General features: G+C 43.3%; 7 protein-coding genes across 7 annotated transcripts; 6 read left to right on the top strand and 1 right to left on the bottom strand.

Moving 5' to 3' along the window:
* Window positions 1–5,940: 5,940 nt before the first annotated feature.
* myclb (MYCL proto-oncogene, bHLH transcription factor b) lies at window positions 5,941–8,996 on the top strand (the record flags this gene model as incomplete). Its single annotated transcript, XM_083899991.1, has 2 exons — window positions 5,941–6,622; window positions 8,179–8,996. The coding sequence occupies 2 exons, from the start codon at window positions 5,941–5,943 to the stop codon at window positions 8,994–8,996; spliced, it is 1,500 nt and encodes a 499-aa protein (XP_083756117.1).
* Window positions 8,997–11,843: 2,847 nt separating this feature from the next.
* trit1 (tRNA isopentenyltransferase 1) lies at window positions 11,844–51,584 on the top strand (the record flags this gene model as incomplete). The annotated part of the gene is given in 11 exon segments (XM_083900265.1): window positions 11,844–12,002; window positions 33,180–33,323; window positions 34,975–35,067; window positions 35,172–35,326; window positions 36,118–36,260; window positions 36,362–36,473; window positions 40,730–40,842; window positions 40,946–41,023; window positions 49,423–49,532; window positions 50,857–50,974; window positions 51,058–51,584. Coding segments are annotated over 11 exon segments (1,404 nt in total). The 3' UTR covers window positions 51,237–51,584.
* A 20,237-nt stretch (window positions 51,585–71,821) lies between these two features.
* mfsd2ab (MFSD2 lysolipid transporter A, lysophospholipid b) lies at window positions 71,822–84,995 on the top strand. Its single transcript, XM_083900328.1, has 14 exons — window positions 71,822–72,044; window positions 74,702–74,827; window positions 75,546–75,670; window positions 79,810–79,933; window positions 80,804–80,882; window positions 80,975–81,141; window positions 81,239–81,329; window positions 81,778–81,896; window positions 82,049–82,132; window positions 83,555–83,638; window positions 83,736–83,848; window positions 83,948–84,091; window positions 84,401–84,577; window positions 84,668–84,995. The coding sequence occupies exons 1-14, from the start codon at window positions 71,958–71,960 to the stop codon at window positions 84,720–84,722; spliced, it is 1,575 nt and encodes a 524-aa protein (XP_083756454.1). The 5' UTR covers window positions 71,822–71,957; the 3' UTR covers window positions 84,723–84,995.
* A 2,467-nt stretch (window positions 84,996–87,462) lies between these two features.
* Window positions 87,463–87,780, top strand: LOC310935440 (SOSS complex subunit C-like; the record flags this gene model as incomplete). The annotated part of the gene is made up of 1 exon (XM_083899338.1): window positions 87,463–87,780. One exon carries the CDS (start codon window positions 87,463–87,465, stop codon window positions 87,778–87,780), a length of 318 nt encoding a protein of 105 aa, XP_083755464.1.
* Window positions 87,781–88,511: 731 nt separating this feature from the next.
* yars1 (tyrosyl-tRNA synthetase 1) lies at window positions 88,512–93,887 on the top strand. Its single transcript, XM_083899754.1, has 14 exons — window positions 88,512–88,589; window positions 89,209–89,282; window positions 89,384–89,530; window positions 89,628–89,803; window positions 89,907–90,036; window positions 90,195–90,275; window positions 90,568–90,660; window positions 90,780–90,915; window positions 91,006–91,091; window positions 91,175–91,310; window positions 91,405–91,523; window positions 92,357–92,550; window positions 92,650–92,791; window positions 93,002–93,887. The coding sequence occupies exons 2-14, from the start codon at window positions 89,226–89,228 to the stop codon at window positions 93,110–93,112; spliced, it is 1,608 nt and encodes a 535-aa protein (XP_083755880.1). The 5' UTR covers window positions 88,512–88,589; window positions 89,209–89,225; the 3' UTR covers window positions 93,113–93,887.
* A 149-nt stretch (window positions 93,888–94,036) lies between these two features.
* nhsl3 (NHS like 3) lies at window positions 94,037–128,016 on the bottom strand (the record flags this gene model as incomplete). Its single annotated transcript, XM_083900033.1, has 9 exons — window positions 94,037–95,131; window positions 96,397–99,907; window positions 100,004–100,195; window positions 100,275–100,441; window positions 100,537–100,647; window positions 101,100–101,238; window positions 101,358–101,401; window positions 101,549–101,707; window positions 127,785–128,016. The coding sequence occupies 9 exons, from the start codon at window positions 128,014–128,016 to the stop codon at window positions 95,091–95,093; spliced, it is 4,596 nt and encodes a 1,531-aa protein (XP_083756159.1). The 3' UTR covers window positions 94,037–95,090.
* Window positions 128,017–141,981: 13,965 nt separating this feature from the next.
* sync (syncoilin, intermediate filament protein) lies at window positions 141,982–143,892 on the top strand. The gene is made up of 5 exons (XM_083899787.1): window positions 141,982–142,920; window positions 142,990–143,201; window positions 143,285–143,492; window positions 143,596–143,720; window positions 143,790–143,892. Exons 1-5 carry the CDS (start codon window positions 141,994–141,996, stop codon window positions 143,836–143,838), a joined length of 1,521 nt encoding a protein of 506 aa, XP_083755913.1. The 5' UTR covers window positions 141,982–141,993; the 3' UTR covers window positions 143,839–143,892.
* The last annotated feature ends 287 nt before the right edge of the window (window positions 143,893–144,179 follow it).

Below are 144,179 nucleotides of genomic sequence, written 5' to 3'. Positions count from 1 at the left end.
CATTTTCATTGGCATCAGCGCTCAGAATTTGCACAATAATTAATTGTGAAGAAGAAGAAGTGTTCTTGTACAAGGGCTGAGGTTCTACCTGGAACCGTTTGCTTCTGAAAAACCCTTTCCCGATGAAAGGGTTTTTCAAGGGTTCTTGGTAACACTAATAGTTCCACTAAGAATCATTTTGATCCAGAGAACCCTTTTAAACCCCTTTCCTGAATAAAGGGTTTTAAAAGGATTATTGGTGGAACCCTCCAAAAGGGTTCTAGGTGGAACCTTTACAAAAGGGTTCTACCTGGAGCCAAAAAGTCCAAGAACCTTATATGGTTCGACTTTTTATAAGCACTTTTATTTCTAAGAGTGTAGAGAACATTGAGTTGTCCTATGTCCTTGTTTGTCTTGGACTCTTGCATGCCCAACTCTTGTCTGAACATGAGACAACAAGATTATATTCCTAAATGATTGTCTATTATGGTCATTTATTGTTTGTAATCACTGTAATCAGTGCATAATTATTCAACACATAAACACAGATTTAATCGCATATATTTTTGTCACCACTTTCTCTCTCTCTCTTCTAATAATAGGTCTGATCATTTTTCCATCATCCGCACTTTTCTGCACGATAGATTTATAGTCTGCACTTTGCAGCTCCAGTAGCCACTGGGGATCATTATAGCTCCATTAAATCTAATCTAATGATTCAAATCAACCACATTACACATTATCTCACACCAAAGGCTGCTGGAGGAAAAACAGATACAGATGTTTAACTGTTAATGCTGAATTACATATATATATATATATATATATATATATATATGCAGTGTTCCTTAATAGATGCATCAGAAGATGTTTTAATACGTCCATATGATGCAGCTCAACCACTCTCCCCATTCTCCTGTAATTGGTTTCTCATGAGCGCTAATATTTCGCTAATCCTCTGAGACAGTTTCCTCCCATAATTGGACTGTACAGCTGCTTTCAGGGAAGACGAAATAAAGGGAGACAGATCAGAGCCTTTCCCCCGCTAACATCACAAGTTTCTCCTCCCCATTTACATGCAAACAAGATTCACTAATCCATTTGGGAATTACTGTAAATGAGCTGTTCTTCTCTGTGCCACACGTCACACACACACATCCATGATGTAAGGATGTGTGTGTGTGTGTGTGTGTGTGTGTGTGTGTGTGTGTGTGTGTGTGTGTGTGTGTGTGTGTGTGTGTGTGTGTGTGTGTGTGTGTGTGTGTGTGTGTGTGTGTGTGTGTGTGTGTGTGTGTGTGTGTGTGTGTGCGCCGAGGGAGAAACACATTTACATTTATACGCCCGATGAAATGTCACGGCTAAATTGGAAAGTGCATTTTTTTTTTTGGTAGTCGTGTATGATGCACTCACTTTGTTTTCTGTCTTTGCACATTTTTAGGTCCACGTGTGATGATTAATTCAAAGCAGGGAGTCGGATTAAGCATTTCAAAGAATGTAAGAACGGCAGAAGATGGAGAGATAAAAGAGATCAGGAGCAGGGTTGAGCTCAGAGAGAGAGAGAGAAATTGATACAAATGAGGAAATTGAAAAGATTGGCGCTTCTGTTAGTTCTGTGTCTTTGTAGGAATCCCTCCTGGGAAAAGGAGGATCTAACCCTCTAAAGTCTCCTCGTCTTACGTCGGGGTCAAGATCCTTTTGATCGGGGGGTGACTGGGGTATGCAAAAAAAAAGAAAGAAGCAAGGTGGGGGTGAGGGGAGGCATGAGGAAAACTGAGGGAAGAATAGAAGATGGTGAGAGGACAGACAAGGATTTCATGGTGTCTGCTTCACCGCCAAGTTACAGGGGGGGGAGGGAGGGATAATGATTTGGGCACATCATCATCATCATCATCATCATCATCATCATCAGTGTGGCCCAAAGTTTATGTGGCACAGTTTCAGAATGCAAAAAGGGGGTGAGATGGTTTCATATACAGCTAGAAAAAAAAAAAAAAGTGTCAGCAGTTGCTGGTGTGCATATGTGTGCAGCTGTCGAGGACACACACACACACACACACACACACACATGCACGCACACACACACAACATGGCAGACACAGATTGCTGCATCCACGCTGACTCCCTCAGAGGGAGGGCACGTCATCGTGAGCCCGGTATCGATTACACAGACTATGAGATGCATTGCAGACACCAGACACCGCAGCCATATGTCCTCATAGCGTTAACGTGCTTGTGACACACATGTTCACACGCTCGCACATATACACATTTATTATACTTACCTGACGTATAGTTATGAGGATTGACAGCTGGTATCTTCCAATAGGAGCCTGTTTCGCAGGTGATGCCTCAAACTTCCACGTTGCAGAACTAAGGTCCAGATTGCGATTCCCGGACGCTTCAGAACAGGAGTTCAGATTCATGCGGGTGATGTCATGACTGGCTGCCGATAGGCTGATATAGCAGCGGTCAATATCCCTTCTGTCCACCCATATGTATCATGTCTACTCTCCTCTAATTGGGAACATAATTTACGAACTTGACGTCATGCGTTCTTGAAGAAGACTGACTACTAAGTCCTCAGGGAAATGTTGACCGACTCTGGTTTTTCTCTTCCGTTCAAACTGAGTTCTTTGTTCTCTACCACTATAACCCTACTACTCCTGTCTTTACCCAGCAAACCAGAAGACTGCATCCATCTTTATGTAAGGTCTACAAGCCCCTCAAACCCTTTTAAAGTTTTCATGGGTGTTTATTTGCAGTTTGTTGACCGGGGTGTTCCAGCAAGGCTTTGGCCAGGTTGAGGAGGAGAATCTGGGACATTTAGACAAAGACCAAACTGCTCGTCCATCAAGCAGCAGTTCAGCTTCACCACCTACAGCAGACATCAGAAAGAGCTGGAGCAGAAGCACCAGCGATATCTTCGCTAGATCCTTAGGATCAGCTGGGAAACTAACATCTGTGTCTCAAAGGAAGCCAACATCACCACAACCGTCACTCTGCAGACCCAAAACAATTGTTCCATGAAGGAAGGGCAAAGCACCCAAGGAAGGCAGAAGATCAAAAACCCAACCTGGCACAGTTCAACCTCAACAACTGGGAGGAAGTTGCTCTGATCTGTGGAGTAGGACGGTGGAGCTAAGACCTCCACTGTGCTCTACAAGCAAAAATGAGCCCAAATGACTTTATTCTGTTGACAGCAGTTGCCGTGTTGCTGTTTCTTGAGATAAAAATAATAATAATCACTTCTTGTGTGCAGCGTGGGAATGTTACTACACTGATTATATGACAATGGTTTGAATCTGAAATTTGGGTTCACTTAGAAATGTCCTTATTTTTGAAGTAAAAGCGCCTTTTTTTCAATGAATATAACATTAAATGAATCAGAAATACTCTCTATACCAGGGGTGTCAAACTCATTTTCACTGAGGGCCACACCAGCATAATGGTTACCCTCAAAGGGCCAGATGTAACTGTCATACAGAATAAATGTAACTAAATGTAACCAAATATAATATAAACTAAAGGTAAATACTCCGTAAAATATTGCTTAATAACTTTCTGTATTTATCACTTATTCAATTTCACTCGTCGCATGATGCACAATGATACACTGCGATCTATTGGCGGGGCGGTCACTTTGCGGGTCACACAATCGCCATGCATTGTGGGAAATGTAGTTTATGGTCAATGCATGCTTTAAAGGTGAAGTAAGTAGTTTATAGTGACATCTAGAGGAGAGGCTGAAATTTACAACAAAGAACTGCTCCTCTGCTCACCCCCTCCCTTCCCTGAGCGCTACGGTATCCGCAGCTGGTCAAATGTCGTCCCTGTCGTCTTTCTCCGTGTCAGCTGATAAGGTTCGTGAGGCGAGGGAGAGGGCGAGCTACCGCAGCCGTAGCAGACGAAGCGGAGAGAGTGGAGGCGGGACTTCCGCTACAAGTAAAGTAACGCTTGATTTGTTCTCTCGCGTTTGTCCTTACAGGCTCCGGTAGAAACATGGTGTCTCGCTGCTAACAGTGACTATGCAACCGCGGCCCGCGACTATGTTATTTTACCTGACTTTTTGAAAGACTATGAAAATGAAACAAAAACTATTATACAGCGACTAGACAATGCAGGAGCACATGATATGTATATAAAAAAGTGGATTTTGGGTTATATAAACCCATAAATACTACACAGTGTCCCTTTAAAGCAGCAGAGACCTATTTTAACACAGATTTTTAAGACCAATTAATCACTCGCGGGCCACATAAAATGACGTGGCGGGCCACGACTGCCCCGCGGGCCTCGAGTTTGACACGTGCTCTATACATTGTTAATGTGGTAAACGACTATTCTAGCTGCAAACGTTTGGTTTTTAATGGAATATGTTGTATAAAGTCCCATTTCCAGTGTTCTAATGGTATGTTTGTGTTTGCTAATTGCGTTAGAAGGCTATGGGATGATTAGAAAACCCTTGTGCAATGATGTTAGCACAGCTGAAAACAGTTTTGCTAGTTCTTTGACCAAAGGGCAAAATTTTTATTTGGAATAAAAATCACTATTTCTAATCTTGTCAATGTCTTGACTATATATTTTCTATTCTTTTCGATGAATAAAAGTGTGACTTTTAATGGAAAACACACACAAAATGTATAGGTGACCTATGTGTGGTGTGTGTATTTCAAAGCCATGATGCACCGCAGCAGTGTCATGTTATGAAATCGGTGTGATGGTATATAACACCACCACCACCACCTGACATGTGCTCACATAAGAGTTCCCCCCGCTTCTCTGCAGCAGTTGTGCAGAGTGTGGCACTGCGCCTTTAAACTTAAAGGCGTGGCTCGCCCTACTACGACACGCCCCCTCTGCATAATAGCCAACTGTGCTTCTGTGGGATCATACTAGTGCAGTAGTCTGCATTGAAAGCGCTCACAGCCGGCGTGTGCGGCAACACTGACTGCGACTCATTTACAGCCGCAGCGCAGACTCAACGTGGATTTATCTGTGTGTGTGTGTACGTGTGGGTGTGTGTGTGTTCATGCGCGTGGGAACAAACCACTTGACACATTTCCAGCGGCTCCTTTTATGAATCACTGTGGACGCGCAGTTTGCGGATCTATGAAGGCGCAGGGAGGTTTTCCACTCTCAGCATCAGGTAAAAAAACCAACTCTTTTATTTCTAATCCCGCGATAACTTTAATGTCTCAGAGTGAGAGTTTTACGAAGTGTGTGAGCTCAGACTGCTGCTGTGACTTAATTACACCATTTGCGCTTTTCTTTTTTTTTTCTTTAGCCGCAGCTGATTCCTTTGCGCTTGATACCACCACTACTTGAGCAGGGTCACTGACAGTCAGGGCCTGTACCTGTTTATCCAATTAATCTATTTCAATCTAATTGAACCACCCTTGTTTTGTGCTGAGCACTCCCTCCTTCCTCCTCCTCCTCTTCCTCCTTCCTCCTCCTCTCCCTCTCTCTGTGTCACAATATACTTTAAAAGAGTTATGTAATGAGACGCTATTGCGAAACTTGAACTTCAGAGCAGCAACACAAAGTTGTTAAGTGTAACTTTTAACTGCGTGTGTGTGTGAGAGTGTGTGTGTGGGGTGTTGAAGCACATGTTTTTATTATCTTGTCCATCACTGTGACCTCAGGTGTAGCCTTAATTGGCGCATCATGTCCTCATCATCATAACAACAATAATAATAATAATGACAATAATGGACGATTAAAGAGATAAAATAAGTGATAGAGTTAATTTCCAGATTTAAAAGGCTGTAAAAAATGTTTTATTCTCAATAATATAATATAAATATAATGCATCAACACTAGGTTACATGTCCACAGACAGGTGTGTGATGATGATGATGATGATGATGATGATGGTGGTCATCTGTCCCTCTGCAGACCGAAGGAACAGGGAGTGACTGACCCCCCTCACCCCCACCCTCCCCTCCCCTCTGCAGACCCCCCATGCCGGGCATCAACTCCGCCGCACCTCGTTATGAAAACTGGGACATGGACCACCTCGACCACTACCAACACTATTTCTACGACGACCACGACCCGGACGAGGATTTCTTCACGTCCACGGCGCCCAGCGAGGACATATGGAAGAAATTCGAGCTGGTGCCGACCCCGCCCATGTCCCCCATCCGGGCGGCGGCGGAGGGGCCGGGCAGAGTCGGACTCCTCTGCCCGTCGCTCGGGGACAAACTGGAGTGGGTGTCTCAGTTCCTGGGTCAGGAGGACGAGCACGGTCCGCAGCAGCAGGAGCTGCCTTTAAAGCTGACCGCAGCCAATGACTCTTTCGGGAACTTGAGCTCCATCATCATCCAGGACTGCATGTGGAGCGGCTTCTCCGCGGGCCAGCAGCTGGAGAGAGTTATGGGGGAGCGCTGCGCCCCCTGTCCCGGGACAGCAGCAGTAGCTGCAGCGGCTGCGGCTGCGGCCACCGCCGCCACCAAAGTCGCTGCGTCTAATTTAACGTGCGCTGTTGCGTCCCCGGTGAGGGCGCCCGTGGACACTGCGCCGGCTCTCGGCGGCGGCTTGGCGGCGGACTGCGTGGACCCAGCCGCGGTGCTCACTTTCCCTTTAAGTGGCGGATGCAAGAGACAAGTGTCCTCTGGATCTGAGTCTCACAGCTACTCCTCAGGTCAGTAACACACTGGATAGAATATAACACGTGACTGTAATGTGTGTATGCTGTGAATGAGCTTTTCTTTGACCTTTAGTGTGTGTGTGTGTGTCTGCAGCCTCCTGCCATCCTCTGTGATTATAATCTACTACACTATGCGTCTAAGGGGCAGATTCTAGATTTTTTTTTTGTCTGATGAAATCAGCTTGGCTGCTGCTGCTGGTGTGTGTGTGTGTGTGTGTGTGTGTCAGGCTTGGCATGGCACATGACTGCATTGCGTTACCTTGGTGCATTCAGCACATGCTTGCAGCCCACAGTGTGACACGCCCATCGAAACATCTGCTTCTTGGCGCTGCTCCAGCAGACCAGCTGCTGCTGCTGCTGCTGCTGCTGCTGCTGCTCCCTCCCCTGCTCCTCCAGTCTGACTTATGATAACAATATCCTCTCGTCTGCACTCCCCGACATCACATAAGACTGTGCACATTATTAGAACTTAATGTAAAGAGGAGGAGGAGGAGGAGGGACAGGAAGCCTCTTTTAGTGACTGTGTCTAATATAAATTGGCCCCGCTTTGGTGTCGGTATGTGGGCTGCCATGTGATATGGAGCCCTGTCATGCATAATGGTGCATGGAATGTCACAAAGGGAACTTGTTGCTGCATTCCTCCTTCGCTCAACAGGCTGCAGCGCCAATTGTGTCAGTGGGTGGATTTGGTCCCAGTGAATGGAGTGGGATTAACTATTTAGAAGGAGGTGGAGTGGAGCTGCAGAGGCACAGTTTTAACACCATTTTCAGGACGTTTGGGTGTGAGTGTAAAGGAAAGGGAGGATCTTTTGTCATATACAGTTGAAAACCCCCCCCTTCCCTGTGTCTGCTCCCCTCGATATTCAGGTAACGATGATTACTTTCTGAGCAGTTAAATCCATACAGATGCAATTTGCTCTCAAAGTGTGTGTTTCATTTCACAAGAGCACACTGAATTTGCCCCAAGAGTCTCGTCGGCTCGGCTGGCGGGGGAAAAAATAAGAGTCGATAAAAAGAACCTTTACTTATGTTTAATACTCTTGTTTCCACTCGAGTGCGTTGAACGGCGAATGGTTTATTAACCCCGCGCTGCGTGGAATATCAATCGGCTTGTTTTAGTTGAAGAATGGACTTTTCTTTCTATCACTCGAGAGCCTCGTCACCCACTCTGTGTCTGCGTGAATGAATGAATGAATGGAGAGAGAGTTTCCACTCAAGGAACTGACTTAATGGAGTGATGATTCAAAGCATTAGTTACAGTGTGTGTGTTTGGATTATATTTTCACACAAGCGTTTAATAGACTCGGGTCGGGGTCATGTGCACGTTTCTAACTAGTTGACCCTCGTTTTTATGTACTTTCTCATTTAAACTGAAGCAATTTTCCATTTTTCCGGACTCAAAACTTGAGGTGTGCTCACATTTGTCCACTTAATAAGTTTGTGAATGGACTCTTCTGCAGATGTGGAAAAAGTATGAGCCAGATCTTAAGGAGATCCAAAAACATTTTCCCATTTTAATTATAATTTTGTCTTCTCTGACCCCTTTTCAGATGATGAAGATGACAAAGACGACGATGAAGAGGAGATCGACGTGGTGACCGTGGAGCACAAGCAGCAGAAGCAGAAGCAGCAGCAGCGCAAACCTCGGCGACTGGTCAACCCCCGTAAGCCCGTGACCATAACGGTGCGCGCCGACCCCCTCGACCCCGGCATGAAGCGTTTCCACATCTCCATCCACCAGCAGCAGCACAACTACGCCGCCCCATCACCGGACACTCTCCCCGCTCCTCCTGAGCCGCCTCGCAAGAGGGTGCGGCAGGAGGCGTCCACGCAGCCGCACCAGAACTCTCATTACCACCACCACCAGCCCCGGCCCGGCCACGCCCCTCTGAACTTGGACACGAGAAAGTGTCACGTGACTGTGGCTGGGGTTAGGTCAGAGTCGCCCAACCTCGGCGCCTCCTCTCCTACCTCCTCCGCATTGCCTTCGTCTCCTCTCTCCTCCTCCTCCTCCTCCTCCTCGTCGTCCTCCTCCCATTCCCAAAGCTCCCCCTCAAAGCCTCACTCCCTCTCCCACCTCTCCAGCCCGCAGTCGTCCGACTGCGAGGACACGGACAAGCGCAAGGCGCACAACTTCCTGGAGCGCAAGCGGCGCAACGACCTGCGCTCGCGCTTCCTGTCCCTGCGGGACGAGATCCCGGGCCTGGCGGACTGTCCCAAGACGCCCAAGGTGGCGATCCTGACTCGAGCGACGGAGTACCTGCAGCAGCTGCACGTCAACGAGCGGCAGAAGGCTCAGGAGAGGAAGCAGCTGAAAGCCAGGCAGCTGCAGCTGCTGCAGAGGCTGGCGCAGCTGAAGCGATCCTGAGTCGCAGAGCTGGGACTAGATGAAGGAGAAAAGACACTAATGTTCACTTTGAGTTTGTCACTTTGGAATAGTGCGGGTGGAATTTTTTTTTTTTTCCCCATTTTCTTTTCTTTTGTTTTTTTTCAAATTTTGTGGTTTGCACATTTAGCTTCTGAGTGATCGATGAGACCACGAAGCCGGGTCTGAACAGCAAAGCCAGGGACTGATCTTTAGGGCCGAAATAATGTTTGTCGAATCGTTACCTCCCCCCTTGATTGTTGAACAGAGTGCTGTGGATGCAGCAGCTTCCAGTTGATAAACTGCTCCGACTGTGCCGTGTAACTGCTGCACAGTCTGCTCTGATGTCTCCTCCTGATAGGTGCGCTTGTTTTCCCTCCCTCTTATTTCCTTTTACTGTCCACTTTACCGTCAGCCTTTTCCATTTCCCCCCTCACTCTCTGCAGCATCACCCTTCTTTCCTCCTCTCTTTCTTTCTTTCATGTTTGACTCTCTGTTAAAGGGGGGGGGCTATAGTTGGACTGATCCACGCTTCAGTAACGTCACATCTGGATGGTCTAGAATGTGTTCAGTCCTGAGTTCTGTGCCTGCAGGTTCCCTCTGATGACACTCGTTTGTTTTCCTTGTTGCATGAGTCTGTTTTTGAGTGCAGCACGTTTGCCCTCCCACAGTTTTGCAGCTTTTCAAGCAGCAGACCTTCTAAAAAACTGTTTTGTGATGAGACCAGCCAAAGGGTGAATATCTGCTTCTTTTCCATGCAGAGAGCGGCTCAAATTGAAACTGTATTCGTCCTCAAAGATGCCAACTTCTGCCCACTGAATCCCAACAGTAATATCTTTTTCTTTTCTTTTTTTCTTTTTCTTGCATTTGATGTAAAGCCTTTAGAAGCCTTTCAATGTCTGTAGATAATGCTGTTGGATGTTATATGTATATAGTACCTTTATTACTGTACAAGAACCAGAGCGGTCTCTACTTTACTCATCCTATAGTTTTTTTGTTCGGCCTTGTGTGGTTCAGACGGGGCCAGGCTCGCTGGCTTTTCAAAGATAACTCAAAGCTTCTATTTTTGTTAATAAAAAATGATTATGAATAATAATAATGATAATAATAATAATAAAAAAAAAAACATTGATCACACTCGCCACTTTGTAACACGGTTTTCTTTCTCTTGCCTCCACTCGTTTTCATTGCTTTTCTCTCTGTGTGTGTGTGGAGGGGTTTTTCCTTATTTGTACAAGAGTTGACAAAAAGTTTTATACTATATTTTCCTACCAAGTTGTGTTTCATTGTGAGCTAATGACTGTTTTTGTTATGTCGCTGGCGGGCTCTACTGGTGGATTACGTGCTGGATAAGGTCTGTCTCTCTCTCTCTCTCTGTGGAGTGAAAAAAGCTCCAATCCAGTCACTGTAGCTGCATACGCTCTCAAATCTGCAGCTTAACAGGATTTACTGATGTAAACCTTTAGTTTCAGTGACTTTAATGTCCTTCCTTTCTCTACTTCTCATTTCAAACCCCCGTCGCTCCTCCTTGACCCTCAAAATAAGCCGAGAACACTCACTGTAGCTCTGAATTTAAGTACTGTACACGACTCTCTGTGTGAGCAGCAGCAGCAGCAGCAGCCTCCTGCTTCAAATCAGCACTCAGGAAAAACCTCTTTGTTATCTCTAGTTCATGTGATGAGGCTTTTATACTGTACAAAAAACCTAACATGACTCGCTGTTCACGTAACATGACCTCAGACACACACACAGAGAGAGAGAGATGATGCGAGGATTCAGGATGTTTGAATTAAAACACGTCAATAAAGTTTCCCCTTTCAGCACAATCCACCAGTAGCACAGTTTTGATTTTGAGGGGTTTGCCTCTTCTTTTTTTTTTTTTTTTGGGGTTTGGTAGCAGTGGATATTGCTTGCTTACTTTTGGGCGTTAAATTATTGTGATTTTTGGAGCCTTGTCTCAACATTTATTTTATTATTATTTTTATTTTGTTTTCTGTACCTCATAAGCCTCTATGTATGAAGAGTAAGTCAAGAAAATTAATAAATTTCATGGTTTGACCTCGTTAACGAATGTGTTTGCCTCTTTCTCGTGCGCGTTTCTTCATAATCGATTAATCTGTTGATCGTTTTCTCGATTTATCGTGATAAAATGGTCCATAAATTGTTAACTAAAGGGGGATCAGTGTTCGTGAAACCTGGAAATGACGATGTTCTCCAACATCTTGTTTTGTCCACAAACCAAAACAATTCAGTTTTAATGATTCCTTTGTTATATGGAGCAGAGAAACAAAGGAAATATTCACATCTAAGGAGCTAAAACAATCAGAAATCTTGTTTTAATCATGAAAAAAGCTTCACACCGGTTAATCGATTATGAAAATTCCCATTAAATAAAACACACACACCTGTATGAGTGAACACAGCTCCCTCTCCATGTCCTCTGTCTCCAGTGGAACACGTCCTGGCATCTTTGCCATGGCAACAAGCATCATTCCTCGCTGCCTCAGGTCTCTGACTGTTTCCATAGAAACAATGCCAACTATTCTGCAGCCTTTTTGCTGCAGTGATTCTCTGTTTACTGTTTACTTTAAATATTCCGGATGAAACCGGTTTGCCTCCAGTTTATTAAGCCCACTAAACACCGTGATTATTCATTAATTATTACGAAAACGTCACAACATAATAACACGGTATTCGTGTGTCATGAAGACGGCACGTGTTGCCACAGTAACGGCTGCCTGTTGCCCGGCAACAGAACCCACCTCTCGAGCTCCTCGCTGGATCTGCGCATGCGCACGGTGCGTCAGCTGCGCGCCGACTCCACGCAGCAGCAGCGGAGGAGGAGGCATCATGGCGGCGTCCACTCTCAGCGTGCGCTGCGCCCTGCGGAGAGCGATGGTCCCGTCGCTGGTGGTGATTCTCGGAGCCACCGGCACCGGCAAGTCCAAGCTGGCGATGGAGGTCGTGAAGCGGCTTCAGGGAGAGATAATCAGCGCCGACTCTATGCAGGTAGGAGACGCGGAGACACGAGGGGTATAGGAAAAGCACCTTGACATGGCAGCTCCATAGTGCTCCAGATGCAAGACGCGGATACGTGGATATAACGCGCGTTAAAAGTCGGATTTTTAAAGACGGATTAACGCCACGAGCTCACAGACTGTGTGTGTTCGTCAGTGTTGGACAGTGAGGAGTTTGTAAGGAAGTGGAATAGCAGCAGCAGCAGCAGAGCAGAGAGCAGGCGACGTCATCACAACGTGCATCAGATCATCTCAGTCCTGAAGGAAACTGCAGGCAACAGCAACTGCAAGACTTTAAAAGGTGCATTATGTAATAAATCTAAAGCAACTGGGGGTAAAATCCTCCTAATATGTCACAGAGACTCAGGAATAATGTTCATATAACAAACTGAACTCACCAACAACAACAGTACAGACAAAATATTTGGATTAAAAAATATATTTTACAGACTGCAAATCATGTTTATGTTTTGAAATCATGTTTTGGCATGTGGCGCCACCTACCGCCGTCTACCAATGATTGCAGTCAGTAGAGTCTCAGCTGCCGAGCAACCACGGGTTGCCAGTTACGTCAAAAATGAAACTTTAAATCCCATGGTAATTTGAATGTAGTAACTGTTTTAGGCCACATTCTTACGTATGGTGCCTTTAAATCTCCACATTGCAACAGGCTTTGATACAGATACCAAACTCAGCTGGATTAAAGCAAATTGTTTGAGTTCAAACGTCTCTCAGAGGTTGAAGTGACCGTCTTCATACTGTATCTCTGTATTCTCACAAGTATAAAGTGTTTTTCCCCAGAATCTTTCAGGCTTTTCAGCTCTTAAATGAGAGTATTTTCAAGTTTCCTTGCTCCACTAATTTTTGTGTGTGGATAAAGTAAGATGTGGCAGAGCGGCAGTCCAAGTCGGAGTGGATTCAAATCCCACCATCAAATCAGACACTTTTAAATTGACAGTAGGTCTGATGGTTGTGACCCTGCCAAAGACTTGGCAACCTGTCCCCCACCGTTTGCAATAATCTGTCAGCTGGGATTGGCACGAGTGACCTCGATGACCCTCAGGTGGAGGATATAGTGGTAGATGATGGATTATTTCAAGGTTTGAAAAACCCTGATCAACATTTGAAGTTTTTTTTTTTTTGGGGGACATTTTGTGGACCAAACAAATACTCCGTCAACTGATAAAAGAAGTCAGTCCTAGTTTGTTTAGTCTGCATTCACACCTAGTGCTTAACGTCATTTATTCCTTCAATTGCTGTGTTTAAATGCTTGATTTGATCAAATCTATCATTTTGGTTTATTTTTTTTATGAAATCAATCAATAAACTAGGGTTACACAGTATTAGGACAACACTATGCTAGTCAAAACAAACGAAAACTGTGGTTAATGAACAAAAATAGACATTTCCGGATAGTCAAAACTAACAAAGGCTATAATGCTTTGTTATCTTATATCTTATATTCCTAGTGTTACTGTAAAATCAACATTAATTGTGTTTATCACACCAGCAAACAGGAAATCGGTTAAAAAAATACTTATGTTATGTGTTTTTGCAGTGTTTTTCTCTACTTTGCTTCCCTCCACCTTCCCCACCACCACATGCTGTGCATTGTCCTTGAGAGTGAGAGTGAGTCCCTGCGGGGAGTGATTCTCTCAACAGTCACCTGGTACTGGGTAAACTGGGTTACGCTAATAACATATCAGCCCAGAATATCTCAACCAGCAGCAGCAGCTCTGGTGGAGAGAAAGCATGGCCTAGTTGCAGCGCGGCAGCCCCAGATTCTGCCCGTCTCCACATTCCCTGGCCTCGTTCCTCTTCCTGCTAACTGTCGCTGTGTGTGTGTGTGTGTGTGTGTGTGTGTGTGTGTGTGTGTGTGTGTGTGTGTGTGTGTGTGTGTGTGTGTGTGTGTGTGTGTGTGTGTGTGTGTGTGTGTGTGTGTGTGTGTGTGTGTGTGTGTGTGTGTGTGTGTGTGTGTGTGTGTGTGTGTGTGTGTGTGTGTGTGTGTGTGTGTGTGTGTGTGTGTGTGTGTGTGTGTGTGTGTGTGTGTGTGTGTGTGTGTGTGTGTGTGTGTGTGTGTGTGTGTGTGTGTGTGTGTGTGTGTGTGTGTGTGTGTGTGTGTGTGTGTGTGTGTGTGTGTGTGTGTGTGTGTGTGTGAGAGAGAGCTCGGTGTATTTCCATGCACGGTTAATTCCAGCGACAGTTGGAGCCATTTACTTGGTTTACTTCCCTTGTCCCAGTGTAGAAGCATTAGCACGGAATCAATGTATTGAACGTTGGCCTCTGCTTCACTAGGTGAGAGTTTGCCCCTTTTCAGCTGTTACAGGCCAGTAAGTGTAACTAAACCTATAAGCTACTTTTTTCAGGCGAAACCTAGTGAATATACGTCAACATTAACACATGGCGCGTTTCCATGACGACTGACCGGAAAAAGACGTCGCGTGACGTCATGTTTACGTGACTCCCGATTGTTGAAATCTCCGCTCCGTTAGCTCCTTTAGCGCCGCTAGCATGCCTACAATCCAACTGGAGCAGACTGTTTATTAAACGAAAAGAGCAGCGCTACAAATAACCAGCGTACCTGTGTACTGCGTATGTGTGCCTCTGTTTTTAGTTTAAGTTTAGCGTTACTTTAGAGACTCATTTTAACAACCGGGAGTCACGTAAACATGACGTCACGCGCATATTTTTCCGGTCTGTCGTCGTGGAATTGCGTCAAACACTAACGTTGACGCTGTTAACGACGTCAATGATAGCACAGATTACCTTGTTAACTCCAAAAATAGTAGTATAGTATAGTATATATATAGTAATATAAGAAATATTTCACATTAACGGCGTCAACGTTGGCGCTTCGATTGACCGGAAAAAGACACGTGTGACATCATGTTTACGTGACTCCCGATTGTTAAAATGAGTCTCTAAAGTAAGGCTAAACTTTAAAAACAGAGGCCCACATATGCAGCTAATGGGGCTAATGGCGCTAAAGGAGCTAACAGAGCTAACTGGTAAACGTTGCCTGGACTTTGGACAAAAAACTGCGTCACTATAGAGATTAATTTGAACAATCCAGAGTCATGTAAACATGACGTCAAGCACTTCTTTTCCGGTCAGTCGTCATGGAAACTCGTCATGTGTTTACATTGATGCCGCTAACGTGCCCAGCACTAAATATTTCACAATAATGGATGACTTTACAGTCTATTTGGGATCTTTTTAATGGTCGCTATGTTGACGCCTGCAACTTGATACTCACTCAACTCTAGAGGAAGTATTGCGTGAACGTCCACGCTAACGCAGAAGACGCAGGGTAGTGATGGAGCGAACGTTTGGGACGGACAAAAATGGAGTATAAATGGGCCGCACTACCAGACCACACCCCCTCTCTTCTCTCCCTCACTCAGCTCTCAGCCAACATCTTGGCATTTTTTTGGGGGGGCGGAGTTAGCTGCAGAAGAGGAGGGTTAATTCCACTTTAAAATATTCAATTCTGCAAACTGACACGGCAAATACTCTGTCTTTGCTGTGTTTTACTGACTGTGTAGCATGTAATGGCTTTATCTGGGTTTTTCAGTTTCAGTTCTAGTCAGACTAACATTTTTAGATTTTGAGCAGTATTTCTCTTCCAGCGCCATGCAAACGTACTTACAGAGACATGGATTGAGTGAGAAAGAGACTCCTTCCATGAGAATGAGGCTGTGTGTAGACTAGAGTCGGCCTGTGTTGTCTTTGGGATAGGAAACAGTCTGGTCTTGTTTGGGAAAAAGCAGCATTGTGCTGAGCTGGTGCATATTCAGCGCCGTGCTACGCAGGCCCAGCAGCTGATAGTGAATGGCCATGTTGTGGCCACTGGGAAGTGTCTATTGTTCTGCGGAGAATTGGTTCCCACACTCCCTAACTCTCCTATTGTGTTGTCATCACCCCTCCTGCCACTGGTCCATGCAGCCCCCCCCCCTCCCTTCCCCAATTCACAGCTCATTGGACAAGCAAGGGGATATTATTCACTCATTAAATGAACATGCTATCTATGGCACACACACACACAAGTGCTGTTGTGCTGTACTGTCAGTGCATGAGCCACTGCCAAAATAGTGTAAACCCGTGGTTCCCAAAGTGGGCTCCAGGAACCAGCGGGGGGCCCTTCACATGCTCCCAGCCAAACTGTCGCTCCTTATTTCGCTTCCGAAAAACCCGGGAATCATGAGCAAAATGCAAGATTGTACTGAATCTAGCTGCAGTAACAGACTGTAGCGTCCAAGTTTGACGACTTGTCTTTCCTGTGTGTGTGTTTTGCACGTACGACAGCGACATCAAGGTCACGCTGTTACTGTTACACCGATTGTCTGAAATGCACTAACAGTGACTTGGGATTGACTCGGGCGTCTGACGAGACGGGAGGACGACGATTTATTAAGCCACTGCTTTGCTGACAGCGCTTTGCCAAGCATTATTGCTAATAAGAAGCAGCAGCAGACGCAGACGGTGACAGTAAAAGGATGGAGTGAGCGTACTTCAGTGGTGATTCATGCGAGGGGGGGGGGGGGGGGGGGGGCTGAAACGTTAGATCATGGCACAGTGAAATATTGTTCCCTTTGTCACTCTGCATTTTAAGGGAAGTGGAAGTGACTGAGCCCAGCTGTACCTAGTAGTCATAATCTAGGCTTATTCTGAGGCTACAAAAACCCTGCAGTTTTTATTTTGCAGAGATTATACTCTCGCGTACAAACATACTTATGGGTAAGTTCAATTTCTGCCAATTAACCCTCCTCAATTTTGCACACTGGACCTTTTTAATGTTCACTATGACTGCGAATGGAGGCACAAAGTGGTGCCTTGAAGGGCAGGAAGTATAGTTAATCTAAATCCATTTTGTATTAGGAATATAAAATCTGCTCCCGTCACGACTTAATAGGCTAAATCGCATTTAAACCGTTTAGTTAATAGATTATTAAAGGCTCGTTCTATCGCTCTAAACTCCCCCCTTTAAAGGAAAGTTCAAAAGTGCAGGATATGTTGTATATGTTTCACAGTTTAATGCATTAACCGACATTGTTACGTAAAGATTAATAGTTTCCTTTTTTTTTTTAATGATGTGTGGGCAAGTTTTCTTAAAAGCAATTTAACAGGTCGTGCACATGCATGCAGAGCATTAGCATACATTGGTTTTGTGCCGCTGACCCCTCTGCTCTCTCACAGAAGGAGCTGTTGTACTCTCTGAAGGAATGTGCGCGCAGTCAGAGTTGCGAGTCGTTTGAAAAGGGCTGATTCAATCAATGATGAATGAGGGCGAACGTTGGCACGAGCGGCAGCGGGGACGATGTCGCGCGTCGGTGTCGGTGTCATCGAAATAGAATGAGAATGGAAGAACGAGGTTAGGGCAAATTTTTTTTTGTTGTTGTTGTTGAGGAAATGCTCGTCGTTGACCTGAGGTTGTAACAAACAGACGCTCGCGCGCCGACACCAACCGATTATCTACGTATTAAACACGTCCCACGCTCACAAACTGTGCCCGAAGATGTGTTACATCCCTCTCATGCACTCACACTCATCCTCCTCTTCTGTGCAGACTCTCTTCACCCCCCCCCCCCCACTGTCTCTGTTTGTCTGTCTGGTGTGGCGATGATGATGATGATGATGATGACCTGTCTGGGCTTTGACGTATGTGTTTGTATTGTAACCGATGCAAAAGCTTCTGCCTCCCACATCCGATTTTATGAGGCGTGTTTTTTAAAAAAAGTAATCGAAGCTCATGTAAGAGAGAGAGAGCTGATGAACTCTTCTCTTCCTTTTGTGCCCCTGTGTGTGTTTGTGTGTGTGTGTGTGTAAAGATTGCAGTCTGCGGGTGTGGTGATGCAGTCACCACTACAGTCGAGCAGCAAGGGAGAGGAGGATGGCAGGATGCAGGACGAGAGGGAGGGAGGAGGGTGACGGGGTGGGGTGTCATGAATGATTTATTAGTCTGGCATTACTGGGCCATTCCCCACAGAGAGAGGAGAGGAGAGGAGAGGAGAGGAGAGGAGAGGAGAGGAGAGGAGAGGAGGATGATGCCTTGAGTGAAATTAATAGAGGTAAAAGGTAGAAAAAGAGCCGGATCGAAGGAAAGAAATGATTCAGAGAGGAAGATATAAATGTAGAACCGACCGTAAGACCTTGTTCCGGGGGTCAGTGGAAGGACGAATTGTTCTCGCTTCCTCTTTGGACCAGAGTTGACCTTCTTCTTCTGCTGCTGCTGCTTTCGACACAAAGCTTTCAACATGCAACTATCTATTATTTTTGTAATCGATTAATCTGTTGATTATTTTCGATTAATCGAGTAATCGTTTTGTCCATAAAATGTCAGAAAAGGATTTCTTTGTTATGTGGAGCAAAGAAACAAAGACAATATTCACATTTAAGAAGCTAAAACAATCAGAAATCTTGTTTTAAAGGTGCATAATGTAATAAATCTAAAGCAACTGGCCATAAAATCCTCCTAATATGTCACAGAGACTCAGGAATAATGTTCATATAACAAACTGAACTCACCAACAACAACAGTACAGCCAAAATATTTGCAATAAAAAATGTATTTTGCAGACTGCAAATCATGTTTATGTTTTGAAATCACGTTTTGGCATGTGGCGCCACCTACCGACATCGACCAATCATTGCAGTCGGTAGAGTCTCAGCTGCCGAGCAACCACGGGTTGCCAGTTACGTCAGAAAACGAAAAACCAAAAGACCTCGGTATTTTGAATTTAAATGTAGTAACCGTTTTTGGTCACATTCTTACATATGGCGCCTTTAATAATGAAAAAAAAGCTTCAAACTGATTAATCCATGATCAAAATAGTCATCGATTAATCGTTTCAGCTCTAGTTGGCTCTTTATATTAATAATAATAACCAGTGCATGTTCAATGTAAGTATAACGAGTTCATCAAAAGGATAATAAAGGACAAATATGTCTGATTTAAATATGCAAATATATATATATTCCTGGCAATCTGAAAAGTCCCCTTGTCGCGAGTATAGGTCTCACTTTTGGTAAAAGTTTGGAGTTGAGGGAAAGTTTCTTTCCCCGGTTAATTTAGGTGGACGTGTGACAAATGTTTTACTTCCTGTGGTGGAAAAGGGGCTTATGTTTTTAATAAAGTCCACAATGGAACAAACAAACCACACTTGGAATAGAAACCATAAATATTCACCAATAATCACTGCTAAATCTAAATCACACTGTGCCTTTTTTTGAAAAAAACCCGTGTATTTATTTCCGTGCAGTCGTGGAGGCACAGAGTCTACAGGAGCTTTGCCCTTTCATTGTCCCACAAACAGAACGTGGATTAGTTTCCTCTTAATGAGGTGCATTATCAAGATTTAACTTGAATTAATGAAACACCAGCGCTCATGAATACTTCGCTGAAAGCGCTGCCTCAGCTCCCCCTTTTTCTCTTATTTTATGTTTCAATGAGTGTTTGTTTTCACTATCTCTTTCTCTTCTCTCTCTCTCTCTCTGCCCGCCCCGTCCTTATTTATGTGGCAGAGGAACAGCTGTCTCGTGCAGGGCGTAAGGTTGGCCAGGGCAGGGCGGCCGGCTGCAGGCTCTGCAGAGCGTGAACACAGAGCTTTATTGTCTCGCTCTCGCACTCGCACATAAGACATTCCTCTTTTCTGCCTTTCACATGTGCACACACACACACAACAAGCCGCACCATCACATCCATTCACATCCATTTAAAAAGAGCAAGCAAGACGGCAGCTGAAACTGCGTTAGCCGCGTGTTTCCACTGAAGTGTATTATTCATGGCAGTTATGACGTTTGCATGAATGTAGAAAAGGTCTCTTTTATAACTTCCATGAAATCACCCTTAAAAGTTTTTTGGGGTTTGTTTCAGCTTCTTAAAGGTGCATTATGTAATAAATCTAAAGCAACTGGCCATAAAATCCGTCACAGAGACTCAGGAATAATGTTCATATAACAAACTGAACTCACCAACAACAACAGTACAGCCAAAATCTTTGCATTAAAAAAAATATTTTGCAGACTGCAAATCATGTTTATGTTTTGAAATCATGTTTTTGGCATGTGGCGCCACCTACCGCCATCTACCAATCATTGCAGTCAGTAGAGTCTCAGCTACTTTATGTGGCTAAGTTATGTGGCCCATTGATATTAATGGCCGTGGGAAATGTTAGCAGCGTGTGCTTAATAATCTATGAGCTCTGAATGTAGCGGAAACATAACGAATGAACTGTTCATAAAACAACAACAAGTGCATTTCCCAAAGAGTCAGAAGAGTTGATGACATCTTATGGTGAGACCGTTTGTAGAGGTGGGAATCACATGATATACGATATGCGATACGTGGTCCACGATACCGATTATATCACGATACAACTAGAGCTCATAATTGTAATCGATGAAATGTCAGAAAATTTTAAAAAGCGTTGATCAGTGTTTGTCAAAGCTGGAATTGACGATGTTCGCAAATGTCTTTGTTTTGTCCACAAACCAAAACGATTCAGTTTGAATAATTTCTTTGTTATATGAAGCAAAGAAACCAAGAACATATTCACATTTAAGAAGCTAAAACAATCAGAAATCTTGTTTGAAAAAAGCCTCAAACCGATTATCGATTATCAAAATAGTTGCCGATTAATTTAGTAATCGATGAATAATTGATTCATCGATTAATCGTTTCAGCTCTAGATACAACGATACAATCATGGAGCGGTACATCACAATATCTGTCTAACTGCAATAAGACAAAACACCTGTTGCAGGGTTTCTCAAGAAAGCGTTCAAAAGACGCACACGACAACAAACTTAGATCCATGATCGGAAACTGTCAATCGCAGTCGAGACGCAGTTACTCAAAGACCTTTAGTCAGGTCTACGCTCGTCTATGGCTGTGAATCATGGTCGCTTGGTGCTGAAACTTGGGGATGGAGGTGCTCAAGCAAGTTCGGATGAAGAGAGAACTCTTATTAAATACAATAGAGCAAAGACAATTCCGATATCCTTAGTCGTTTAATCAGAAAAGAAGCTCTTGAAGATGAAATTGTGTAGCACACGGTCGCTCGTCAAACACCGGTGATGATCGAGAGATCAATAATCTGGCTCTTCCCTCCTCTTCTTCATACTGTGACTTGGTTTTTTCTTTGAGCTGCAATCCCTCTACACTCTGCAGCTCGTTCCCACCACCTCTGCTTGAAGGCTTAATTAGTTTCTCGTCCTCCTTCTCATTTGCAACTTCGCCTCACAACCTCTTTCTGGTTTTACACACCGCCGTATTCTTCTGCCTCGCGTTTGTTCACAGCGAAATGTTTTCCATCTCTCTCTCTCTCTCTCTCTCTCTCTCTCTCTCTCTCTCTCTCTCTCTCTCTCTCTCTCTCTCTCTCTCCTGAGAACGCATAAATGTTCATTAGGGGGTGAACACATAACTATTAGTTATGTACTCCCAGTGGCAGAATTGACAAACTGAGACGGATTGTGTGGAGGACGGAAAAAAAGGCTCTTTATGTACGTGGATGATTGCAGGGACTAACTTGTATTTGACAAAATCTCAACACAAGGTCACCATTGAGAAGCTGCTCCCTGTATCTGCCTTGATTGATGCAGTTTGCCTGTATGGCTTTTATTATCACTGCTCATTTTATGGGTCCTGTTTTTTATGCTTGCACCATGTGGGTGTGGCAAATATAATTAACTATATTTAACTTTCTGATTCTTGACGCAGAAGAAAAAAACCCTTTAAAAAACTCAGGGTCGTGGGCGTTTCAGTTGACGACGGCGGCGGCGGCGACTCGGGCCCCGGAAACCTTTCGCGTCTTTTGGCGATCGTGTTTTGTCAACTTCTGAAAAGCTGTTGGCGAACAGATCGTGGAGAGAGAGAGAGAGAGAGAGCCTTTGTCTTTTTCACTGTGTGAAAATGTGTTGCCTCAAAATGGGAGACACATGACCCTGAGACTCCATCTCTCTTAGTAACTCCCTCTGTTACGCACACATATTCCCCTCGAGGCATTCTCAGCGAGTACACTCGTAAACATGATGTATTCCCTTAAGCCCCTGACTCTTACCTTAACCATCACAAGTACATGCCTAACACCCAAACCCCGGGTCTTAAAGCACTCATATTATACCCCATTATATATTATACCAGGGCCGTAATGAATTCCTGATTGCTGTTCCACACGGACCGTCTTAGCAGATGCACATCTGGATTTCAGCGGACGCGATGGCGGAGTGAAACAGCCCGTAAAAATGGTGCAGTGTAACCACTTTAAACTACAACTGGCTGAGCACGTCCTCAGCATCTGAGCCGATAGCATCCAGTTGCTAACGCTGCCAGCACGCCCTAACGTAAACATTGATGTTAGCTGACTTAATGTCCCTTACTAGTGCTGCAGCTATCGAATCTTTGTTGTAATCGAGTATTCTACCGATTATGAATTAGTCGAATACTCGATTGCACAAATATTCGATAGCTACCCTGATAGCAGCTCTGTTCAGAACGCTCTGTTTTGAGTGTCTGTCTCTTTAAATGCAAATGAGACACAGGAAACTACGTTAGCTTCATTGAGGCTCCGGCAGCTAACAGCAGTTAGCATTTGGAAAAGCCGTCATTATTGCCGTCTTATATAAAATGTATCCGCTGGAAATGCAAATTCTCTGAGGCTGGAAGTTTGTGTAGAACTCTGTGCTGCACTGTGCAGCCAAGAATAAAACACTTGGCCGACTTCCGCTCTTCCGGATACTATTGCCCTCGCCTGCACTCTCACGTGTTTTAGCTCCGCGAGACAACAATTACTGGAATGTATCATTGCGACATAGCAATGAGTGCGGAAGTCAACATTGCGTGTTTTATCCCCTGTACTAATATAAGTATTAAAATGATGATTAATAAGTTGATTTTGCACAATATGGCCCCTTTAACCCTCGAAAAGCCCCTTTAAAGACGAGAGGACCAGACAAATGTCCTCACAAAGCCGGATAGAAAAATTTGTCCTCACAGCCTAACGCTTCTACCACGACTGAAATGAAGACACGCGCATTAAAACACTTCTTACTTGTTACAGTTCCATGTAGATTGTTCAGGCAGAAGACAGGATAATAGGTAACAGAAGATGGTGAGAGAACAGAGTAGAGATGCTGTGTGTGTGTGTGTGATGACAGAGGAGTGGCTGTGCTGAATAATGTGTGCAAATTTGTCAGGGAGCATCGTGTTCTCTGTAACAAGTACACAGCGCTCTTCTGTCTGTTCATCTTACTTGCTCTCCTCCGTCCTCATCCATCCATCCATCCATCCATCCATCCATCCAGCTATTCATCCATCCGCAGGCAGACAGCGGTGTCGTGCAGAGACATTGTGAATAATTTAGCAGGTTGGGTTGTTCTGCCCTGCCCTGCTCGCCACTTTTGACTCGCTGTGGTGCCTGAAGATCATTCGGCGGCGACCGCACAGGGATGCGATCGATAACCTGTGCACGGTTGTACTAAAGGGGGCATATTATGTAGAATCTACTTTTTAAATCATTTTACTACTTATATTTGGGACTCTGGAGGCCCTATGAGTCGTGAAAAAAAGATTACCCACTCACGTTTTTGTGATCCGCCTCAGTCTAAGTACAGGAGATAAAACGAAAGTTACGTATGTAACTACGGTTCTATGAATCCTGGATGACCGCCAGAGGCGGTGCTTTAGCACTGGATGTCTCCATCTTGCGCATGCGCAGGTCGAGTGTTTATACCAACAAAGTCACCCATGACCCCTGATGACGCCGGCTAGCCTATATCTTCCGGTGACATCAGAGGATCTGTTCCTGCAGAATCTTCTCGCGAAACCACGAGGATTCCGAGTGACAGAACGCTCTGGCGGTCATCCAGGATTCATAGAACCGTAGTTACATACGTAACTTTCGTTCTATTTCATCCTTACTGACCGCCAGAGGCGGTGCTTTAGCACTGGATGACCATAACAACAAAGTCACGAGGAATGCCAGTACGTACCTCAGTGAGAGTAAAGGGTAGAGGCGGCACATTCACCCTATAGAATCTGGACAGGGTAGCTGGTGATGCCCACCAGGGGCACGCCGCGCAGAGCCGCCCATGATGTAGTGACAGCCCTAGTAGAGTGGCACCTCCCCCGGATGGCAGGGGATAACCACCGTGTTTGTACACCTGAGTGATGATGTCCATAATTCTGTGTGAGAGTCACTGTTCGGAGGGAGCACGGCCTTATTAGTACGCCGTAGTAGAGAAACAGCTGTTCTGACCGTCTCAAGCTCGCGGTCGAAGTTATATAGACTCTTAAAGTCTGGACAGGGCACGGCCGTCATGACCTTTCCTCCCCTGCTGGGAGGATAAACTGTGCCAGAATTAAGGTTTGACGATGACAGAACCTGAGGAGGAAAAGCCCGTATTTGGCCACAGAGTGACCCCTGAGCCATCTGAGTCTGAGTTCGACCTCAGACATGAGTCCCTCACAGAGAGAGCATGTAGCTCCTCAGCACTCCTTACTAAGTGATGGTGAGGAGAAAGGCAGTCTTCAACTCAAGGGGGGGGGCAGCACCGGGGCAGACCCCAAGCCAGAATTCTCTGTACCCTTGGTAGTTGTAGCCTTGAGGCTTTCCTTTAAGGAAAAGGACACGAGTCTGTGGCACTCCACGGTGTTGTCATCAACTTGAGTGTGTCGAGAGGAAAAGCCCGCCACATAAGCCCTCCCGTCCGCCATTCGGGAGTGGCTGTAGGAACTACAGAATTGTTGTAGTTGTATAGTAGACGGGGCCCTCGCCCCCGTCGGAACACCAGGCAGACAGTTTACACCTGTTCACATACTGCATTTGGGTAGAAAGCTCCATAGTTTTCAGTGTGGTACATTGGGCTGTGTCTGAACACTCTGCCCGGAGGTCGTGCCCTGCAGTGGCCGACCCAGAGCTGGAGGCAATGAGGGTCAGGATGCCAGACCTGGCCCCCTAACTGAGACAGGAGATCCAACCTGTCGGGGAGACGCCGCGATGAGCTGCAGCAGAGCCTGTGCAGCAGAGGAAAACATGTCATCCCTGGCCAGAAAAGGGGGCCACCAGTAGCAGGTTGTGGCCCTGCTGGAGGACCCTCTGCAGTGTTTGAGGAATCAGCGGCTCTGTGAGAAGGCATAGATAAGAGCTTCTGGGCGATCGTGTGCGAGAGCATCCTCGCGGCTGAGAAGGGCTGGCCTTCTCTGTCAAGGAGAACCAGAGGGGGGCAGTGGGTCGTCGACTCCTCTGTGGCAAAGAGATCCCCCTCTGCCCTGCCGAAAAAACATCCCAGATATTAAATACCACCTCTACATCAGAGTGTGTGCAATTATGTCAGAGAGAGACGGTTGAGACATTGTCTGACCGTACTAGCACATGCCTCTACTGAAGGAACTGAAGAAAAAGCTGCAGTGCCATGTGCACTGCCCGTAGCTGTGAGGGATACATCTGTGTGACAGTCTCCCGAAGGGATGTAATGGCGCCCATGGGCGTGCCCTGAAGAAGAAACCATCTCACCCTCCGTGGGGCCAGAGCAGGCCGAGGAGGCAGGAGGCCAAGGAGGCAGCGTTGTGATGCCTAAGCTTCCTGTGCTGGTGCCACTTGGCATACAAGTGGAAAACTGTTCGGCCGCCTCTGAAGGGGGCGTAGTGGCAGCGGGCCTAAGGGAGCCACAGTGGCAGCAGCTGTTAGCTTGCCTAAGAGGCGCATATACTGGGTGTAGCGCAAGCAGCGGCCCTTCTGAAGAGGAGAAGGAGGATGAGGATGTCGTCCACACGCCGAAGTGATGGACAGGCCCTCATGGCAACAGCATCCGGAGTCACCCCCCTAGAAAAGTGTACTCTGAGAGGGAACCAGGCAGCTCATTGTGAAAATCACTCTGAGGATGTTCATGCCCCGCGACTGCAGGGGGGAGAGGGCTGCTGCCACACACCTGGCCAGCACCAGTGGTGAAGGGAGAGGCCGAACGGGAGCAGTGAGCACCCTGGACTGATAATGGCGGCCCTGAGAGCAGGCTGCAGAAAATGCCTGGTGCTATGGGGACGTGAAAGTACGCGTCCTTCAAGAATAAGAGGTAAACCATTCCCCTGTAAAGCCAGTACGCAGAACCACTGCATTACTGAGCATGTGGAACTTCGTGAACTTCAGGAACCTGTTGTCCCCTCAAGTTGAGTGATAGGGCGGAGTCCATCGTCTTTCTTTTCCATGAGAAAGTAAGTTGAGTAGAACCCCATGGTGACAGGGTTTTTTTCTGCCGGGTCGCGTATAATGGTCATTTGACCAGGCTGTAGGTTGGGGGTGTCGGAACTGAAATTTGTACCTGTGGGGTTAAGGTGGAATCACCTAAGGGCCTGTGGTGAAAACAGTCCAGTAGCTGAGCTGCTGCTGGAAAAAAGAAGCCGATAATCAGCCACTGAATCTCCCCTGATCTAGCCACTGGCGGCGAGTCAAAACAGTGGGGGAGCTGGGCTGGTTCACGCCTGAAGAGGCACTGGCGGGAGCCGGCTGAGCCTGTGGGGCCATGCGAATGGTGGCACCCATGAAGTTATACCCGCCACTGCTGGCTGGGAGCGGGAGCTCACCCCAAAGGTGTGTGAGGCAGCACCTTGGGGAACCACATTGGCCCCATTGTTGGTGAACTCGGTGGCTGAAGCCGCCACGGAGATTACATCTTCCTCCGGTTCGACCGTGGCAGCGAGGAAGCGGAAAAACCTGCGTCCACTGCACCGATCCCAGAACTGGACGGCTATGAAGAGGGTCTTCATCTAGTTTAACTCCTCAGTCAGCTGGTCCCCCCTGGAGGCCAGTTTAGACTCCTCGACCCTCTTCCCAGAGGGGGCGCCCACAGCCTCTGCAGCCGAGGTCGATTAGAGCTGTGCTGGTGGCAGTCGCTGGGCTGGGGTCAGCTGGTCCGGTTCCGGAACATGACCCAGCAGGTGTTCCTCAGCCAGTCTGGCAACCCGCACTGCCCTGGGCATGAAGCTGCAGTTCATGCACGGATCCTCTGACAGCCCCTCCCTCAGGTGTTCGAGGCCAAGGCACGGAGGGCACCTATCATGACCGTCCTCCGGCTGCAGGGAGGCCATACAGGTCGCACAGGAGTGGTCACCAAGCATGGTGCCAGTCGGCGGCTGTAGAGTGGGAGAAGCAACAGATGCTGGGAGAGGGAGCGAGAACACTGCCTTCACCAACAGGTGTCGCACGGCCGTAGTTAGGGTAAGTGGTTCTTCACACTAACTATGAGGCCAACGGCGTCCGCCTATGCTGGGAGCGGGAGCGAGAACACTGCCATCACCAGCAAAGGTCAGCTTGCTGCGCCAGTACAGACTGTCACCACCGAGCAGACACAGCTCGATGTGGCTGTTACTGACGGTAAGTAGTATACACCTGTGATGGGAGAGGGAGCGAGCACACTGCCTTCACCAACAGGTGTCGCACAGCCGAATACAGTTAGGATTAGTGGTTCTTCACACTAACTATGAGGGCACCAGCATCCGCCTATGCTGGGAGCGGGAGCGAGAACACTGCCTTCACCGGCAAAGGCCAGCTTGCTGCGCCCATACAGACTGTCGCCACCGAGCAGACGCAGCTCGAGATGTGGCTGTTACTGACGTTTAGTAGCATACACCTGTGATGGGAGAGGGAGCGAGCGCACTGCCTTCACCAACAGGTGTCGCACAGACAAATACAGTTAGCCTTAGTGGGCTCTTCACACTTCTGCTAACTGGAGGGCAACAGCACCTGCCTATGCTGGGAGTGGGAGCGAGAGCACTGCCTTCACCAGCAAAAGGTCGGCTTGCTGCGCCAAATACAACCATCCCGCCTAGCAACACAGCTCAAGATATGGCTGTTACTAGAGGTAGTAGTATACACCTGCGATGGGAAAGGGAGCGAACACACTGCCTTCACAAACAGGTATCCAATGCAGTTAGCCTTAGTGGAACACGTCTGCTTACTACAGGGGACTAGAATGAAGAGTACAGCCAACGGTGTATCATCATCATCAACACAGTAAAAACCCAAAGCAAAAGCAGTACTCACTGTACAGTTACTCCCAGATAACTGTAGTACAGATGTCAGGAGAGGGAGCGAATACACTGGTTTCACTGACATATGTATAATGTACCGATTACACATACGCAAGGTCAAGCAAGCAGTGCTGACACTAGCGCCTGTAACTAAAATCACAAATGTCGGGAGAGAGAGCGCACACGCTGTCTTCACCGACACAGGAGAGTAAAAAAGAGAGACAGTACACACCGTACAGTTACTCATAGATACAGCAGAAGTACAAAGTTGGAAGAGGGAGCGAGTACGCTGGCTTCACAAACATACAACCACCACGAAAGGTGGGCCGGGTACAACCAGCTGTGTACCGATTACACAGCCTCTAGGTCAAGCTTCTACGGATATAGCAGAAATACAGATGTCAGGAGGGAGTGAGTACGCTGGCTTCACCGACATATGAAGCTACAACTGGAGGTGGGTACGAGCAGCGGTGTAGCGATTATGCAGACGCTAGGTCAAGCGAGCAATGTTGACCGCCAGCGCAACAACCCAATGTCGGGAGAGAGAGCGGACACGCTGTCTTTACCAACACATCAAATGAAAAAACAAAGCGAGAAACGGTACACACTGTACAGTTACTCACGGATAACAGTAGTACAGATGTCAGGAGAGGGAGCGAGTACACTGGCTTCACTGACATGTATAATGTACAGATTATGCAGACACTAGATCAAGTAGCAGTGCTGACACTAGTGCCTGTAATTAAATCACAAATGTCGAAGAGAGAGCACACACGCTGTCTGCACCGACACATGACAGTAAAAAAGGAGAGAGGCAGTACACGTTGTACTGTTACTCATAGATACAGCATAAGTACGGGTGTCGGGGCTTCACCGACATACAACTACAACGAAAGGCGGGTACGACCAATTGTGTAGCGATTACACAGACTCTGTGTCTTAAAGCAATGCTGTCTTCATAACATGGAAAAGTACAGATAAAAAACGGTACAAGTTGTACAATTACTCACAGATATAGGAGTACAGATGCACTTTCTTCACCAACATATGACCGCAACAAAGCGGGTACTATCAGCTGTGTACCGATTATACAGACGCTAGGTCGAGCAGGCAATGCTAACCGCTAGCGCCCGTAATTAACACACGGAAATGTCGGGAGAGAGCGCACAACGCCTTCACCGACTAATTTTACAGAGAAGACATATTCTCAAAGGAGGCGAAAGACGCCTGGTATACTCAGCCAGTTGTAGCGTTGGCTGATCCAACTTCTATTACGGGGTGTTCACGGCGAACCGCGACGAACCTCCCGTCTCCGCTCGTCGCAGCCCTTGGAGGGCGAGCAGCTCGCAGCTCCGACAGATTGTCACAAGGCTACCAGCGACGGAGCGGCAATGAACGCTTTAATTCAGCTAGAGTTCGCTGACATGCGTCTACCTGCAAAGCGAGAAGATGAAAAGGAACAGATCCTCTGATGTCACCGGAAGATATAGGCTAGCCGGCGTCATCAGGGGTCATGGGTGACTTTGTTGGTATAAACACTCGACCTGCGCATGCGCAAGATGGAGACATCCAGTGCTAAAGCACCGCCTCTGGCGGTCAGTAAGGATGAAATAGAACACGCCATGTTGACTTCCGCACGCAATCTGACGTCAAATTCCTCGAATTATTGTCTCGCGGAGCTCTGCTTTGTCCCTAAAAAAACGCAAGAGTGCAGGCGAGGACAATAGTGTCTGCAAGAGCGGAAGTCGGCAAAGTGTTCTATTCTTGGCTGCACAGTGCAGCACAGAGTTCTACACAAACTTCCAGCCTCAGAGGATTTACATGTCCAGTGGATACATTTTATATATGATATATGATCATTTTATGAATGATCGCTTTTCCAAATGCTAACAGCTGTTAACTGCCTGAGCCTCTGTGACGCTGACGTGAAGGGACATATTATGTAAAATCTCCTTTTGAATCATTTCAATACTTATATTTGGGACTCTGGAGGCCCTATTAGGAGGTAAAATGTGAAAAAAGATGATTCGGTCATGTTTTTGTGGTCCGCCTCAGAGATAAAACACACGATGTAGACTTCCGCACGCAATCTGACGTCACATTGTGCAGATTCCTGGAATTGTCGTCTCGCGGAGCGCTGCTTTGTCCCTAAAAAATGCGAAAGTGCAGGCGAGGACACTAGTGTCTGGAAGAGCAGAAGTCGGCTAAGTGTTCTATTCTTGGCTGCACAGTGCAGCACAGAGTTCTACACAAACTTCCAGCCTCAGAGGATTTAAGTGTCCAGTGGAAACATTTTATATAAGACGGCAATAATGATGGCCTTTCCAAATGCTAACTGCTGTTAGCTGCCGGAGCGTCAGTGACGCTGACGTAGTTTCCTGTGTCTCATTTGCATTTAAAGAGACTCAAAAGCTAGTGTTCTGAACAGGGCTGTTTTGGCAGAGTGATTAAACTGCTGTGGTGCTTCATCCTTAAGGTATTTTTTATATGTCACAGACATGTTCATTAGGACACCAGGGAACTAGGTTAACTTGTAGAAATAGGGTATAATACAAGTCCTTTAATGATCCGATGCATGTATGCCGGCTTCAGTGCGCTGCAGTGGTGCCGTTAAACGTAAATCTGAGTGTGGGAGACGCTTGATTACAAAGTTTGGGGTGTCTGCGAGAGGATGTGGTCACGCCTCGCGGCCGCAAAATTGCTTACTCGACTGAAAAACAAAGTTGTTTTGTTCTGCAAAATCATTTTTTTCCTGAATGAACTCAGCTGGAGTCTAAACACATTCATCAGAAGCAGGGAGAGGGAGGAGGAGGGGGGGGGGGGAAGAAGAAGAAGAAGTTAATGTTAGGTTATAACCAACTCTTCCACGACCACATGTGTTCCTGCGACACCACCGCCAAGCGTTTAACTTGTAATTTAATTTAGCAGAAACTGGTGTTTCCTCTTAGACACAAAGAGGCTTTAAAAGAGTGAGTTTTTTTCTGTGTGCTGTGATACCTTTTAATGCTGCTTCCAGCCTCCAAAAGCACAGAAAATAACAAGTTGGTTATTTATTTACTCTCAATTTTTTTATATATATAAACAATGAAAATGACTAAAAAAACACACCAACGCTGTCAATGAGTCATGTTCTCTTGCAATAACAGCTGCTTTAGTGGCCTTTCATCACGTTATGTCAACAGAGAAGAGAAAGGTGAGGGAAGGAGACGTCCACAAGGAAGCTATTTGGGATTTAAATGTATATAATATCAATGACATTAATTGATAAATAAGTTATTTATTAAACTAATATGGGAGACTCAGGTTGAAACTTTAGCTCCTTCACTGTTTGTGCTTGTGTTTGAAATCGACAAAACATTCATACACTACGTCATCAAATGTGTGAAAACAGGAGGTGAATGACACTTTGTCCAATTAGGTTTTTATTTCGTCGAGTTTCTGGAAACAAAAATCGCCTGCATTAATAAGTAATGTTCAAAACAAATCGAAAAAATGTACCTTTAATAATAAATGAGTCGACTGATGGGAGTGTGGAACAATAGTGTGTGTGAAATTTTACAGCTTAAATCATACAAAAAACTAACATGTACACAGTGGTTTCCTGTGTGAAGTCAATCAGGAAGTAGGAGTATACTTAATAACCAACAGGGGCAAAAAGTTTAAATTTAAATCTGTGGGAAAATGAAGACAAATATATTTTTAGGGGTGGCAGGTGGTTGTTGGTTTCTTTTAAGGTTTGTTGAGTATCATTAAAGGCTCTATTTATCTTTTTTTTTCCTCCGCTAAATCAAGGCTAAATCCACTTAAAGGTCAAGTAAAGTGTTTGAGAAGCTTCTTCTGACTCACGTTCGAAAGATTTCATCAAGTTTTCCTGGCATCTTGAGGCCGACTCAGTGTCAGCAGAGCCGCGCTCGCTCCTCGAGCGGTTGGTCGTAGACTACACACAGACGCTCGGCTGAAGACGGAACAGTGGACATGTGTTTAGTTTGCTTCATAGTTGAGGTTTGTGCTTTACAACTTAATGACATCCAATTAGAGGCACACAAAAAAACCTTGAATTTATCCTTATTTTCAGTGTTTTCAAAGGGCTACGAAAGCAGAAGGGACATTAACGCTTTATTTATCGCAAGGCAATTTAAAGTGCTTAAAGTGCTAGAAGGAACATAAAGAGTTTAAATGAAAGTATTTAAGTGACAGTGCTGTCGAAATAGTAATATATCATTTAATTAAAGGCTGTGTGGGGGGAACAATGAAGGTTTTCAGTCAACATTGACCTTTATCGCAAGTTTGAAAGTGCAGAGTTTGTCCCAAAGCTGCTGTTATTCATCTTTATTTATGTGCATCAGCGTTATGTTTTCCATTATACATCACCAAAAGAAGTCTTTAATGCTGGGGTCTCAGACCCGGGGGCCACATGCGCCCCCCCCAATCGATTACATGTGGCCCCCCACTTAATATCATGTTATCATGAAAACCTCACCGTCTTTTAAACACAGTGTGTGGCTGAGAATGTAGGTGATACAATATAATATATGTGTGCTAGCAATGTTTTTTATAACAGTAATAATAAGACATTTGGTCATAATTATCACTTTATTAAATGCATTATATAAAACATTCAATTACATATATAAATACTTTTGTTAGGGCCCGAAACGGCTCCTGATACAAATGTTAATGACAGTTGTCCACACTATTATCTATGTAATTTAAAATAAATGTCTGTTTTTTTTATATTAAAACGTTAATTTTGCATCATAAATAGTATTATTAAGTATACGTGTGATATCATGATGTAATATTGTGAACAGTTGTTTTTTTCACTTTTTGTTCTCGAGCCCGGGTCCCTCATGACCACAATAGATGCACATTGGCCCCCAGGTCATTTGAGTTTGAAACCCCTGGTTTAATGCATAAGGTGTTAGAAAATAAAGTCCTGACCGTGGTTTTCCAGTGGAGAACATTAAACATAGACTGCTGCTTGTATGAGAACGAGGAAAAAAAAACACAAGCAAACTTCTATATGACACATTCCTCTGCTCATTCCACTCCCTCGTCCCTGAGTGCTGTAACATGGACAGAGGGAGGGTGTGTGTATCGTCTTTCTCGCTAAATAACCATAATTTCCTTGCCCCCCCCCCCTCACAGGTCTACAAGGGCCTCGACGTCATCACGAACAAGGTGACCGCCGAGGAGCTGGCCCAGTGCAAGCATCACATGATCGGCTTCGTGGACCCGCTGGTCAGCAGCTACACGGTGGTGGACTTCAGGAACAAAGCCCTGACGCTCATATCCTTTATGTCGACTGGACTGTGATTAATTGACCTGCAGCTGTGTGTCTCTACAGATGTTGCACTAGAGAGAGATCACTAAAAATGGTATTTATAGACACACACACACACACACACACACACTCTTTGGGCAGTCGCACCCTCGTGCAAACCCCGGGCCGTCACACAGATGTGGAGAAGGGTAGGCGATAACTAGAGGAGGTATAAATAGATGAGGATGGCATGCACACACACACACACACACACACACACACACACACTCTCTCTCGCTCTCTCTCAGACACTCACTCTCTCCGTCACACCCACCCATGTGCTGAGAGGATGCGGTAGTTCCAAGAATAGGCTCAGTGCAGTGTGAGTCTGCGGGTGTTAGGAGGGAGGAAAAAGGGGCAGAGAGAGATGAGTGCAGATGAAGAAGTGATGTGGAGAGAAGATGGAGGGAATCGCCTGTGTGTGTGTGTGTGTGTGTGTGTGATAGTACAACAACAATCCGGAAGAAGTTGAAAGAGTCCTAATGACACGTGTTAGTCAGCTGTCAGTGTTCACTCAACATGTCTATCGCGTATAAACTCCCTCTGATTCGTCTTTATTGCTCTCACTTTCCCCCTCGCTGCCCGACTGTCAGCATTCCTCACTCTATTTCCATCGCCTTCGTTGATGTGTGTGTGTGTGAGAGAGAGACATAAAGAGATGGGAAAAGGGGGGTTGTGTGCCGACTGCTGATGGGGCTTTATCTTGTTTGAGTGGTTATTTAATTATCCTTGAGCAGAGTAGGTGGGCGACTGGAGAAGAGGGGAGGGAGAGGAGGAGAGGAGGAGAGGATCGGAAAGGTGCAAGACGAGACGAGAGAAGATGCGACAGGAAAAGAGGTGGAAGGAAACGAGGCGTGGCGCGTGTGGGCTTTGTCTGTCTGAGTCTTTAAACTGTTAGTTTTATTATTGCAAGTATTCTTGTTCCACAAACTGTGTTTAATGCCCGAGAATCAATGAAAGACTCCGTCTCTCTCGCTCACTGATTTGCAGCACAGGATTATAATTCACACTTAACCCCTCTTTGAAAATCTCAAGTAGGAATTAACGAAGCGTACGCAATTTGAATCTCCCTCTCTCGTCCTCTTCACTCGGCAACTTAAATGCACCATTGACACGTTGTATAATCCAAGCGCTTGTGACAGGATGTGAGTGAATCACAACCAGCTGGCGCCGTTTTTTTTACACCTCTAAGGTCTTTGATAAGTAAGTTAAAGGCGCCATATGTAAGAATGTGGCCAAAAACGGTTACTACACTCAAATTCAAAATACCGTGGTCTTTAAAGTTTCGTTTTCTGACGTAACTGGCAACCCGTGGTTGCTCGGCAGCTGAGACTCTACTGACTGCAATGATTGGTAGATGGCGGTAGGTGGCGCCACATGCCAAAACATGATTTCAAAACATAAACATATTTTTTTTAATGCGAATATTTTGGCTGTACTGTTGTTGTTGGTGAGTTCAGTTTGTTATATGAACATTATTCCTGAGTCTCTGTGACATATTAGGAGGATTTTACGGCCAGTTGCTTTAGATTTATTACATAATGCACCTTTAATCAGACCAGTTTCTTTTCATTTCACGTATATTCTGTGCACAACTCCTTAACGTCGTTCTACATAGAGGACATGCACAGCAGAAACAAGCTGCCAGTCATTGTTGGAGGGACAAATTATTACATCGAGTCTCTGCTGTGGAAAGTCTTGTTGGACACGGGGGTGAGTACAAGAAATTGTGATAGTGTAATGCAAATAAATCTCTGGCTAATTCGAACGCACAAGATCTCAAAGTACGCACGCGACAATGGATTTTGTCGAGGCAGGAGAGCGAGGAGGCCGGAGACGGAGCGGACGACGCTTTGAAAAGGAAGCAAGAGCTGGAAAAGCTGGAAGGAGTTGAGTTACACAAGCGACTGGCGGAGGTGGACCCCAAAATGGCCGCCACGTTGCACCCCAATAACAAACGCAGGATTGCCAGGTGATGAGCTCTTAATCGAATAAATTTAAATGAAAAGCACTGACGGGTTTTAAAATGACATAAGACAAATTCATCAACTTCCTGTTTACCCTGGCATGTGCACGCCCGGTTTGATTCATATTAAAAAAACTTAATTTGAACTAAGTTCTGAAGAAGTAGTCAAACATAAGGCAGTTTTTCTATTTGTTTTTAAATTAAGCTAAAAATGTCTTGATGATCCTTTTTTAAATCTGAAATCCTTCCATCTTTTCCCACTTTATCCTCCACATGAGGGGGGGGCGCTATAGGGTGAAAGGCGGTGTCCAAGTAATCCCCAATTTGGCATGTTTTTGTTCTGTGGGAGGAAACCAGAGCATCTAAATGTCTTTTTGTAAATAAAAGATCTATAGTAGTGTGGATGAAGCTTTGAGTGATGGTCACAACACTTGGGTCTTTAGCGTGAACAGGGTTAGGTGACCGCGTTCGTCGAGTTGACAGGAGGCGACGGGAATCGTCTTGTCTTCATAACCCTGCGGCGCAGAGTCTGCTTTGAATTTAAATCTCGTCCTGAAACGTAACACAAAACAACAACGTTTATGTTGCTCTGCGTCTACACTTTGGTTTAAGGTGCAGTGATCAGTTTTCCCATTTTCCACATTAGCCATTTCCAAAGAATTGAGTCGTTTGATGGATGATTGCCTTGTCAACTCATCCATTATTCAGAAAATCAGGCTGGAAAAACCCGTTTCTATTCCCTTAGGGAATGACCCTTTTCTTTGTTTTTAATCTTTATTATTTGCATCAATTTACAGGAGCCTTCAAATTCACGAGCACACAGGCATCCCTCACAGCCACTGGCTGGAGGAGCAGAGGGGGCAGGAGGGAAGCAGTGAACTGGGGGGGCCGCTGAGGTACCCAGACCCGTGTATATTCTGGCTGCATGCTGATATGGAGGGTGAGGAGGAGCAATAGTCACTGCAATGTCAATATTCATTATTTTTTTGCTCTCCTACGTAACTGTTTGGGATATTTCCATTTCTCCATTCCCACCTTCAGTGCTCGACAAGAGGTTGGACGCTCGCGTGGACGAGATGTTGTCTGCGGGACTGATCGACGAGCTCCGAGACTTCCATGTTCGCTACAATCAGCAGAAAGTCCAGGACGACAGGTCAGCAGAAACATCAACACAGGACCGAGTACATGCAGAACTGGATTTGGGAATCTGTGTTGGGGAAAAACGAATTGTGGTACTGACTAAAACCTTGATTGTAAACATGTAGGGGTTCGTTAATGGTTCAGAACTGAAACCAAAAACCTCAGTTCAAAGGACTTCCATTCAGAAAGTCATACTAACTTCCCAAACCTCGGTTTCACACAGAATAACTCCCCGATTACGCTCGGTTACGTTCGTCATCTGCCTCGGCTTCAGTCTCACTCACAGCGCTGTGTGAGTGAGTGAGGCAGTAGAGCAGCGAACGACGCCGTATGCTTCTTTGATCGTTATCTTTTGCATTACTTCTCCAAACAACGTCAAACTTTGCACTTACTCACTTACACCTGTCAAGTTTGACTGTAGAAAAGTGACGATGTAGACTGATTTTAAGACAAATGTTTATGTTTTTGTATTCCTGGATAGTTAAGAGATTAATAGAAGTGTTTATTTTGGTCTAAAGGGAACTTTTATACCATGTTCTTGATATTGCAATGCAACAATCATTTTAAAAAATCCAGATATTCTTTCCCAAAGTTTTTTCGGTTTTTAAAATCCGAGGTCTAAACCGAACTGCGAGTCAAAAACTGAAGTTTGAACATGCATTAAACATGCTAATCCAGCTGACACTGGACCAAATCGAATCCCTCGACGCTTTACGCTAAATTGGACGTTATGCTGGCTTCAGCAAGTTCCATCCGAGTAATCCAGACCTTCAATCTCACATGAATTGCCCTTGTCCATGTAACCAGGCTAGGATAGGAGTGAAGTGAGCTTCCGCACAGCCTGACGGGTCACTCTGTACTCTGGCTTGTTGTTTCCCCAAAGGCTCGGAGACCAATTCAGATACGGCCAACGGTGTCGTGAGTTTGGATCAGAGGAGACCAATTCAGGATGTTCTGCGATTATTAATAATTGCGGAGATAAAGTCCCTGCACAGGACATTAGCTCTACCAGGGGAGAATCAGGCGATTGGTGCTTATTACCCCGGGGGCTCAGGAAGTGTATCCCTGCACTGGATGTGGACCGACTGACTGGTGGCCCAGGAACAAATTATTTCCAGCACACGTTGATATCAGTGCTGGTATCGTTGCCAGAGGAGTGGAAGTCACGTGACTTGGCCTCAAGTTCTGGGTTTAATAATGAGTTTAGATGTGCTGAAAACCATGAAGACCCTGGAAAAATCTGCTTGTACTTCAGCGTCTGTGACTCACGTGGACTTCAGCCTTTTGGTTTGATCAAGAGTGACGTCACCCAGAAGAATCTGAGCATATGAAGTTATGAAGTTTTCTATTGCATTAGAAACCTGAAACTAGCAACTTGAACTATGTATTCCCGAGGAAAATGTTTACTGATATAAATATAAATCAAGTGAGAAGTCGGGTAATTTTCAAATTAAGTTCTTTTTGCAACCACCTTGTGGCTTAAAGTATATTCTTACTTCCTGGATAGCTTCAACTGGCAAACCAGGAAGACTTTTGAGTATTTTGTCACCTAGATTCAATCAGAATGTGGAATAACTCTTATTTACAGTAAAACCTAAAACCCAATAGAGCTGCAACTAACGATTATCTTCGTAATCAATGAATCGTTTGGTTCATAAAATGTCAAAAAACGTTGATCAGTGTCAAACCTGCAAATGACGATGTTCTTGAACGTCTTGTGTTGTCCACAAACCAAAATGATTCTGTTTTAATTATTTATTTCTAATATGGAGCAAAGAAACGAAGAAAATATTCACATTTAAAAAGCTAAAACAACCAGAAATCTCGTTTTAATCATGAAAAAAAAGCTTCAAACCGATGAATCGATTAAGTCTTCATACGTCTGCCGAAACCACTGCCGTCCCTCATCCTTCCTAGCATTTAGCTTAGCATTTATCTGACTTTCTTCACCTGTGATTGATCACTTATTTATTTCGAATGACCAATCAGATCAATGCTGCTCAATAAACACAGGGAGAAGTGCTGAGTTTACACTCTAGAGTCCATATATAAACGCTTCTAAATACAGCCATCCACGTACAACGCTTCATTTTTTTTCTTGTCAGAGAAGTATTTTCAGAACCAGAGGACAATTTCTCAGATAAAGAGTAATTTATCCACGAATTACTGAACACGACCACTCTGGAAAATGTCACAAGTGACATTTCTGATCTCACACACTCACACACACACACACACACCGACTGATTCAGCAAAGCTGTATTTTTACTTTCTAGCAACAAGCGTTTTCTTTGGCAGAAAACACATTCCCACATTTTCTCTGACTGGACATTTTTAGACCTGCCCACCAGCATATGGTGCAGTACGGAAAGGTAAATGCACCAAACTGTAAAAAAACAAAGTGCTTTATTTTCTTCTTATTCATCTGAAATTGTATTTATTAGTGGATTAAAATTCAGAATGAATCAAAAATGATGGTTTGAATGTTCTTTAGGACACAAACACTGACCTTGTCAGGACCAGTAGTCCTCATGGAGGCTGGAAACCTGGTCCTAATGTGGCAGTGTCTTGTTTCTGAGGAACTGAGGTTAAGGTTAGGTTTCCGCATTAGCTGGTTTTGGGTTAAGGTTGTGCTTTGGTTGTGCAAATGAATGCACGTCAATGCAGTGTCCTCAGAAGAATAGCTACACAAACGTGTGTGTGTGTTGGGGTGTGTCTGCAGTGCAGTGGGTTGATGCATCGGTGGACCGATGCCCAGGAAGCTGCCAGTTCCCTTCTTTTGTCCCTCCTTACGTTCATCACCCCATCACCCCATTCCATCTCATCAGCCAGCCTCCTCCTCCTCCTCTTCCTCCTCCTCCTCCTCCTCTCTCTCTGCCACTATTGCCCTCTCAGCAATCTGATCACCCAAGCACTCTACCCCACCAACCCCACCCCTCCACCCCCCCAGGCCTGTCTCTCTCTCTCTCTCTTTGCCCTCATGTCTCCATCCCCGACTGGCTGCTGCTGCTGTGGCCAGACATCAAGGTCAGATCTCTGTCCCCCGCCTCTCTTCCTCCCTCCATCCCCCCCTCCTGCCCTACCCTCTCTTTCTTCTCCCCTCTCCTCCTATCGACTCTACATTTCCTGCGCTCTGTCGCTATTCTCACATTTCCGTCTCTGCACTTCTGTCTCGCCAGAGATGTATTTTTTGCTGTTTCCTCCTCTTGTTTCTGTTACGAATCTAATGTTTTTTTTCCGGCGATAGTGGTTTTCCATTATTCAGTGCGACATTTGGGTTTGGTTTTGGAGAATGGACGGCTTTTTTCACGCAGACGCCAAACGCTGATCTGTGTATACATTAATCTAAAGCTGTTGTGTATGAATTTTGCATATAAACACATTCAACACAATGCTGATTACGTCGGCACGTCATAGCCGAGTTTGCAGACATCTGTGCACCGTACGCAAACCGATGCACAGTTGGACTGTGGCTGAAGATGGCACCAGTCTGGGGCTTTATAGAGATTTAAGACACCCAAAGATTCACATCCCTGCGATTATACGATAGAAAACACTACATTTGATCAGGTTGCACCAAAACATCCATTTGAACTCAAACGAGTAACGATATCAAACTTATCAACACCTGAGGCCTAGTAAGAGCAGTGTTTACAGTTTTATTTCTAGAGCACATTTAAGTGCTTTACAGAGCTAAAGGCACGGCAACGTAAAAGGTATAAAACATCGAATCAATAAAAACACATAAAAGTAAAACAGTAGCATAATAAAATAGTCAAATCACTATTCTTATCCTGAAGTGAAAGAGAAGAGTCTTTAAAGGTGATTTAAATTGTTCAAAGGTGGAGGCCGGATTTAATTTCCAAACTTTAAGACCTGATCGCCCCGGGTTCTTAAAGTCAGGATTTTGGCAAATCTTAAAAAAAACTGACGGCTTTTGATTTGACCTAATCATCCTCCACTGACGCTTCAGTCGGCTGACGAGCTGCAGACGATGCTATAAACGTATTACAGGCAGTTAAAAACTGAACTCTGGGTTACTCTGGGCGAGAAGATTATCTTATTGTGCAATAAAATGCTAAAAAAAAAAATGCTCACGCACAACAGGAGAGGAGCTTATTTTCTCCTTCAGGGCCTCACATCTGCTCAGACTCATATTCTTTGTGCATGGGGGGGAAAAAAAAAACACCATATAAAGGATGAGGCGTCTAGTAGAAATGTCAAATTGCAGATGTTCACGGAGAACGTTCCATGTCCTCCACTCTCCAGCCACAGCTATCAGCATGGGATTTTCCAGTCCATCGGTTTTAAGGAGTTCCACGACTACCTGACCGCTCCTGAGAGCAGCACCCAGCAGGAGAGAGACTCACTTCGAGACACAGGTCAGGGGGAAAGAAAAAAAAAAACAACAACCAGATCACACACAGTCACATGGATGGACCACCACCACCTACAGCTGTTTCTCTCTTCTTTTTTGTTTTACAGGTATAGAAGCTGTGAAGATCGCCACAAAGCGTTACGCCCGCAAACAGAATAAGTGGGTCCGCAACCGCTTCCTTAAACGTGAGTACTCAGTGTGTGTGTGTGTGTGTGTTTATCCCCCACAGTCCAGTTCCTTAGCAATCAGCACTCTATTTAACAAGATGTGATTCATGCGCTCCATTAGCTTTACCAATAAGCCTCTCAGACACTGTGTTGTTGTGTTCCAGGATACACAATGTTGTGTGTGTGAATTCATGTCAGTATGTTTAGCAGTATTAGTTAAAACAATGTTTTAATGGTCGTCGATTAAATACCGCATGTTTGATTTTAGTCATCATTAACCAGGAATATGCCCTCTTACGTTTTGAGGAGCAGAAATGTTCTCGTCTTTTGTCGCAGACAGAAAAAAAGTATTTGTAAAAATCTCCTTTTAATAGGTCGATAACGCTTGATTTTACACAGTCAACGTATAATAACGTGTTTATAGGGACTCCATATTATGGAAATACCACCTAAAATACAGGTAATAGCTAGTAGTAGACAAAAACACAAAGACAAAGCATTTTCTAACGTTGATTGATTCAAGATTCTCTTATTGTAATTATACAAGAATAACAAAATGTCCTCCCGAGACTCTCGGGCACACAATTAAAACAAAGATAAATAAAATTACACATAGAGATAAATACAATAACATTACAGTAGATATAAAGTAAAGAGTTTCTGTTTCCTTATGGTTTCCTGCCATCATAACCTTCATTTCCTCCTCATACATACTATTATTTATATTTTTTCCATATATTCAAAGTTACTTTTTGTTTTGTGTAATATTCCTGCTTCAGTGTCGATATCGTATTTCTGCCGTGTGACACCTGAGCTCGAAAATAGACGCTTTGTCAACCACAATGTGATTCCCAATGATTTTCATTATACTAAGGGTAACATATTATAAGTTTTATTATTAAGATGGAATTGCCATATTATTACCTCCATATCACCATACTATTATAATGGCACTCCATCCATTAAAGTCCACTCATTCATTGGTTTTGACTGATGAGAGATCTTATTACCGAGGGAATATTGTTTTCAGATATATCCGTCCCTGGTCGACACGTGGACCTGAACCTTTTCCATCACATAAAGTCTCTGCGGCACCAGATGCAGAGCAGTGAACTGTGTACTGTGCTCGGTTATCTGCCTGAGCGGCTGGCAGCTGTACATCAGCCGGTGTTTAACAGGTGGGGATTTCCCCTTCATAACCTGTGGAAACCAGGTTTTTTAATGTATTATAAAGGCTCAGTGTGTTTCTGTGTCCAGAGCGGAAAACCTCTCCTTGCCGTCACACCGGCAGCAGCAGCAGCAGCAGCAATGTGCCCTGTAGTAACCCAGACTCCTAATCCTGTTAGGCCCAAATGGCTTAGGCCTCAACCGGACCTAAACCTCAATACCCCTCTATTCTGACTGTCTGCCTCCACACTGCGCACACACACACACACACACACACTCACACACACACACCATATGGTCTTCGTCATGTGTGTGTATGTGTTATTACCCTTTCATATGTGTGTGTATATATATATATGTGTATATATATATGTGTGTATATGTATGTGTATGTATATATATGTATGTATGTATATATGTATATGTATGTATATATTTGTATGTATATATGTATATGTATGTATGTATGTATGTGTATATATGTATGTATGTATGTGTATATATGTATGTATGTATGTATATGTATGTATATACTGTATATATATATATGTGTATGTGTATATATATATATATGTGTATGTATGTATATATATATATGTATGTATGTATATATACACATATACATCTCAAATATCATCATTTTCCTGTCATTCTTGACTATTGTAGTTCCTCTACACTCAGATGCAGACGCTATAGGGATCTGATGCTTAAATGTTTAAGTGTTCTTTTTCTCAAGTGTTCCTTAAGTGTTTTTAAGCTACTTCCCACCCAAAGGATGCATCCTTAGAATGTCTGCAGGGTCTTGAAGAGGAATGTGTCCACCATGATCAAAGTTGGCATCCAGTCTAAAAAAAAAAAAAAAAAAGAGTCCTGTATTTAAAAATGCATCGACAGCTGAACGTCCAGCCGAAGTCGGAGAGATCGTTGGGTTTTGAAAGCATTTTTACTGGAGATGCATTAACATTCCACACCAAGTTAGATTTTGTGAGGAGGGATTGCAGTTGCTCGGAAAAGTTTTCACGTAATCTTTTCTCCTTTGAAAAAAAACAATCTTATAGGTCTTTTTTTTTAATAGTTATTGCGACCCATATTTATGTTTTATTGTGCCTTATGAAAGGAGCAGAGGTGAGAGGCAGTCCACGTTGTATATACAGGTTTTCATCAACCAAACCAGGTCGTTGTTTTTTTGTCTGAACCTTACTTAACTGTGAATTACCATATCGTTATATGAGTACCATATTGTTACCATGGCGACTTCTGTCATTGGCTTTCTCCCGTGGCTGCTATCCAAAGGTCAGTACACTGCTGATTCCTTTACTTGTTGGAAGTATAATGATTACCTTTAGGTTATTGTAGCAAACATAGCAGGAACTGTGCTTTCAAGATAATTAGAGTATGTCCAAACCTTTTTACTCCGCTTTACAACACAGCAGAGACGATGTGTAATGGTGCTTTTTTCGACTATACGGCTTGACTTGAATTTTCTTTCCATGAGGTGATGATAATACCTGGTGCTTTCTTTTAAATAGTAAAATTCTCATGAGTGCGACGTCCAACGCAGGAATCAAAGCCAACAATGCCGAACTGTAGATCACTTAAAAAGACATACAATTCTGAAAACATGCATTAAGCTCTCAGTATTTAGGGTTCTATAGTAACGTAAAACGACATCCCAAACAGAGTATATAAAGTCATATAATATCATTCATTGGAACCCTCGCATCCACACGTACTCTTTAACCCTGCTCTTTCCATCATTCTATCCTCCATCGCCCCTGTTCACCTCTTCCCCTCCTGCTGTGACTGCTGACCTCCTTTTTTTACCGTTTCATCTGAGCCAACACACACACACACACACACACAGATGCCAGCAGCTCCTCAGCTGAGCAGGCTAATCTCTTAAAGCATTACAGAGCTGCCGGGAATTTGCCCGCCGGCCGCTCACAAACACAGGGTCACTGTGGGCCACGAAAGGACCAAAGCAAAGCAAGTATATAGAGAGCAGTGAGATGAAGGGAAAGACAAAAGGGAGACGATGGAGAGTCTGATTCAAACACAACACAATCAGGCTTTAAAGACATGGGCTTGACCCTGTTTTTCAGTTTAAAGACAGACTGACAGTGAGGGAGCAGGTGGGCTCTGAGAACAGGGTTATAATATTAGTCTCATTTGAAGTTTTACTTTTGATTTACCTGCAGGTGTTAAAGGTTAAAGCATGAAATCCATATTTGGTGTCGCACATTCTCTCATCCTTTTCAGCGAGAGCGTTTTGTATTTTAACACACACACACACACACACACACACACACACACACACACACACACACACACACACACACACACACAGAGAGAGACTACCTGTAACCAGGCTGTTGCAGGTGTGGTTTGACTGAGGCCTCGTGAGTGTTAAGTAACACAGGTGTAGGTGTCTTTTAGTCCCAAGAGTGAGTGAGTGAGTGATGGGTGGAGCGTAGCCAGAAGAGCCTGTCTGCAATGGCACTTGTTTGTCTCATACCGGGATTAAATAGCGTTGGCTTGAGTTTATTTGCACGTTTGGAGGCAACCGCTGGCATTTTAATCCCAATCTCAGGCGCTTGTACGTGAGGTTCATGCACATACAGTACATAAACTGATTTGGATTTGCGGCGCTCATGGTCATTTTCTGTCTTTATAGTACATTTATTGCATTTAAAGCACCTTTAAAGCTCATATATGTGAGTTATGGAGGTCTACTTGCATACATTAACTTGATTTTAAGGTAAAAAACCTCCTAGTAATCCTATAGAAATCTCTCCTGACTGAAGCTCTCGTCAGTCGCGCTGTTTCAGACTGAAATCTCACCCCCAGATGTGTTGTGATTGGCCAGCCAGCATAGAGCTTTCCCAACTGTCTTGTGATTGGCCGATACCTGGAAGTGACGTAATCAGCACACCAGCTCTCAGAAGCGCAGCTCCCCCCTCTGGAACGGTGGGTGCACTGCTACTCATTATCAAATCATTGTTTTAACAATGTTTAAAAATAGCTTCTTCACGACTCCCCGCCGCAGTCCCTTTTACGACCTTTGACCCGGAGTCAGACCCAGAGTCAACACCTCCACAACGGTCGTTATTCTTCTTCTGCGGTTCAATGTACGCAACCTGATGTGCCCAGACTAGTGCCCGGAGCAGGAGGATCCGCTGTTCAGTAGAAATGCTGTTTACGGAACCAGACCGGGTTTTTTCAGAGATCTCACTGAGCCCGTGATAACAATACAACACAGCGTTCTCAGCAGTGGCTGAACTGTTTGTTTAGAACCTTCAGGGCGTCATAAACGAGGTAATGGTGCAGATACACACCGAAAAAACTGCGCTAATTGGAACTTCCGGTCTAAGTCCGCTTTAACATCACTAATTCACAAAAAAACGCACAGAAAATGTGAACATTTTCAACAGTCAAGAAGTTGTTGTTGTTTCCGGGAGTGAAGGGGCTTTTTAAAAGAAAGGGTAACGGGTATAGATGAGAAGAGGGGGGAGGACAATGTTGAGTGAGACGCGTGGGCAATCGTACACACACACTCTTACGACGAGCGAGCTAGGCTACATAAAGGGAGGCGGAGAGGGAGAAAGGGGAGAGGAGCGACACATGGATTGCTGGCTGGCTGCGTGGATGGAGAGTGAAGAGTAATCTGATCCAGCTGAGGCGACAGGTGTCACGCGAGTTTTACACCCTGGTCTTCTTTGAGACCAGAGCTAGAGGGCTGATGAAGGCGGGCTTTACAGGGAGACGATTTCTCATCCATGTACTGAGCTGAAACGGCACATGTGGAAAAAAATGTCAACAACAAAAAAGGACTCGACTCCAGCAGAAACCCTCATAAATGAGGTATAAAAATAGCAGCCTTTGCTGTATGGGTTTGCAACCACAACATCCTTGGTTCAATGCCAGACTCTCTCTCTCTCTCTCTCTCTCTCTCTATCCAATCCACTTTATTTCTAAAGCACATTTAAAAAACCGGGTACAGGTGCATCTCAATAAATTAGGATATTGTGGAAAAGTTAATTTATTCCAGTAATTGAACTCGAATAGTGAAAACCTGTATTGTATAAATTCAATACACAGAGACTGAAGTAGTTTAAAGGTGCCATATGTAAGATTGTGGCCAAAAACAGTAACTACATTTAAATTCAGAATACCAAGGTCTTTTAGGTTTTGTTTTCTGACGTAACTGGCAACCCGTGGTTGCTCGGCAGCTGAGACTCTACCGACTGCAGTCTGCAAAATATTTTTTTTTAATGCAAATATTTTGGCTGTACTGTCTCTGTGACATATTAGGAGGATTTTATGGCCAGTTGCTTTAGATTTATTACATGGTGCTTCTTTTAGAAATTAAGTCTTTATAGGACATAGACAAATTGAGAGATTGATATATTTATTTTGTTTTATTTTATTCAGGATAGAGAGAAATGGAATGATACAATTGAAGACCCCATAGTTTACACATCATTGTGTTGTGAAAGAGTAAGAAGTCGCTGCCAAATCAAAATCACTGGATCGGAGATCCGGCGGATGAAAATTTGGATAAAAATCAGCAGAGGAGTCATCTTTGGGCTGTTTAAGGCTGAGTCATTGAGTCCAAAAAAGTGGTATCGTCCCATCCCTGTAAAAAAAAAAAAACAAGAGCAACAAGTGATATTTCACAAATCTGCTTGACGTTAAACCAGAGGAAAAAGTGGAAGTGGAAGTAAAAAAGCAAGAGTAGTGACGCTGACGTGTGAGTACATGCAGCTGTCACTGTGTTCCAGTGTGGACAAAAGCTTCGGCTTAGCACAGCTGGACTGAGACTGAGCTTTTATAGCAGAGCGCACGCAAACACGAGGCAGCAAATGACTCCTTGTCTGTTTGTTGCAACAGGTGGACGACTGTTTCATCACACACACACACACACACACACGGTCACAGAGCACTGGTGAGCAGCTGCGCGACGACAGGCAACGCTCTTACTCTGCAAAACAAAAGACAACAGTTGCTCTCTCTTGCGCGTGTGCTCTTGTGTGTGTGTGTGTGTGTGTGTGTGTGTGTTTGCACTCATTCACTGAAGGGTGGATTAGCTAGAGTTCAATTTCACTCGATCCAAAACAAGAACAGTTGTAAGAGGGGCGAGTTCCATTTAGCGTCTGGCGGCGCATCGCATATAAGTATCTGCCTTTTATTTACCATTTAACAGTCTGCAGCCCAGTGGGAGTTTGGTGTTTGCCAGAGGGGAATCGTGTGTGTGTGTGTGTGTGTGAGAGAGGATGGCGCAAGATAGAAAGAAACAAAAGAGTGATGGAGGCAACAGGTGGAGTAGCAGGCGAGCTCCGGCTCTGCATCTGGTTAGAGGTATGCCAGCCAGGTGACACTATGAACACAAAAGCCTTTAACCTCTCTGACACACACACACACACACACACACACACACACACACACACACACACACACACACACACACACACACACACACACACACACACACACACACACACACACACACACGTGAAACCCGATGCTTTAAATAACAGTTACTGCCGTTTTTTTTAAAACCTCACTCCCACTGAGCGAGTGTGAAAACACACGTTCAGGACACGGTTTCTGGATCAGTATCTGCGTGCGAAGTACAGCACTGAAAATCGCAATTAGCTAATCGCAAAAGTTTGCGATTTAGGATATACAGTATGTCTGACCCATTTGTAGGAGTGTGGTATTGTGGAACCCTTGATGTTATTAAAACCTTTTAAAAAATTTAAAAAAAAAAATGAATTATATAAAGGCTACCGTGAATTTTTCGTAATCGATGAATCTGCCGATTATATTTGCGATTAATCGTATGGTCCATAAAATAAACGTTGATCAGTGTTTGTCAAACCTGTTCTCGAATGTCTTGTTTTTGTCCACAAAGCAAAATGACGCAGTTTTGACGATTTCGAAGAAAATATTCACATTTTAGAAGCTAAAACAATGCGAAATCTTGTTTATCAAAGTAGTTGACGATTAATTTAGTAATTGAATAATAATTGTTTTTAGCTCTACCGTGGACCCTTGATACCTTTCATAGCTATGATGGATAGCGATTAGCCTCGGAGGACGTTTCCGTTAGAAGCTCTGCTGGGTTTGGTTTGGCCGCTATTTAGCGCTAAATCCATCATCATCGAGAGAATAACTGTGTGATTGATCCAAGAGAGGCTTGGATATAATAGATGGAAATGTAGTCTTTTACCTGACTCTTCCTTGTCTTGGTGACTGAGGAATTGAAACAGTACCTATACGAGTAAACCTGGCTGCCTGCGGCTAACTTGGCTTTGTGTGGCTTTTGGAATGAAGTGCATGTTGGAATCAGTCTCCATCCTTGCATCAGAATCTCAGAACAGTTCGTATTTTGACGGTGTCTCGTGGTGATGCTCCATCACATAGTTCAGCCCGACTCTGTCGTCCTCAGATCTCATCACAAAAACGACTTCCTCCTCATCTGACGTCCTAAAAAACACACTGAGGGATCAAAAGTACATGAAATGAAAGACAGAGTGCCTCGATGACCAGCTCCACAGTCGTCGTCGCCCTCACTTCCTCGGTAATGACGCAGTCCCAGTAGACTCTGAAGGTCGTCTGCTGCCCCTCAGCTTCCCAGTGTAGTCTTGGTATGAAAAGGATTAAGTCATAAGTGGGTCGGCTGCCCTGTGCCTTACAGGTTAATGGGATTCTGATTATAATATTTATTTTTGTTAGAACTTTAATAATTCTACCAGTCAGTCCAGGACAGGACGGTGTCTCCTGACGCAGACAGAAGGGCAGACAGGGCAGGGACTGCTGCTGCTGCTGCTGCTGTGGAGTGCTGAGGTCTGCAGACTGCTGACTGATGAAAAATAGAAAAATGGGGATGGAACAGTGAGTGAGTGAGTGAACGCTAAAGCAAGACCGATGGGGGGGAAAGAGATGGTGTGTGCAGAGAGTGAAGGGTGGGAGGGAGGGAGGGAGGGGGTGGAGGCAGAGACATTATTGAGCCAGTGTGAGTCAGCAGGTTGACGGAGCATCAGGGTGCAGCCTCCAGCACGTCCATCCATCCATCCATCCATCCTGATTTCCAGCTCAGCTTTTTTTTTCTGAGGCAAACTCACTCACTTAAAGGCCTGTTAGCGCTGTAAATACACAACAATCATTTCACCGTTCAGGTCGTTTCTAAAAGCCTTAAAAAAAACATTTCTAAAAATCATACTGCGTGTGTGTGTGTGTTTGTGCAGGACCAGGAGACGACGTGCCTCCAGTGTACGGCCTGGATGTGACGGACGTGTCGAGGTGGGAGGAGACGGTGCTGAACCCTGCACTGCAGATACTGGACAGTCTCAGTAAGGTGTGGCCTCGCTACGCTTAAACCGCCAGCTCTTCATCCTCCATCTGTCTCCTTTTGCTCCTTTTCCCCCCGTCTTTCTTTTGCTTTCCTTCCCTCATTTATTACTTATTTACCATCCTGGTTTATGTTTCCGCTGACATTCGGTCCCTTTTTTCCTCCACGTCCTTATTGAATCCTTTGCTAATGTGTCTCCATCTCCTCTTTTCTTCTTACATGTTTCTCAAAAAGCCTCCCCTCTTTCCCTTCATTATTCTATTTTGTTTTAGTTGTCTTTTCTTTACTTTTTTTACTCCATTATAATTCATCCAACACCATATCTTTCTTCCTTCCTTCCTTCCTTCTATGCAAATTTCAGACTGAAAACTGTAGTTTTGATAGCAGCTCATACTCCCGCACCAAAGTCCGTGTGGAGAAAATCATAGTTTTTAGGCTCACAGGGAAACGGGAGCTGCTGCTTCACTGCTTTCGCTTTAGGATTTCAAGGATTTCAAACACCAAAGTCGCAAAGTAACACATCAACAACTCAACTCTGTGACATGATGTTAAAATCTGTCAAAACTTCAGACTTAAGTGGGTGTAGATCGGGTGAGCAAGTCCAGGGTGTCCGTGAGGTCTTAAAAAGCATTAAAAAGTCTTAATCGCAATTGCATGAGGTATTCATTTAATTGTGTCCGTAGAGTTTGACTGCCTGGCGCGAAATAATATCCGAAATCGCACAAAATGAACTCGGTATAATTTATTCTTTGAGCTTTTTTTTCCTTTGTGTTGCTGATTACAGCTTGAAGTGGCGATAAGGTCTTAAAATATTATGAAAAGGTCTTGAAAAATCCTTAAAAAGCTATTGAAATTGACTTCAGGATTCCTTAATCCTGTGTTAAGTGACTTAAATCAGTTTTATTTAGTGCTAAAGGCATCAATGTTAAAGCACATTAACGCATGCCATGTGACTCCCGATTGTTAAACTGAGTCTCTAAAGTAACGCTAAACTTTAAAAACACACATACGCAGTACACAGGTACGCTGGTTATTTGTAGCGCTGCTCTTTTTATTTAATAAGCAGTTTAGTTGTGGCGCTAAAGGAGCTAACGGCGCTAACTGGTAAACGGTGCCTGGACTCCTTTGACGTCATGCACGTCTTTTTTCTGGTCAGTCGTCATGCATTAATGTGCGTTGACGCCGCTAAGCGCCGCTAACGTGCCCAGTGCTAGTTTTATTGTGTCCCCACTGGCCGACACGAGCCGAGGCTTTACACATTTTGCCCTCAGTGCCAACTATATGTGAATAAATCTACTGAGCTTAAACTTTTTGGGTCCAAATAACCCAGGGTGAAGAGCCGACACTACCACCAATCAGAGTGCAGGAGGCGGGACAGAAAAACAAGCGGAATCTGCGCGTGTGCGACCTGTGCGACAAAGTCATCCTCGGTGACCTGGAGTGGACGGGTGAGGATGTTGTTGAACCCACACATTTATACACAATAGAGACTCGAGCTCAAACTGACTTTTTAAAATCTCCTCACCTGCAGCTCACCTGAAGTCTAAGAAGCATCACTATCACGTGAGGAAGAAGAGGAGGATTGACCCGGACCACGCCCAGTCTGTCGCTCCAGGAGACGAGACGTTCCCAGAAGGCGCCGCCGAAGCCGCTCAGGAGGCTTCCCGGGACGCCGGGACGACGCACCGTGAAGTACCGCTGACACTTTAGTAACTGCACTGACTCTGGAGTACACAGACACAAACACACACACAAGTGTGTGTTTACTCAGGCTTCCACTCCGGTCCTGCACAAACAGCTGGAGGTTTTTCCCTCGTAGTCTTTTAAGAAACACACAGGAACTCCTGGGGAAGCCTTCACTTGAGATACCATCAAAGTACCGACTCCCACTGAGCTCCCATTAATTCCTCCAAAATCGTAATTTGTCAAAGCACTTACAAATTCTGAAAGGATGAACGGTCCTCCACCTCTGCACATCTTTTTCTGAATGTGGATTATAATGGACATAATCTGAGACGCTCTACATACTCCGGCATATGAGACAAATTTGACCTTGGTTTTCCGGCATTTCGATTATTTCTTAAAGAATTTTAATTTTGTAGATATTTGCTCAAAGTGCCTGTAACTGAAATGGTGACCTTGGATCGTCCATTTCAGGAATCGTTGTTCCTTCTTTCTTGTGTTCAGCGTCGCTTTCATGCACTTAAACAATCGTGCAGCTGCTTCTTTTTTTTTTAACAAAAATAAATAAATGAATTGGTGCTGCACACATTAACGCGTTATTATTATTATTATTATTATTATTATTATTCATTACATTTCTAGAGTGCTTTTTAGACACCCAAAGCAAATTACAAATTAGCCATTATTAATTAACACATTCTCACTGGTGGTGGTAAGCTAGCCACAGCTGCTCTGGAGCAGACTGACGTTAACGTTGAGTAAAATGAGTCTCTAAAGTAACGCTGACCTTTAAAAAACACGCAAACTTTAGCGCTAAAGTAGCTAACGCAGCTAACAGAGCTAAAAGAACTAACGGAGCTAAAGGAGCTAACGCAGCTAACCGAGCTAACTGGTAAACGGTGCCTGGACTCCGGTGCTGCGGAGCTACGTAAACATGACGTCACACGCGTCTTTTTCCGGTCAGTCGTCGTGGAAACGCGTCATGCGTTAACGTTGACGCCGTTAACGTGCCGCCCATCGCTAAAATAAATAAATAAATAAATACGCACCAGGTCATAAAGGAGCTGCTATTTTCTCAGCCAATGAAGGAATGTGACGTCACTGCGCTAACGACACGGCGTCGGCGTCGGCTTCGCCTTTATCCCGCCGGCGTCTTCGCGCAGCTGCTGCTGCTGCTGCCCTCTTTTTAAACTCTCATTAAACACGTTTTTCTGCCTCTTTGTTTGATAAAGACAATGATTTACAGCATGTGTCACTGTGTGTCACTGGAGTGTAGCCGAGAGAGAGAGAGAGAGAGTGTGTGTGTTTTCCCAAGTCTTTGTTTATGCAGCGACATTTGTACGTCTTTGAAACCAAGGTGCGCCTGCCTACTGTAAAACCACTTACACAATACCTGGTGTCAATCCAAACAGCCTCTTTTAATTCCTCCTCCTTCGCTTTCTCATTGCCTCACCTCCTTTTACTTTTACTAAGAATCTCTCAAACACAATTATTTTGGCATCCTCGACTAACGCTCAATCAGCTCTTGTCTTTAAGGCGCGACGTATTCTTTCACTTTAGGTCACAGGCTCTCGGCGTCTGACCTCATCCACATGACTGGAAGTATTTTCAGCCGTATAATAGCTGGAAGTGTGTGTGTGTGTGTGTGTGTGTGTGTGTGTGTGTGTGTGTGTCCCACATTCCCTCCTTCCAAACTGGGTCAGGCCTCAAGCTTACTGGGGACTTACCCTACAGTAGGGGGAGTCACACTGATAACCGTCCTCTGTTTGTTTTCCTTTCCTTGGAGTATTTTTATCCATTATTTTTGTGTCCACTTTTTCTTTTTGTCGTCTTGTGTAATTGCACAAAAAAAAAAAAAAACTCAAACCATGAGTGTGAGTTTTTTTTTTTTTTTTTTTAAATCCGATACACACCTCGCATTGATCACAACGCTGTGTTATGCGTGGTATGCTCTTATCTCAGGTGCTCGCCTGGCACCTCCAGGCACTGCTGAATCATTGTGCAAGTCAGTGACATAAGACTTCACCCTCTTTGAACCCACTTCACACACACAAACACACAATCACACAAAAGTGGAGATATAATATCACAAGGCTAATTTGTGATCATCCGCGGACACACACACACACACACACACACACACACACACACACACACACACACACACACACACACACACACACACACACACACACTCATTAGCTGCGGACAGTGAGCACAATCAACACACACTACAGCAGCTTTGAAACAGGAGACAGTCAGCTGTGCCACACAGACACACACTCCCTTTCGCCCTCATCTCTTAGAAGAGCTGACTCATGCCTGTATGTGTGGGTTTGTGTATCGTGTGTGTGTGTGTGTGTGTGTGTATAACTGTATCAGGCCACACAGTAAGTCGTTCCTGTCTCTGTCAGTCAGTCCAGCATGGCCCGGCTCGGCTCATATGGCGGCATATGTTTACAGAGCACACCCTGTTCTATACATGAGGCCCTGAGAGGGGGAAAGCACAGGCGGCCTTATGTAACACTGGCTCCAGTCTATAGTATACATGCTGCTTTTCTGTAACTGGACACAGTGTTTTAGCCTCTTGTACTTGGCCTTTTTTTATTATTTTGCAGTCGCCGTTTGCTTTTTATTGATTACTTTTGATCGTTTTCGGATATTACATCAGCTCTAAGTACAGTGTTATTATATGGAGGTTTCTTTATGTCAGTAATAGTTTGAAAAGTAAATAATAATCCATTATAATCCATAATTATAATATCTTCATTGATTAAAAACACACTTCTCGCAAAAAGTTAGGGATGTTTGGCTTTCGGATTCAGTTAGAATGCACCTAAAATGCACTATAACCTTTATCCTCTCTGAACTTTTGAATGCACGTGTCCAATTGTTCAGTGTTTCAGTACTTATTGAATAACATGCTGTTCTCTAACTAACTGCAAACATCAACAACTGTCTGATGTTTGTTGTTGAACCACTAAAGTGTCTGGTTCAATGACGATTTCTATCCAAACCGTTGTCTTCGTCATGATGTTCACATGTCATCATGAGACCGACACTTTTTAAATTGATCAAGTTATTGAGAAAATTGAGAATTTGTTGTTGTTGTCACTCGTTTGAGATGAAGAAATTACCATTGCATCCTTCTACTTAAATGCCCCATGCTTTCATGGGAGAATTCTCGTCGAATATCCCTAACTTCCGCGTTCCATCTGAAGCCAGCGAGGAAATAAGAAAATCCTGAACCGTCGGTGTGGCACCAACAGCCGGGCTACTTTTAAAAATCTCTTAAATAACTTTTCTTCCTCATTCTGATGCCCAATCTGTCACCTTGTTCCTTTCTACGGTACATGCTCTGTGAGTGTACGTGAGATACAAGAAATAAGAAGAAATAATCCAACACACAGCTTCCTATAGAGCAGCTTATTGTCTTTTTGTATGAATCACTGAAATTGGACAGTTTCTTTTGTGAGCGTCGGTGCCAACATCAGCATCACACAGACGGGGGGTTTTTTGTTGTTGTTGAGCTCGTAGTAGTGTGTCATCCAGTGACTGTGCGTCTGGGTGATTTGGGCGTCCGCTAAATCCTAATCTGTAATCGCATTTGACTGAACATTCTCTGCCATCTGGTCCCCCGCGGCGAGACGGAGAAGACGCAGCTAATCGGACACGGAGCAGCATCTGCACTTGAAGACGCCGTCGACTCCTTTATTTATGAGAACTATGCCTCTGTGTGATGTGTCTTGTCGATAGCACAGAAGGACACATGTTTTGGGGAGGAGCGAGACCTTAGACACCGCATGGTTTTATAATCTCAGAGTGTAAAAATGTGAAGGTCTTACTTAAGAATGTGCAACTTCTTATTTTGTGTGTGTGTGTGTGTGTGTGACAGAGGGTGAAAGGTCAAACCTTGAAGCTGCCAGCTGTTCTGTGAGTTTGTTTTGAGTGTTATCTCCAGTACGGAATGCTCCATCTTGTTCGCTTTGACATTTTTTCTCTCATCCAGTGTGTGTGTGTGTGTGGGGAGGATGTTTTCTGGCCTTGACTTGACCAGTCGTCCTCATGGAGACCAAATTCTGGTCCTAATGAGGCAGCACCTTTATATCTGACGGACTGCTTAGGTTTTAACACTCCGACTTTAATTGTGTTTAAGTTAAGGTTAGAAGTGGTTATGGGATTAGATTGGTTGTACAAATTAATGGAGGTCAATGCAAGTGTCCTCGCAAGAATAGCTGTCCAGTTTTGTGTGTGTGTGTGTGAGAGAGCTTCCTCTGTTCAGGGTCAGTGTTTTTCTGTCTGCCAGGAAGAGACGGCTCAGAATGTGTGTGTGTGTGTGTGTGTGTGTTGCGTCACTAAGTGAGAAACACAACACTGTCAGGTGTGAGTCCATCAGATAAGAGAGATTGTTCCTGTATTTGTGGATTTGTGAGGACCAAACAAGTCGCCATACAGAGTGAGGACGTTTTGGCCGGTCCTCACTTCTTTCCTCACCTTTTTGGGGGTTAGGACCAGGTTTTAGGGTTTTGCTTTTAGTTATGATGGTTAAGGGTTTGGGTAAAGGGCTAAGAAATGCATTATGTCAATGTGGGTCCTCACTATTTTATTTTTTTTCAGGAGGAAATGACTGCTAGTGGACTACAAGGACAACACCGGTTACATCTGTGTGCTGCTGATGTTTAATAATAATATATTAGATAATGATTAAAAAAGGTACTTAATTCTTGTAATATGACATTTTTTTTATTATTATAAGGACTTTATTCTCATTAGATTACTTTTTTCGCTCTCTCTCTTTGCTTGTTTGCATGTTTCGCATTAGTTCCGTCACCTCTAGCACTGTATGTGTTCTGGATTTCACACACACACACACACACGCACAGAGAGGGACGAGCGTGCTGCAGCCTAATCCAGCCTGGTTTAATGGCGTTTTCGATGTGATGTGATGTATGCATCTTCCAGAGCAAGTGCAGACCATCATTTATTGATGTGTGTGTGTGTGTCTATAAGGATGAAGCAGGTTCAGTGAGTTCTCTCTCTCTCTCTCTCTCTCTCTCTCTCTCTCTCTCTCTCTCTCTCTCTCTCTCTCTCTCTCTCTCTCTCTCTCTCTCTCTCTCTCTCTCTCTCTCTCTCTCTCTCTCTCTCTCTCTCTCTCTCTCTCTCGTTGTCACGGTGTCTGGCTCCTGCGGTCGCTGCCGTTAACGAAATGCGACCGAAAAGGGAAGAGATGTGATAAGATCTGAAAATCCTTTCAGGAAAGTGTCATAGATCCAGTCTATGCATGGCTTCCTATAGTCTCTCTCTCTCTCTCTGTTTCCGTGTGTGTGTGTGTGTGTGTGTGTGCTGCATATTTCCTGTCTGATTATGTAATGCGGGAGGCTGCACGGTACTTTTTCTTCTTCTTCTCCTCCTTCTTGTTCATCTACCCTCCCCAATCCAGAGCATGACATGTCTTCCTGTTTTTCCAAACAACCCAGTGAACTTCTTTCCCAGGGCAACACATTATTGGTCACACACACACACACACACACACACACACACAGAGAGAGAGAGAGAGTGAGAGAGCAATCTCTTTTATCACATATTATAAGTAACGTGCTTATTTTAGACAAAGCTGCTTACACTTGTATTATGTCTGGTTGGCTGCGTAAATGTCATTGTCTCACTCTGTCACACGCACTGTGTGTGTGTGTCTCTGTATGTGTGTGTGTGTGTGTGTGTCTCCTCCAGCTTCTTTCATATCCTCACAAATCCACTCACTCCTTCTTCATCCTCCTGTCAATCATCTCTGCTTCACCTTTGCTCTCGGGCAGTGAACATAAAGGATCACCTGACTGCCTCGTGTGTTTGTGTATGTCTTCATACTTATTGTATAGGTGTGTGTGTGTGTGTGTGTGTGTGTGTGTGTGTGTGTGTGTGTGTGTGTGTACAGGGAACAAACTAATCTCTGCAGTACATACTGTATTAGAGACAAAGTACAGTGTGTGTGTGTGTGTGTGTGTGTCTGCTTTCCTCTATTGTCACTGACTGAAGCCATGGAGCTCAGCCGGCCTTTTCCCGCCAGTGCGGTGTTTTGAGGGCGGGGTTTCAGCCATGTTGAGCAGCAACAAAGAGCCACAGCTTCCCGCCCGTTATGCAAATAGACTCAGAGTGGGCGGGGCCAGGAGCCTCCCATGCTGCAGTGTTAACCCGGTCACTGCCGAGCTGCTGTATGTGTGTGTGTGTGTGTGTGTGTGTGTGTGTGTTTGAAAGTGATGATGTGCAAAAACACCAAAAGCGCTTTTACTTTGGGAATCTTGAACTAAGTATACAAACACTAGTGGGGGAATCATTTTATCGACTTCCTAGCACCCGTGCACTTTCAAATATCCAATTCTTTAAGCTGACGGAGCATGAAATTGTCTCAATCAGTCCCAAAAATATAGAGTAGCCTGGAGTTTTGCCATGTTTATCACTGTTTTACTCTTGTTCTTGTGGTATTTTTGACTCTGTCACATGATCTGCATGCGTTGGACTTGATTTAGTGCAATTTCAGTCAAACTAAACATGTATTGAAAGTCTGTTTTTTTTTGTTTTTTTCTTTAAAATTGAATGTAAAGGTTATTTTTCTTTTTAATTATCTAGACCCTTGGTTCTCAAACTGTGGTATTGTGTACCATCAGCGGTACGAGCGCTTCCTCTGGGTGCTTAGAAAATGAAGCGAATGAATGAAATAATAATTACGATCACGTTATCTCGATCGCTCCATCTTAATCTTCAGTGTCTGAAGTGAATGTGAGCAAGAAGAGGAAGATAAAGAGAGAGAAAATGATCTTATTGTGAACAAATCTGCCTTTGCTCGCTCTATTTACACCACTGTATTTTTTTAACGCCGTGTTACTCCGAGAGCTCAACATTTCCCACCGCCGCAATTTAACGTTGAACTCCGGAAGATGTTTACACTTCTTATAATAACATCGTAGATCTCGAGGAATGCGAAGCTGCTTGTTGCTCTTTGCTGCTTTTATCAGTGAAGTTATGAGCATCCACGCAGAGACAGACGGACTCTTTTTACTGAGGCAGCTGTGAGCGAGCGGCATGAGAGAGTCTGTTTCACACTGTTCACTATGTGGACTCTTGATTTGTGAACTTTACTCATATTTGAGTTTCCTCCTCCTTGAGATGTTTCTGAAACTCTCTCACCTCTGCCCACATGTGCTTTAAAGTTCCGCAGATGTAAACGGCTTGCAACGTGCAGAATTCACTTCCCCCCTGTTTTATTCCTCTGTGAACTTCTGCACAGTTTTAGTTGTACTAGCACTCTTCTAAACCTGTAACACGATGATAACATAAAAACGTTCAAGCTCAACTTAACTTGAGCTTGAACTTTGGCTCCTTCAAATTCACCCTGATACTTGTTGTACTCTTGTGCGTAACGGCACATGTTTTTGGTCTCTTATGCAACCAAAACTGAACAGTAGATGGCATGTACTTGTCGACCAGTAACAGCTGATGTGCACACGTGTGCGGGCACACCCCCACGCCTCACAAAGGACCACGTTATATGAATGAGTCGTGTGCTTCGACGTGCTATAAGCAGCCGTGCCCAGTGGAATTTGGACGACAAAAAATACAACATATGTCATATTTGAGCCCAGCCACAGAAGTTATATAATGAACTGTTTAAGCAAAGCCTTATCCTGCAGGTTCTGCATGTTATTGATGTTATCTTTAATGCCCTGTTCTCTTGCACAGATAAACCTGCTGTTCTTTTAAAGATGTAGTACGTAACATTCAAATCATTGTCAAATGAGTTCACACAAAGCCTGATAAGGCCTATCACCTCCACACTGCTCTCTCTCTCTCTCTCTCTCTGTGTGCGTGTGTTTCTCAGCATGGCAATGTTTTGTTTTTGTGTCTGTAGTGACATTCTTGTGCTTTACACACAAGGGAAGGGAAGAAGGAAGCATAACGGCTGCGCAAGTAAAGCCACACGGTGAGACGGCAGGGAAAATTCTGATGACCGTAACTCAGTGCATGTTAAAAGTCCGATTTTAGTTGGAATAAGACAATAATTCGGCTTTCTTGATGTCATGTAAACACGTTTGTCCGACTAAAATCGGACTTTGAATCGCATTCTATAGGTATGGTAGTCTGACTACTATTGAGCTAGTCTTAGTCAGACTTGGCGGCGGCGGCGGCGTCTTTCTTCAGACGACACGGCAACCACAAGAGCCATGCTCCATCTGATTTGTATCACTAATAACTAGTGCTGGGCACGTTAACGGCATCAACGTTAACTCATGCCGCGTTTCCATGACAACCGACCGGAAAAAGACGCGCGTGGTGTCATGTTTACGTTACTCCCGATTGACAAAATGAGTCTTTAAAGTAACGCTAAACTTTAAAAACAACACACATACGCAGTACACCGGTATGCTGGTTATTTGTAGTGCTGCTAATAAACAGACCGCTCCAGCTCGACTCTAGGCATGCTAACGGAGCTAACGGATCTAACGGATCTAACTGGTAAACGGTGCCTGGACTCCAGAGCCGCGAAAAAGGGTGTTACTTTAGAGACTCATTTTAAAAATCGGGAGTCGCGTAAACATGACGACAAGTGTGTCTTTTTCCGGTCAGTCGTCATGGAAACGCGCCATGCGTTAACGTTGGCGCCCAGCATGACTAATAACGTACAGCAGAACTACAGCACCGTCCATCGGCGCCGTTCGCGACTTGTCTTTTTTCAGACGTACGCGGCCAGTAAATCGATTTTTCGCCTCAGCATGTGTATCTTTGTACTCTGCGAGTTGTCCGATGTCCTGTCTTAGTCGGACTGCGGCCTTAGCTCGGCCTTAACTTGGTAGTTTACTACAGGTGAAGGTTTCAGTCTCCTCTACCAGACCGTTTCAGACAAGACGAGATTCTTTTGAATGAACTACATTTTTGCTCTTATTTACCCCCACAGTCCTTTTATTTTGGTCATGGTAACCATCAGCAAACGGCGCCTCAAGGCTGATTTACATTGCAGCTGGCGAGGTACGATGACTGAGCGCTGATATAACGTGTGTGTGAGGGGGAGAGGTGCGTTGGTTTAGTTGTGAGACGAAGGAGGACAGCGGAGAGCGTTTGTTGTCGTTTGTGAAAGCGGGAGGGGAAGTAAATGGAGGGAAACCACACACACACACACACACACACACACACACACACACACACACACACACACAGAGTGTCCGTTTGATAAGGTGTTCCCACCATGGGGCAGTTAACGGTTAATAGCTGATCCGAGTTGTGCCGAGGAATGATAGCAACCAGAGGGGGAACTTTTAGGTTATATGATCTGCTCATAACCGTTGAAATGATCTAACTGACGAGGAAGTTTCTCTTGTCAGGACTTGGATAAATAGATAAATCAATTTTTAACCAAATACTGGCTCCTCAGTCGTGGTTCCACCACAATACAATAATGTGATTAATGAACCGATTTGCATATTTTATTCAAATTAAACTCACGTAATAAAATGTGTCATATTTGACAAAAAACCCTGCCTTAATGCCTTTGAATGCCATGAGGGAAGTGAAGTGAGACCTGGGTTCCTTATTTATTACACGACCGTTAGAGAGTCGCTCACACAGAAGTCACTCCTTTTCGCTCCGTGAGTTTACTAAACATGCATTTTTTCCCACAATCCTTTTTGTTTCCCATCCAAACTCAGGAGTGCCCGTGCCTGTACCTTGTGTACCACCCTGTGTTTCTCTGTAATGGCTGTGGTTGCATTTTGCTCGGTTGCAATGCTACAGTACACTATCTTTTCCATATATAACTTCTGACAGGCTCTCCTGTGTCCCCATGCCCTACTTTACACCTTCCTGCAGCCCCACTGTACAGAGCAGGCACGTGGACGTCACTGCTGCCTGCAGCCGAGTCCACGCTCTCATAATAACAGCTGTGACGGGCAATAATACTCAATCACTAATATTAAGACGCAATGATTTACTGATTAAACATTTATTTATATCATCTGAAGAAGTTACTGTTAATGAACAATGAGCATTTAATTCTAGTCTCTTTGTGTCTCTTTGGTAAAGTGGGCTGCTTTTTGTTTTGGTCTAAATAAAGCCTGTATTTATGTTGAATGGTTTGTTTTGCCTTGGGCCATCCAATTATGTGATCATGTGCTGCCCTCTTGTGGTGGGAAGCCGTTAACACTGGAGACAAACGATCTGACAAAATTTGCAATATCGTTTCGCTAAGCAATGGAAACTCACACAAGGTTTTTTTTTCCTTTTCCCACACATACATATGTATTTACACACGCTGTAAATACCATTTATTATATAAAGTTTTTTTCTTTTATTAAAGGAGAATTTAATTTAATTTTTAAAAATGCATCTTAAAATCCATTTTTACTCTTTGGCTTTCGACCCAGTTTGAGACGTTCATTTTACCTGATTTATTGTAGTACTTATTTATTTGTGGTGTTTATATATATATATATACTGTATATGTATATGTATATGTATATATATACGTATATATACGTGTGTATATATATATGTATATATACGTATATATGTGTGTATATATGTATGTATATATATGTGTGTGAGTATATATGTATATGTATGTATATATATGTGAGCGTATATGTATATATATATATATGTGGTGTCTATATACACACGTATATATGTGTGTATATATATGTATACTGTATATACACGTGTGTGTGTGTATATATATATATGCTCTGCAATATTTTATTGTTTTATTGTATGTTTTTCTGTTTGTTTTCTAGGTCATTTAGGTAGTATTTTTTTTTGTATTTTATTTATCTCTGATTTGTTTCAGCTGTAGCTGTTTTAAAGTTCCTTATATATAAGTTTTGCGTATAAAAAAATATAGCTTTTGAATCCTTGAAATATGTTTCTTGGTGAGTTTTCCCACCTGCCCTCTCTTTGTTGCTACTCACAATGATCCACTAGGTGGCAGCAAAGGTGCATAAATAGGTCAGAGAAGAACACAGTCTGGTAACTTTACCTTGAACATACAAATGTGTTTTCCCCTCCCTGTAAAATTCCACTTGTTCAAACAGTAGCTTTAGAGGCTTACATTCCGGTGAGACTTATTAAAAATCATAAAACTATAAAAAATATAATCATAAACTCACACCTTCTGCTTTTATAGTATTCTTGAAATGAAGCAAGAAACCGAAAGATGGGTGAAGAAAGGTTTCCACTGTGAACAGTTTTATCGCTCTCTGACTCATATCTCACTCACTCCAGAAAAAAAAGCTATATATATATATATATAATATATATATGAGTGAAGCAAAGAGATGAAAGAGAGCAGGAAGCAATAACTGAAATGTCTCTGGAGTGGTCATAAAGATAGTGGCTAATGGGTCTGATAATGGTTTACTACTGAATGTGACTAATCCCAGAGTGTGTGCTTGCTCACTGCTCATGGCCCTGTTGGAAAGTTTCCCATGGACAGATGGCCACAGTAAAGTTGTGAACTCAAGTTTCCTGCCGTGGTCCTTGTCTATTTTCTGTCGAGGGACGATAGTGGGGTCACGATAAAACAGGCCTCTGCACTGATGCACTCATTCACCTTTAGCGTGAACCGGAACACCTTAGCTGAGTGCTAACCCTTAACTTAAGCAGTCTTGTATAAAGCATATATATATATATACTTTTACTGTTTACTTTGGTGGTTTTTAGAGGAGTTGATTTTCAACCGGAAGGTTGTGGGTTGAATTCCTGGCTCTCCCAGTCTATACGTGTCCTTTAGGAATACCACATATTGAAGCGGGTCTCATCAAGACTAGAAAGGCTCCACGTAAATACAGACCATAATGCCAACTCGTCTTCTTCTTCTCCTCCTGATTTAATTCGGTACACTCTTAGAAACAAAAGTGCTAAGTAGAACCATAGGCGCTTGTCCTCATAGGAGAACCCTTTTTAAAAACCTTTATAAAAAGGTTCCACCTTTATTCAGGAGAGGGGTTTTAAAGGGTTCTGTGGATCAAAATAATTCTTACTGGATCCATTAGTGTTACCAAGAACCCTTGAACCTCAGCCCTTGTAGAAGAACCCTTTGGAACCCTTATTTCTAAGAGCGTAGTGACGAGTAACAAAGATAGTTAGAGGACATGTTGTGGAGTAAAAGTAAAAGTAAAAGTAAAAGTAAAAGTGCAGATCTGTGACTTTTGTTCTTATGTACTGTGATATGTGCAGGAGTCTATTTTTTTATTGTTGTGATGACAAACTTCGGGTTTTATGCCACTTTTTATAACTTCAGAGTGCTTTTTGAAAATGAATACTTGGTTTTAGGGTCGGACGTAAGCCTTAAGTTAAGGGTTAGGTGTTTTCAGTGTTGTAAAATAACAAAGTGATACTGAAAAGTGAACCGTTAAAATCCCATAGCACAACCTGATCTAACCCTAACCAACCTAACCCTTCACTTACGGCTTAAGTCCAACCCTAAAACCCCCCAAGTATTCATTTTCAAAGAGCACTTTTACGCTATTTAGTGGCATAAAACCCCACGTTTGTCATTACAACCATTGAAAAAAAAGTACACACACACACACACACACACACACAGATAGAGAGAGAGAGACTCCTGCACACATCACAGTTTCCAAACATAAATAAACCCTCCTCCCCAGAGCATAACCATACACAGTCGGCCGCACGGACCTGGTTGTGACACTCCAGCTGCTCTCGTTCACAACACATCGCAAGAGTCACGAGATGTAGACGTCTGTCCTCTGACGATCAACACAACAGTGTTTTTCAATGGGTCGCCCCATATAACTCATTCAGTCAGTCGGACGGCGACCTGTGTGACCTTGAAGTTAATGTTCAGGACCTGAAACGGCGCTCGAGAGTCAAAATGACCTTTGCTATCTCACGCGACCGCGACCTCTCATCATGTGCAACACTGGTCACATGACCCGCTATGAAGCTCAAACACAACACAGGTGCTGCAATCATGTTATCACCATTTATAGATGTTGTAAACATTTAATTTTATTGTAATGACTGTAAGATAATGGACTTTACGTACCCTTTTTTTTATATATATATATATTTATATATATCGGTGGAATTCTCCACGTTGCAGGCGAACTTCAAGGCTCTCTGACAGCTTTTTAGATCCTCAAAGATGCCACTGTTTTCATTATGAAGTTAGTGTGTGTGTGTGTGTGTGTGTGTGTGTGTGTGTGTGTGTGTGTGTGTGTGTGTGTGTGTGTGTGTGTGTGTGTGTGTGTGTGTGTGTGTGTGTGTGTGTGTGTGTGTGTGTGTGTGTGTGTGTGTGTGTGTGTGTGTGTGTGTGTTGTTGTTGCCTCGCTGTTATTATCACTCATGGCAACTGCCGCACATTTTTTGTGTGTGTGTTTGCACCGAGCCTGATTTGTCTGTGCTTGTTGATAAAAAAAAAAAATCTCCTGTCCTCATTCTTCCTCCTCAGTCAAGTCTGAACATCCCAGGAGCTTCTCTGATATCTGTGCCATCTCATGTCGTCCTCCGCAGGTACGCGCCGTTGACATTAAGGAAACACGGCCGCGATCGACCCATGCGACCCATGTGCTATGTTTTCTATAGGACTCCATGTATGCGCAGAGAGGAGGCCTCAAACTCAAAATGACCTGAGGGCCAGTGAACTTCTAGTCTGGTCAAAAGAAAAGAACAGGACAAAAGTTCAAAATGTACAGATTATATCTTGATAACCGATCATTGCACACCATTTCAAAGTAAACGTAAGTGAGACCCCTGCTCTATAGTATCCATATCCATAATCCATAATCACTCCATATAGTGATTAGAGAGTCAAATGATATCTTGATAACCGATCATTACACACCATTTTGAAAGTAAAAGTGTCTGTTTTGATGTATAGATCACAAAATAACTGATTTATGATGCAAAATAAATCTGCAAATAACAAAAAAAACAGCTCTATAGTCTATATAGTGTGTGTGTGTGTATATATATATATATGTATATATATATACATACATATAGTGATTAGAGATTCCAATGATATCGTGATAACTGATCATTACACACCATTTCAAAGTAAAAGTGTCTGTGTTTTGATGTATAGATCACAAAAAAACTGATTTATGATGCAAAATAAATCTGCAAATAACCAAAAAAAACAGACATTAAATCAAAATAACATGTAGAGAATTGGAATTAAAACACTACAAGAGCTTATTGGTATAAAAGATATTGTTCACTGTTGGTCAGTTTGGGCCAGTTTTCATTATAATTTTAAAGCAAGTGTAGGGCTGTAGGATATGGACTTGTGGGCCGTATGTGCTCCGTGGGCCACGAGTTTAAGACCCCTGCTCTATAGTCTATTATAGTGTGTACATAGTGATTAGAGATTCAAATGATACCTTGATAACTGATCATTGCACACCATTTCAAAGTAAAAGTGTCTGTTTTGATGTATAGATCCCAAAAAAGTGTGTATATATATCTATATATACATATATAGATATACATATAAGATCCATGCAGAACATCTAAACACAGTGACATCACCAGTCTGGGTAAAGAATCCAGGTCAGGCCATCCTGATAACTGAGAGGTTCAATGTTCCGTTACTCTGAGCCACATCGTCACGAAACGTGGACTTTGACATCATCACACCAGTGTCTGTGTGTGTGACCAGGTTGTGTTGTGTCTGCAGCACGAGTGGGGTCATGACACACACACACACACACACACACACACACACACACACACACACACAGCCAGTGTTTATATTCTGCACTTTTATGCCATTCTTGATTCTGAGGAGGTGTGAGCTGATGTGGAGTTTCACTTCCTCTGAGGGAACTCTTTATTTAGAATCACAGCAGGATTTTTTTTCTTTCTTTTCATTCAAGTGAAAGTTTACACACACACACAGCATGATGCACAGTGCTGTGATCTAATGCGCTTAATGGACGTCGACCACATCTATGTCAGTAAACCGCATGTGTTAGAAAGAGTTCCAGTCACTCCCCATTGTGATGGCACATAAAAAGGGGATTTGTAGCTTTAAGACAGTAATCCCCTTATTTCATAAAGACACATTCGGCGATAGTTTATATTGTTGTGTGACTATGTAAGGTTGCTCTTCTTTCCACTGTAACTCATCTGATGCGTCACATTAAATTAAATTGTTACTGCGATCACAACTCCTGCACTTTATGTTTATCTACTTGCACTTTTATATTTCAGTGTTTGTTTTGTAAATGTTGCCTTTCCTGTTTCTTATTTAACTTTTGATATGTGCTGCTGCCTTTCTTGGCCAGGTCACCCTTGGGTCTTTTATCTGGTTAAATAAAGGTTAAATAAAATAAAATAAAACATTCATTTATGCATTAACTTTGTCGTTAGGAAGTGTACGTCGTGATTTGTAAGAACAAATGTTGTCGTACTGTCACCTATGTTGTTTTAATTACATTTTACATGTCTGATTTCAGAATCTGGGATTATATGGCAGTGTAACATCACTCTTACCACATTTAATTCTTGTCATTTTGTTGGCACTGTGTTGAAATGCCGGGGCGTGAAGCGCAATTATTGTGTAATCAAGCCTTTTTTTCCCACACGTTTAACACACACACACATACACACACACACACACACACACACGTTAAGGCAAGAAAATAAAACAAATACAACACTGAGTCAGATCAAGGCTTTGTTATTAAACTATGTACAGTATATAGAGATGAGTATGACTTCCAGATATGTCTTTATAAATATGGTGATTAACATATGTTTGCACCTTTTTACAACCTTTATTATAATGTACATTATAACAGTTTAATATGCATTAATATGTGTGCAAACATGTGGGGTAAATCCATATAAAAAGGGAGTAGTTATTATTTTAAGGCCAGTCACAGCAGGTTTTAAGAGTCAGTTTCATTTTTATTGTTGGGATGTCTTTCATGCTCCGGAGATTAAGTTTGTTTACGGCCACAAAGAGTTGTTAATCCAGATATGTGGGTTCATTCTATAGCTCGCAGGTCAAATAGTGAAAAAATACCTGTTTGATAATGCCAACTTTGTGGTGAGATTGAATGCACTTTTGCATTTACAACAACCTGAGCTCATGGACACAAAGCACATGACAACTGTCAACTACTCGTCACCACACAAGTTTATGTCTTTGTTTTCAACGTGTATGAGTGTCCCCCTCCCCGCCGTCCAAAGTTCCATCCCACCTGCTATTACTTACCTCAGCCTTGACGCACACAAGCGCAACCTTTTGCACAATTCTGCATTCATTGCATTGCTTAGACATTGCCCCCCCCCCACACACACACACACATAGATAGATGTTTGGCAACAAATACAGAGTCAAAATGTTGTTGTACGCAGTATAGCAAACTTTTTCACCTCTCTCTCGTCTCTCTGGGGCAGCTCTCCGGTAGCTCAGTGGTAGAGCGAGTCGCCTTTCAACTCGAAGGCTACGTGCTGATGTGTCCTTAGGCAAGACACTTTACCTCACGTTTGCTCCTGGTGGCTGTGCCGGCATCTGCGTGTGAATGGATACGAAAGATGTGAATGGCAAAACTGTAGTGTAAAGCAGCTTTGAGTGGTCGTCGAGACTCAAAATGTCCTCTACATATATAAAAATACAGACCTTAACCATCACAACATCACAACAAATGCCTTTCTTTGCAAGGAAAAGGTCAATCTACACACGAGTGGTTCAAGTTGAAGAAATACCCAGAGCATGAGCATTTATACCTGGGGAACATCCCTTTCAGATCTCTTTGTCTGGGAAGGGGTCTGCCCCTCCAGGCCGTGCTTTCACATCCCCTTTGTCTACGGCAGGTGTCGGGGGCCGACTCCCACAGATGTATCCTGCAGATGTTGTAGTTAGGTGCAAGTTGAGTCTAGACGTCCTAATTTGAATACACAAAAAGACCTGATATCTTGTCTTACCATTACACTTACCCTAACCCTAAAAAGGTCTTAACCCTGAAAAAGGGCCCTTTAAGGACGTGAGGACCAGCCAAAATGTCCTCATGATACAGGTTCTGGTCCTCACAAAGCAGAACAAGAACACACAGCACATGCACTGCACACACTGATGTCATCTCAAGTGACACGATGATGTCCATCAACAAGTGGCGTGACTTAAACAACACAGGTGGCAGTGAAAGCTAAAAGTGTACACACACACACACACACACACACACACACACACACACACACACACACACACACACACACACACACACACACACACACACAGTTTCCAGTGTGCTGCTTTTGCCCCGTTTACACTCATGTCCCAACAATTCAGACAACTCGCACCACAGTGAGGCGAGTCAGTGTTTCAAAACTGAAGAATGATGATGTCTCTTCCAAGTTAAACACGGGATCACATGGGTCCCCTGGTGGATTCACATTTAACCTCACTGGGTGTGTTTTTTGTAGCCAAACACAAATGGAATGGGTAAAGTGATCCATGGGAAAGTATCTTGGATTAAGGGCTCGGCCTCAGGATGCAGTGAACTCGCTTTGTCTTGGTGAAATAGTGCCAGGGAGTTCGGTTTCCAGTTTATCTCGATTTATCTAGATACTGTTTTGTGAAGAACAGTGCATCAGCGATTAGAAAGCTAAATGTGTGTTGTTGTTTTTAAACTTATTACAAGCAATAAGATGAAAATGGAAAGTAGAGATTGACATAAAAGTGAGCACAGAAATATATAAATCTTTTTTTTCTTAATAAAGATGTAATGAAATATTTATACTATACCTTTTCATGTCATATTGTCAGCTGGAGGGGGGGGTGAATCACAGGGTAACTCATGGTCCACAATACCAATAATATCACGATACTGCGATTATGTGATACCTATAAAAGCACAATAATTAAAAACGAAGTTCTTGAAGTATTGTAATACTTCAAGAACTTCAAGTACGCATGGATTTTATTTCCGTGCGTACTGCTGTATATTATATATACCTACGTTGACTGTGATTCTTTTTTTTGGATTCTTTTTTGTGGCATTGTTGCATTTAAGTTACCGTTGTAAGTTACTGTTTTTCCTTCTGTTTGGCACTTTGTTGCATTTGTCTTATTTGTTTATTTTACTTTTATTTTTGTTTTATTTTTGTTTTATTTTTATTTTTATTTTATTTTATTTTATTTTATTTTATTTTATTTTATTTTATTTTATTTTATTTTATTTTATTTTATTTTATGTATCTTTTAACTCTTGTACAGCTACACTTTTGCCTCCCAATTGTTGCACAATAATTTCCCTCGGGATAAATAAAGCATCTTGAATCTTGAATCTTGAATCTAATATTAAGTGGTTATTTCTACTTCACAGATGTTTTTTAACATGTATTTATGCAATAAAGGCCAAGGTTAGTCTGGATTTTCATCAACCCTCTGTCTGTCATTTTCAATCTTACAGTATTTCTCAAATCTCTCTTCCTCTTATGCAAAATTCGCCTTTCACACACACACACACACAGACTTTTTTTTTTTTTTACTGGCAGTGATTTCGACACGCAGACGACACCAGCAACTCGTCGCTTCAACGCAACCCGAATAAAGCACAAGGGCCGTAACACCTTGCGTATTCTAATCTAATCTAGTGAGTGTGACACATTGATTATTCCACAGAAAAGTCATGGGTGAGTCGTCTGTGTACAGTTGGCAAGGTCAAGGTTTATCACACTTTTACTGTGTGTGTGTATAAACAAATGCATGTGTGTGTGTGTATTTAAATATCCAGATGTATTGTTAGTGAATGGTTTTAGGGAAATGAAAGGTCCGCGTGCATTCCTCTGCAAGTTCCTCTTTAAGAAGAGCTTTTGCGTGTGTGACCATTATGTAAATATTACACATAATCTGTACAACTCCTGCAAATTAGAGGCTCCTACGAAAATACACAGACGCACATTCAGACAAGCGGTGCTGTGTGTTTACTGTATACTGTATGTATAGAGGAGGATTCATGGCATGTGTGGTCAGCTAAAATGGGAACATGTAGCTGCACAAACTGCTGCCAGAGCTGAGGACACTTTGTAAATAAAGTCCGAAATGAGGAGAAAACCCTCAGGTAACGAGCAGGCGTCCTCTGGCCGTATGAAAAGGAGAAAAAAAAAAGAGCTGTTTGCTCTGCACCACATGAGGAATTTTGTGTATGCATCTAGGGTTTTACATTATATACAGTATGTGTGTGTGTCCATATTAAAATGTGTTAAAATGGTCACTTTTAAATCATTGGAGGTCAGAACAGAGGTCGCAGGATTGACCAGTTACCAGTTACACACACACACACACACACACACACACACACACACACACACACACACACACACACACACACACACACACGCCCGTGTGTGAGAGCGTATACACACTGTTGTGCTCCTCATTTGCCAAAATACACAATTTGTTCAAATATTAGTTTGACCCTTTGTGACATTTACACTGCAAAATGTCACACTTAGCTTTGAAAGCTTTGTTGGTTGGATTACATTTCAAAATAAGGCTCACTGACTAGTTAACGTGTTTATTTGCCCTAAAGATGACAACGATCAACACGTTTATTTCAGTTTCTCACACTATTTGTGTGTTTGCAGGGACTTTACTTCACAGTGTTATTCATTTCACAACACTGACCCTCCAAAGTCAGCAGTATCAGTAATGCATCCAGTCTATTTTTATTGATGCCTTTTTAATACCGAGTACAATATAAACACAGTCATTTACAGCCAGACTCACACCAGGACCTGCGTGTACAGTTTTGTTTATGTGAAGCTCGGCTTTACGTAACATCACAGTAAACTGTCAAATTATTTTCTTCCTCGTCGAATAAACACGTCAGACATCCACAACTTTACTCTCTTCCCAGGATAAATCACTGTCTTTTCCCCCAATAATGTGTTTGAGGTTTGTCATTTCAGATTACTTTAATCCAATTAAGATAGACAGATATAGACAAGATAGATAGATATAGATAATATAGATAGATAGATATAGATAATAGAGATAGATAGATCGATATTGACAAGATAGATAGATAGATAGATAGATAGATAGATAGATAGATAGATAGATAGATAGATAGATGTAGACAAGATAGATAGATATAGACAAGATAGATAGATAGATAGATAGATAGATAGATAGATAGATAGATAGATAGATAGATAGATAGATAGATAGATAGATATAGACAAGATAGATAGAGACAGACAATATAGATAGATAGATAGATAGATAGATAGATAGATAGATAGATAGATAGATAGATAGATAGATAGATAGACAAGGTATATAGATATAGACAAGATAGATATAGACAAGGTATATAGATATAGACAAGATAGATAGATATAGACAAGATAGATGGATAGATAGATTTACCACCAGGTAGAGTTGGATTGCTGTTGTGTGCGTAATCCATATGCAGGCAAAGTTAAAATATCTTCACAGTGTCTATGATAAAGTGACTTTGTCCCGCCCCCAGAATGGGCGTGGCCCAACATGGGGTGAATGGCACGTTGAAAAAGTGGGCGGGTCTCTCTAAAAATGACTACATCCACCGGCTGCTGCCAACTCACAGTGAAGAGCACGACGATTCAACAGCACGGGAGACACTATCTCACAGCGGTTACTCTTCTGTTTTAACTGACTCATTCCACCGTGTGGGGCTTTATTTTTGCTGCATTTTCGTGTGAAGTTCAGTACCGAGGTAAAAAACGAGCTGCTCTGTTATGGCCAAAGGAGAAGGAGGTGAACAATCCAACGCCAGTTTATTGAACAAACCGGTCAGCTCGGATGGCATCACGCTCGCGAGCAAGGTGGGTTCATTCATTTCACGTTTTTTGTTTTTTTTGTTTTTTTTAAATGGTCAAATGTTTGAAAATAACCATGAGCGTTTGAATGAATTGAGCACACTGGTAAAAAAAACCATTTGATTTATTTTAGGGAGTGACGGTTAGCTGTGCGCGCGCTCGCTTCATTTTCTTAAATATACACGGGGCTTCCCCCCTGTACATGACCCATATTAAATTACACTAACGAAATATTTAATAAAAATCATCAAATTGTCATTTTCCATACATTTTTCAGTCACTACATCATAATCGCACACTCCTACCCCGCCCTTTAAAAAATACTATTATCAGGAGACCGATTCTCTCCCAAACCAGTGAAATCATGTTATATTCTCTTACACAGCTACATATTTTGGGTCATAATGTGTCTTTTGTAGCCTGTAAAGATAGCCACACAGACACACAGAGGGCTACAATGCGACTCTCTTTTCTCACATGGCTGCGACCTTATTTGAATATGGCCAATGGCCATGTTCATTTTTCACACTGACGTAGCAAATAGCACATGAACAGCTTTTCAATGTCTTTATCAGGTGATAGTTTGGAGTCAGGCTGAGGATGTGATGAGTTTAATGACCAAGGCTATACATACTTCTTCATTTCACATCATCACTGAGTCTCTCTCTCTGTGTGTGTGTGTGTGTGTGTGTGTGTGGTCCATTTGCCAGATAGTGAAATGCTGCGTTCTCTCTCCTCACCAACCACTGAGAAACAATGCATTCGTTGCCATCACTAGTTGGCATATGTAAATTATAACAAAAAAACGTTATACAAGGAGTAAAATTGGCATTATCGGCATCTTATTTCATTCATAGTAGTGAGTTGGAATAGGGAAAGCCCTTTAAACTCTTTCATGATAAAGTCACCCCCTTATTTTTTGATCGAGGGGTATTTCCACGGGTATATTCCGTATTTCCCACAGCCGTGAACGCAGCAGTGAGGGTATCTTCCAAAGGCTACGTGTCAGAGCCTGAGGAAGCAGCAGCAGCTGCTGCAGCAGCATGAGAACTGCTTCCCCCACTGCATGTCAACATTTCTGCCTTTTTTTGCTATTTTGCTAAGATTTGACAAAAAAAATCCACCTCTTAATGTTTGACAAAGCCTTAAATGAATCCCTCTGCTTGTTACAGTTGTTATCCAGCATGTGCTTCATTGTCCAAGTATTTTCTTATTCAATCCATTGAATTTGCATCACATCATTCATAGCTCACGTGCCATACGTGATGTGATGAATATCCCTAATGCAAAGTGGCATATCGTAAGAGGATTGATGTGAAGCCATGTGAGCAAAGGGGCGAGACTGTCGCATCATCACATACCTGTGATAGGCAGGAGGCTTTCACTGCAGTGTACTTTTTAAAACTAGGAGGGGCAAAAAAAAAAAAAAGAATGCATACAAGTAAAGCAGGTTATAAACTTAAGACAATGAAAGATCTTCCTCCAATGTACACCGTCTGCCAAAGAAAGTCATGCAGGCTTCAATGACCAATCACCCACTCCTTACAGCTGCATCACAGAATTCAAGGGGTGATGACGCGTCACATGGCGTGGAAAAGTTAGAGACGGGACAACATTCCGTTGATTCTCACCACACCATGACATGATTTGCATGTGTGCTTTGAGGTGTCTCATCTCGGGCCACACAGTCTCATTTTGTCACCTAAACAAAGGCACGGTTGGGTGTATCAACATGACAGCATGCAGTGGCGTGAGGATGAGGCCAGTGCTGGTTTTCGTGCGATACATGCTGGAATGCACCTGCAGCTCAAGGTCATTCTCACAAAACTTACGCCGTCCTCGAAATGTGTCTAAACGCTATCAACAGTAGTACAGTCATACTCTGACCACTTGAAAAGCAGAGCAGATTAGCCTGCACCAAACTCCGCGTCCTGATTGGCCGGGGAGGAGTGGTGTGTTTTCACAACACAGTGTGGGCAACCGTGGTCAGAGCTCTGGTCAGACTGGCAGCCTTCCATTTCAGAGTCGTGTCAGTTCAGGCTTTCTCAGGTGCGGTCGCCCTGGAGTCTGGCGTCTGTGACCATGGTGTCCTGACAGATCGACACTGATGTCGCCATGACAAAATAGTTAGTCGAAGGAGTTATCACATACAGTGAAACGGACAAAGGAGAATGGACTCAAAGGTTCCTCTGTGGCCTCTCCAGCTACCTCTCTGGTGATTGGGAATTTATGCCGCATTCTTTGCAAGGCACTTAAAAAATGTGTTACTGTCTTAATCGGCCTAGTGATAAATAAGTGGGAGTAAAGAGACTACATGGGCCACAGCGAGAGGATTAAATAGTTGAGACACAAATTGGGGAAAGTAAAGTATTTCGAAGCCAGGCCAGCACACTGCTAAATAGTGTGCTGCTGATTTACAAACAGGTCATTAGGGTTAAACTGCTCTCTTTGATTTTGCAGACATAACCCCTCCTATAATTAGGCAGGCTAGGCCAACGCCTGAACAAGGTTCTTGCACAACAGAAAAATGCATCAAGGACACTTTCCTTAAAGGGACAATGTGTAGTATTTATGGGTTTATATAACCCAAAATCCACTTTTTTATACATATTATGTGCTCCTGTGGTTTTTCCTGACGTTCTTCCTTGTTTACATTTCCCCAGCACGAGAACAGGAACAGGTTATCAGTCTGCAACAAGATCTGCTATGCCATCGGCGGAGCCCCGTACCAGATCACTGGATGTGCCCTTGGCTTCTTTCTGCAGATTTATCTGCTAGATGTTGCTCAGGTGAGTTGACTGATTTTATATTTAAAGTAGTCCTAACATTGAGTGTCACATTTATATCGCCCTCCCTAATTATAACCACCCCGCCCCGGTGTCCTTAAAGGATACTGTCCTCAAGATGGGACCTAGTGTCCACCTTGCACTTGAGTCGGCATTTAAAGGCTTGACGGCATGGAGCTGCACATGATCCCCTCCTGTGCCCCCCCCTCACCTCTTTTCATAAGGGTACATACAGGACAATGTGATAGCCAACCCCAAGCCAACAAATGCTTTGACTGTCCTGGATAAAATGAAGAGATGGAAAAAAGTTTCCCTTGTTTCCAGTACTGCGCCCGGGACTGGGCTCAACTGTATGAAAAGGCTTAAAGGGGTTTGTTCTGAAAAATGCAAGGGTGGGGACGCGAGAGTTGGCTCACTTTAATAGGCTCCGACACTAATCTCTGGGTTAGGGCCCAAATAATGTGTAAGTCAATGGCCTCCCAGGATTTGGCTTTGTCCAGCGACCATGAGCCTGTTGGTTGACACAGCATGGTGCAGATTGTACAGTCAGGAGTCGAGTTTTCGCCCCTCTGCTGACCTTTATTCCAGTGTGCAGCGCTGTCAAAACCTTCAGTCGTTTATCACCTTACTCATGACAGCTCTGTGTTATTCTTGAACACATTAAGTAACATTTCTATTACTGGCCCAGATGCACTAATCCTTGTATCCTCTACTTTCACAGCTCGATCCCTTCTATGCTTCCATCATCCTTTTTGGGGGCCGAGCATGGGACGCGGTGACGGACCCCACAGTGGGATTCCTGGTCTCTCGAAGCCCATGGACACGTTTTGGACGCATGTTGCCCTGGTAGGTTGAGCAAATTTGCTGTTTTTTTCATATCTGATATTGGTCATTTTCCTTCTTGGCCTAAAATATTGCCATCTTGTTGATGAAGCAATATGTAATTGAAGTTCCTGTTGTCACATATTTCCTTTGGTAGATGCTCATGTGGGGCCTCAAGGTCAGGGTTGAAGTTTTCCAGCCGCACACTGTACATGTGTCACTGTTTAGGGGTGGAGTTTTGTCTCGGGACTCACCAGCGTCATCTCCCATGAGGGGTTAATGTGGGTCATGCTGTTGCTGTTACTCCAGTAGTACTTGTTTCACATAGTGCGTATATGTTCAATCAAGCACCACCTCCCTTCACACACACACACACACACTTAACTGTGGCCCAGACCGGATCACTCTCAAACTCCAAAACAAAGCCTTCTGTATGTGTGTGCTTTTACAGAAAAGCTCCTGTGACATTAGTTTCATGCATTTCCCCCACAATGTGGCGATTTGCAGGGTTTTGGCAAATGTAGCTTTTACCTGCTGCCATTGAGTGTAATTCTAACAGGAAGTGCACACAATCCACATTTCAGAGAGAATTCTGTGTAGAAATCAGACACTAGCATCTCTGTATGTGTGATATACCTAATTTTCAGCCACTGGACATTTTGATATTGCTTATTTGTACGAATTAATCTTCAAGGTAGTTGTTTTTTGTCCAGTATCTTGAAGATATCTGTGGCAGTCAGACTGTGGGAGTGGGGTGCTCTAATGCTTTTGTGGGGGGGGCCTTTTCACAGAAAGGTTACTGACCCTTTTCTGTTTGTCGGCCCACCCTCCCCCCACGTCCCGCCTCTTACTTTCTCAGCGACCTACGCCGTTTGATTGTGCGAGTATGTATGTTGGACTGTGACTTCTGTTCCTGGTCGAAAAAAACATTGCTGACCCTCCTGGAACTCGCGGGTCCTTGTGCGAAGGGTGTAATTCACATGGGTGTGCGAGATCGAGCGAGGTGTAGGGTGTCGGTGCGAGCGGCGGCTAACAGCGACCGCCAGCTACGTGTCAACACTGTAGATGTTTCGGAGCTACTGGCAGTATTGGGTACCAGTGTTTGGGAGGGGGGGGGGGTTAAAAATGGAAGACGCCAAGTGTGAACCACAGGTGCATGCAGGACACGGTGTTGCACCAGCTTGTGTAGATGCTTTGATTGAAAATATAATCACCCTCATTACTCAATTCACAAAGGAGCACAGTATAGTGAGCTGGACGCAGCTACAAAGATCCCTTGTGGTCCTCACTTCAGTTTCCTGTGGCATTTTCCCTCGTGGGTGCCTTCAGTATTATTAATTTAGAGCACTATATAGTATATATAATCCTATCATTTTTCCTGAATGCATAATCTATGGGTTTTGAAATGAAGATGATGCACAGCGCACAGCATGTTCATACAGAGAATGCTGATGCTTCAATCAAACTAAATAGTCCCTGAAAAGGTCTTCTTGCCTGCTCTATACGAGCTGCACCGTTGTTGTCAGAAATGGGGTGTGGTTGCTGATGGGGGTGTGTGTGTTTGGGGGGGATCGCAGGAAGAGGAAAAGGAGGAGGAATGTCTGGTATGTTACGTTGCATTATCCTCCGTTCACTCGCGAAGATGTGAGGCGGTGAGTAAGGCGCTGGTTATGCCCTATTTGAAAAATCTGTCTCGGAAGCGGGGGGAGGGCGAGACTGGTTGAGCAGCTTTGTCATTGGTCCAGCCCACAACACACCACCAGGCTCAGCCAATGGCGTCGGCCCGAAAAGGGACTGTTAGGATTTTTTTCTAAAGAGCAGGGTTACTTCAGTTCAAGACGTGGGAGCAGCAGAATGAGTGTCTCTGTTGCTGTACCGCTGACTCCAGGCCTGTGCCATTCCCCTGATCACACATTTAAATAAATGTGTTTGACTTTGGATCGTTTGCCTTTTTCACCAACAAAGACCTGAATGTGTTATTTGTCTTCCACCAAATTTACAAGTAACATTTAGTCAATACCGGAGGTTTTATTTATTTATTTAAATTAAGCGTTTTACTTCTCTAAACGTCGCGTGGGGCTATTACTTAAGAAAGAAAGTCTAAAATTTCACAAGCTCTTGTTTTATCATCGTTATCCAAACTTCCTCTTTCTTTACATAAACCATAGCTTACCAGAGGAATGAATGAATGAATGAATGAAGTCTTCACAGTTCATAGCTGTCGGTCCTGTAAATATAAATTCTGCAGTCCAGTCAGCAGCACGGCTATTTCAGGACTTTTAAATATGATTCCAGGAGGGGAGAGCAGGAGGGTGGGCTGCCTTCTGTGTCACTGCATTCTTGCAAGCACAGTGTACATTCTCAGCTTAGCTCTGCAAACTGGATTAAAAATGGAATGCAATATACAAGATCTGACTGGAACATTTTTTTTATTATCTTAAACTGCAAATAAAGTCCATTTCAGACGTGTTTTAGTATGCCTCTATGTACAATTCCCTCTGAATTGTCGTGCAGACAGAGTAGGGAGTGGTGTGTTGTCATTACAACATAAAACATCTGCTTTAATTTGAACACCACTCCTTGCACACACACACACACACACACACACACGCCCAGCTAAACTATCCACAGGTGTAAAGTTAATTAAATTATACAAGTGAAGGAGCTCGCTGAATGCTGCTCCCCCTGATGTTTCGCTCTCGTGCAGTTTCGGATTAAGTTGATCAGCAGTGAGTCTGCAGTAAAACACTCTGATTTTCATGGGCACCTTTTTTTTTCTATTATTTAATATTTTTTAGCAGACAGGAGCAGGAACCGTGGTCGAGAACGTGCGTCATTATTTTCTACAGTGACCGCATCACGCGTCTGTTGCAAAAATGTGTCATATCCGTTCCGATAAGGAATAAATCAGCAATTCCCACAGGGAATACACGGACACACATATTCCCTTGCTCTGCTTCCTGTTCAACATCGTGCCACCCTTTTTCTTTTTTGTTCTCGCCTTCCTGCACATCCGAGATATGGCCCCACTCTCAAACTCTGTTCTGATTGGACGGCATCGATTTCACCATAGGGAGGATGTTGTGTAGTCGTAGGAAGTGATGAGAGCAATTCCACACACGTCATATTTCTGCAATGCTAATCATACAATGGCATGAACACATAAGGACTGATTATCTTATAAGCGTATAGTTCTACTTATACTGTTCGTCCTATGAATACTGGAAATTAACCTGCAGTTACACTACCGTTCAAAAGCTTGGGGTCACCTATACAATTTTTAAAAGAGTTGCAAAATGAATAGAAAATATAGTCAAGACATTGACAAGATTAGAAATAATTATTTCTTTATTCTAAATAATAATTGTGCCTTTTCATCAAAGAACCATCATCATTGCACAAGGGTTTTCTAATCATCCAATAGCCTTCTAATGCGATCAACAAACACAATGTCCCATTAGAACACTGGAAATGGTCCTCTATACACCTGTACATATTCCATTAAAAACCAGCAGTTTGCAGCTAGAATAGTCGTTTACCACATTAACAATGGATGGAGTGTATTTCTGATTAATTGAATGCTATATTCATTGAAAATAACATGCTTTTCCTTCACAAATAATTTCTAAGTGAGCCTAAACTTTTGAATGGTAGTGCATGTTTTAAGTTTTGGTAGAATGCAGAGGTTTTGGCCAATAAATATAGACGAGTAAAACACAACTACCCAGGTAAACTATATATGCATGAGAGTAAGGAAGTAGTACTTCCTCACTTCCCACCAACTGGACCACAGAGCTGTGCGTACGTGTGCGTTTGTTTTTTTTCATTAGCTCAAGCTCTCAAACTCGTCTTACAACCCTCACATCCGGCCCTGTGCACGCACCGTTCCGTGTATGACAATACCAGGAAGATGACGAAAGGGGGGGGTGAAAAAGTAGGAAACTCAACGTCACCTCAGCTAAGGAAAGTTTGGCACAGACTGAATGGAAGATGTACTTTGTGGTCACGATGTGTTACGTAATGAGTGCCCCCCCAACCCCTGGCTCCACTGTGACTGTTTACAGAGCGTTTGTGAATGCATGTCACGCTTGAGCAGGGCCACGTTTTTCATCCACTGATGTTGTTGTTTTTGTCCCCTTTCTCTCCCCCCTCCCCATGTGTAGGATCCTGCTGTCCACCCCTCTGGCTGTGCTTTCCTATTTCCTCATTTGGTACGTTCCTCCCTTTGAGAATGGCAAAGTCATCTGGTACCTTTTCTTCTACTGCCTCTTCCAGTCACTTCAGACTGTGAGTATCACGCACGTGCACACATGCACACACACGAGACTTGTTCATTGTGTTTAGTATATAGTCATGTTTGATTACCCAATAGAATTTTTTTTTACATTACATTACACTCACAGCCCTTTCACACTCCCAGTGACTCATGATTATAATATGTACAGTCGAGGTTATGAGGGCACCAGCCTTGTGTAACCTTTTTTTTCATGTATATTCTTTCATTATCGTGAAGTGCTGAATATAACCTATATATTTCTGTCAGCATATATTTTCATTTCATAAAATAAACTTTAACGAGCAGCCAGGAGAATGGTTGCATAGCTTAGCAGTGCCAAGTTAGCACAAAGACAAACCGGTTGTGTTTATAACTTGTTTGTGCTGCATAATTTCTTGGTTATGGCCTACATTTTATATTTCCTTGTTTTGGATTTTAATGCTTAACTTAACTACTGTTTTAACTGTTTTAACTACTGTTTTAACACCTGCAGTATATGTTTTACTCTGAGGCACTTCCATTTCTTCCGGTTTTTGTGCTAAGCTAATAAACAATGTAGCTTCGAGGGATAGACCGATTATTTCGCCTTTTTTTTTTATCCGACTGATAAGAGATACATTTATTTATTTATTTAGAATTTCAGTTAACTTTATAAGACGGTCCTTCATTTTAAAATAAAGTTGTCTATTGTCTAATGTTTTTTTTTTTTTTATCTTAAAGTTATGTCTCTACATTATTCCAAAATTTGACGCCTTTATTTTCACTTTTCCAGCAAATGAATATTGGCTCCAAATATCGGTCAACGGCCTCCTTGACTGCTAACAATCGGTATCGGCCCTGAAAAAAAACATATCTAATTTCTCTCTACTTCTTTGTAACAGTGCTTCCATGTGCCATACTCTGCCCTCACCATGTTCATCAGCTCGGAGCAGAAGGAGCGAGACTCAGCCACTGCCTACAGTGAGTATTCTACCACTTTATCCTCCACATGATGCAAAATTAAAAAAAATTATTCTTCACTGACCAAATTTCTAATTTTTCCCCCCAATCAGGGATGACGGTGGAGGTTCTGGGTACTGTGCTTGGTACTGCGATCCAGGGGCAGATCGTCGGCATGGCCAACGCGCCCTGCGTCCCACGACCCGGTGATCTCCTAGCAGACTTCAACTCGACCGCTGGACTCAACAGCTCTGAGCATGTCATTTCCCTGGATCACACGGTAAGCAGGCTAATACAACTGTAGTCACCTCGTTGTTAGTTTGGATGACAACTTTGATTTTCTAACCACCTGTCGCTCTCTCTCTCTCTCTTCACAGAAAGCCGCCTACATGATTGCCTCTGGTGTCATCTGCATAATCTATATCCTCTGCGCTCTCGTTCTTTTCTTTGGCGTGAGAGAGCAAAAAGGTAGAGAATTAATCTGCTTATCTTTCAATTCAGATTCCAATTATGAGCATTTTAAAGCTTGATGAATAAATGGTTGTAATGTGAGCCCGTGTTCACGGTCTCACTAATGAAGTCATTCGAGTTATCAGTTAGACACAGATGAGAGCTCGCGTCATCCATGTGACACAGCTGCTGCTCGTACGTCTGCTGTAGTCCAATAGAGATGCACAGTCAGAGCTGTACATTATGGTATGACTGTGGGCTGACAACTGAAAGCACTCAGGCTTTGGTTAATTCAGAAGCCTTGTGACCAGCGACGGGTCTGAGTCACATTTCTTGGTATAGGAAGTGCTGCTAATGTACCAAGAGTGTGTGTAAGGTTACAAGAAGCAAAAGCAGTGTGATTTTTGTATTTATTTATTTATTTTTGCGACCTCCCTAAATTGTCCCATTTTCCCCTCCTTTACAGATTCATGCCGGCCCAGGTCAGAGCCCATGGGTTTCTTCCAGGGAATTAAGTTGGTGATGGGGCACGGACCGTACGCCAAACTGGTCATGGTTTTCCTCTTCACCTCACTGGGGTTCATGGTGAGTATAAAGACAGTGAAAGTCCTAGGTTACTGCTTGTGTCCTCAAATATGAATGACTGTCAAGAGGCACACACATGCTGCACACTCACCAAAGAGTGTTTTTAAGGTGTTTTCACACATTTGACTGGATCTCTGTGCTCCTTCCTGCAGCTCCTGGAGGGAAACTTCGCCCTGTTCTGCAGCTCCACACTGGGATTCAGAAACGATTTCCAAAATATTCTGCTGGTCATCATGGTGAGCACACACAAACACACACACACGCATGCAAAGGTGGCATTTTCAGTTCCCATAGCAATGACTGCATGTCCCTCATCATCTCCATTAGCTTCAGGTGGCAGACAAAACCCTGGCTCCCCAACTGAGCCCATAAATTGTCTTCAGTTACAAAGCCACTGTGTTGTCCATGATGTGTGTCCACTCTGCCTGAATGGCATCACTTTCCCACAGACAGTAGAGGAGCCACAGTACAGTGCCCTTCGTGTCTTGGCTCATCTTCTACATAAACATGCATCCCATGAGACATTTTTGACTTAGTCCATGACAGGGTTTTAAACCCAATTAGTTCAAATGTGCCAACTGTACAGGGTGAGACAGCGCAGGCCAAAGAGGTTGGAAAGATTACATACTTTTGATCCTTTACTTTATGGAAAGGATTAAGAAGCCAAAGCAGCGACCTTTTCTTTTTTTTTAAAGTACATTTATTCAGAGAAATTACTTTTAAGAGCCTTGGAAGCTGAGCTTTCAAAGAAAGTGGTCTTCCTGAAGTTACCTTCAGAGAGATCCTAATCCTCGCCTTCAGTGATTTGACGAGACAGCAGCCTCATGTGAGAAGCTCAGCTCTTCTTAGCGCAAAGATCGCTTACACAAATCAAACTAAGCAGGTTTATATAAAGGAAAACTGCAGAGGTCAAATGTAACGGAATACCGCGTGAGAGCAGCGGGGGAGTTCACCGAGCAGTCTCAAACAAAACATGACCTTGTCCGTTCTTGTTCTTTTTTGTTGTCGTGAGGCACGTTGCAGAAAGCATGCTGTTCAGGACATTGAACACAGCAATTTAATATGGTTTTAAAGGGCTGGACAGTGTTTTGTGTCAGTGGAGGAGCATTGTAGCGCCAACACACTGCAGTCTCCTGTATATGATTTGCTTTATGATGTCCATTTGTAAGATAAAGTCTGAGAAGAGATAATGATGAGGGAAAGGCTGATAAGGCTAATGGAGGTGTTGGTGTCAAAGTATCATAAAAATAAAAAAAACCTCACTTGTGCAAATAAGAAAGATATTAAATGATGTATCTGCAGTGAGATAAAGTTTATCACGCCGTCAGGTCTCACTTGGATCCACTGGAAAAGCTGGTGTTTCTTTATCTAAACTTTACCTTAGTCTAACACGGGGATCCCCTGTGGAGCGGTTTTGGATGACCCCGTGTGAAATTGTGAAAAACACAAATTTGTTATTCCCCCCCCCACCATCACTGTTGGGTTTGGCAGGCATGTGAGGTCAAGAGGTGCTTCTGCATCGGTGCGCTGAAAGTGTGAAGCTGACCTCTCGTGCAACGTGACAGAAAACCATCCCATTTTACTGTGTTTTTTTTGTGTGTTTAAACAAAACCGCTCGTTAACCAGAAATGTAATTTTTTGTTTTTTTTTCTCCTCAGCTTTCCGCTACCTTGGCCATCCCGTTCTGGCAGTGGTTTCTCACTCGCTTTGGAAAAAAGACATCGGTTTATTTTGGCAGCTTGGTAAGACCCACAATCACCGCGACACACCTCTTCTAAGTCATGCGTATTATGAATGTATTATTTCGTCAGTGGTCTAATGCAACTCTCTTCTTTCCAGTCTGTGATTCCCTTCTTGATCCTGGTGGTGTGTGTGAAGAGTAACCTGATTGTCACCTACATCGTCTCCCTTGCTGCTGGTGTGGGAGTGGCTTCAGCCTTCCTGCTGCCCTGGTAAGAACTCCGCCGTCTCTGCGGTGCAGCAGCATCAAAGTGTATTTGGTGTAAAAAGCCTCTGCTTAATCTGACCTTTTTCCTCTCTCTCTCTCTCAGGTCCATGCTGCCTGATGTTGTTGACGATTTCAAAGTGCAGAACCCCACCTCCACTGGCCACGAAGCTCTCTTTTACTCCTTCTACGTTTTCTTCACCAAATTTGCCTCTGGAGTCTCTCTGGGTGTTTCCACGCTCAGTTTAGAGTAAGTTCTGACATAAATGTGTATGAAACTTGTTTATTTGCACTTTCATTCATGTTTTTTTATCTAAAAAAAAGTGGGGCATAATGATGAAAAGGTTGAAATGAGGCTAAGCCAAGTCTCCTGGCACTTAAATCCCATTTCGAAGCAAGGCATTCCTTTTGGATATATTTGATTAAATACAGAAGGACTTGTGTGTGTGTGTGTGTGTGAGTGATGTCTGCATCACAAGACTGATTTTACATTTTGGCCTTTGAATCAGTGATTTTGTGGGTTTGAAGTTCACAAATGTATTTCTTCTGTTTTTTTTAGTTTTGCTGGCTACTTCACTCGAGGCTGCACGCAACCAGATGAAGTGCATTTAACCTTGAAAATGCTGGTTTCGGCCGCCCCCATTATTCTCATCTTCATCGGGCTGGGGATATTGTACTCGTATCCCATCGATGAGGAGAGGAGGCAAGGCAACCGCAAACTGTTACAGGAACAGAGGTAAGGCTAAAACACTCAAATCCTGTGCTCTGTCACGTTTTGTGCGTCTCGACGAGCAGAATTCCAACTAAAGACGCCGTTTCCTTTCAGGGACAGCGAGACGGATTCAGAAACGGATTCGACAGAGCTGGCAAACATGGTCTGAGGACATTTAAGATGGACCAATAAGGTGATCGGATAGCATTTTTGCACTGGACAGGACCAACTGACCCTGGGCCTGTCGGATCATACAGACACTGCATTGTCCAGTCACACTGCGCCGGATCCACGTCTCCACCATTCGTCTGCTGTCTTTCTAAAACGACAACATACACCCTTACCACATTGTTGACGCATGAAATTCTCTTTCTTCTTTTGTCCAGTCCGATGTCAAAAGCGCTTCACGTTTTGTGCAACATTCAACTTCACGTATTGTGACGCACCTTTTTTTTTTTTTGTTAAGGTTTGTCTCCATTTCTGTTAAAAATTACACAAAAACGATAAACTGTGATGGGATCATGCTTTGTCCCATTTGCCATTTTTGGTGCTACCTTATGGAACTAAAAAAAAAACAGTTTCCATCCACTTACATCATAAATGGCCTTGAGCACTGGACTACAAACAGTTTTATAGTTGATATAGAGTAGGCTTTGTAAGAAACTTGAACAAACGGTGATGCCTTAATTTCAGCCCTGGTTCAGGGTTAAAATTTCGAAAAAACTGATATTTGTGCCAGACTCTTGCTCCGAGTCACTTGTGTACTCTGAGAATTTTTTAAACGCGTTTTTGTAATTTTACAGATTCTCCTCCTAGTTTACTGAAACAGTCAGCCAGTTTTCCATCTCATATCTGTTCCTTTTGTTTTTTTTCCTTCTTTCCTATGGAAGACGTGATAATGATAATGTGATAATGGAACTGGGCAGACGTGAACAGTTGTGATCTGAATGGCTGACTGTAGTTCCTCGCCATCATACTGAAACCACTACATTAGTCAAAGCTGATAGTTTGCACAAATAACAGCAGTGCTTCTCCACCAATTGAAATATTTAGCTTTTTATTTATAGGACAGCTACTGAAGACCTGGTGACTACAACCGGTACTAATTATTTAAATATTTATTAGTTTTGATTTTACTGTCGTTGAATGCATGTTTGCTGGAAAGTCGTGCTTCTTGCAGTGTTTAAATCTATTTAAAGCCTGTAAGGTTTTTCTTTTCCAACTAAATGAAAAATGAGGAGGACAGTGTCGAGGTTTTTTAAAAAAACAAACAAAAAAAAACTTTCACATCTTTTTTTTGTTCAACGCATGTTTCCATCGCTACTGTCTCTTTTCCTTATGCATTCAAGAAGGGAAGCACAATTGTGGAAAAAAAAAAGAAAAAGATGGGAGGTTGTGACTTGTAGTCTCCTTTTTTCCCCCCAAAAAAGTTTATTTTTTTTGTATATACTGTATATGTATTCGATGACACAACCAAGATGTTTTGTGTTCATCACAATCCCTGTACTGAAAAGGAGTATTTACATATTTATGTCTGTTGATGTAAAAGAAAAATGTGTACAGTCTCATATGTCATACATAATGTTACATCTTTGACATTTCTCTTGTCAACCAAGTTGCCCATGTGAAAAAATGTCCATTTGTATAATTCACTTTATTTGTTTGTTGCCTCATTAGAGTCTCCTGAAGTCCATATTACTTGATTCTGTACATGCCAACAACAGTGCCATTATCTCACGCGAACTCCATTATAATTGTACATCCTGTAAATACTATTCTATTACTAGTCTCTTTTTGTTTTCATGGCTTCGTAAGTGGACGTCCCTCATGGCTCTTGAGGCTGTAGCCAAACGTGTGAGCTTTATTCCATGGGGACGCACGGAAGCCTTGTGAATGTGCCTCTTGTGCATATGTAGATAGTGTATGTAAGTAAACCTGTAAATATCTTTGATATTTGTGGCTGCAAGTGAAAGGAACTTATGTACATTGTACTGTAGTTATTTAAGGAAACATGTTGGGTCTGAAAAAAAGGTGTTAATAAATACTAATAAGTGTACTGTGAATGAGTTGCCAGCACGTCTTTGCTTGAAACACTTAGCACTGCATTAGATTTATATGAGCATCATAAGGGTCACATATTTATGCTTACAGAATAACAAATATAACATTTTCAGCATGTACTTGGGGCAGGAATATTATTAAAATACAGAAAATAAAATGGCCAGTCGTATGTGCAGAATAATGAGAATTATTATAGTTTGACAATGGTTCAAGGTGGAAATTTGTCAAGAAGTTATACATGTCAGTATAATTGGATTGCATTCAGTGTACACTCCTGACATCTAGTGTTCATTTATTTCATAGTTGGAACTGTTAAAATAGACTTTAAATATGGAGTTCAGTATTCAAAGTTCATCCAGAGAGTATAGCAATCAAAATATTTTATTATGTGTAACACTATAATATAAATCAGAGTTAATCCGAATTGGCCAATGCACAAACAAGAAATGTAATATAAATATGTTGAATAACTTGAATAATATAATATAATATAATATAATACAATGTGTTTTTAAAGCGTTTTGTTTGTAAAATTAAACAACAGTCTTTATTAAAACATTGGAGGCTTCTTATAAGACGTTGTGCTTTTATTTTGAAAGCAGGAAAGTCGCATCGAAGTGCCGCCGTGCCGGAAGTGTTTAGCCGTGTTAGCATCATGGTTGCATACATCGGCGAGTTCAAGCACCCACATTCCTTCACTGAATTCTGCTTCTCCGTGTTTCATGTCTGTCAGCTACGGCGAAATTAGTTAAACACGCACATAACGTAAAGCACAAAAACGCCAACAGGAGCGACATTTATCGCCTCCATGGACTTGAATGATCATTTTCATCTTGACTCAAACTAACATGGCGGCGGCGGCGAACCCTCCAGGACAAGGCTTTCAGAACAAGACCCGGGTGGCTATCCTTGCGGAGCTGGACAAGGAGAAGAGGAGGCTACTGCAGAGTCAGTCCATGAACAGTCCCGGGGCCAACATCCCTCTGACCACAAGACCGAGCGTGAAGGACGTGAGAGACAGCGCGGAGCAGCAGCACATCGCCGCCCAGCAGAAAGCAGCCTTGCAGCACGCCCACGTCCACTCGTCCGGCTTCTTCATCACCCAGGACTCTTCGTTTGGGAACCTCATCCTCCCGGTGTTACCCCGCCTGGATCCCGAATTATGACTCTTGGACGTCCCGTTCAAAACTGACCACGGTCCAGTGGACGTTAGCAAAAACTCACATACAAAACCAACCATTTTTGTTGTGTTTGTCTTTTATACAACTGGAGTCCTGTATTCAGTTTCACGATGATGGAGGCAGCAAAACAATAAAACCGTGGTACTTGAACGCACCGAGTCAGTGTTGCCCTCCATGACAATGTTTTAGAGTGTAATAACCGAACCTAGGTTGTAACAAGGACAAGAGGCTTTAATTACACGTTTTACGAAACAGTTGTGGTATTCTGTGTGTTTAATTGAATTGTGCACTATTATAAGCGAAGATAATGACTGGTGACATAGGAACTAAGCTATTTCTGATTGTTTTACTGCTTTTTCTGGGCCCTTTCTCTCATAGGAAGTGGCGCACACATTAGTAATTTTCACACACAAATGTGTTTTTATACCTTACTGGGGACATCTTATAGACATAATGCACTCCCTAACCCATTACCCTAACTTTAACCATCACAACTATGTGCCTAATCTTTACCCTAAAATCAGACCTTAACCCTTAAAAAAACCCCTGAGAAAATGTCCCCACAACGCCACAGTGTCCTCATAAAAACACTTTATTTGTAACCCACAAAGGCATAAATACAAGTACACACACGTTCACACAGAGTTGTGTGGAATCTTGACTCGATTACTTTTCCCTGGAGTGGAGTCTGTACTGACTGAATCGATAGCAGAACCGAAGATTTCACTGACGCAAGACTGGTCCACCCGGCTTCTGTCTCCCACGTCTCGCTGTAAAGAAAGTCACGTTCTGAGGTAAGACAACAGCTTTGACGAGGCGGTTTATGGTCTGGACTGAACTGGTGTTTTCGTCACGCAAGTTGATAATGTACACACACGAACAGACTGGAGTTTTAACGCGACACTCGAGCTGGGTGGCTTTAAGCACACATGGTTGTGTTGCTAACTAGCCACATAGCTACGTAGCTTGCTCATTGATTCATTATTAGCATGACGTTACTTTAAGTCAAGGTTGGCGTGACGTTGATGTCACATTTGTCAGAGGCTGGACAGTAATCTGCTCCCTATGTTTTAGTAACTCTTCTGCTAAATCACGAATAAACACTGTTTATTAAGATGCTGTTACGCTGTTATTTGAATTAATCCGGTTAGCTACCCCTTGCCATGGCTTAAATGCTATTTATGTGATCGAAAATGTCAAATTGTCAAAAGGCCATGTAATTATGTGGAAAAATATAGCGTGTCGTATCTTTGTGGGTCAGGGGCAAATTCAAGTGTGATAGATAGATAGATAGATAGATAGATAGATAGATAGATAGATAGATAGATAGATAGATAGATGTCTTCTCAGTGACTTCATATGACTCTGAGTCTCTCTCTTCATATGTTTCCTCCATGACTGCTGTGTTCACAGTAAGAAGGCCCTGTGCCATGGCAGACCAACTGAGTCCAGATGAGAAGCTCATTCTCATCAGTAGAAACCTCCAGGTAGGAGAGACTCCCATGCAAATGTATACTTGAGTGACTGAGGTCCCCCTGCAGTGATTGGTCTTATGAATCTGGGTATTTTGTGTGTGTGTGTATTTCAGGAGGTCCTTGGGGAGGAAAAGTTGAAGCAGGTTCTTCAGGAGAGAGAGCTGAAAGTTTACTGGGGCACAGCAACCACCGGCAAACCCCACGTTGCTTACTTTGTCCCCATGTCCAAGATTGCGGACTTCCTCAAGGCTGGATGTGAGGTGGATACGGCCCCATTGAACATCTTGTTTTACAATGAGAATATGAGCTGACTTACAATAACTAACAAATATGCTTTGTTTTTCTCTTTTTCCACAGGTCACTATTCTGTTTGCAGACTTGCATGCCTACCTAGACAACATGAAAGCCCCCTGGGAGCTGCTGGAGCTCAGGGTGAAATACTACGAACAGATCATCAAGGCCATGTTGGAGAGCATTGGTGTTCCTCTGGACAAACTCAAGTTCGTCAAAGGAACGGACTACCAGCTCAGCAGGTCAGTCCTGTCCATGTTACTCCAAGAGTGTCTTCACGTGTTTTCCATTACATTTTCTGAAATGGTGTTAAACAAGACTCCTTTTTATTGTCATGTTTGTCAGAGAGTACACACTGGATGTGTACCGCTTATCCTCCATGGTGACCGTTCATGATGCTAAGAAGGCTGGAGCTGAGGTCGTCAAACAGGTGGAGCACCCTCTGATGAGCGGTTTGCTGTACCCTGGACTGCAGGTGAGAACACACCTGATGACAAAACTGAAAATATTAACTGAATATCAATTCAGTGTTTTATAGTGTATACATACTGATTACGAATGCTGTTTCTATTTGTTTTTCTTAAAGTTTTCTTATTCCTGCAACAGCATTAAATGTGACTTGTTTCTCCTCAGGCTCTGGATGAGGAGTACCTGAAGGTGGATGCCCAGTTTGGAGGAGTTGACCAGAGGAAGATTTTCACTCTTGCTGAGAAGGTGCCAACTTATCATATAGTTTAATCTTCTCGACTTGTTTGACAACTATCTTCTCCATCTCGTTTATTTTCAAAACATACTTTTGTCCCTTTATCTCTTGTGTAATGTGATGATTCGCGGAAGAGTCGATATTTCACTTTGTTTCCTCTTGACCTCCATTTGTTTACCTGTGTTTTCTCGATAACAAGTCTAGTATACAGAACAGTATATATTTTTTAAGGGCAAGAGCTTATTTTTAACAAGAATTATGCAATTTATATGTAAATGTATTGGTCCTTTTTTTTCTCTCCAGTACTTACCTTCTCTTGGTTATGCTAAACGTGCCCATCTGATGAATCCAATGGTACCAGGACTGACGGGAGCCAAAATGAGCTCTTCAGAGGAAGTAAGGCTGCAGAGATACTGTTTTAAATTATTATTATTATTATTATTATTATTCAGAAGAAAAATGTGAATTCTCTGAAAGCTTGTGATCATTGATGACTTATCTCTTTGTGGCTGCAGGAGTCAAAGATTGACATACTAGACACCAAAGAAGATGTGAAGAAGAAGCTAAAGAGAGCGTTCTGTGAGCCGGGCAACATCCAGAACAATGGAGTCCTGTCCTTTGTCAAACATGTCCTCTTCCCTCTCCGTGGAGGTAAAAAGCTATTTTGTTTTCTTGGCTTACTACTTCTCTTCGATGTGTAAAAGAAAAACATTAATATCGTGGGGTCTATGTGTGTTTCAGAGTTCCGCATCAAAAGAGACGCCAAGTGGGGTGGGGACAAAATCTACTCTGTGTTTGAGGAGGTGGAGAAGGATTTTTCTGAGGAGGTAAGAATACAAATCTAACTTGATTATAGAACTCTGTTCATTTTCTCTTCATACTCTGGTCAAATCATTGGTGTTATCCACAGGTCATCCATCCAGGAGACCTGAAAGCCTCAGTGGAAGTCGTACTAAACCAACTCCTGGATCCAATCAGAAAAAAGTTTACGTCGCCTGAGCTCCGCAAGCTTACCAACTCTGCATATCCTGACCCATCAAAGACAAGTCAGTGTTTAGCCCACCATTGTTCTCTATTATCTGTTGTCAGAATGCTGCACAAGATTCTTATTATTTGTGCGTGTGGGTTTTGTCTTATTAGAAGGAGGAAAGGGTGCCAAAGCAGTAGCAGCAGCAGCAGCAGCAGGAGGAGGTGATGACGATGAGTTGGCCCCTTCCAGATTGGACATCAGAGTGGGCAAGGTCATCAGTGTGGAGAAGGTAGGTTTTGTCAGTTGATGCCTGATCTCCAGATCAGTATGATTTCATATTAGGGGTGGAACTGTTCATTTCACAAAAATACGCTTTGTAAGTGAACCGAAGCGTACGTCACGGTTCAGGCGTGTAGGGTAGAGAGACCTTAGAGGCCTGTGCCAGTAAACCAGTAAAGTTTATATTTTTCATTTGGTAAGAGGCAGAGGCATTTCGGATTTTCAACTTTGTGCAAGCGCTGTGCAACACGGCACGTGTTGCACAAAGTGTGGCAACACTTTGAATACTTCTCTATACTGCTCTATCTCATCTACGGAGACATCACCCCCAGTGTGACAACTGACAGCACGAGGAGGAGGAGAAAATCGGGTAAGAAAGGGCAAATTCTACTCACCGCACAGTTGAAACAGTCACTTGGTGAGAAGTCAGCCATAGCTAAAACAATGGGGGTGTTTCTCTTTCACTCTGTTCAGTGTTTGCTGTTCTTTTAGTAACATGAAAACACATTCTTTTAACATTTGACAGAGAAAAGAGTTTATATTCTTAACTAGAAGGTAAACTGCCAAGTAAATGAAATGTTGTTAAAAACCTCACATCACTGACCCATTCTTTCACTTTTTGCATAATTGCATGAGATATGGTAGATTAGTGAGCTATAGATCTGATGCTGATGTGTAGCATTTATTGATTGTAAAAAAAAAACTGAACCAAACCTTTAAATCGCGACCCCAAAACTGTTAATTTTATGAAGCGCTCCACCCCTCATTAATATGATACAGTATATTAGTGTTCCAGTCTTCTGTGTCTGTATTCACATGGTTTTCCTCTTCCTTTCACCGTAGCATCCAGACGCTGATTCTCTGTACCTGGAGAAGATCGACATCGGTGAGGCGGAACCAAGGACGGTAGTCAGCGGGCTGGTGGCCTATGTTTCACAGGAGGACCTGCAGGACAGACTTGTGCTGCTGCTGTGCAACCTGAAACCCCAGAAGATGCGAGGAATTGAGTCTCAAGCCATGCTGCTCTGCGCCGCGATGTGAGTGCCATGTCTTTTTTTTCCCCACCCACTCAAAGATAAGACAAATATAGTAAGCCTCATCGTCTAATGTCTTCACTCTCTCTGGCTGAATTCTAGTGAAGGGGAGCCCAGGAGGGTGGAGCCTCTCGACCCACCGGAGGGTTCATCACCTGGGGAACGAGTCTTTGTGGAGGGATATGAGACTGGGAAAGCAGACGAAAGACTCAACCCAAAGAAGAAAGTGTGGGAGAAACTACAGGTATGTTTCAGTCGGACTGTTTCAGAGCCATTTTGTCCTTTGCAAGTTCAAGTCAGCAATAGCATGGTTATTCATTGTGTTAATATTTAAAAACTACTCCCTGACATGGTACGATGGCTTCTATTAAATACCATAATCTTTAGAGCAGTATACTGTGTACATGTGCAGTATATGCTTCACTGAGTTGATTGATTTCCCGTCTTTTCTCAGGTTGACCTGAAGGTATCGGATGAATGCGTCGCTCAGTGGAAAGACAAGCAGCTCATGACTAAACTCGGACAGATCACGTGTAAAACACTGAAAGGAGGCAACATCAGTTAAAGTCACCACTAAAGCTCCTCTGGCCCCGACCAACAAAATGCTCATCGACAGATTTCCATGGCGACGACGGTCTTACTTCATCTGGATGTTTTCTTGGAGGACAAAAAGATGTAGATGCCAAAATGCTTCGGACCGGCTCACACAAATGACCCTGCTTTGACTTTATAAGAACAATATTCACATCTTTAAAGCATGAGCCACTTACATGTCACTCATAAACCTCTGATTCATTAATTTCTTGTTGTTTATTTAGTAGGGGTGTCACAATCTCGGAAAAATGTAATATCGACCACGCCCCCAGTGCGCCATACTGCAGACACGGTTAGTATCCAACTGACTGGCTATTGTTACATTCATATTGTTAATACATTATTTAAATTTGATAATGAGGCCTTAGTGTGGTACATTGCAAACAAATAATGGACATTATATCAATCATGACATAAAACCAATTAAACTAGACTAAAGAAAAGTCTAAAAATGGCAGACTTTTCTACGCTAAAAGAGAAAAAAGATCAAGAATCGAATCATGACACCCCTATTATTAAGAATGCAGATGTAACTGGGTCTCCTCACGAGAAGGATTGATTGCTTGAATCTTGATGTACCAGTCACTCGTTTCCAGAAGCAGCTGAGTCGAAACCTTGGGTGTTTTAAAGGGAATTAAAACTCCAAAAAAATCTTTGTGTTGCGTTACATTTGGGGAGTGTACGTCAAATACAAATATGTCAAAATCAAATACATCGTCTCAAACATGAAATAAATACTCAATTCAATCGTCTGCAGCATTCAAATGTGTCTTTGATGAGAGAAACGTGGTGGATGTGAATCAAAATACTAGATTTAAAGAAAGAATGCAAGGAACAATGAATTTAATACACTTAAAATTTATTTGTAGTAATAACTACATAACTCTTTATAATCATCAAAGTTGATTTTTTTTCAGTATAATTCACACTGATTATTTTGCTGGGGGAAAGCAGTTTGTGCAAAAAGTAATGAACTTGATTTTTTCCATCAAAAAAGTCCTGTGCAGAAGATTTAGTGAAGAGATTATTGAATAAAAAAAAAACAAAATGACCTCGTTCTAGGTCTTCTCCAGTGTATCAATCATACAAGGCCAGTTTTCACAACAACAGCCCTACAAGTGGTATTCAGATCATAGAGAGTCTTTAATGTTGGATTGGGAAATGTGTCTGACAGTGCTACGAGTGGAAATCACACATAAATAAATAGTATACTTGTTTTTCTGTTTTGCTAGAAAGGCTTTATAGAATGTGTTGGTCCGACCCTCGCGACGCCAAGAAACGGATTGTGTAGAGACGTCTAAATTTGTGTCAAGTATTTGTGGGTTTTCATTTGTAGCTTTACAACCGTGTCTCTCTATTCTCAAATACTATTTCTAGTCTTTTCCACACAGTGAAGAACCGGGAGTAAAAGTGACTTTAACCCAGATATTTACACAAAAGAGGTGATCAAATGCTGATGGGTGTTGGTGGATACCACTGACGTTGTTGTTGTTTTTTTTGCTTGAATCCCCAAAGAAACTCTATTACATTACAACAGGGAAACAAATGGACAACCTCAAGTTGACAGTTTTTCCACTCTGCAGCTGCAGTTCCACTACCTAATTGAACCACTAGGAGGCGGTCTCACACAAACCAAATGTTTTACACGTCAGCCACCATTTCATCCTGAGGGGCCTTAATTAGAAATGAGCTACAGCATAGAAAAATACTTCAGAATAAAGCTATCGTAAGAAATTGAGAGCAACATATGTTTGTTTGTTTTTTTTGCATAAATATAAAGGAGGGCCATTAACAGGCTAAGGCTTTTGGAGAATACTTGAACACACAACACTCAAGATAGTTGAGCTTAATCTCAGTAATGTCAGTCACTTCTTGTCGTGAGTTGTCCTTTTAACTTTGTGCAGCTCTTGACAAAGGTCTGGTCCTCGGTTCATCAGCACAAGTCTGTTTCAGAACAGCGTTTCAATCGTGTCTGCGGTCACTCTTGTAGCTGCAGGGAGAAGACGAGTGCACATTAGACATTAGACGACAAGACAACACGGTCACAGGAACACAAGTTACAACTTATTCTGTCCCCAACTGATTCATACGCTTCTGGTTAAGGTGTAGCACATGCTCGTACATGTGTGTGTGTGTGTGTGTGTGTGTGTGTGTGTGTGTGTGTGTGTGTGTGTGTGTGTGTGAGGTTGGTTTTCATTTTCTGGCATGAACAGCACAAAATGAGGTATTTAAGGCAATGTTAAAGTGCTGAGCTGATGTATGGTAATGCTAGCCTTTGCTTTCTGCGTTTGCATGACGGGGAGGTTGCACATGAGTCATTGATTTTAAGCTGTGCACTGACTCAGCCTGGCCTGAATGACTTATCATACTCAGCAGCAGCAGCAGCAGCAGTACGCCCAAACACACTGGACAGCAATAATTCTCAAGAACCTTAAGCTGGAAGTGTTGTCATTGTAGAAAAAATACACCACAATCAAAGCATTTTTTTTGTCTTCTAACTGACCTTAGTTCAGCATTAGGCTTGGATTTGCTGAGACTGATTCTGTAACTTTTGTCACAGTGTTTCTACCTGCTCACCATTGTACACTGTGTGCAGAGTGGGAGTGAAAGAGGCTTCAGTCGCCCTATTACAAGTCTGTGAGCCACCACAACTGCTTACAAACACGAATCAAACATTGCATTGTGTTGATTTAAAGGAGACATATTATATTATACCCTATTTCTACAAGTCAACCTAGTTCCCTGGTGTACTAATGAACATGTCTGTGACGTGCTTTGGTCAAAATACCTTATGGATGAAGCACCACAGCAGTTCAATCACCCTGCCAAAACAGCCCTGTTCAGAACGCTCGGTTTTGCGTGCCTGTCTCTTTAAATGCAAATGAGACACAGCAGCTAACAGCAGTTAGCATTTGGAAAAGCCGGCACATTGCCCTCATATATAAAATGTATCCACTGGACACGTAAATCCTCTGAGGCTGGAAGTTTGTGTAGAACTCTGTGCTGCACTGTGCAGCCAAGAATTTAACACTTTGCGGACTTCCGCTCTTCCAGATACTATTGCCTTCTTCTGCACTCTCTGGTTTTTAGGGACAAAGCAGAGATTGAGTCATCTTTTTTCACACTTTGCCTACTCATAGGGCCTCCGGAGTCCCAAATATAAGTATTAAAATGATTAAAAAGTTGATTTTCCACAATATGTCCCCTTTAAGTACAGATAGTTTCACAACACCACTGCTGTAATAATGCTCTTACTTGTTGTCTCAGGAGTTATTCCACTTGTATGTTGTACTTCAATCGCTCCATTCCCTTGAACGCTGTTCTCCGTCTTTCCTGAGGATGACACAGGATGATGCGTTGCAGGGTTGATGTTGCCATGCGCTGGCTTCCTAGCAACAGGCGGAGGAACTCTGTCACACTTCACTCCGCCGTTGGAGACGGTGGAAGCCCTCGGCTGCTCGGACACCTGCACAAGCTCGGCTGCCAGGCTTTTCTTGAGACTCGCCTGAGCTTCACACGTGGAGGTAGCGGCAGTCTCTATGACCACTTTTTTTGCGCTCCTGGAGAAGATGAAGCTGGCTGTGGAGGCAGGTGTCATGTGCATATCACAGCCGTCAGGTGATTTTAGAGACAGAGCTGCGGGTTCACTGATGCAGTTGTAGGGCGAGGACCTTACGCCCAGTCTGGATGGAAGCCCGTCTCTTGAAGACATGGCTGCAGTTTTCATACGTATAGCTTCCTGTAAGCGCACTGAGGGAGAGTTCATTGTCACAGAGGGTGTTTTAAATAAGTGGGGTGAAGATCTTAGAGACAGAGACTTGCGAACGGGCTTTTGTGGAATGTGTTGATGTCCTGGGACTGAGGCTGGGCAATTATCCTGAACTGGAGCTCCGTGGCTTACTGGTTTGTCCTCAGAAGTTGCGATCATCTGATCTTCATTCACGTTGACTGATCTGAGGCGAACCATTTGAAGCAGGGAGGGAGTGACGAGAGGTATGTTTGCATCCTCTTTAGGAATCGGTGCACTTTTGTGGCGGGGAAGAAGCTCCTTGCTCCGGGAGTCTCGATTCGCTATACTGGGCTGTCTTCTAAAATTCACCCCCTGCGTTATAGTCTCTGTTGGTAAGGGGGGAGCAACTGGGACTATAACTGGAGATTGGGCACTAACAGTGGGCCCAGAGGAAGACTGATCTTCGGTTTTCAGAGAATCTCGTCTGAGGAAACTGTTGTTGCTGTTTAAAGCAGCGACTGATACAAGGTTTTCTGCTTGTGTAATTGTTGATATGGGAGGTCCTTCTACTGGTGGAGGTGGGTCAGTATCTGGCAGAGACGAAACGGGCTCCTCTGGTTTGCAATAACCCTCGTCATCACTGTTAGATTTTGAAAGTTGCACTGTAACCTCTGCGTTGTTGTCACATTGTGGAACGGTGTCTGGCAAATGTGGTTTGTGTTCCCGTGTGACTGTCCCACCTTCACCTGAATCCTTATTTGTGTCTCCAACTTCTCGTTTAGCCACAGTGCACCCGTTGAGAAGGTCCAGCTGTTTGACACAACTGTCGATCACATCCGGCACATTCTCCGTTAGAAATGGTGGTGGTGGAGGAGGAAAGTCCACCTCATCTTCTCCATCAAAGACCGAGTCCCCTTCCAAAGGAGGTGGAGGAGGAGGCCAGCAAGACTCAACAACGTGCACCTCCTCCTCTACCCTGTGTAAGTCGTCCGGTGGCGTAGACAACGATGAGGGCGGCGTCTTGCGAGAGGGAGGAGGTGTAGGGTGGTATGCTGGGGGAGGGGTAGGTGGAGGTGAGACCTTGCTAACCTTGGGTGCCTCTACAGAAAGTGTTTGCATGGATGGTACTTCCATTCTATCCATCTCATTATTACTCTTATCCACTGAAACAATATCTACATTGTGTGAGGATGTCCCATTGTCCTCAACAGATAAAGTAACTTCTACCTGGGTATTACTACTCCTTTCCCTTTGCTGAGTCTCCACTGCCTGCTCCGTTGACACCGGCGTATCTTTGTGCAATATTGTCGTGGGTTTTTTCATCACAGGAGGGGGACCTTTCTTTTGATGTATCTCTGGATTACTCGGGCTCGTCACTACAGGGCTACTACTTTGTTCTGGATTCTGAGCGTCTGCACTTGTTTGGACTCCCTCTGTCATGGCACCTGGGCATTCCTTGCTCTCTAGCTCTTTGTGGTCATCTGTGGGATATGTTGCTACGAGTGCTTCAGACTTTTCTTCACTTTCTGACAATTCTGTGACAGGTTTGACTAAGGCTATCTGATTTTGAAATGAGTCTTGCACTTCCTCTGTGTTCTTAGGCTGGATTTCTGCATGTTTCACTGTGCTGTCATGTATTTTGGGGGTTTTGTGGGTTTCTTTGCTGACGCTGGAATTGGGACAACACAGGAACTCAATAGTACGCCTATTGTGAACCCATGTCTCCGGAGGAGGAGGACACGGTGCTTTGACCTTGGGAGGTGGTGGGATGTTTATCAGATCTCTACATTCTACTGACAGAGTTGAAGAGCTGTTAGGTGGTGTAAGTTTGTTTGGTATAACTGTGGGTGAAGTTACTTGTGGAAGAAAATGTGTGCTACATGTGTAGGCATCGGGATTGACAGGCTCAGATGTACCGGAGGATAGAGAGGTAAGAGAGGACGAAGGAGAAGCTGCTGAGGATGAGGCCCGAGACACTGATCTCTCTGGTTTGATAGGTTTCTTCTGTTTTTCCGGGGAAGATGGGGAGATACCTTTAGGGGAGAGTGTTGGAGTTCCACTCTGGCTGGAGTAGCCACTGGAAGGCGACATGGTCCTTTCAAACTTTCCCCCTTCTGAGGGTGTTTTCTGTGGGGAGGAGCTCCTTGATTCTGGCAGTGGCTCTGGTTGTTCATCAGCGTCTTTAGAAGAGTTTTGTGTGTTGATCACTGGACTTGAGGAAACTTCTGGAGCGCTGGACCAAGTAGAACTGGATATAGGATTGGTGATCTTGCTTCTACCTCCTGTGACCAACTTGATGTCATCCTTCACTACAGCATGTTTTGGAGTAGTTTCCACCTCTTTAGACATCAAGTCATTGAGATCTTGGCTTTCCACCAGAACCCTGGAGCTGCTCTTGAACTTATTACTGTGAAGAGAGTTTGTTCTCCGTGGAGGTGCTGGGGGTTGTTTAGTCTTCATTACTGAAAGGCTGCGAGTGAAGTTGCACTTGTTCTTTGCATCCTCCTCAACAGTCACTGAACCGGACTCTCCAGACTCTGATCCTTGAAGTATAAAGTTATGTTCAGCTTTACTGTTGGGGCTGCTAATCGTGCTTACTGAGCTACATACACTGACATGGTCTTGATCTCCAGAGTCCTCTTGCTGGCTTCCCTGTCCGTTAAGTCCCACTATACGGCAGTTACCAATGCGTGGGCTCCCTTTATAGGACACAGGGGAGGGGTTCAAAATAATGGTCTTTGAACACTGTGACTCACTCCAATTTGACCCTGAAGTTGATTTGGGCATCATTGAGTGATCAGTCTGTAAGCCATCTCCGTCTGATCTCCTGGACAACATAGGGCTGACTGATGAGTCTCTGGATCCGAGGCTGCTTTTGCTAACAGTGAGGACACTACCACCATGGTTGACACTGCTGCCACGAGTCCTTCTGCAGCTCCGGTCTATCTCTATGACTTCAATCGAGGCTGGCAAGACGGCATTAGGGATAATTGTTGACAAGTAAGTGGCCTGAGGTGATATGGACATCACTGGACCCTAGAAGAAGAAATAATGTGAAGACAGAATCATGAAGAAGTTTTCAGAAGAATACATCTTAAATTTAAGGCCACAAAAGCCTAAATTCATGCTTACCTGCGGTTCTTGGAGAAAGCTTAACATTGATGAAGGACAGAAGGAGGAGGAGGTGGTCATGCCAGGTACTGCAAGGGACTTGGGTCTCATGGTGGAGCTGGGACAGAGATTGGAACCGAGGTCGAGGGTCTGCTCATCCCTGAGCATTGCCTGGAGGTGGTTGTTAAAAAGCTGTTCGTCCTTAGCTGCCTGCTTAGAAGTGGAAAGTGGATTATTCACAAGTGAGAAAACTAACACGTATGCTAAAATGAATCAAAGCCATTAACTGTACCTCCAACTCTGAAAGGTGCACTCTTGCTCCTTCTTTATTTGCGGCTGGAGACCCTCCATCAACTGTTGGGATAATAACGACACCTGATTGGCCGTCGGTGGCCTGGCCATCGTGATTAGGATGCTGCATGGGAACAAGTGGCTGGAAGGTTGAAGTTCTGTGTAGTGCTGGAGAGAATGTGGGTCACCGTCAATAACACATTTACTTCAAAGAACACAAAGCATACAATGGTTATGCAAAAGATAATGACAATAAAACGTACCAAGCTCTTTCTGGACCTGGTTGGGAATACCCATGATGGTGGTCCTCCTGTTCATCTTCCTGCTCTTAGTATCTACGCTTTTCGTTGTATTTGGCGGCTTAAACGTAGAACCTGAAAACAGAAAAACATACTGGGTCATCTCATTGACTGATAAATAATGGATAGAACACAATTATGCATTAAAAACCGGCTTGTAGAGGACCAGATTTTGAAATATGATACGAATACTAATGCAACACTCGGAAAGGCATACTTTGCCTTCCAGCTGTGATATGCAGAGGCAGCCGCAGAGCTGTCTTCAAATGCTTCGAACTTTTGAGTCACCAGAAAAAGCTGCAGTTGTGTTTTAGTGTGTGGCAGTGAAATGTGTGCATGTCAAGTTCCTTCACTTTGATTTCACAACATAACTCCACAGGCACCAAGCAGCAGGGAAGGAGCTGTGCATACGAAGTTAGATATCTAATTATTAAACTCTGTTCATCTACAAGCATAGTTTAGCTCCTATTTGTATTCGATAAACAATATAAAGGCATTTTCTCTCTACACACAGAGCTAACATATACCTTGTGGAGTGAGCAATGATCTTGTGGACACAGAAGTAGCTTCTGTGGTATCAGTATTCTCCGTTGTGGCTTCCAAATCCAGACATTCACCTCCGTCCTTGAAGCTGATATCCTGTTCTGGACGCAGGGTGTCTGAGGACTGTAGGGATACACACAAACACACACATGCACACACAGCAACAGTAAGTCAGGTGACATTCTTGCTGTGGAAAAAAAAAGTGCAGCGAACACGATCCTCATAGGTTTTGGTGCACTTACAGAGACGCTTTCATCGTCAGCAAAATTCTCTCCATTTTTGTGTTCTGTAAACACCCAACAGACCAAGTTAATACACCATCTAAATACAAGACTTTGACACTGAACTTGAATCATTTTGATAATACCGAGTATGATGTCTGCACATGCCTGTAAACAGCATTGAAACAACAACCCGTGAAATATTTTCTGACCTTCCTGCTGCAGTATCTTCAGTCCCTCCAGAGCCTCAGTGTGCAGGTCCTCCAGGTACTGTGGCCTGCTGCCCTCGATGAACACATTCTCCTGGTGGTGCTGTGATGTTGTGTAGTGGACCGCCAACCTCTTATGGTCTTCATTACTCTTCGGGCCAGCTGTTGGCAAAGAGAGAGAAGGTGTTTTTATTCATGCTCCTCTGTCTCTTTTTGGCTTTCGGACCAAATTCGAGTCTTTGAACTTCCAATTCTTTGCTCTCGTACGCTAACACAAATGCAGTAATGCAGTCTGGCGTCCACATGTGTCCACGTCTCAGCACATTTAGCAGCTTTACAACGAAGCCTTTGCACTGTGACGCTGAAGGTGTTTTCACACTTTTTTTAGCCCTCCAAACGCACTCACACCAGTGACTCAACAATTCCGGCACATTATGTGAACACTCCAAAAGAACTCAGGCCTTCTAAGGAGTTCAGTTCACTTTGAGGCAGTGTTGTGGTTTCATTAAATTAAATCAGCACTCCAGGTTCACGTCATCCTTTACTACTGTATTCTGCTGATGGAGGAGTGAGTTCAAGAAAAAAACCACTACTGTGCTTCTTCAGATGAATAAGGTCCACATACACTGTAGCACCTCCCTTCTCTTTCCCCCCACTCACACTTTCAATGGAATCCAAAGCCGCACAGGTCTGTGTTCCCCGTGAACTGCAAGTATGAACAGAAAGAGTACTGTGACCGCTTCAGAGTCCTCTTGAATGAATGGACAATGCAAAAGAAAAAAAAAGAACTGCCTTTAGCTTTGGTCTACTTTATGAGGACTGAGTTTTGTTCACTTAAAGATTACCATATGAGAAAAAACCCTTAAAATCTCCTCAGCCGTGCAGTTTGGAGGCCAGATGTCCAAGCCTGGCCCTCGACAGTGAAGTACTGCCAAGTTAATCTCCTGGAGTATCTCTCCTATATGCTAGTCCTTGGTAGATTAGATATTCTGGATTGGGTCCATATAAAGATACTACTGGACCCCTGCTGTCATACCTCCTGTGTGGGAACTGCAGTGGCTACTCAATGGACATTAGACAGCAGCTAAATTTTTCACAATGTGTTCTATTTGGCCAGATGTCATTGTAGAGTCAAAGCTTTCAGGGCTAACTTGTGATGAATCCCTACCATCTTGTCATCTTTTTTGTCTTTCTGTTGCTCCCTCTCTAGGGGTCACAACTGCAGATGATCTGATATTTGATTTGGCAGAGATGTTTTTATGCTGATGCCTTTCCTAACGCAACCTTCCCATTTATCTGGGCTTGGGACGACAAACTAGATGTGCCCCCCCCTGTTGGAGCCAATTTTGAGTGTCCAATTAGCAATGGCAATTGGGTCTCTGCTTGGCTATGGGCTGCCCCCACCATCTCACATTCTTTTATCTATTTCGTCTTAAATTTGTCTGTGTATTTTCATGGAATGACGTGTCAGCTGGGACGCCGTCTCATAGAAGACGGCCTGTACCATGTACCATAATGGGTCTCAACATGCAGCGCCTGGCACTTGTGTTAAGTGGCTGCTCCTTAAGCTAATCGGTCCAATGTGAGGTGTCCTCTTTCCCGTCCTTTGTCACTTTCAATACTGTGGCTCTCAGTCTCACCTGTGGATGTGCAAATTGTACAGGTGTGTGTGTGTCTGTGTGTTTAAGATCTCAGACACTCCCACCCTTATCCTCTTCACAGGCGAAGCAGCACAGATACAATGCCCTCCCCTGTCAGTGACTGTGGGAAATCTGGGACTGTGTGGAAGAACAGAGTGGAATCTTAGTGTCGCTGGTGTTTAAACCACGGCTTTGGGAGAAGCGGCCCCCCTCCCTCAGACTCTGCCAGACCTCTGCTGAAGGTTTAAGGCTTTTGGTTGATTAAGACGATCGCCAAAAGATCATTTAAGCTCTTTATCTCATTAGAGAGGACCTCCAAATTGCATTCGACGATAATTCTTCCATGCCCCGTGTGTGCATGACAACAACCGACAGCAGATTTCACACGGTCTTATTAAAATAGAAGTCCACAAAATCCATTAAGTTAGTATTAATGTCATGTAAATTATAAAACGCTCTCATCTCTGTCAGCAGAGTAAAGTCAAAGTGACAGTCTGTTTGAGAGTCGGCTCACTCACCCTTCTTCTTGAAGACTGTCAGCAGAGAACGGATGCTCTTCCTCAAGTAGATCACCATAACTACACGAGTGCCATAGCAGGTAGAAAATCCCAATATCGTGCAAAGAAACAAGTCCTCTTTTTGTCACAAGTGAAGGAAGATCCCGATGCTCTGAATTAGCCAGAACATATAAATGATGAAAAGCTTGACAACAGGTGACAAGGAATGAGAAGCTCTCTCTGCTCCTTCTGCAGGTCTTAGTGACTGGGGAAGGACAAGTGCACAAAATGATCTTGTACCAGCCAAAGCAGCCTGTCCCAGCTGCCTTATCCCTGAGTCTGATACCCTCTGCCCTCCCTCCCTCCCTCTCTCTATTTTGCTCTGTCGCTCTTGCTGGCTGTCTGCTTTGCGAAAATCCCTCTCCATTGTCAAAAGGGACAAACCCCCACCAGCGAAACGGCTGTCAAAGTTTGGCTTTCAGGAGCCATCCACCCCCCACAACTCTCAATGTAGACCAACACGTGTGAGTGGACGGACAAAAACACCGCCCATGTTCAACCATTGTATACCCATCAAATATCAGCTGGGGGGGGGGGGGGAAATAAATAATTTGCAGCACATTTCACTTTTAATTTATCTTTTAAAATCATTTTTGAAAGGTTGAAATTCTGGCAATTACATTTAATTAGGTTTCTTAGGTGACTTTTCTCAGTTTATTGTCATGTAAAATACCATTAAATTCAGTGGCTTAATTTTTATATTTCAAATTAAAAGCTGAATTGCGTAACATTTTTTTTTTTTGTCGATTTTCCTATTTTGTATTTTATTTAAAAATTATATATGGTCATTTTAAAGGTGCATTATGCAATAAATCTAAAGCAACTGGCCATAAAATCCTCCTAATACGTCACAGAGACTCAGGAATAATGTTCATATAACAAACTGAACTCACCAACAACAACAGTACAGACAAAATATTTGCATTAAAAAATATATTTTGCAGACTGCTAATCATGTTTTGGCATGTGGCGCCACCTACTGCCGTCTACCAATCATTGCAGTCAGTAGAGTCTCAGCTGCGGGTTGCCAGTTAAGTCAAAAAACGAAACCTAAAAGACCTCGGTATTTTGAATTTGAATGTAGTAACCGTTTTTGACCACATTCTTACATTTCAACTTTGGCAACATTAAAAGCTTCACGTACGCCATAATCACTGATATATTTCGGGATAATTTGACATTGTCTGTGCCTTAATGAAAGCCTTCAGCATCGTGCATCTGTCTGACGCTCTGTCTCTTTATTTAACTGCTACAGGGACTGTGTTTGACAGCAGAGGTTGTGTCCTCACAGTGAAAAAAGCACAATAACAATGTTTAAATGTACCGTGCATCTTACGCTCTCCTCAGTCACCCCCGCCTACCCCCCCCCTCCTTCACAGCATTCTCTTCCTCTTCCTGTCTGCTCCTTAGCCCTATAGTCACAGAGGTCTCGCATGAGTTATAAATAGCTGACATAGCCTCAGTTCATCATCTCTAATGGCGCTGTGTGTGGATGAGTTTCAATGTGCCTGCTAATGTTTCCTGACAAACTGCAGAGGATATGAAATAGAACACGGTTATGAGGAGGGAAAAAAAAAACAAGCTAAAAAGGCAGATTCTGTGCCAAACGTACAAATGATGCAGAGTTCCAAGCGTTATTTCCGTGGTTGCAGTCGCATCAGCACTTTGATCTGCTCGTCCTCTGAATGGATGTTTATTCCCAATAAAGTGGGGCGGCAGGGGGGCAACAGCTGGCCCATAGACCCCGGACCAGCTGGAGGCGAGGAACACGATTAGTCACGCTGCGCCAACAACAGGACTCCTGGCACTTGAAAAGTGAAGTGGGCATAAGAAATGCCTCCAGTGAAGAAACCTCCACCACCACCAAGTACCAAGAGGTCAGAGTGAGCAACTCGGGGCACTGGTGGTGGTTTAGCAGGGAGTGGACCTCAGGAGAGGAGCGTTATAGCATGTTCACACCACCTGGGCACAGCACGGCACGGTTAAGTTGCATTTCCAATAGCATACTACCTGCTCAGGCGAGGTTCCAAGACTGACTGCCAGCCGCTGATTGGCCAGAGAGGAGAATCAAGTCGAACAATGCCGATCAGTTAAAAAGACTTTAGATTTGCTAAAAACGTGGGTTAATCTCCAACAATTACATGGGAAATGTCTAAAATCTCAATTTTTAACAGAGGAATCTGGTGTATTTAGCAACAGCCCTGGTGATCATGAGTGGCATCACAAACCCTGTTGTTGTACATACTAGCTATAGCTACGCTAGCCCTTTATTAGTAATTATTAAGCACGTATTAACATGCTATTCTACATAACCTTATTTTACCTCTATTACGACAGGGATTAAGATTTTTCCTAAATAAGGTGTTAATAGTATGTTACTTATATCCTCATAGGAGAACCCTTTTTGGTTCCAGGTAGAACCTTTATAAAAAGGTTCTACCTGGAACCCTTTCAAAACCCTTTATTCAGGAAAGGAGTTTTAAAGGTTTCTCTGGGTCCAAATGGTTCTCACTGGATCCATTAGTGTTACCAAGAACCCTTGAAACACCCTTTCTTCGGGAAAGGGTTTTTCAGAAGCAAATGGTTCCAGGTAGAACCTCAGCCCTTGTAGAAGGACCCTTTTGGAACCTTTAATTCTAAGAGTGTAGTTAAGGGTGAATATGTGTTCCTTAATATAGAGTATTAGCGTTTTGATTAACTGATTCTAATGATTCAGGAGTCGAGGCGAGCAGGGACCATAGATGGAAAAGGGGGCTTTAGACATTAGTGGAGGATTGATGCTGCTGCTGTAGCTTAACCTGTCCATCTCCATCACCTTTGGTCCTGACATTTATTTTGCCTCTACTAGCACACTCCCTCTCCCTCTATCACTCTTTTTCAACAGCAAGTATCTGGATGGATGACTTACTCATGCATCTCCTGATCCACATTCATTTTCTGAAAGACAGCGAGCCAATACGGAACATATGGGATGTGATTACGTGCATGAGAAAACCACTTTGTTGACGTGGCTCTTTAGAGTTCCTTTTCTTAGAAACAAAATCTTTCCACGCTTAGTCGCCTCAAAGAAGACCTTTGCTCAGTGCCAATTTTGGGAGTCTGTGTCCCGGCATGTGTACCCCCCCCCCCCCCCCCCCCCCCCGTTGTTAACCAAGACCCCTCGTATCAATATTCATTAGATGAAGAGAGACACCATCTGGTGTTGGGGGAGAGGGGCTTAAAATGTCTTTAATTGAGAGTACACAACACACAATTCCACCACATAAGCAGAATAACGGTGCATTACAAGGGAAGAAAGAAACACGTGCTAACTTTATGCTCAAGAAAACGCCCCAGACTCAACTAAAATACTTCTTAAAGTCAAGCAGTGTGACACTTAAAGGACTAATCGCACTATTTTCTGCACACTTTTAAAGATATAAATCATAAATGGCCTATGCTTGTTAGCAGGTCAAACGCAGAACGAACGGCTCATTAGTCGCAGCATGACTGATTTACGTCTACATGTTGCCAGAAATCTGTTGTGTAAACTAAAATTAAACTCTATGTGGTTTACAGTGTTATAGAGGCAACACTTATAGTCTCTGCGTACGGCTATTTTCACGACGGATAATTAAAGGTTTTCTCTCGTCGGATGGAATATGGTGTGAGGCCTTCGCTCGCAGACAGTTCATAACGTGTGAGTAAACAATTATAACAATTAAAAAGAAACAAACAAACACTGATCCCGACTTAATAGCTGTCAGAGGATAAAATAATTTTCCTTTCACTCCAAAAATGAATTTTTCGTGTTATTGTCACTGCTGTCTTCTGTCTCGCTCCAGCATCTGAACTCCACTAAGTATGACTCTGCAGGTCATCATCAGATGAAAGTGTACATATGCAGGCCCACAGCTCACAGTCAGACAGAGATAAATGTAAAATATGACTCCCGGTGGACTGACCGAGCCCAAACCCTGACGCACGCACACGCACTTAGTGGAAAACGTAATACTGTTGACCACATGGCGAACATTAGCTCATCTCATGTCCTCGGTTTACGCTCTTCCGCTTTCTCTCACTAAAGAGGGAGGAGGTTAACAGAGAGAGAGTGATAGTCATTCTTCCTTTGTCGTAACTGCACAGAAGACACTGCAGTTATTAATCGACGAGAAAGAAAAGGAGAGTGAACTATTTATTTGGTGGCATGTGTTTCAGTTTCTTTATTAGTAGAGCATCTTTATCGCTTTCTTTCTCCCGCAGCTCTTTCCATCAATACAGAGAAAGCTAATGAAGCTGCCACAGCGCAGGAAGAGAGGGTTAAAATGTACAACACACACACACACACACACACACACACACACACACACACACACACACACACACAGGTGTCATTACTCCTGCTTTGTATTCTATGGCTGCTGTGATGGACCTGAGTTATGAGCTTCCCTCGCTCTGAGCGATGTCTTATTAACCAGCGAGGGAGATCCAAGCATGCTAAGCTCCATCCACTATATATACAATACATCTAATGGAATATATTTTCTATCTATTTAGGACCACATCTCAGGTGACTCAGCATCATTACTCACTTGCTTTTATCTGATGAAACTAATGATTGTGCAGGGGAGCAAAAGACAGAGAGGAAGTAAACGTACAAAGATGTCTGCCAGGAGATGGTGGAGATGTACCATCAGCATCAGCAGCAGTGGTGCACATAGAAAGAGAGAGGTGAGGGAGGTGAAGAAGAGCAGAGGGAAATGGGAAAAACAACGCGTCTGATTCAAATGGTCAGCTCGTCCACGAGCTCTAAAAGCCTTAAAGCCTGTTCGTTTGAACCAGGTCTGGTCGTGACCTGCAGCAGGTTGTAAAGCTCTTATTAGTTGTGTTTCCATTACACACGTTTTCTCAAAATATAAGTGACAGCTGCTTCTAACTCAGTGTTTTGCACTCTACACTCTTAGAAATAAGGGTTCCAAAAGTGTTCTTCTACAAAGGCTGAGGTTCTACCTGGAACCATTTGCTTCTGAAAAACCCTTTCCCTAAGAAAGGGTATAATAAGGGTTCTTGGTAACTCTAATGGTTCCAGTAAGAACCATTTTGATCCAGAGAACCCTTTAAAACCCCTTTCTGAATAAAGGGTTTTAAAACCAAAAAGGGTTCTCCTACACTCTTAGAAATAAAATTGCTAAGGAGACCCATAAGGTTCTTTGGCTTGTCCTCATAGGAGAACCCTTTTTGGCTCCAGGTAGAACCTTTTTTTAAAAAGGTTCCACCTGAAACCCTTTTGGAGGGTTCCACCAAGAACCCTTTTAAAACCCTTTATTCAGGAAAGGGGTTTTAAAGGGTTCTCTGGATCAAAATGGTTCTTACTGGAACCTTTCGTGTTACCAAGAACACTTGAAAAAACCCTTTCTTCGGGAAAAGGGTTTTTCAGAAGCAAATGGTTCCAAGTAGAACCTCAGCCCTTGTAGAAGGACCCTTTTGGAACCCTTATGTCTAAGAGTGTATGAGGACAAGCCGAAGAACCTGATATGGTTCTACTTAGCACTTTTATTTCTAAGAGTGTCGTCTCGCGAAATCCCATTTTTCTCCACTTTGAGGAAGATGGCTGAAAGCATTTTGTGTCGCCCTGGTTTTGGAACAGTGATCTCAATTATCTATTTATCTATTATCTATCTCGATTATCTTCTACTGTTGCTATAATTGTTTTCGACAGAAGACAAAGGCGAACTACATACCGCATCACCTTGTCTGAAGTGAACTGGTCATGTGACCCCCCCCAAGTGATAAACTTGTATATCGACAGGTCAGAAAAACCACCTCATTAGAGCGTAAAAAAAGCTTTAGCGATATTTGAGAGATTTTTCAAAAATGAGGTGTTTCCATTACCTAACTTCTGACTGCACATCAGCACCATCTACAACGGCACACAAAGGCCCAGGCCCATTTCTCAGGGCTTGTGGTTAAAATCTTACCCTTCCGAAATGGAATTCCCCTAAAAGAACATGATGTCATCTCGTATATCATCACATTAGCAGTGTTTCTACATTCTGTTGTCTTCAATACCCATGAACACACAAAAACCGGGGGGGGAAATACAAAGCTTAACTTAACTGCTGCAGCACTCGCTGTACTCACAATTACATGTTGTAATTATTCCTCTCTCGGTCTGTCGCTCAACACGATGAGAGGAGTGTGGGTGTGTTGTTTTTTTCCCCCACTGAAGAAGGGTGAGGCATTTTTCATGTTTGTCGTTTTCTTAATTAAAAGCTTTATGAGCGCCAAAGTGAAGGCCTCTGTAAACACACACACACACACACACACACACACACACACACACACACACACACACACACACACACACACACACACACACACACACACACACACACACACACACACAGATAGGGAAGCCTCTCACAGTAGAGAGAACACAGTTGACCCACTGTCCCGGCACATTCATACGCACTTCTGAAAACAAGATAATACGATTATTGCCTCGCCAGCTGCAGTGAGCCCTCGAGTCCCCTGTGTGACCCTGGAAAATTACAGAGAAACGCAGGCCTCCAGACAAAAACCACCCAGAGAGCAGACGGTGTAACGTATACTGAGAGAGAAGTGGAAGTCAACCTAACGTAGCATGTGTTTTAAATACAGAGTCAAACGTAATACTCAAATCTGTGTGTAGTCGATATAAACACAACAGCTGGGAAGAGAGGGGGAAAAACAGCCCACAGGTGATTTAAGTTATATATGAAGCCCCGTCTCCCTGATGGTGAGCAGCCTCATTTAGAATGATTGACGAGTTAATGAGAGACCTGCAGTGTCATCTCTGAGCAGGTCAGGACAGGACAGGACCACTCGCCCTCAAGTCTGATTCTACAGATTTTCTGTAAAATGTGATGCAGCAGGTTACACAACAGAAAAAAAAAAAATCACAATTTCATTTACAAATGAAAATCATATCCATTAAAGGTGCATTATGTAATAAATCTAAAGCAACTGGCCATAAAATCCTCCTAATATGTCACAGAGACTCAGGAATAATGTTCATATAACAAACTGAACTCACCAACAACAACAGTACAGCCAAAATATTTGCATTAAAAAAAATCTTTTGCAGACTGCAAATCATGTTTATGTTTTGAAATCATGTTCTGGCATGTGGCGCCACCTACCGCCGTCTACCAATCATTGCAGTCAGTAGAGTCTCAGCTGCCGAGCAACCATGGGTTGCCAGTTACGTCGGAAAACGAAACCTAAAAGACCTCGGTATTTTTAATTTGAATGTAGTAACCTTTTTTGGCCACATTCTTACATATGGCACCTTTAAGTATATGCTGTTTATAAGCTGTGGGGAAAAGAGTGAAGAAGCATCAAAACAAAAGGCTCACAAGATGACACTGACGTCTTTAAGTAGGTCAGGGATTGAAGTTGTGTTGGAAGATTCATTTTTTTTGCAAAAAATGACAAGACCCATTTTTCTTTCTCAAGCTCAGGAGAACTCAATAAGTATGTGATCCACTGGTTATAATGACTTTCTAGAGTACACTCTTAGAAATAAAAGTGCTAAGTAGAACCATATAAGGTTCTTCGGCTTGTCGTCATAGGAGAACCCTTTTTGGCTCCAGGTAGAACCTTATTATAAAGGTTCCACCAAGAACCCTTTTAAAACCCTTTATTCAGGAAAGGGATTTTAAAGGGTTCTCTGGATCAAAATGGTTCTTACTGGAACCATTAGTGTTACCAAGAACCCTTTCCCGAAGACAGGGTTTTTCAGAAGCAAGTGGTTCCAGGTAGAACATCAGCCCTTGTAGAAGAACCCTTTTGGAACCCTTATTTCTAAGAGTGCAATATGATTTAACGAGCCAGACAAGTCGCATACGCTTTTGATTTAGAAGAAAATATTAAGTCGAGTCACAAAATTATAAACAAGGCATGCATGATATTATCGGCAATAAAATATGGCTTAAAAATTGGATATCGGCACAAACACACCAGGATCTGCTGATATGACTATGGCTACAACATCAGGCTAAAGCAGCCGCTACCTCCTTGACCTCTATGCTGGCACGCTCTACAACGACAGTACGTTTATTTGTTTTGCTCAGTGAAGGAACATGTATATACATCTGCTGCAACATGAGTAGGAACAATATTGTGTTAATTTCATCACAGAAAAGAAAAATTGGTCCATGGATTATTCAATTCATCCAATCAAAATCAAAGTAAAAAAAAAGCTATTTCAACAGCCGTATGACATCCTGAATTTTACGATACCAAGCTTGCTCTACAGATTTCCTACGATATAGTTTCTGTTTTGCAGTGGCACAAGATAATATGCTATTTTCCACAGTCAAACATTTTGTAGCAGCTGTAAAAACTAATCAAAATCAATCCTCATTCGTGAACCACAGCGTATGTATTCGGCTTCCTCTGTAAGCAAAATGTCATGTACATCACTTAGTTAAAGATTTCCACACATGGTCTTTTCTGTGAGACAATAATAATCCCTTGTTCTCTTCTGTTCGTGGACCCGGTCGACTCTAAATGTGATTAATCCCATGTGATTCGGCCATTTACGCTGCGACACAGGAGTAAAGACGTAGAGTGTCTGTTCAACGGACGCCATGGAAATATTAGTGGGAATATTTCATCGTTATCATTATCGAATGTGAGGAGGAGGAACGCACTTCTGCTGACTTGACTTGCGCGCGTCATCCAAATCACACCAGACACATTAGACCGTGAACAGACGCGGTCTGTGTTAAGTGTGCTAAAGTGAGGGAGTTCTGTTTACGTGTTCGCTCAGAACAACAACAACAACTCTTTCTGCCAGTTTTGTGTGGCCTTCATTACTGTCGCAGAGAGTGACACACACTCTTCCTCAGCAGAATCCCATTATACACGGCAAATGAACTAAGCCCCCCCCCAAAAGAGTCAATACCATTTCCACACTGAATCGGTTTGGAAACACTTGTAAATCCGCGTGAAAAGACGACGGCACGTTTGAGTAAACTCGCTGCCAAACGCTGACAGAGAAAGAGAGAAACCGTGTTTGGCACCGACTTGACGCCATCTGCTTGGCACGGACACACAGCTCCCCCAGATTAACCTCTTTGCCGACACGAGTCCTGACACCACTGTTAGGTTCTTAAGGTTAGCTGACAAAAAAAAAACAAGTACTACACACACAGACTGACCTTGTGTGTTCATTATTATATTTATTTGAGATGCTCAGCAGCAGATTTAGCCACCAAGTTTTTCACTGACCCCCGTCCTGACCCAGCCTTGAAGTTCACCCCAAGGTCATTTTGAGTTTGAGGCCCCTGCTCCACACACAAACATTAGAACATGACATCTAAAATCACGTAGCACAGATTCTGAGAGACAAACAAGTATTACAAGTATTGAGGCCTGCACATACTCCACATGAACAGAGTTAGTTCTGGCCAGAGAAACTCAACTGGGAAGTCCTCATAGGGAATGACAACATTTCCGCATTAACCACGCCCACTTTGCGTTTCTGGCCAATCACATAATAGTTGTTGGACACCGTACAAGGAAAAAAAAGTTCTGTGTCAAGAACAAGCTGCGAGAAAATAATCACTTCATTCTTTTCTCTTGTCACATTTCTCTGTTCTTGAGGAGCTTGCACAGGCCTTTCTCAATCCTGGTCCTGGAGCTCCGCTGCCCTGCATGTTTCAAATATTTCCCCTGCTTCAAAACACCTGATCCAAATGGTCACCAAAGAGCAACCTCTACAAAAGCCTATTCATTTGAACCAGGTGTGCTGGAGGAAGGAAACACTAAAATATCAGTTGTTTCAGATGCTCAGAGTTGTTTCAGGGGAACCTAACGTGACAGAAAAACTGTCGTCAATCCCAATATCTTTGGCAAAAGCAGAACAAGACCTATAGTATTGAATTTTTGTAAAATTAAACCCAAAATGAGCAGAAAAGTTGTGTTTTCCTCCTGGAACTCAACCATCTATTATAATAATACTAATTGCCTACTAACAAGGTCACATACAGGTCTCTCTCTCTCTGTGTATGTGCTGTTTAATACTATGAAGTAATGCTTTAATTCAATTTCATTTGCTGATGCAGGAAGCCACTGGACTCAGCTCCATTACAGAGCAATCTAAACACTGGAGTCCTTTTTATAGCAGTGACAGTGGAAACCACTCGGCTACAGGAAATACAGAGAAAGAAATCCATCGGTGTGTGGTCGTCCAATGATGAAACTTGAACAAAACTGTTGTCTTTACTTTTTCCTGTAGCTTCATCTAAAAGCATTTCACAACTTATTGTTACCTCATAATGTGCCAGTTGCTTTTTGTGCAGTCGAGTTTTTGCGATTCACGTTGATTTCACGTGTTTCCAGCCCCTGCATCAGTGCATATTCAAAATAATTCTGTCTTTTTTACTCTCCTTTTTGGTCTCCACCAACTTCATGAAGAAACATCTGGATTAGACTGTTAAAGCTCCAGTGTCACGTCAGATCCATATGCAGCAAAACAACAACAAACGTGTCGGATTATATCCATCAGTCGGACATTCAAGTTGCCTTAGCTGCTCTGATACCTATCCAGGAGTCATCTCAGCAATTAAGCTGAGTTAGTGTTTTGGTTTTCGACTGTGGGCTACTTCAAGTAGAAGGAAGTTTCAACGCATGTGCTCCTGTTGTATGGCAGTGCTTCACAGTGCCACCTAGCCACCTAGTGTCACCTTGTGCATGCAGATTTCCAACCAAAAACGCTTGTCTTAACGCAAAATAAAACGCAACGCCACTTTTGCGGTTTGTGTTCAGATTGTTGTCGTTTAAAGCGAGCCCAAGAAATGGAACCTTTGGGGCTAGTTATTTTGGTACTATTCCTAATAGAAATGCAAAAGAAAGAATACTCATCGAACTGTTCCACTTGGTGTAAACACGTCAAAAAACACTGCTAGCATCGGTGAGATACATTAAAGGTGCATTATGTAATAAATCTAAAGCAACTGGCCGTAAAATCCTCCTAATATGTCACAGAGACTGAGGAATAATGTTTATATAACAAACTGAACTCACCAACAACAACAGTACAGCCAAAATATCATGTTTATGTTTTGAAATCATGTTTTGGCATGTGGCGCCACCTACCGCTGTCTACCAATCATTGCAGTCAGTAGAGTCTCAGCTGCCGAGCAAACCGCGGGTTGCCAATTATGTCTGAGCTACAATGGCGGAGAAAACGAAACCTAAAAGACGTTGTTATTTTGAATTTGAGTGTAGTAACCGTTCTTGGCCACATTCTTACATATGGCGCCTTTAACCTTGCGCGTTTATTATGTAAATAACAATGCAGTGATCTAAAAGACTGAAAAGTCTGATGGTGAAATGGAGAGTTGATGAGAACGGCAGTCATTTGATCCACTTGTTTACATGAAATAGTTGATGCAGCTTTAATTGTTCCCTGTGCCAAACCACAGACTAAACAAAACCAAAAAAAAAAAAACAGCTCAAGGTGAATTTGGGTCAGGTCATTAAATAAGAAACGCACAAACAGAACACTTTTCGTTGTGCAATTCACGATCCTCGCTAACAGCCCGTGGCTCATGTACAGGGAATGATTATAAGTTGAAAGTGCTTCAGAGGTGCCGTCCGATGACTCAAAATTCCCCATGCTACATTTAGAGGACGAGAATACGGAGACGAACCACAATTGCAAGCTGCCAAAAAAAAAAAGTCCTTTCATTGAAAAGGAAGAAAACAAAAGTTGCTGCTGCTGAAGGGCATGAGACGAGAGAGGATAGAGGAGGAGGAGGAGGAGGAGGAGGGATGTAATGATTCCCCTTCACCTGCAGAGAACACTGGCAACAGTTTGGTGCAACGGGCCAGAACATGACGTTACAGGTGAAAAATTGACGACGACAATTAAAACAGGCGGAAAGGGGGTGGTGGGGTGGAGGGAAGGGGGGGTCCAGCCGCCCTGGAGGTCCTGAGAACGCTGATGTCACAGGAAGGAGGACAGACGTGATGAATGACAGGGCTTTTCAGTGGCTTTTAACGCAACATGGACGTAGTACTTAGCCTCCAGCACGGACAAAAGCATGAAATGAGAAAGTTGAGGGAAAGAAAGGGGAAACACTGGTGTGTGCAGATGCAGAAAAAAAACATTCCCTCATTCTTCTGTTATGTGGCTTGTGCTCGGAGGAGAAAACGAGGACAGGAGAAAATAGAAGGCTATGTATGGCACATACACTGCTCGCTGACATGAAAAAGCAGAGGAAAACACAGAAAGAAACAGCAAAAAAAAATCCTCCTCCTCCTCCTTTTATCCAGCTGTGTGTTGCCTCAGCTCACTGCAGGAAGTCCACGACTTTGATGGAAGCTCGCAATAAATTAATCTTCAAAGGAGGAGCAAGAAGAGAGCGAGAGAGTCTTAGCCCCGCTTACAGAAATCAGAAAGCTTAGGCGAACCGTTGCCAGCAGCGGCATAATGGGAATATAGAATATCACACCCTGCACATAGAGAAAATGAAGGTGAAAACCACTGACAGCCTTGTTCTTCCGTTATACACAGCCCTACACATTGTATGCATGTTTTCCCTCTCTTTCTGTTTGATTTTTCTTCAAATGTGCATCTTTTACGGCCCTTAAAGCCGCAATTCTTTCACAGTGAATGCGTAAAATGCAAATGTCTCACCTTTGCAGGACTGAGGCGTTTATTACGTGGACTAATATTTCCAGCTAATTAAGGGGTTAATCGTTGGATTATCTGACTTTCTTATCTTAATACATGAGACGCGTCAGGTCAGATCAGACGCTCGGACTCAGATTGGACAGTTATCAGAATATGAAACAGCTGAATGCACACGAGCTGCTGCATCACATGATTTTATATTAAAAAAAAAACTTCAAAAGCGCCCAGGCATGAAAGGATGTCAGCGTGAGATGAGTCTGAGTGTGTGTGTGTACATCTGGCTCCCTCTCTGCGTCACTAAACCACCTGTGGATGCAGCAAAGTGAGTTCACACAGTGACCTAATGGTGGTGCAGTGTGTGGACGCTCTGCTTTCTCACACCAGCAGATGAATAGACATCTTTGTGACAACTATGCTCAGCTGGCAGCTTCTCGACTGCAACACTACTGGCACAATATCGTGTCTTTTGTGTGCAAAGGCATCCAGTCATTGGTAATCCATTCATGAGTCTGATGCCGTGTAAATGGGCCAGGTTTTGAAATTGAAATCTCATCGAAGCATTTTATATTATTCTGCCCCATTAGCTGGGCCTGATTCTGTGGAGCCTGATTTTGAGGAGTCGGGTGTTTGTGTGGCCATGCGTGAAGAAATCGGCTGGAATGTAGGAATGCATTCACAGCCCAGGTTTCTGAATAAACTCCTCCATGAATGAGACGGGCGAATACAGGAGAACAGTGAAACACACAGACGCACACACACAGACCACCATGAGAGAAAATCAAGTCAAGATGCGTTTGTTCGCTAAAGACTGTACTTTTCTCGTCTTTTTGTCTGTAAACAAACACACACGTAAATGCCCTCCTGATGCTCTGATGACAGAGGTCCTTCTTTTTTTTTAGCCCTGACTCCAGATAAACCTTAACACCACACAATTATCTTGCAGTGCTTCTGGGTCATCTGTTTCCGTGGAAACCAGCAGCAGCATCAGGGACTCCATTTCAGCCAAATGGAAGTTCTTTCATGAATCGATTAATCAGTCTAATTTATTGCTAAGCTGATAAATACCATCAGTGATATTCTAATGCACCAGCTCATACACTCTTAGAAATAAAAGTGCTAAGCAGAACCATATAAGGTTCTTCGGCCTGTCCTCATTTAAGAACCCTTTTTGGCTCCAGGTAAAACCTTTTTATAAAGGTTCCACCTGGAACCCTTTTGGAGGGTTCCACCAAGAGCCCTTTTAAAATCCTTTATTCACTAAAGGGTTCTCTGGATCCAAATGGTTCTTACTGGAACCGTTAGTGTTACCAAGAACCCTTGAAAAACCCTTTCTTTGGGAAATTATTTTTTCAGAAGCAAAGATGGTTCCAGGTAGAACCTCAGCCCTTGTAGAAGAACCCTTTTGGAACCCTTATTTCTAAGAGTGTACATACATAATGTTCTTTTCTGCCACTGCATAAGCAATTAAAGTCATTAAAATTAAGACTGACAAAAAGGAAAAAGGTAAAATATTGTTATCTGACAATCAGCATGTATCGCTGTGAGCTTCTTCTTGAAAACCTGTTCTTCAGGTGCTTCAGAGACATTTATCAGTGTGGGAGACGCTGAGCTCAGTTTTTCCCCCTGCGGGTGCAAAGGTCCGACATTAACAAACAAGTAAAGAAATCATAAAATAATATAAGAGAATCCCGTTCTGCAAGAGACACTCTGGCATTGGAAGGAAAAAAGACTCACACGAACACTCACTGCTTCTGCATAGTTGTGCAATAAGCAGGAGACCTTGACGCTGACTCAGGTGATGTCAGCATTGGAATATGGTCACTCTTAACATGCACAGTCATCACACTGTGAACAAGCCCAGCTCTTTCAAATCTTCCAGTCCTTCAAACACACTCCTTCAGCTCCTCTCACCTGCTCTCAGTTTCTCTGGACGTCCAAACAGCCAGAAGCTTTTCGTTTTTTCTCTGCCATAGTTCGGCGACGAGGGTGCAGAGAAGTTTCCCCCCGTCTCGTCTTCCGTCACCGTCTTCTTCTTCTTCTTCGTCCTCTTCTGGATGCTGTTCCCCATTCTGGGGGGCAGTCACTGCAGCCCCTTTATTAAAGGGGCTCTATCATGTTGTCTTCCTGGACCATCGCAGCTACAGTATATTCCGTCTCTGTGAAGACCTCACCCCCACGGTTCCTCAAAAAAAACACACCCTGAGCAGATGTCAGTGTACTTGGTTAGTCCCTGAATCCCTGTGGTCAAATCATTCTTGCACACTCACACAAACACACACACACACACACATGTAGATGCAGAACTGCTGACACCATTCTTACAAAGCACACTCAATTCTTCTAACCGTGTACATCCAGCTGCTGAAGCAACAACACATCCAGCACTGACAAGCTCACCACCAAATGTGTGTGTGTGTTTGTGTGTGTGTGTGAGTGCCCCTCCCACTGTCTTCCTCTCTACTCTGAGCATTTTCAGTAAGAGACGCTCTCTCTCTCTCTCTCTCTTACACACAGTTTCATCGCTCAGCAAATGATTTACACAGTGCTTTCTTAGGAATAATGCCTCACTTCAGCCGTGCACCTCCCCTAATTTCCTCTTTTAGTGAGCATGAGTTGCGTTGTCCTTATAGGAAAAGCTGTCAACACAACGTGGAGATGGAGAAAACACAGATTCCTGACACACAGAGAGCTGCTGACGGGAAGAGAGCAGTATAATCATAGGTGTTTAGGTGCAGGAATAAACACAGGCACACAGGCAATAGTGGAAACTAAGAGCAGTCGGGGGAAGAACTCAATAATTCAGCCGATCTGCGCTCTGGTACTTTATGGAACTTCTCACACGTTGAGGAAGAAAGAACAGGATATTTGCCAGGAGAGCAGTCAAAGTCAGAGACGCATCAAAGCTTGTTCTGAGACGAGAACGTTCCAGATATGCTTCAATGGAAATACAGATGCTGAGCCAGATGCTGAGTTACAGAGACAGAGGTGCTGGTGGATTCCAGAGAGGCAACATCACGTTTGAGTCATAACAGCGATGTCAGACACGATTTAGCAAACACGAAGCAGCAAAAAAAACAATCTTATATCTGACAGTGTTGAACGCTCCCTGAATCTCATGGTGACTTCACATCACTGTGACACCACTCCCAGAGCAACGTGGATCGATAGCAAGTCACCTAGAAGGAGGTCAGAGAAGAGGATATGACCACCATCAGAACGGGTTGTGCTGTTCTGCTGCACGTGTCACGTGAAACCGAGACGCCATGATTGCCGCAAAACGGGAAAAAGGAAGGAAGAGCGGTGATAGGGAGGCATGAAACTGAAGCTACACTCTCGTCTTCATGGTCACCCTGATCACGTTTCCTCCTCCTCCTCCTCCTCCTCCTCCTCCTCCTCCTCCTCCTCCTCCATCCCCTCGTTCCTTATACTGCTCTGATGTGTAGAAAGCTGCAGGAAGATAAAAAGCCTCCAATAAAAATCAGATTTACGCACTGAAGGGGTGGTGGGGGAGTGAGGGAGGGGAGAGCTGCTAGGACGCCGGGTGAGGAATTTATAATCCCTCGTAATATTTGCTCTACGAGAGGAATAGATGTGGTTTTCTGGAGAGCAGTAGAAGTTACTGTGAGTTTGAAGCATCTCTGTGTGTCTCAGAGATGAGTTCACGATATCACTCTCAAGCTTTCCGCTGTGAAGTGTAACACGATGTGCAGTTAAAAACGCTCGCAGAGACGCTGTCTGCTAATGTAGCCCTGACAGAGCCACACCCAGCACAAGAGCACTCGCCATCTCATCTGTCATACGGAGCTGTGAGAGTGCACTTAGTGTGTGGGTCTGTGTGTGTGTGTGTGTGTGCGTCAGCTGCTGTGTGCCCACCTGCGAGCTGCCAAACATGACCCAGATGAGTGTGATCAAAGTCTGTGTCATTGTCGAGACAGATTTCAGAGCTGAAGGCAGCTCACAGGAGAACAGACACAGTCAGTCAGTGTGTGTGTGTGTCTGTGCATTTGTGGCTTTGTGAGGACCAACAAAAATTGTATAAACCATACGTAGTGATGTCATTTTGGCTCGTTCTCACATCTTTAAAGGGCTTTTTGGTGGGCTAAGACCTGGTTATAGGGTTAGAATTAGGTTCAGGTTAGGGTTTTAGTTGTGATGGTTAGGGTTAGGGTAAGGGAATGCACACAGTTACACTCAAAACAAAGCTACACCATGTAGCCTATGATGCTAAATATGTTTGCTACCCACTGTCATACACAAAAAAACATTTGATTTCATATGTTTATTGTATTATTAGACATATTACACTGAATATTAAATTCTGTCCTTAATAATTTTGTCCTTATACATGTGTTGTATAGTGAAGTACTCAATATTGGTACTATATTTTTTTATTTAATTTTTTTTTAAACCGGAAAATTAGATATGAGTGCACACAATTAGAGAAGTGGAATTATATTCCACTACGAGAATAGTCATCGGGAAACGTGGTTGACTGTAACACAGCTGCAAGAAAAGGTGATTAGGGGATTTGCCTCGATGTTCCTTTTTGTTTTGTATTTGTTTGTGTGTGTGTGTGTGTGTGTATGCAAAACTAAATACAAAATAATAATTACATAACAATTGTTATCATAGATTTACCTGTATGACCTTGAGCAACCCCTTTGCCTTGTCTTTATGGCTCACATTCACAAGCAACTCCATCTTGTGGCAAAACTCTGCCATCACAATAAAAACAATCTCAGACACACACAGTGCAAAGAGAGCAATAGAATATCTGGGGCTATAAATTATAGTGAATATATTTGGGTTTGGGCTCAAATTAAATCCGTTCTAATATATTTTATTGTCTCCACAGGGAATTATTTATTTTTTGAGACAAAAATACCAAACAGCTGCCGAACAATACGTCGTATGACAGAGACAGCACGAAGGACATGAGCGTGGATTAAAAATGATTGTAAATGTTAATTACAACACTCCAGCGTGGAACCTCAATCTTTTATACTATTGTCTTCCACATTGCACTCTTCTGACATGTGTTTCTACAGCACTTTGGTACGTTACGTGATAAATATCTGACTTTTTTTTTTTAATGTGGTGTTACTTCGCACCCAGGAAACTTAATTGGAGCTGCATGGTAAAGGAAACAGCAGCAACTGCGATTGGCACATGTAGGCTCATAGGCAGGTAGTATGAGTGGTGTGGGGCAGCGAGTCTTAAGCCTGGTTCTCAGGGACCCTTTACTTGTGTAATAATAGTTTTTTTTTTCTTCTTCTGTGGTTGGTCAATAAGTAGTGTTAGTGGTGAAGGAGGCCATGTGTGGAACTTAAAGTTAAGGAGATACTAAATGTGTCATATGATGATCAAATGGCCAGAATGTGAAATACACAAACACAGACAGCAGCATCACAAGGATATTAAGTTTATGCTTCACTTTACCAAATGAAAAAAGGTTGTACAGTATGGAGTCTCTGCATCCTGCTGCTAAATACACTGTAATGTAATATACGTGCGAGTTTGCAAGGCATCGGTCAGACAATCGGTCACAACGTGGCGCTTTAAAAAGCTGAATCAAACATTACATCGGGGGACATTTGTCAGCGTCCCAACGTTGTTTTACTGAGCCCGGGTTTTGAGAACATATACGGCTCTTAAGTGTCACTTAACTCGAGACAGGCTGAATTCCTGAGTTACTTTGTCATCGTCTAGTCTATTCTTCTCTTCACTGAGTGGGGAAAAAAAAGGAAAAAGAAAATCAAAAAAGGGGGGAAACACACAGCTGGATCGGGGCAGAGCAGCGTTCAACAGGTGTATCTATTACAGCGTGTTGCATAACAGGAGACGCATGCACAGGCACTTTCTGAGGCCTGATCACTTGTATATATTATGCCTGTGTATATACAGACTCCCACCGCCTCAGTCCCACGCTGATGTCTTCCAGCTGCTTCTCCTCCACATCAAACAAACTCCATGTCCTATAAAACAACCCATTAGCTCGTATTCCATAAACAAGAAGTTTGGAAAATTTGGATTTTTGTGAGCACAAGACATTTAAGTAACGCCTTTTTTTTAAAGTCTATAATGTTTGCAACGTGCATGGACTCGCCCAAACGTGTATATGTATATGTGCAGTGAAATTATATTACAACTAATAATATGTTATGAATTATATCCTGTAATACAGACAGTGGGGGAGCGTGACCTCGGTTCTTAAAGATAACATACGTTAAAGGTGCCATATGTAAGAATGTGGCCAAAAACGGTTACTACACTCAAATTCAAAATACCGAGGTCTTTTAAGTTTGGTTTTCTGACGTAACTGGCAACCTGTGGTTGCTCGTCAGCTGAGACTCTACTGACTGCAATGATTGGTAGGTGGCGCCACAAGGCAAAAACATGATTTCAAAACATAAACATGATTTGCAGTCTGCAAAATATTTTTTCTAATGCAAATATTTTGTCTGTACTGTTGTTGTTGGTGAGTTCAGTTTGTTATATGAACATTATTCCTGAGTCTCTGTGACATATTAGGAGGATTTTATGGCCAGTTGCTTTAGATTTATTACATAATGCACCTTTAACATATACAACAGTGACTTTTAGTGTTTTAAATACTTACTACAATCCCAATTTAAAACACTGGACAGTCTGAGTTGCCACACACACTGAACTGCACTTATAACTTATAAGCAGAGAGTCATCACATGACAAGAGGTGTAATTCATGTCGTAATAGATGTAGAATGAACTTATGTAGAATAAGGTGTTAATATGAGCTTAATTATTACTAATAAAGGGCTAGTGTGCTACTTATATATGTTAGTCAGCAGCTAGTTAATGGTGAATATGTGTTCCCTAATCTAAAGTGTGACCTAAAGTTGTGCTTACTTCTTCAGGAGAAAACTATCCACATATTAGGCGCAAAACACCCTTACGACTTTCAGCTATCAATGTTTTAGCACAACTCAATCGCAGACATTTTAGAGAGGGGTCGTGGGGCTTTTTAGGTTAGTACAGTTTAGCGTGTTTTAGCTTATAGCTGCAGCTCTGCTTATTAATGTGCTGGCAACACGGGCATCAAAGTGCAACGACCTGCATTATTGGCACCTTACGTTATGCGTAACACCAAACAAAAACTCAGTTTATGGCCCTGCAAATAAAAATGTATCCTGAATGAATAAACCAGCTGCATCTGTCACAAGTTCTTCAAGTCGTTTGTAATATCACCTTTCGGCTTGTTGTCATTTCAGACCCTGTCTCGTTGCAATCATCCCCACCTGGCATCATTATCTCCTCCACCTCTTTTCCACAGCTCTCTGCCAGATTGTCTAGCGTTCACCTTAACATTCCAGCATTCCTATTCTGCCTGACCTGTTGGTTTGATGGGGATTTCTGCTCGCCTGTTTAACCGATTGAAATTCAGCTGTCGTGTTGTGCTTTTGGGTTCAAATCTTCTGAGTCATTGCAGCATCGTTGTTGTCAGCAAGTCTTTGATGACACATCATGGCCATTTCGCCGTATGTCACCTTTAATACACTTTTCTTCCTGTGTCACGTCGATCTAAACACACCTCTGCACGCTTCTCCACTGACTTTAATGTGTTCCCCTCTGACGGCACAGTTGGACCCTTTTGTTGCCTCACAGTATACTGCCTCCACAGCAACATGCTCCTCACAATGCTGTTGCCCGGGAGACGTTTACCTCACCGGCGTGGCTTTAGGGTCTGTGGTGATGGATGAGGGTTTGGAGGTATCTGCTTACACAGGTAAAATTACCTGTGTGTGTGTGTGTGTGTGTGCTGAATGATGTTCGGAGGGAACATTGTGAGGTCGCATTAAACTTTCACACTCCTTCCCTTTGCCCTCCGCTCGCTGCCCTCTGTTGCGTAGTCGCTCTCAGATGTGGCCTGTAATAGAACCGAGAGGCTGTGTACAATGTTCTGCGTGTAATGAGATGTTTGCTCTTCAATTACTCGGCTGGCTCTGTAATCTGCGTTTACAGTTTTGCGAATCCATGGAATCCTGACTTTGTCTCTTTTGTGATGTGGCACAACAAGCACACGCACACGCACACACACACCCATGAAGATAGAGACAGCGAAGCCAAGACTGGCACACAGTGAAAAGCATTCTCATCAAACGAACACTTGGCTTCACACATGTGGAAAACAATGACTACAAACACGGAACACACACACGCGCGGATGGAATCCCGGGGATTGTGTTGGTGACCTCACCGCTCCAGCAGCCGGCCGATGTGCTGCGCTGGACAAAGCAGGTAGTCGCAGGAGTTCTATATGCCCTTTTGTGTATGTGTGTGTGTGTGTAAACGGTGATGTAATGAGTGCTGGTGTTGAGTTGGCGCCACCCTAAGCCCGGGCATAATGACGTCGACACACACACCAACAGAGAAACCCTCTGATAGCACTCAGTCACACACCCTCACACACAGTAATGAAGATGTCCAAGCACAACTATAAACAAGAGCAACACACCCACACTGGTGCTAACGATGTTAAGCAATCCAAGACCGGTGATATGTAGCAATGGATATGCAAGGACTGCAACAACCTGAGATGGAGATAGAAAAATGTGTGTGCGTGTGTGTGTGTGTGTGCGTGCTCTGAAGTTGCTCTAATTAAAAAAGCCATTGAGAGAATGTTCCCTATGAGTCCTCTCCGCGCTGAATGGGGCTTTGTGATTCGTTTGTAATCTCTCCTCTTCATCGCATAACTCTCGGCCCAATCTGGCATTCATGCTGCCGCCCGTGCACGCTGACAGACCTTGACACACACACACACACACACACACACACACACACACACACACACACACACACACACACACACACACGCACACACACACACACACACACACACACATGCGTTCACACAACTCGCTCAAATATACAGCTCCCTGGAATTCAGCACATCAAACAGTGAGGAATCAGAGTGATCGCAGAGGCGCAGACCTGAGCAAGTCGTACATGGACGACACGACACAAAACACCACAGTGTGACAGGACAAAGTGAAGCAACTCATAAAAATACATATAGTTGACAGCAAAAAATAAACAAAAGTGTGCAGTATGTAAGAACATTCTGATTTTTGAATCTACAAAAAACAACTAATATCTGTACTAGAGGTTTTCCAGTTAATAATTTGAGCAGATTCCTCTGCACAGACAGGAAGTAAAGATGGAATTCGATATCGGGGTTCTGGTCGGTATCTGGATTCGGATTTTGGTCAAAATCACTGGATCGCATATTGGACAGAAAAAAATGTCACGTGCTTCACTATGCACAGGCTGTAAAGATGTAAATAAAAGTCATGTGTGGGCTGATGTTACACAGTAGGAGGATTATGTCTATGTGTCATTAACAGCTTCATGATGACTAATATGACTAATATCGGTGTCAGTAGATTTTTTTGGTATCGTATCGGACACAAAAATGGCCCATCTCTAACAGGAAGCTGCTCCAAACGTGTCACAGAGACGCCGTCTTGGGCAATTCTCCACTTCGAGTTAACAAGTGGCTACAAGGTGCATTCAACGACCCTCAGACGTTTCATGACTTCTGCGAACACACATGCAGTCCTCTAAACCAAACACCTGCTTATGATGATTCCAGGAGCTTCATAAATGTCATTATTGTTACAAAAACACACTAAAATAAACAGATGAACAAATGCTTGCTGCTGCTGCCACAATTCTACTTAGGTATTTTTTTTAATTTTACAATTGGCCGATTAATCGTCCATCCGCTTTTTCATGCCTCTGTTAGATGTTGATATGTGGCCTTATCTGACCTAAAATAACAAACCCATAAACAGAGCACAGTCATGCAGACTGAGCAATTAGACAAGGGGAAGTGTGAGGATGTGACTCCATAGGTTAAAAGCACATGTAGGTGTCTGGAGTGTGTGTGTGTCTGTGTACACACACAAACTAATTATTTGTTTTGTCAGATTGGTCGCACAATAAACATCTCTGTTGTGAGTAACTCAAAGTAATTGTATGCCAGTGCAAAACACAACAGTTATCTTTTGTTCTGCATCAAGGTCACTTTTCACACTGCATCTACTTCCCGCATTCACCATCACATCTTTTGCTGGGGAATTAGTCGCCACTAGTTGATATTTGCTTTCAAATGGAGTCACTGTTTCTTCTCTCCCCGTCTAGTTTTCACAGTTCTCTCCACAGACTTTACAAAAACCACAATGCAAGGCATAATAAGGGATTATGGATGTGCCCTTTTGGTGGAACAAGGACAAAAACCATGAAGGAGACCAGCCAAAAAAAGTCTGAAAAGAGCGTGACTCTGGATTTCCAAGAGTTGTTGGGCAGTTACTACAGTAACACACACACACACACACACACACACACACAGACAGTGACAGGAGAGAAAGGGATGGCTGAAGAGGTGGAACAAAAACAGGAAACGGGGACTGTGGGTAATCTCTGTGCTGCCGACCAAGCAAACACATCAGTAAACAGAAAAAAGGGATTAGACTGCCGTGTCAGTCCTCCGCGCTGGCTATTTGCACGTTATAAACGTACAGACTGATGTCCCCGGGTGATAATGAAATCTCTCCCTAAGTTTTCAGCTTAATCCAAAAGTCAACAGTCGAATTTCACAGTCTGTGATTCGGCGACAGACAAAACAACAGACAGAGAATTACACAACGGAGTTGTGAAACGAGCGAATCGCGGCTGATCCTCAATCAACCTGAATGTTGACGTGTAAAATCCACCCTGACTTGAACCGTTAAGCGCCACTTATTACAAACAGAAACATTATCATTGATATCAGGTGCATTTTCTACTTCCTTCCACACCATGTTAGAACAAAAGCATATAAGCCAACACATGGGGTAATGTTGTCCATTTTTAGCTCTGTTTAGGTCTCCACCATCACATGTAGGCGGGAAACAACTGGCTCTTTTACTGCTAAATACTTGGCTATGCTCACCAGCTGGTTGTTAACTCTTGTCTGTTTGTTGGCTGCTTTGAGATTATACTTTCGTGCAATGTGGTTATGTGCAATGAAGGCAACACACAGGGTTGTTTTGGCCAACTTCAGAATCTCCTAAAACGAGCAGCTTTTGTGTACATCCAACATGGCGTCAGCCGTCTTTTAAGTCGGCTGTTGCTTCCATTTTAAGCAAGATACTCCAAAAAAGTCGTTACTAGATAGTCATTGCTCCTAGAAAACTACATCGCAGTTTTTTTCTTTGGTTTGTTGGTCTGTCCAGATATCTCTGTCCATTGGTCACGCCTCTTCAAAGTGGGAAATGACGACACTCGAGAATTTTCCATATTTTTTGGTCATATTCTCCTGTTGTGCGGTGTACCACAATGCCATGACTCACTCACCTTTCGCAGGCTCTTGATTCTGAATCCCCGGCTTGTCGTCCGACACGCCAGTCCCGGTTCGGTTTAGTCCATTGCCGATGTTCTTCTTCATCCTGCTCCCCTTCAACCAGCTCAACGCCTGTCCCAGGGATCTCCCCGGCTTCCTTTTACCTCGCTGAGCTCTCGCCTCCCTGGCTAAGATCTGAGTGATGTCCCTGGGCACTAGGTCACCTGTCGACCTCCTCCGGGACATCCTGGAGGTTTGACCTGGGAGCTAAAGGCCCAGCAGTGCCACTTAAATCAAATCAGTGTATATGCGTGTTCTCTCGTAAAAAATAGCGTACGAGATCTGGAACTCTCCTCTCACTGGAAGGGTTCGATCATCAGCCCCTCTGTCCGTCTGTAGCCTCGTCTCTGTTTTTCCTGTCTGTCACCACCTGGGACAACAATGAGATCAGCAGAATGGAGAAAGTCAGCATGAGATGGAAACAGGCTGAAAATGAAAGCCACGGGGAGGACTGAGTGACATCAGAAAGAAACAGATTGAGTGAAACAAAACAAACTTTTATCGAGTTGTTACGACACCAGAAGGGCAAAAAAAAAAAAAAATCGTGAGGATTGTGCAAGCAATGTTTCTAGACTGGGAGCAGTCCCACATTGTCTTCCTAAAGTTTTTCTTCTTCACTTGTCCGCCCCCACTTTCCCTCTCCCTATTTTTTGCCTCCCTATTCTCCAATTTTTGTGCATGTAGAGAAGCACCAGGGTGGAGACCTGGATCACTGCAGTGTCTATGTGTGTGTTTGTGTGTGTGTGTGTGTGTGTGTGTGACATGTGGTTCACATCAACAGTAAAGTGTGTATGGATGAGTTTTGGGAAGAAAAAGAAGCTTGATTTAATGAAACCAGCAAAGGGAAAAAACACTGTGATTTTGTGCCCTTTTTGAATTACTACACAGACAAAAACAAAGATAAACACATGCAAAGTCTTAAGTCAAAGCATTAATGATACGACATGAATATAACTTACTCGGCGAAACGAGCTGTTGCCTCCTTTGCTCCCCTCTTTTCTCTCAGCCTCAGAACTGCCTTGCGGAGCATGTGTGTGTGTGTGTGTGTGTGTGTGTGTGCAGCAGAGTGAATGAAGCTCCATGCTCTCTGCACAGTCGGTCCCTCCTCCCTCTGTGTGAGAGACAGCCTCTCCGGCCCACCTCTCACAGTGCTGTTTGGAGTTAGGTTAGGATCCATTCCTCGCGTTTGGCTCCTTGTCCTTTTACGCTCCAAACAGCTGGGATTTGGTATTTTCCTTTCCTTATTCTCTCCCTTAACCCCCTTTCCGGGGATCAGGTGCGGTCGTCCCAGTCTCCCTCAAGAAGGGAACCCCTGGGTCACAAATCATCACAGCAGCAGCAGCCAGGAGACAAAAATACACACCTTGGATCAGTATTTCCATGTTTAAAGCTCGCAGATATCGCAGAGGGAGCTGCTTGTTTTTGTCTCTCAATCAAGTAATCAAAAAGAAAGGGAACGAGAATCTCGATGAACTACTGTAACGTCGGGTGTTTGAAAATGATCTGGTAAAAGGTGAAGAGGTTTGTCTTTTTTTCCAGCAGATAAAAGGGAGGGGCTCGTCTCATCACTATGTGGTCAGGTGGAAACTTGACACCTCTTGTTAGAAGTGTCACACACGCACAATTAGACAGACAGATTGGACACGTCTCAAGCGGCCAGTTAGCTTCCAGGTGTTTGCACCATCAACCATGAAGGGAAATTTAAAAAAAAAATGCATTTGGGTGGCAGGAGAAGTGTACAACACCGTACATGCATGTCTCTCTATCTGTGTTTGTGCTTGAATGTGTGTCTGTGTCGAAAGACAAGCTTATCTGGTTTGAATGTGGAGGAGGATCCACAGACTGAAGCAGGAGGAGGAGGACGCTCTGTTGGAGGAGTTAGAGCCTCGAGGAAGAAGACTGAGAGACACACCTATAATTTGTCAATAAGCAATGAGAGCCTTCCCTTCAGCTGATGTTATGTTTTAAATTGTGCTCGTAAAAAAGTTTGTTGTGTAGCGGTTAGCACTCTTGCCTTTCAGCGTGGAGTTTGCATAGGTTTTCTCCAGGTTCTCAGGTTTCCTCCCATAGTCCACATACATGCAGATTTAGGGATTAGGCAATTTGAACACTCTTAACTGACCGTAGGTGAGGGTCTGGATGGTTGTTTGTCTCTGTATGTGGCCCTACTGTGGACTGGCGACGTGTCCAGGATACTCACACCCTGTCTATCGCCCTATGTCAGCTGAGTTTGACCCTCATGGAGGTGGATAGAGTGGTAGAAGATGGATGGATGTCCTCTCCCCCTGGTATGTTCCTGATTAGCTAGACTGTAAGACCATATCCAGTTGTATATGCATCCATTCATCCAATCTTCTGGCCCTGGTGCCAATCCCAGCTGACATAAGGTAAAACCCGGGGGAAACCCCTGCAGAAAGACCCTTCTTCTGGCCAACCTGGGTCTTCTTGCTGCAAAGGCAAAAGTGCTAACCACTGCCACCAACCGTGTAGCCCACTTTATAGACGAGTCTCTGGAAAAATCTCATAAACCTACATTTGAAATATCTCCATTTGAAGGCCTCATTATCCGCTACACCCCTCCTTAACAAGAATCGGGACCACCTATAATGCCTCCGTGTGAACATGCCGAACGAAGGTTGTAGGACTAAGTGGAATGGGACTTGGGGCCTTATTTTTCGATGACCTAAGCGTCATTTTCAGTCATAAAACCACGTGTAATATCTATGTCATATGCATATCTAATCATATGCAATCAATCCTCTTTTGCTCTTTGCACAAAATAGAGAATAATAAGGATCGTTCGTGGCCAAGAGTGAATCAAAACATTTGGAGGACATTTGGTGTTTTTTGTGTGATGAGGTTGTGCGTGTGTGTGTGTGTGTGTGAGGCGGGGAAATCCATACTGTATGGGTGCACTGGTGTGCATGGGAGGGGTTGAAATGAGTCATAGTTTAGTTCACTCATGCTGAACACATTGAAATGTTTTAAGCGTTTCCATGGCGATCCAGCCCAAAAAACAGCCACCCTCGGTCGGTCTGCGAGAAAGCTGCAGGGTCTGTCCGTGTGTGTGTGTGTGTGTCGACAAAAAGTTATAAAATCATTAACTTCAAGAAACACTATGACTGCGCTCGGGAATGCATCACCGTTCCTCCCCGACTTTATCTCCCCTTTCTCTCCTAACAAAGTCCACATGTACAACTCGGCCTCCTTTTTCTAGATGAAACAGAATATGTTATGGAAATGCTCAAACTTTCTTTCAAGAAATTTACGGATGTAAGTCACTTGTAGAATAAAACACAGTACGAGGCAACTTCTGAAACTGTGTTGAAATCTGTTTCTAATTTTTGCGCCGACAGACCCAAGTTTATAGTGAGTATATAGTCTAGTACTGTGTTTATTATTGGATTGATGATTATAGATAAGTGCTGTTTATGTCTTTATCATAAACATCCATCATTAATCCGCACAGTAATCCATTACTGTGCAAAACAAGTTAAAACATTATGAAGTCGACAAATGGCGACATGGATAAAAAAACAACAACATGGAAATGCTAATATCCTGTTGTTTTGCAGATATATTATTCTTATTCTATAGGCCATATGTATACAAATTGGATGCAGGTTTCTGCTGAAGCCAAACAGGAAGTGAAAATATACTGAATAGGCACCATAAAAGAAAATAAGCCTCATTCACACTGGATTTGTAATGTCAGTAAAATGTGTTTATGAGGAATTCATGGTCTCAGTCGCGAGTTTCAGGTCGCCTTCAATATCATATGATATCAGTTGTGTAAGTGTATATGTACAGCACATATGAGGAGATACTTGAGTAATTGACAGCTGGTATTGTCCTCCAATGGGTGCCTGGTTGCAGGTGATGTCGCAAATCACAAATCTCCAGAGTTCTGTATTAGCATTTTTCTAGGAAAAATCCAATTTATATGAACGAATATGTTTTGGGGGTCATCAGCAAACATATTGGACATTTTTGACAGTCATGTGGAACTCTTGAATACAGAGAAATCCCCATCATCATGGGATCATGAATGCTTGCATGGTTTAAATCTGCATACATTCCCACATGCACCAAAAACACACACTGCTAACAGTCTAACGCAGAGATTTTCCCCATGACAGTTTGATTGTGCCATATTTTGACTGCAGTACAAATGAACTAATTTTATTAAAATGCGATTCACATGTAAAAAGCTGTCTCAGAAGGTCGTTGTGTATCTTAAGTTGCAGACGGCAGCAGTTACATCTGAACTGTTGCTCGAGGAAGCTTTGAAACATTCACACAGAACTATGAATAAATACAAAAGTAAAAGAGAGCAGGGGAAAAAAGAAAAAAAAAACAACGGCAATACAGACATTTTGTTTGTATTAGATGTGACAGATAAGAGGCTCCGGGCAGGAAATCCATACTTCTGGTCCGGGCGGGATAAGCCCAACTTTCTCTGACCAACATTATTATTCCCCAACTTGTCTTTTTGTCGAGGAACAGACACATTCTCACACACTCTCTCTCTATCTGGAAGTGTATTTCTAAGAAATAAAGGGTAATCAAAAGCACCAACAGAGGAGAAACAAGATGGATGCAAAGGGAGGTGAGCGCAGGGGGGGGGAAAAGCATTGAGGTCACAGAAAAAAAAAAAAGAAGAGTGTGACATTTATTAATAGCTGCAGAGAGAAGAGCGAGAGGTTCCAGGTTGACACTGGGCTGTGAAACACTCGCACACAGGGGAATCCTCTCTGTGCAACAGAGAGAGCTTTGTCTTATGAACCCATAAAACCAGAATGGATTCTCAAGTCTCTGTTGGAAGACGGAGGGAGCTGTGGAAGGAGGAATGAACAGAAAAAGTGGAGAAAAAAGGGGGGGAAAAATAGGAGGTAAAAGCAATCCTCTGACACTCAGTGCATCCTGTCCAGACATGTTGTTGTTGCACTTCCACCTGGACTCATGACCTCGACCACATTCTATTGATCTGGACATATAAAAAAAAACATTATCACTTTGTAAGAGGTGTGTGGTTTTATGAGGAAAAAAGGGGGAGGAAGCAGAGAAAATGTTTTTATTGAGTGAGTTAAAGGTGCATTATGTAATAAATCTAAAGCAACTGGCCATAAAATCCTCCTAATATGTCACAGAGACTCAGGAATAATGTTCATATAACAACAACAACAGTACAGCCAAAATATTTGCATTAAAATTTTTTTTTGCAGACTGCAAATCATGTTTATGTTTTGAAATCATGTTTTGGCATGTGGCGCCACCTATCCCCGTCTACCAATCATTGCAGTCAGTAGAGTCTCAGCTGCCGAGCAACCACGGGTTGCCAGTTATGTCAGAAAACGAAAACCAAAAAGACCTCTGTATTTTGAATTTGAATGTAGTAACCGTTTTTGGCCACATTCTTACATATGGCGCCTTTAAGTCAGATGAGAAGGGGAGAATATGGCAGAAAATGAAGAGTTTACTGTGCCTCAACGGAACAATGTCATCTCACAGCCAGATAAGACAGACTGGACGGCTAAAAAAAAATGGGTCATTTTAATGACAGCTGTTAGTTCCACTCTTAAATAAAGCAATATCCTTTCGTATGCGTTGATTTAATGACGCGTAATGCTTTACAGAGGCCTCTAAACACAGCTGCGATGATGTTGATGTAACACAGAAACTGCAGAACTGAGATGTCGACCCCAGGTCGGTGTCTCTCTTCCTCTGCCTGATAGCATCTCGAGAAGAGCAGGAGGCGGACGGGCGGGCGGGGGAACATTCTGAGTGCGTAACCTCGTCACAGATCGGCTTTGTGACCCATAAGCTGTTTGGTTTTATATTTATTGACCAATCAAGTGTTTACCTTTTGCCTCAACAAGCTGAAGCCGGCCTCTTCATGGCCTCTGGCTTCAGGCTGACTCGACCCTTGTGGAGCATAGACATAAACAAATATAAATGAAATAAAGAGAGAGAAAAAAAGAGCCACAAATGTTTGTGTTTTTACAAAAAAAAAAAAAAAAAGATGAAATAATAAAAATAGAGCAGAGCAAAATATACAACGGATACGTCTGATGTCCGGGGTGAGACTGTGTCTCCACATTTGGACGCTGAAGTATTTCACAGGGTCCAGGAGGTCAGAGCCAAAACACACCGACTGTGCACAGAGCCGTCTGTCAAGCTGTTCACACACACAGACTCACAGACTTCAACAATTCACTAAAGCAAACAGTGATATTTAGGCTGATATGACATATATACAGTATGCACTTTTTGAAAAAGGTAATTTAATTAGCATTTTCTTGGATGTTTGTTTATTTCTTTGTATTTTCGACTATCCTTTTTGTTTCACTCATTTGTTAATGTTGGATAACAATTATCAGTATGCAGTGGGAACATGATATAATTTAGAAATTTAGTAATATTACTTTTTTATTTATAGGTTTTATAGGTCAACAGGCTACGGAGCCCCCGGAGTGACATGAGAGAAAAAAAAATTATGAAAAAAAAAACTTGAAATCTCGAGTTTCAAAGTCGAGATATTGAGTTTCAAAAAAAATTATGATTTTTTTTTTTGTAATTTTTTGGAATCTTGAGTTTCTAAGTGGAGATCACGAGTTTCAAAAAAAATTTGATTTTTTCTTTTTTTTTTTTTTGTCATTTTTTGAAATCTTGAGTTTCAAAGTCGAGATCTCGAGTTTCAAAAAAATTTACAAAAAATAAATTCCGGTTTTCTATTTCATCACTTTTGGAAAACTTGAGTTCTCGACTTTTAAACTCAAGATTTCAAGTTTTTTTTTTCGTCATTTTTTTTCTCGTGTCACTGTGGGCTCCGTAACAGGTCAACAAATTATTCTTTAAAAAAATATATATATATATATAATATATCGTCTTTTAAAGTTCGGTGCCGAGGAGAGAAGAGAAACGGTATTTAGATTTTTCTGTCCTGTACTGACAATAAATATCTTTGAATCTTTGAATCTAGTACAATGAAAAAAAAAAAAAGCACCAGTCAATGAACAATTTGTACACTAACGTCATAATTCTAATGTATTTTCCAGCTTCATAATAACAATGTCAAAAATTCATAATACTAGTAACATGCTATGTTATATCTCATATCCATCTCCATCTCATATCGACAAAGTAACTGGTTCAAATCAAACTGGTGCGGTCATATAAAGTTCCATCTCCCTCTTTAAAATCCCACGATGCCATTAAAAAACAAAGCATTTATGGTGTTATGATAAGGCTGCACTGCTCCTTTAAAAACATGACATGAAATATTTTTACAGCAGGAATTCCTGGGAGGGTGTGGTTGCTGCTGGGTTGTTTGGGACCGGACAAAAACAGACCACAGCTTTCCATCCATCCAACAATCCCTCTCTCTCTTTTTTTCTTTCTTTCTTTCTTTCTTTGTCTCTCTCTCCCTCCACTTGCAGAGAGGAACTATCTGTCTGTTTTCAGTCTCTCCGGGGGGTCGTTTAAATGAGGCGCCGACGTCACAGCCGCGGAAACCTTACGTGACCTCTGTCGGATCTGTGCAAAAAATAACCGGATTGGCACAAGCACAGCGTCTAATTAAGAGGTTCTGGCAAAAACACAGAGCGGGTGATTCTCCCAGAGTTTCTCAACGCGTCAGGGACGCACAGGGAAGCACAGGCAGTCGCACATCTGGGGACATGTAGGAATGTATTTGTTCACTTTCAAAAAAAAAAAAAAAAAATGGCGTAAAAACTTACTTTATAGTGAGTGGCCACCGCTGTGCATCAGCAGAAAGTGCAGCTCCTTTAAAGGAGACAAACACACACACATGTTGTACACGCAGCCGCCAGTGAGTCAGAGCAGTCACAACATCCACTTTATATCCAAACGCTTGGATTTAGAAACAAGCCTCGGGTGCAGAGAGCTGTTTTCCTCCCCGGAGACTTGACGAAACATTGTTAGTGTGGTAGATAATAATAATAATAATGCTTATTATAATAATAATAACGCGGCTGCACTTTCTGTGAGAACCGTGTTGATAAAAGTCTGTTATTATCATATTATTGTTGATGAGATCGAGGCTCAAAGTACAGCAGAGGCTTTGTTTGAACGTTGTTGGTTTTGCCGGTGCAGCGTTTGGTCGTAAAACTGATGATGATGATCATGATTATTATTGTTGTTCTTATTGTTTTTTAATGTCCATTAAAAGGGGACAGGACACATCAGTGTAGGCCAGGGGTCTGTAACGCCTCTTATTTAGAGGTCAAGGCGGTAAATAAAAGTGTTTTATGCCCCACATCCACTGTCTATATGTCAGATGTGTCAAACTCATTTTTGTTCAGGGGCCACATGCAGCACAATGGGGCGGACCAATAAAATAATAGCATAATAATATATGAACAACAAGAACTCTGAATTGTTTCCCTTTTGTTTTACATTTAATGAAGTATCTTTTTTTACAAAATATGAGAAAAATAACTGCAATTTCAATAATATTATACCTAAATTTACCATTTACACATCACACAGGTAGTTTATTATAGTATTTCAACAACAAACTAATCCTGCGGCCCGGTTGTGGCCCACGAGCTGTATGTTTGACATCCCTGGTCTAGGTCAAATGCAATCTTAAAATGTTCTAAAAAAAAAGAGAGAGAACATTTTTACATGTTATTCTCTTCATTGTGGATCCAATTGGTTTTGTGGCTCCAGATTCATTGTATCTGGGTGGAGAGGGGACAAAAATGGCTCTGTATTCCCCACAGGAACATGAACGTGTGCATCATTTTTCATGTTGATTCCATTTTTTTCAGGGTGTTTTGCTTAAAATACAAAATGTTGGCCTCCTAGTGGCGATAAAAAAAAAATTGTAACTGGATCACTAAAACAACCTCCAAACAACAGTCTTATCAGATGAATGAAGAATACTGGGACATACAAGGTTGCACACACAGCTTTGCATGAACATCTCCACAAAGTTCAACTAGCCATGACTCCAGAGCAACAGTGTAAACTATCAGCTGTTCTCATCTGCAATCCTCCTTCACGGGAACTGGCTGTGACCGAGTCGGAGTTATGAAGGTGGTGCGGCGAACAATAAGAAATCGTCATGAAAGATAAACACACACACCATTTAAAAAAGGCCTGGCCGCGTCCCAGAGCTTTAAAATGAGGGCTGTTTTCAAAACATCATCCTCACGGCCTCAGCTTGCTCCCTGTGTCTATTTAAGGATAAGAAATGTTTGTCATCTTTAAGGAAGGAGGAAACGCTTCATCCAGGACAGTGGAAAAAAAATAAAAAATAAACACTGAAGAAGAACACAGAGCCTTGAATTCATTAAAACAAGCCAACCGGTGCCAACACTGAGTCGCTGCTGTTGACGATGATGTGGCAGAGGCCCTCTGTTTAAATAAACACCAGGTAAAGTCACTGTCATTAAAAGACACTTAACCACAGCGACACAGTTCTGTTTTACATGTTGTGACTGACCGCAGGATGTGGAGCACAGAGCGAGTGTCTTCCTTTATCACAATAACTTTTAGTGAAGCATTTTTATCTCATATCTCAGGAGCTGACATAGTGAATAATACATAATTACTGCCATTTAACTAGATTAGATAGATGTTGATCATTATCAGGACCGGTGTAGTGGTTAGCACTGGTTCAGCAAGAAAACTCGGATTCTAGCCTCGGTTGGTAAAAGGCTTCTGCATGAAGTTTGCATGTTCTCCCCGTGTATGCGTGGTTTACTCCGGGTTCTCCGGCTTCCTCCCACAGTCCAAAAACATGCAATATAGGGATTAGGTTAAATTGGACACTCTAAATTGACCCTAGGTGTACGAGTGAATGGTTGATTGTCTCTATATGTGGTCCTGTGATGGACTGGCGAAGATGGATGGGTTATCAGGACTTCCAAATGGTACATAGCAAATGGACCGATTACCTTATACAAATGTGTATATCTAAAAGATGGCTAATACAAATTGATTCCCCTCTTTTCGTCTCTCACACAGCCCTGTAGGATTGTGTGCAACTGTTGAATAGCAATGTCTTAACCTTCCTTTATTTCACAATCACGAAATGCTGAAACAACCAAAAATAGAACCTCCCACAAAGAGACACTCTCACTTTCTGTCCTTATATTTGTCTTGGAAAAAATGGTTTTAAAGCAGACAATGGAGAGGGACTATTATGAAATTGTGAAGAAATCGATCAAAACAAACATCAGCAGATGAACTTTAGTAACTGCAGGAGTAAAAGCCCAGCCATTACCCACTAGATATTGATAGAAAAGGGCTGTGACAGTAGGAAGAGAGGGATGCAGTCCAGACGAATGTCCGGCATATGGTCTATCTCACAGGACATTCAGTCATGAACCAAAAACACCCCCGTAAATCTTTGGTTTCTCCCCAGCCACACACACAGATCACAACAAAATGTCTAACCCTTTAACCTATCCCTAACCTAAACCCAAATCTATCCCTAAGCATAAAACCAGGTCTTAACCCCCCAAAAAAGCCCTTTAAAGAAGTGAGGACCAGTCAAAATGTCTTTTTATATGATTTATATGGTCCTCACAAAGACACAAATTCAAGAACACACACTCACACACACAAACAAGATAAATGATTATTTTATTTCATGATCTTCAGCGTCTCTCATGTCTCTCCAACCGGGCGTGTGTGTGTGTGTGTGTGTGTGTGTGTGTGTGTGTGTGTGTGTGTGTGTGTGTGTGTGTGTGTGTGTGTGTGTGTGTGTGCGCGCTTGTGTCATCATTACAACAGTGTTAAACTGCTACAATAACACAATCCCTGCATGGACATAACGTCATGTAAGTGATGGCGTCTCTCTCAGCCCAAAGCCTTGACTTTGCCAAAACGCATGCAGTCACAGTGGTCAACAAGGGTGAATTAGATCAACGCTACATCTCGCCTTCAGCACAAAAGAATGTGATCTTGTCATGGAAACACTGAATCACAATCTCAGTGGAACAACGCTCACTTTCTTCCAGGGTGCAGGTTAAAGGTGCATTAAGTAATAAATCTAAAGCAACTGACCATAAAATCCTCTTAATATGTCACAGAGATAATACTCATATAACAAACTGAACTCACCAACAACAACAGTACAGCCAAAATATTTGCATTAAAAAAAATATATTTTGCAGACCGCAAATCATATTTTGGCCTGTGGCGCCACCTACCGCCGTCTACCAATCATTGCAGTCAGTAGAGTCTCAACTGCTGAGCAACCACGGGTTGCCAGTTAAGTCTGAGCTACAATGGTTGAGAAATCGAAACCTGACAGACCTCAGTATTTTGAATTTTAGTGTAGTAACGTTTTTTGGCCACATTCTTACATATGGCGCCTTTGACAAAAAAAAAAAATGCTGAATTTGGATTTGCGATTTCAAGAATACTGCAAATGTATCTACAGCATTAGGGTAGACCTATATTTAAATGTTGTTAAAAATACACAATAATAGTGTTATGTAATCTTATATCCTGTCTTTGTAAGTCATAATAAATGTGATTACTAAAGAAAAACAAACATAAATGCACACTACAGAGGTTGAAACTGCTACTGGACAAAAGTGGCTCTGCAAAGTGAAACAGTGGAGCCATCTAGTGGTGTTACTCAAAAAGTACTGTGCAAGTCACAAGCATGACCAAAAATAGAAAAATAACAAAAATAGTTTTTCGAGGCGCAAATATAAAGATATGTAGCTCAAGATAGGTCACCATGAAATCTGCTTTTCACTGTCTTGCTCCACATGTCATCATCTTCATCCTTGTGTCTTCTACAGCTCAGCCTCATCCATCAGAGGACCACCACCACCACCACCAACACCACCACCACCACCACCTGTCCACCAGTCCATTGTTGAGGTCAGGAGGTTACATGGAAAAAAAAAAGTCACTTGGGAATGGGCTGGAAAAAGTGCACAGAGCTATTTAAAGCCTTCACGATAATGAGGAGGTACGGGAGGAATTCTAGAGACGTGGTGTCTTTCATCATAAACTCACGCACACACTATGAACTTTCCATATTCTTTAGACCACACGGGCACAACAGAGGTGATCAGAGATGCTGTTTATATGCTACAATTGTGCGGATGATCCTGGGCGGTTCTTTAATGCCCGAACAGGTGTTTGGTCTAATTCTTAGACGTCCATCTTGGCAAATCCTTCATCTTTCTCTGTTTAACACGGCCTGCCCAGTTCTCTCTCTCTCTCTCCCTGCCCAGTGTTTATTAATAAACCTAAACAGATCTGAGGTAGTCATGGCCACACAGTACACTGACAGAGAGAAAGGGAGGCTGGCTTTCAACCGACATTATCCCCCCTTCTTCTTCTTCTTCTTCTCCAAGTTCCCCTGCCCACGCTGCTCCCGCTCATTTTTTTTGCTGCTCACTTTGCTTTGTTGTTTTTGAGCCACAACTACTTTCCAGACAAATTCATCCAGAGGATACGGCACAAGGACAGAGGAAACGAGGGGACACATGCACACACCCACTGGAAGTAAGTTCAGTTATAGTCCATGTGTGATGTGTAGTGGTTTAATAATACAGATGAAGTTTGAAAGGAAATCCCCTCACATATCCTGTGTTTTTAACTACTAAGCAATTTAAGTAATAAAGCGTGTCAGATATGTCGTCAAAGAAAAGTATTTTGTACATTTGGCTGTTGTTGCTTGGCTGAGGAAGAAGAAATGTTTGCGTTTAGCCTACCCAGTACTGTATTTAGGTGGTGCAGATCTACAGGAATGCGCCTTGTGCCCATGCTTGTCCTGCACAGAGACAGCTGGTCACCGTAATTAACTCACAGGGTTTTAGATCAGCTATGCACAACACCGGCCAGCCCTGGAACACTGGACATAGTAGCCAGCCAAAGGGAAACATAGGGAGTTTTGGGTACATTTTATATTCATATTTACATTATCTGTTTGTTTCATCTAAAGACATCAGCTGCAACTTTGGAATTTTGAGATGTTTTTGGCCCGGGAAACAGCAATGCTCTAAAGAATCTAGCACTTATCGTCCGTGCCCTTTCTACATTACAAGTCTGTTTGATGACACTATTGGGTCAATTTGATCCATTTACTCTCTGGTCCGTGTTGGCAAACACCTCAGCGGGGGGTGAAATTACAGCTCTACATTATTCACCATGGTGGGGGAGAGAGTATACAGATGCCATCCATTGGGACAACGACATGTTATGATTACCTCTGTGTCGTTGCCACTCGTTGGACTTTCAGACATAAACAGTTGAAAGTGTTTACATTCATAGTTTTGATAGAGCGATGCTGTAAAATGCATGCGCTGACTTGTTTGAGGTGGCAGTGCGTTGGTGCCCGGGGCATGTAGCCTAACGGGGACAGCTGGTGGTCACATACCCTCGAATAATCATGCCCCTCTCCAGCTCCACATGCCTCTACTGTATGTGTTAATGACATCGGCATATGCGACCAACATGCTGACCTAAATCCTGTATCAACTTGTCATCAGTGCATACCAACTGTAGTATCTGTGATACACACAACAACACCAGTTGTGATGACTAACATATCCATATATTTTTTGTCAAGGGATGAGACCGTTGTGAAGACTGTTTACATCAAACAAAGCTACAAGAATTAACCCGAAACCAATGGAGGACATGGACGACGACGCTTCCTCTGCTGGATTTGAACCGCTCCTCATCTCTGAAGAGGCTGGGGAGCCAGATAGAACTCTTGCGGTCCAGAGAGAGAACAGCACGGCACAATCAGGACTGTCTGTCCTGAATCAATCAGCTTTGATTCGGCCTTATTTACAAGAGATGGACGTCCTGCTGAAGAGCTGCGAGGAAGTTACCGGCATTTCTTTTGGCTCGCGCTACTCGAAAGGTTTCGTAGACACACATGACTCGAGCGAAGTTGCGATGGAGAGTGCGTCTCCCCAAGCATATCTTTCCACAAACTACATAGACACACACATGGATGGGGCTGGGACAGAAGAAGAGCCAGGACAAGGACAGCTGCAAGACATAAGCAGGTGTGGACTGAGCACAGCAGTTTGCTGCCAGACAGAAATGCCCGTGAGTTCAGCGGGCAACAAGCTGAGTGAGGCTATGGTGGAGTATGAGGGTCAGCTGCTGGGAATGTTGGCCATGCTGGAGAGCAGTGTGGAAGAGGCCGGGATGGACTTTGAGCCCCAGGGATGGACGACGGATGAAAGTCAAGAGTACGTACACATTAGTAAGGGTACGACGACGGTGCCCATTCAGCAAGAGGCACCAGTTAAGTTGGAGAACCAGCCAATGTGTTTGGAAGCCGGGGCTGCTCAGTGTGCAGAGGGGGTTTCCAGGGACAACAGCGGTGGTTCAGTAGGTTCAGCAGCAACGAGAGGCCAGCAGGATAATTTGCTTTGCTGTGACAACATGGTTGGCGTCTCAATGGAAGGAGTGGAAAGGTCAGGGAAAACAGACCAAGCAGTTCCCGATCCACTGTCGGTTTTGCCGGGGCCATTAGACGGCAATGAAAATGACATACTGTACTGCGAAGGAACAAAGATGAGGCATATGTACGGCATAGAAACAAAAAGTGGGACTGAAGTAGAAGATTCTGAAATGCCAGCTGAAGAGACACCAGAGCTCAAAATAGACACCATTGATCTGAGATCTGGTTTGAACAAATTTAAAGAGTTGGGTTCTCAAATGGACGAGCGCATTGAGGAAGTCCAGTGCTTAGAGAAGAGGAGGAAGGACCTGCTGGCAGAGGTGCTGAAGCTCAGAGAGAATGATACCCAAACCGTGGCGGAGGGGAGCAATAAGGAGGATCAGTCCACCGAGGAGAAGATTGACAGCAAAGTGGAAGAGCTGATGAAAATATTTAAGCGTGAAGAAGAGGAGAGAAGGGAGGAGAGGAAGAAGGAGATACAGAGCCTCAGCGAGGAGAGAGCAGGCGAGGAGAGGAGAATGTGGAAGGTGAACCTGGAGAGAATGGGGCTGCAAGAGGAGCTCAGGAAGCTGAAAAGGAGGCTCTTCGCCATGGTCAGAGAGTGCACCCTCAGCCAGTCCTCCCTGAACAACCAGCGACGTGAGGTGGAGCTGCTCAAGAGAGAAGAGGTAAAAAAAAAAAAATGGTGCTTTGCATTTCCAAACAGTACATTAAATCTCTTTTGTCACATGCTACAGGAGAAGCTACAGACTCTGGTGCTCCAGCTGACAGAAGAGAGGAATCAGCTCAAGTCAGCCCAGGAACAGCAGCTCACAGAATTACAGGCACAGCTCCAAGCCCAGACCAGTCGGACGTCCAACAGCCAGGAAGAGCTGACTGAGTACAGAAGACAGTCATGTGGGGACATCCAGCAATATCTGCAGGGTGCACTGAAGGCTCTGGAGAACAGGTGCTGTCACCTTCTGGTACCAGTTCTTAGTTTACTAGTTTGGCGTAGAAGCTCATTTAACATTCATTGGTTGCCTCGGTCAGGTATGAACCCATTCTGGTGGCGTTGCTGAAGAGGAGAGACGCCACAGCCGCAGCCCTGGTGAAAGCCAAAGAGCAGGCGCAGGAGCTGAGGGCACAGCTGAGACCACTTCAGGACGAGATCCAAAAGCTGAACCTCCAGAGAGCTTGTTTGGAGGAGAAACTCAAACTTATCTGCTTGCATCGCAGAGAGGTCGTGGGCCAGTACAAGGTGAGTAAGATGATATAGAGGGGGAGGATTGACGAAAAGGAGAATAGCGTGGGTAAACTGTCCCTCAGCTTTGATGAACTTAACATTTTAATAACTATTTCAGGAGACGGTGTGCTGTCTGGAGGAGAGCAGCAGAGAACTGAAGACTGAGTTAATCATTCAGAAGAGGAAAACTAAAGAGATAGAAGAGTTAAAAGACACTCTTAACAAACAACTCCTCATTTACAGGTGCGATTAAAATATTCTCTATCACGTTCTGTTAATAACGGCTCTAATCACACTCTAATCTCCTCACAGGGCTGCCATCAACAACCATACTGAGTGTGACGGTGAGGAGAAAACGTGATTTGTCTAATTCATCTTTTTCCTTTTACTTTATATTTTTTTTTTTAAATCTGCAACATGAATGCCCAGTTTCATTTAATGCACTTTACACACACATGCTGTTTTGCTGTAAGCACAAAACTAGGACCGACAGTCTCGTAGAAGGTTTTTTTTTCTTATATGAATAAAGGCTTCTTGTAATCTAAAGTGTGACTGATGAAGTCGTGTCCGTCTGTCTGTATAGAGCAGAGGGTTTCATGTACTTATAAGGGCAACATGGCTGCGGAGCTCAACAGTGGAACACATTAATGGAGTGAGAGTGACAGAGTGAGCTCAGGAGGACGAAAGGAGAGCGCAATACAT

The sequence above is a fragment of the Microchirus variegatus genome (assembly GCF_963457635.1).
Source record: "Microchirus variegatus genome assembly, chromosome: 13".
NCBI lineage: Eukaryota > Metazoa > Chordata > Actinopteri > Pleuronectiformes > Soleidae > Microchirus > Microchirus variegatus.
Note: the sequence above shows the minus strand (reverse complement) of the source record. Positions and strands in the feature narration are given on the sequence as shown.

What these genes read in the sequence shown, in the direction of transcription:
- sync (XM_083899787.1), top strand. Translation starts at nt 141,994, where the DNA reads ATGGACTTTGAGCCCCAGGGATGGACGACGGATGAAAGTCAAGAGTAC. An exon ending in CTGAAGGCTCTGGAGAACAG is followed by an intron (nt 143,202 to 143,284) that starts GTGCTGTCACCT and finishes TGCCTCGGTCAG; the next exon opens with GTATGAACCCATTCTGGTGG. An exon ending in AGGTCGTGGGCCAGTACAAG is followed by an intron (nt 143,493 to 143,595) that starts GTGAGTAAGATG and finishes TAACTATTTCAG; the next exon opens with GAGACGGTGTGCTGTCTGGA.
- yars1 (XM_083899754.1), top strand. Translation starts at nt 89,226, where the DNA reads ATGGCAGACCAACTGAGTCCAGATGAGAAGCTCATTCTCATCAGTAGA. An exon ending in TTTTCACTCTTGCTGAGAAG is followed by an intron (nt 90,276 to 90,567) that starts GTGCCAACTTAT and finishes TTTTCTCTCCAG; the next exon opens with TACTTACCTTCTCTTGGTTA. An exon ending in ATGCTGCTCTGCGCCGCGAT is followed by an intron (nt 92,551 to 92,649) that starts GTGAGTGCCATG and finishes GCTGAATTCTAG; the next exon opens with TGAAGGGGAGCCCAGGAGGG.
- mfsd2ab (XM_083900328.1), top strand. Translation starts at nt 71,958, where the DNA reads ATGGCCAAAGGAGAAGGAGGTGAACAATCCAACGCCAGTTTATTGAAC. An exon ending in TTTGGACGCATGTTGCCCTG is followed by an intron (nt 75,671 to 79,809) that starts GTAGGTTGAGCA and finishes CCCCATGTGTAG; the next exon opens with GATCCTGCTGTCCACCCCTC. An exon ending in TCACCTCACTGGGGTTCATG is followed by an intron (nt 81,897 to 82,048) that starts GTGAGTATAAAG and finishes TCCTTCCTGCAG; the next exon opens with CTCCTGGAGGGAAACTTCGC.